The sequence below is a fragment of the Strongylocentrotus purpuratus genome, unplaced genomic scaffold (assembly GCF_000002235.5).
Source record: "Strongylocentrotus purpuratus isolate Spur 01 unplaced genomic scaffold, Spur_5.0 spur5_scaffold_3, whole genome shotgun sequence".
NCBI lineage: Eukaryota > Metazoa > Echinodermata > Echinoidea > Camarodonta > Strongylocentrotidae > Strongylocentrotus > Strongylocentrotus purpuratus.
The window spans coordinates 37250308-37393178 of NW_022145609.1; the positions used below are offsets into that span (position 1 = coordinate 37250308).

Genomic DNA, 142871 nt, shown 5'->3' on the forward strand with positions numbered 1-142871 from the left:
CTTGTTGAACCATTTTGCGGTGAGATATTTTTGTTAACCCTTTTATTTGACTGAAAATGATTGACATGGCTATACCAACGATCCTGAACTTGACGATCAGTTGACAAGATTTGATGGATAGGGGGGAAATATTTGTTTTACACCTTTTCTTGCTCATCCAACTTTGTTTACATTACCGAATTGTGTCCCACAGCTGCACCAAAGATGGTGTGATCTTTTTTTAAGTAATCGAAGCGAGAGGTGTATCGTTCGTGCATGAATGTATACGTGCTTCTTTCTAGGTGTTTGCCGAGAGCTGCGTGTAGAAATGCATTAAAGGCATCGTTTAACAATGTTAAATCTGAGATGCATGGCCCTACGTGTTATCAGTGTCTGTGATATGGTGTAATATAGAAGCCCTAAAAATGTTGCGCTTCAAAACTGTAGTGTTATAAAAACCGTTAGGAAAATGAAAAATGAAATTTTGATTTCCAATCATAAATATCTTAATAGACAGACAGGCGATCGGCTTGTAAAAGTCATGGGGTTCCTGACTGACCTACAGTTTAATAATTATCATTGCAGCATGAGCTAAATCCAGGATTTTGTTTCAGAATCTGAGACAAGTTACCAGATCCCTTTAACTGCTATCATTTTGCATAGAGTCTAACACCCTTCTGGCTCTCAGCACATAGTGTAAATGCAATTAAGAGAAGATCTCTCCAAAATGTTATGCCATATTCCGTTTATCACCGATCATCCATGCTTTACACTGTAGGCGTGCATCCGTGCATTTGACCGAATCTGCGTGGAAAACGACAAAATGAGCTGATGGGGTAGAGTTTAAGGACAGGTCATGTGATTAAGCGTGCAAAGCATGCATCTCCCTGCACTAATTCAATCACTAAAAATAATGGCTTTCGACTTGATGCAGCGACATACATGTAAGTAGAGAATCGCGCCATCGTAGATTTTCTTGGGTCTTCCGAAGAAAAGAGGCTCCGTCGGGTTCATTTAGAGGTTAGATGGAGTGAGCGAGTAATTAAAAATGGCACTGATTGAATTCGAGGTGCATTTTCAGATCCGTTCCCCGTACGTAGTATATATCAGGAATGTCCTTGTGCTGCCTTTCCTATTATATGCTGGGAATTAAATTGTGAAGAACGTTTGGCGAGGTTTATTGATTGGGGGAGAATCTAATAATACACAATATGCAATTTCAACGATAATGACAATGCTGATATTTCCATATATTTAACAAATTGAAAATAACAGTGGCAGTTTTAGTCATTACATCTTATATGTCCCATGCTCCTACACTGACATAGTTATTTCAATTTCGTTAAATATAAAAAGATGTTGCTACACATGAATTTTCTTAAAATAAATATAATTCTGTTATGACAGTCCCAATTACAAATTTAACAATACAATCAGCAATATTTATATTTGTAGTTGTGGGTATGTGAGATGGAAGTGACAAAAAATGAAAGAATTACAAAATACCAAATAATCCTTGTGTATTGTCATCATTTTGTCAGCGTTGCCAAATCACAATGTACACTTTTGGTTTCTACTCTGGAATAAACAAGACTTTCAGTTCCATATTTTTTGGAACTTGTCCCTCGAAACGAAACATATGCCAGCTATCGAGCAAGTGGAGATAAAAAATGCTGCTTTTGGATAGATTTTATATCCCAAAGATTCCCACAGTCAACTTGAAAGGAGCACAAGGGGTCAACAGGCATTCTTCTCACCTGTGGAGGTGACCCGACCCTATGACCCTTGACCCCATCTTTCCTGTGACATCTTTAACCAATGTTTTCTCATGAGGCACATGAAATTATTTTCTCCCATGAGTTTGTCTGCCAAATGTTCTCCCCCTGGATGTTTCAAGACCAGTCCTCTTTTATTTTCATGTTTTGCTTCATATTTTCCTTTGCACAACCAGACTCTGCTATAAATAACCAGCTGCAGATTTTGTCTTGTTTCTGGCCACCCCCCCCCCCAACTCCCCTCCACTGTAGGCAGCAACATATGGAAGCAATATTTGGAACTTTGTGCAATGTTTTTTTAGAAGTGAGTATGCTGTATTTCCTTTTTGTTTTATAGTCAAGGTGATGTCTTCAAACTACTACCTGTACAATGATAAATGTGTGGAATGCATGGCTCATGAAGACTGAATTCTGATGAGCTTTGATGAATTTCATGGAGATCCCAGTCATGCAAGATATCAATGTGTGGACAGATTTGTTATCAAGCATTTTATTTTTACAGACTCCCTTTAGCAAGACTTCAATCTACACATTATCCTGATATCGTGACTGGATATCTGGTAGGAGTATTTCTTGAAATGCACTATACTATACGTTTGTGCTGGCAATGGTTCCTGAAGCTAAAACAGGAGTAATAGTTTCCAAAGCTCTTTGGAGGTCTGGATTGATATCTTCCAGGAGCAATTGTAAAACCCAAATGGCGTAAACAGTCAAACCTGCTACGGTGACCACCTGTCTACAAAGACCACGTTTTGTGTTTCCCTTCAGCGGTCGCTATAGACAGGTTTGACGTTTATAACCCTAACCCTAAACCTACATCTTTGAGGAAGCCAAGCCTGTCTGCAATATCCGCTGGAGCATGTGTTGAATCGCCAGCATTCAGTCTAAGGAGGAGGAGGTGGAGGGTAGGCATATCCCAAGCATCTTTAAGGTCCACCATCTGTCTCCTGGATGATCATAGAACTGGAGCAATCAGACAGGCACCCGCTGCGCTTAACGGTGAGACACAAACCCATCCCGACCCTGCGTTCTCCCTGGCTTAGAAACATAGAAAAAATGGCAAATTAAATCTTCTAGATTTAGTCTTGATCAAGCCTCCGCCATTGATTCGTCCATGACCTTTACCATGCTTGTTTTCTGTCTGTTCAGACCACCTGTTTTTATAGGAATGTATTGATTCTTTCGGCCCAGGGATGGAGCTTGTCATGCAGGCGTATGTATGAAATGATAGTTGCATTATCGGTGTACCAGAAGAGCGGAAATCATGAGGATTTTCTGATTCTATTATTTGACGTGGTACCTAAAGGAGGTTCTTAAGGATTTATTAGCATCCTGTATGATCATGTTGACTAAACGTCTGCCGTCATTACAGGTAGGTCTTCATACTAAATACATCTCTCATTATTATTATTATACAATTATTTTGTGATTGATATAGGCCTACATACATGCTAAGACGCCATTTTTACAAATCTTAGGCAAGGGTGCAGGCCTGCATGTACCGTATAGGGTAGTAGTTGATCCGAATTTTATAAAGGTGGTGGGGGCGGGGGTAACTTATTCTATGGTGAATTTTGACGCTGGGCCAGGTCATTAGTGATTTGATTGCACAATTTTACTGCAATTGATTAATTAAAAAAAGTTATGGGGGAAGGGTGATTAGCCTTTTTCAGGATTGCATAATTCAACTTCAGAATATACTGGCAGTTATACAAAGTAGGCCCTGCATGTATTCAGTTCATTAGTAAACCTCAAAGCCAGGATGTGATTAGTCTCGACTGCCAGTCACTGGATTTTATTTTGTGCATATGCATAATGCGTACAAATTGTTTACCAATGATATTTATATGTGTAAACCTTGTACTATTTGCCAATGATGATTTTTATTCTTAATTTGCCCCCTGAAAATCTTGCCTGACATAGCATTTGCTCATTAATACGTATAGGCCTACATGCTGAAATTCAGTGACACTGATGGTCGAGAACAAGTCTCTCAGATAACAACAATAATAGTTGATTAATAATGATAATGAAAACAATAATAACGGTGGCTTCTTACAGAGCCCTTAGTCCTGTCACATCGTGACTCTCCAGATGCTCCAACATTATTACCCTGAATGAACTTGTAGAATGTTCCAATATTGAGAAGCCAAATAAGAGCAGTACTAATCCTTAATCATGAGAAAGAGGCAGAGTGGGTGGAGGGGGTGAGGATGAAAAAATGAGATTGAATTTGCTCTTCTTTGATTAAGAGAAGCAAGAAAAAGAAACTTCATAATATTTCATTCATCTTCAGTGAGAGAGAGAGGGGGAGAAAGAGAGAGAAAGAGAGAGAGAATATGATTTTAAAAAATTAGGCCAAAGGCAAGGCCTTTATACTGAGATTCAAAAACAATAACCTTGTACTTCTGAGATTGAGAAGCCCCCTCTAAAAGAGCAATGATATAGGATTCATGGGTTTGTTTCATTGAGACTACTTTGGTAAAAAGTGACCTTTCCTGCTGCTGCGGTGATGCACTTTCCGTTTTCGGGGTAATGGGGAATCACCTTGAGACAAACTGTACTCAAGAGACTATGGGATGGGATGGGAAGACTGGTGTGGGAGAAACAGATCAGCAAATCCTGCATGGATTCTTTATTTTAAAAATAATTGATAAAAGCTATATTTACAATTCACGCACATCCCTTGGTTAGTTTTTTTTCTTTTTCTGTTTAATAAAAAATGAAATATATATATATATGTGAATATTTTACATTATAAAAAATGAAATATATATATGTGAATATTTTACATTATAAAAAATGAAATATATATATGTGAATATTTTATATTATAAAAAATGAAATATATATATATGAATATTTTATATTATAAAGAACTATATACAAACTGCCAGTAACCTTGTTCTTACATGTATGTAGGTCTTGGAGATCACTTTCTTGGCCTGAATTTGTAAAAGTTAATTGACCTTTTATTGGGGATGGTGCTTTACTTCCACGATTGCACTTTTAAAAGGCTAACTAGTACCATTTTGACAGGTGCTGAACTAATGAGGTACCTGTTTTCTGTACAAACAGGCCAGTTTTCATTAACTACAAAGTACAATGCAGGCAAAATGTCACAATATTAGTATTTCTGAAGTGCTCCGGTTCATGATTAACTTCACCGTTTATTGCGGGATAGTTTAGTCAGTTAATAGTTTGATTACCGATGTCAGCCATGATGTAAACATGGGCTGTGTCCAGCGGAACTTTCTCGTTTTCATTGTAAGGAAGCATTTATGTGGGGGTATCTGACAATCAATATCATGTTTGTAACATTGCAAAAGTGGGTGGTTGGTATTGTAAGGTTTCTCTAAGATTTAGAATGCTTTGTAAATGTCAAGAGGTTATTTTCTCCTTTTCCTTCTGTGTGTCTGGTATCCTGTTTGTGCAACATGTCCTTGTTCACATGTCTGTTGTTATGTTTTTTTTTTTTTTTCTTCAATATGACCCTAAAAAATTAAGCCTGTATGAAGCCAATCAATGATTATCAGGGAAAATAAAAATTTCAAAGAGAAAAGGAGCACTTCATTAGCTTTAGAAGCCATGGCTCATGTTCTGAAGTTATTTTGGTCTTTCATTGAGTTATTTCGACTGCCCTGAAATATATATCTCAATTACAATGAGTCACTGGACAATATCTATGCATACATGTATGATGCATGTAGCTGGCTGTATGAGCACTAATGTAGACGTCTGTGTGGTAAATGTTCAGTAATCAGTAGTAGTTATTCCTTATCCTTTAAATTTCTATTGACCCAGAAAAAGAAATAAATTTTAAAACTCAACCCCTAGAATTTCAATGATAATGGAACACTGGTAATCAGGGGTAAAAACCTGATGAAAATAAAAAGAATGATTTTAAACTGTTTTTCATTGTGATTTTAATAATGAATGAACTTGAGGATTAGAAAATTTGCGAAACATCACCAGTGGAATTTTAGTGATATTGCTACACAAGTAATCAGTGGTAAAACCCCAATAAGACTGAAAAGAGAAAAGAACATAAAGTTCTTAATCTGCCTCGGGCAACCCCTAGAGTCTGTGTTTATTGTTTGCAATTTGTATGATAGCTGAATCAGGATGTAAGATTAATTTTCACAACACCACCTCTAGAATATAAAAAAGGAAAATATATAGATAGACTTCAGTACTGGTAAGTGGTGTAATCTCACAAAAGGGAAAACAAAGTAAATCCATCATGTGTATACATAGGCTAATTCCCCCAGCCCCCTTTCCATTTTGAACTGACCAATTTTGGATGTCGATAAGGAAATCCCTGTCTATTAGTTCAAGTCCATGGATAGAGTACATGTATGGGTGAAGGCAATACGACAGGCTCGATTCATGAGTAAGGCGACGGCTCTTATTGCGGATTTCCTCTGCGTCGTATCATCCGTGTGATGGCTGCCAGAATATCCCCCAATTTGTACGGTGCATGCACTAATTCTGCTACTAATAGTAGCGAGGGAATATCGTATCTGCAGCATTAATTATGCTTGGAGTGTTTTGGTGTGCATTGTTAGGAAGATATGCATGTGTCATACTGCAAATATATCACTCACTTTGTGTTAATATTTTAATATTTTAAAACTGAAGAGCATTTATAGTGCATGTTACTGGAGTATGTGTCTAGATATAGCAATTGTTGATGTAAAGTGAATGTTCTGAGATTTATCATTTCAACTTTTATGGTTCCAAAACCACAAAATTCACACTAATAGTGGGTCAGTAGAGGGGTAGACCCCCCCCCCCCCCCCAACAAAAAAAAACAAAAAATTGCCACAAAAGGTTTTTCAAGAGTTTCTTGTAGTGTTCAACATCTGGAACAACATACTTAAAATGTTAGAACTTCAAACAAATTGAAAAGTGATATAGATATTAAAATCACATTTCTAAGATAGATATATAATGACATGATTTTTGACTATGTTGAGGTATTGGTGGCCATCTTGGACCGCTATTTTGAAAATTAACACTTTCCAGGGGTCAGATTTTCTTAGATTTTTACATGTAGTATGTTTTTAGTGATGTCAAACACTTTTGGAAACAGTTGAAAAACCTTTTGTTGCAATTATGGAAGGGCGTTGGGGTGTTTTGTCCATAAATAGACCAGACTATATATGCCTACAACATATATGAACTTTGTACTTTTTTTTGCATTGTTCATTTATGCTAATTTGTAATAAACTCATAAAATCATATTCTTAGCACCTACTATTTACAACCACAAAGATAAGTACTCATATTTCCATGTATTTTGAAATCTGTTTTTTTTTTGACACGCACATCGTGTAAAGCGAGAATGAGTATGGATTAATTGGAAATATAAGCTTAAAATTATGTCAACATGGTTTCTTAGCAAACAAAATGAAATCTTTATGTTTACTGGATAGGGATTACCTAGAAGAACTTTGAGAAAATGTGCAAACACTTTGGAAACAGTCAAATTATCCAACACGTTTCTAAGATCATTCTAATTAACTTCAGAATTTGATATTAATGATTAAGCCATCTCTTACAAAGTAGTATTACTGATACATCGCATCCCGATGAGCATTTCAAAAATGGGAATGGGGAAATCAACATACATCCGTTTCCCAGTATCGTAGCTCTCGCATTGACGTTAATGGTACTTAGTCTGCTCAAAGAGTTTAACCAGACCTTGATTTGCAGGTACAAACCCTTATCGGTCAGTGTATAACACATGGTCTGGACAGCGTGGGATTTAGACTAACACACGAAGGCCATATACTATAGCCGCTCTCATCCATCCTACACAATCATTTTGAAGGAAGATTAGGCTGGACTCAAGAAACAATGTCTTTTTTTCAAGTGTCAATTGGGAGTCTGTACTCTCAGACTAGACGGTGCTCAAAGTTCACAGACCGCGACTCCGAATCTCTGCGATATTAATTTAGGCTGCCTGCTTGTTGACTATTAGTCATTGTGGATAGTTGACATTCGTTGGGGCTATACTAGGTTGACTTCTCTACGTATAATGTACCTCCTCTTATAGTCCTGTAGTCTTAGCAATCAGACCTGTCCTTCAAGTACTTTGTAATTGTGGCTCTTACGTAAACATTGTGTCAACAAACACAGTGTTGACAACTCAGACTACATGCACACTTTCTCAGGTCCTGTAAAACATGTTTGAGACTTTCTTTCTTCTGAATTGTTGCAAGACGACATTGTTTGTAGGTACTGGCTGTTCCATGTACAGTGTAGACCTACATATAGATGTAACTTGTGTGGAAGTGATATTTGGTTGGGCAAGTGGCATGAGTTATTCCTTCATTTCTTGACACTTTAGCACGTTGACTTGCTCAAAACAATGCTCACAGGTGGAGTACCGAACCACTTACAGATGTGCGCCACCATTAGTGCATTCTTCAGTGTGCATCACCTTATTGGATGGAACACTGATAAGGAATGGGTACCGCCCCACGCATGGATGTACCGAACATGGCTTCATGCATTACACTGTGTGGCGCCAGACCATTCACAAATATGCACCACCATATTCAGACTTGTACCCTTCGTGACCAGCCGGCCAAGACTACCCCCTGCTGTTCTCTTATTAGCTAGAGAGAAGAGCAAAGTGATCTGTAACTATTCACTCCCTCCTAGTTTCTTGGAAGCCCAAGTATTATGTCAATTCCGACATAAATCAAATAGCAATCTTTGCTTACTGTAGATAAAAGTCCCAACTGGGCTATGATCAATAGTCTTTCCTTGCAAACTTGTTTTACATAATTATGTATTTAAAAAAATATTTTTATTGTACATTTATGAAAGTTAAAAGAATGCAAAATAAAGTGGGCTAGAAAATAGATGGTTTTGCCAAAGTTTCTTGGAGAGGGCAGTGTTAAACATGCTTTTAAAGAGGTTAAATTTTAGAATTGTAAGGAATTACAGTTTCAGTTATTAGACTACATGTAGTAGTAAGACCCTTTTTTGTTTAAAGAGAAGGTTGAGTTCTCGGAAGAGGTGAAAAATAATATGTGAGCGTTATCATTGTTATTATGCAAGTGTGGAGGAACATCAGATACAAAATGTTTCCTGAAAAGCAAGGCTCTTCAAATGCCTTAATAATCTAAATATAGCATGTAAGAGCATAAAAATCGGGACGGATTTTTATGCCACATGTTTGTATAGTCCCATATACATCTTTCTGTGTAAAGTGCTTGTAACTGTACCAAGACTGGGCCAAATTTCTTATTATTTTGATGATTCCAGAACCTTGCTGTACACACCAATACTTAAATGCTAAATGATCAACATTTTCTGATCGATTCCACACCGTTTCTTTTACAATGCAATCGCATGACCAGAACTCAACTTTATCTTTAACCTAGGCCAATTTGTACAGTTATCAGAACAATAGATGCTATGTAATTGGTTGCTCTGATATTATAGTATTCCCCCTTTTTTTAAAATATCTGTAGGGTATGCTAATAAATGTTTACCATGAAATATGTGTAGAACAAGTTATATTTGATACTGGGGGATTTTGTTTTTTGTGTTATCTTACAAAGCAAAGTTCAAGTGCATCTCATAAATGAGACTTCAAAATAAGATTAAAATTCGGCGAACATGAGCATGTATGAAGCAAGTGATAAAAATAGGATCCCTTGAACTTTAATACTCGCATGTCCTTTGTGATTGAGGAAGTTTGCCGCCATTATATAGTTTGTTTCAGAACACATTTGACTACATGTATAACATCTTTGTTGCCTCTAGTTGAATAAGAAACTTGTGGAATATCCATCAACTATTTTTCTTAGTAACCATTATACACTGTACATGTATATGCATGCTACTCATTGAATTTTTTACTGACTTGGAACTACAATTGCTCAGCGAAACACTTCAAAACTAATGAGGAAACGTAACTAGAAACTATTTATTGGATATACATTTGTACTGTATTGTAAAATCATCAGAATCTGGTAGGATGACAATTTGCATTTTATTGTTTTTCACTAGTTAGAATCACATTGTTGGACAAGTTCAAAAGTTCAAATTTATGTAGTCTCTGTGTATTTATTTGCTTTTCGATTTACACATTTAACATTTAGTCATGACTAATGAGTTAGAAATGCAATGCCTTTGTTATTCTTCATTGTTGCCAATTTGTTATTGTTAATTTCTACCACCTTGCACCAAATGCCCCTGATACTTGTCTAAAATCGAGCCTTAGATCACGACTAGTTCTTAGAACTGACAGACATGCATCTCACATGGCTTCCAGTAAATGATTGCTTTAACATGTCGGGAATTGTTTTTGTTTTCTTGTTCTGTACATTGATTCGGGAACGATTTGTTTCTCATCAACATTCCTTGTTCCTGCACCGGCTGACATTTTATCATTGGATCAGTAAGGGGAATTCTGTCTGGTTCTCCATTAGTAGTTTTCTTACAATTCCCAGTTTTCCTAAAATCACAAGACCCCTTTTCTTTCCATTCTTGGTGCTTTCCTGATGACCTTATCCCCTCTTGATAAAGGCTATGTATAGCTTTCTTTTGAAGTGTGGGTTGATTTGTTTTTTGGAAGAGAATAGGATGTATGTATTAAAAGTGAATCAGATGTTACAGGATGTCCATCCAAATGACTTATACTGTGAACGAACCCGAACCCTTCCTACTTTTTCTTGAACCTTGACAGTGACGTTGGATCACACCTCTTCTGGAACTGCCTTGTCCTTATAGTAAGGTCACTGTTCCGACTTCAGGAAGGGGGACAGATACGAGACATTCTTGACCTCTCGCTCTTCTCTTACGGGCTATCTAGAAGGGGGAACAGTAACTATAAATTAAAAGTCTTCAGGGATTTTACTAATTCATTCATTCTTTGTCATCTGGAAAACTGATCCCGTCACTGGAAAGAAGTCTGGTAAGAATTTACGCAGAAAGATGACAGTAGTGCAAGAAGTCTGTGATGAAGAAAAGGCATATACATCAAACCTGATTAAAGCCTCTCAATATTTAGGCCTACAGATTTGACGAACAAGTTATGGCAATTAGTTAATTTTGTTATTTCTGTTTAAGATGATCATTTATGTCGCAGGATGATCACAGCTCTAAACTTCCAAGTTTTCCTTTAAAAGCATACATGTACACCTGTACACCGGTAGTAATGATTCACAGCCTTACCTTTTTGTTTTTTCCTTTTTCATGTTTTTTTAATTGTTCCGGTTAATTGGGAAGCAGAACGCTTTAATAATAATAATAATAATAATAAACAATATTTATAAGGCGCTTAATACTGGTGTCTCTAAGCGCTTTAATTAGGATTGATCCTCTACATTCTTTTCAGGAACATGATCACAAATAATTTCCATATTGTTCAGACTAATGCCATGTCTGTAAGTGAGTCATTGGTCCATGGCCTTAAAAAAACCGGCTAGTTCAGTGGAATTTATCAGGATGTCGTGCTCCTTTAGGACGTGTTTATCCTAGAATCGATACTCCTGAGTGAACGTTTGTAGGAAATTTATATTCGTTCAATATGATTTTGATGTCTGCATAATTAACTTGATGTCATGTCATCTATCGGACTATTTTACCGGTAAGGTTTGGTGTTTTATAAAGCTGTTCCTTCCTCACAAAGTTTGAGTGCTTGGCAAGGAACTTCGCCAGGGAGCAAGTGTAATTTGAAAGCCCTTCTTACTACAAGGTAGTAATTACAGTTAGAACTGAGCTCTTAGATCAAGTGAAGTTGTGGACTTGTGGAGGAGTTTGCCTCTTGTCTACCTTGAAAGCATTCCGTTCCTTCGCTTGGAGACCCTGAGGAGGGATTCCGGATCCATTCAGACATCTCTGTAAGTTATTGGTTTTATTCAACAATGTCCTCATGTAGTTGTTAGCCTGGGGAGTGTTGTGTGTGTAGTATTGTGTGAGATTCCTCTGGAGGCACTTGCAGCGATTGCTGCATGTCAGTGAACCATGCTCTGTATGGTTTGGCAAGGATGTGTGTATGTTTGCCTTCATTAAAAGAAAGTGACATGAACAGAGGAAGCGAAAGAGGCAGGGGGATAAGGTGGGGGAAAGGAAGATTGAAAAGGAGTATGTGAAGAGAAAAATACTTATTAAGGGGCCATATGTCATTGAATCATGCTCGTGTATGGTTAGAGAATTAGGCATTGTGTTGGGTGAAAGTCAAGATCTAAATGGGGAGGGAAATATACGAAGAGAGAAAGAGAGGAGCACTTTTCAAGATTCCTCAAGAGGCCCTTGGAGCGGTTGTTGCATATCAGTGAACCTGTTCCTGTTTGGTTGGGAAAGGATGCAGTGTGCATGCTGGTACAAAATTGGCATTAGCCTTAAGAGAGACCCCAACAGAGGGAGGTAAGGTGTAAAAATAAGAGGGAGTGTGAAGGGAGATAAATGGCATGGTGCCCATGGAGATAGAGAGGGAGATGAAGTGGGAGAGAGAGAGAGAGAGAGAGAGAGAGAGAGAGAGAGAGAGAGAGAGAGAGAGAATGAAAGAGAGAGAGAGAGAGAGAGAGAGGGAGGGAGAGGGAGAGGGAGGGAGAGGGAGGAGTGGAAGGAAAGAGGAGGATGGGGATGATGTAGCTTTCCTTGGTGTTCGCTGTTGCCAAGTGAAGAGAAAGAATGAGAGAGAGAGAGAGAGAGAGAGAATGAGAGGGAGAGAGAGAGAATGAGAGGGAGAGGAAGGAGTGGAAGGAAAGAGAAGGATGGGGGTTATGTAGCTATCTTTGGTGTTTGCTGTTGCTGTTGCCAAGTGAGGAAAGGCGAGAGAAAGAATGAGAGAGAGAGAGAGAGAGAGAGAGAGACTCTGCCACACCCACACATACACACACAAGTATAGGAATTATATCTTTCACTCAAGGCATTTACACATAATATGCTTGATAAGTGTAGCATGCAAGCTAAGAAGTGAAGTGATATTTGAGAGATACAGGAGGATATTAAACAAGATTATGGCAGATGATCTGGATGCTTTCCAGTAAATCCTTACTTGGGGGAAATTTGTGCTATATTTGTGGTCACGTCAAAGGAAATGTGCAGCTTCATTAGAATGACAGGGAAAGAGGGAGACAAAAAGAATGTAGATGCCAGTTTGATATTGTCACTATCTATTGCAGGTTTTTTTTTTTTAAGGAGACCAGGCTTTATTTCTAGAAATCGTAGGTGGCTTAGATGAATTGTTAGACTTTAAGAATGTTCTGATAAGAGATATTAATTATTTTGCCAGCTATTACTATTTTATTCAGCATATACTTTGTTTGCAGAGGATTTTGATCACTAAGTGGCATTTTCACTTCTTTGATACTGTTGACAATTCTAGTACAGACGATTTTACTTTGAGTCTGTTTTTTAGAATTTATTCATTTACAGTGGTTATTCTTTTTCAGTGATATCATTTAAGAGATGAGATAAGTTCCTAATTATCTTTACGGTTGTATTTGACCGACTAAAATATTTCTACCTACATGTATGAACCGCCCATGTTGGGACTCCATCTTAAGGTTACAGGGGACATCTTGATAATCGTTACGCTTGATGCGGGATGACAGAAAGAGGGAGCGGGTCATACAAGAAATGTCAGTGCATAATGCTGTAAGAAGGCAGTCTGCAGTCACAGACTCTAATTTGATATTAAAAACATAATTTCATGAAATCATGGGCCGAACCCAACTCTGCTTTTCTCTGGCTGTACCAAATGATGCCAGGAGCAGCTATAGTACCTGGCCTGTGGGGGTGCAGTAATTGGCAGTAGTCTCACAGTTCAAACACTACGCGTATGTTTTACGTACACAGTATGATTGACAAGGGTCTGTAAACTACGAAGAAGGCAACCTGCCAGGGCTTCAGATTCTATAGACAATACGCACCCACACACACACACACACACACACACACACATGCGTATCGTACACTTGAAACCTGTGAGGGCAGTTTGCACATAATGTAGAGTACATGTATCGAAGAGTCTGTAGAATACTGCACTGTGAGAGATGTAGGAACATGTCGAGAGCAATAAATCGTTCCCAGCTGCGATATATGGAGTGCTGTATACAGTATGTTGTAGTGATGATGTAGTCTCATGATCTCGAACCCGATATTGTTTCCTCAAAACATCTCGAGTCTTGATCTGTCTCTTAAATATGAATTTTGACCGATCTGCAACCATTTACAGAAATTAAAGAGCACAAGGTTCATGCAGTGACGCCACCTATTTGGTACCCTATTGTTTATATGTTTGTCTTAGTTTTCATCATTGACATTGTTATTGTCTCTGCTGTACATGTACTTTGCACTTTCGAGATATTGCATTTTTAGGCAAATTATAGTTTTTTTAAACATACATAAAACGCCCGGCATACTATTTTTCATGTATCATTAATGAAAGCACTAAATAAAGATCATTCATCGAACTGCATTTTATGATTGTTTAGATTGAGTGAAATTATCCAGATACATTTTATTTTCTTGTATTTGATTTTGATGTTCCACTCCCCCCCCCCCCCCCAATAAAAAAAGAATCGCAGAGCATGTATTAATGATCATTGTTTTCATTTGGTGAGCTACATGAAAGCTTCCAGTTAAGGTCTGGGGCTTGTAGACTACTCCCATTGAATGTGCGTGGGTGTAGGAGGGACATGGCAAATCTCAGCAAGCAATATGTCTAGAAGAAGATGATCTCCCCTTTTGAGATCATGCAGAATCATCTTCATGTATTCCAGCATCCATGCACTCCACTCATATTAAACAGCTGTGCTTTCTTAGACCCGGCATACAGCACCATTTCATTCGCTGTGTATACCTACGGGCCTGTACCCGGCTTGTTTTAGTACGATTTGCGTGGGAGAGTGACATTTTCCGCCCCAAGAGAAGAGATCACAGCTTTGGGCAAGAAAATAAAATGGATTTGAATTTGCAATCAAGAACAGAACGAAGCAAAGGAACTGTTAATGCTTTTAGAGTGTCGTTTTCTTGTGGTTAGAGTTAGAGATTATGTAAAATTGTACCTTTCAGCGACAATGACTACTCCTTGAATTTATTTTTTATTGTAAACTCTACCATGGATAGGAAAATAGATCCGTACTTTTGATATCGATTTAATCAAGCAGGCAGTATAGCCTTTTCTCAAGGCCTTGTGAATTTTTACCCTCGACAGAAATGTGTCAGACCAAGTCTGCAATGTAGATAATTAAGATTAACTAAACTTCAATGTTCCTCCACTTTCAAGTATGAACATAACAGCAATAGTGGAGAATTAGTCTAGATGCGCTTTATTCAGCCTGTCATATTTTATTAACGAGGAGGAAATTCTGGAAGGCAGGCTAACCGCAGCTGTAAATGGGAGAAAGTCATTGTCCTGCGAGTGTGTTAAGAATCAACCAGGAGTTTCCATTTTACTTCATTTCTTTTCTTCATCATGCCCTGCAGAGGAATGGCTTTCCAGGAAATCCACTCACTTGGCCGGCTTTATGTGGTTTGCCAATCTGCTCTAAGTCGCCAGGCTTTTGTCCCGCTTAGGAAATGTGAAAAGGGGGCTTCCTGTGCAGTTACAGTTCCCACTGGCTCACTCGCCCCCTTCCTCTCTTAACCCCCCCCCCCCCATCTCACACTCTTGCTTCTTCTTTCCGTCTATCACTCTCTGTCTCTCCCTCCTCCCCTTCCTCTCTTCATCTCACTACTTTCCCTCCCTTCTCTTTTTTTGTATACCCCTTGTCTCTCCCCCCCCTCCTTCTCTCTCTCTTTCTTTCTCTCTTTTCTCTCTCTCTCTCTCTCTCTCTTTTTTCTCTCTCTCTCTCTCTCTCTTCTCTCTCTCTCTCTCTCTCTCTCTCTTTCTCTCTCTTTTCTCTCTCTCTCTCTCTCTCTCTCTCCCCCCCCCAATCTCCTCCTCTCATAAAGCAGTGAACCTGAAAGCATCTACATGAATTTAATTTGCAGGAACATTATCAAAATAATAATAATAAGAAGAGGACATACAAAATTAGAGAAAGGATCAGTGGATTCAGTGCTATGTTATATATCAGTATGTGTCTGTATAAAAAAAAAATGAAGAAAAAAACCAGATGATCTTTAGTTTTTTTTCAAGAAAATCAAATCCGAGTATTAAACAAGTGATGAAAACAAAAATAAATGTTGAAAGGGTGTTTTGTTTAGTGCCAAATAGAGATACAAGATAAGGTAAAGGTGAAGAGGTTATTGACCTCCTCTGTATTCACTTTATGGAGAGCCTAATCCATGTCACTGCCCTTCATGTTTACAATGTTGTACACTGTCTACAAGTAGGTGTCTAGAGAGTTTTTTAATTCCTTGTTTTCCTTAAAGGTGAGATGGTATTGTTGTTGAAGAGGACAATTTGAAGGGATTTGTGTCTAATTTTTTTATATTTTTTTTTATCTCTGCTGTATTTGGGAGACCTTTCTCTAACTGTGAAAAAGTTGTAAACATGAGAATTCTACTCTATGGCCATGTCAGTAATATCATTGTATTGCTCGTAGAAGTCTCGATGTCAAAGGTCACCATAATGTCTTCTGTAATATTTCAATAAGACAACACTTCACCATGGTGTCCCACAGGTGGTCATGTTCAGGCAAGGTTTCAAATTTGCATATGAGCATATGTAATAATAATGATGATGATGATGATGATGATGATGATGATGATGATGATGATGATGACGATGACGACGACGACGATGACGACGACGACGACGATGTAGTTTTATAGCGCATTTTCTAAAGATATGTTCAAATGCGTTTTACAATTATATTGTTAACAGAAGAGATGAGTTTTGAGATGTTTGTTGAAGGTATTAAGAGATGAACTATAGTATAGGCCTATACTATTGGATGCACTGCATATATTCAAGCAATAACAAAAAATTATCTGGAGGGATTTGTATTTAGAAAAAACTCTAGAAAAACTCTAGAGGGACTCAGGGAACCTTTAAATCAACTTACAATGGGGAGGGGTGAATTAAAGGGAGAGGGTGGGAAGGGAATGTGAAAAAAGAAGTGATGGGACCCCTTCCCCCAATCTTATTAATTGGTGTCCTTGTGATTTGCATTTCATTCACCCAGTAACATCGCCCCCTCCCCAACGGTATAAGGGGCCCTCAATTTCTCAATACGCTCTACACCATTGGTTGGACCATTTTAAATTAAATTTTCAGATAACTTTGACCAGAAAAACCTGTCATATTCCTTGAACTGGTCGGAAAGCTTCTAAATTTAGTAACAATCTAGCACAGCCAAAGTGATGTCAAATTTTGGCAATCATGTCCACAAAACTGTATTTAGCGAAGTAATGCACTTTTCATTACACGATCCTAGGGCTTAGTATTGGTTTTCAGGAAAGACGATTAGGAAAGGAACTCTTCTTATTAAAGTAGGCTAATATTATCAGACTAGAAAACTGGCTTAGAGTAAGGCATCAATGTTAACTTATCATTCAAACACATAAAAAAAAATTCTATAGTTTTTTTAGTATTGAGAAACATTCATTCAATCGTACTTTTTGGGTTACGACAAAGAGAGGTTTATTTTTTTTTGCATATCTTGGGATAGATACCTGTCCGTCAGGGTGATTGATAAAGGCAGATCTTGTCATTTTCTCTCAATTTTCTTTGCCATTTTACCTAAATTAACCTTTGTATGAACCTTTCTGAGTGCTTACTGTGGGGAGAATATTTTGAGTGCTTCCAAATTATTGATTTACTATGGAATTCATCAAAGAACAAAAACTTGCTCCAGAGATGTTATTTGAGTTGTAATGATACCAATAATGAAAATACCTCTTCCATGAATGCCAATAAATGTCATTAAATTTCTTCCCTGAAATATTTATTAGACAGTACAGGTTACTATCAGCATTAAAGTAACTTTAAGCATTAAGTTTGAAGTTTGTGTATTCAATTCCAGTTTATTTTAGCTTTTCATTTAAGGTTCTCCATGGAGTCCTTGTTCAAGCATAGATTTTGCTTCCTTCTTATAAGTTCTGAGAGAAGGAGCTGCATCTCTACACAATTATAAAGGGGTTTTTTCTAGTCAGAGCTTGTTTGATTAATTTTTTATACCTCTTTTTTTAGTTTTCCAGTGCTGAATCACTGTCCATTCCCTTGAATTTTAACTTTTGCAGAGTAAGGATTAAGGAAGGAATGAAGGGGCCAAGGGAGAGACAGGAAAAGGATGGGAAGAGACTGAAGAAGAGAAAAGGGATTGGAAAGGAATAGAGTAGGTGAAAGAGAGAGAGAGAGAGAATGGAAAGATTTCATTTGTCAGTATGTTTGAATAAAATATAAGAAAGATAATGGTCTGGTAACGAGAATAGGAATGAAGGGGAATACACAAATATAGAGAAGGATAACATATTTGAAAGAGAGAATTCGGGATATAGAGAAACATTATAATTGTCCTAATAATAGTTTACAACAATGTATATGTAGGTGGCCCAAACATTTGACAAAATGTATACAGGGCTTTGTAAATGTGCTGTCAAATTGGATCGGATAGAACTTAGGTTTTAGATGAGAAATGTGAACATTCAAATCAAATTTTTAACCCAGCATGAAGCTTGAACATGTACAGTTGATATGACAGTATGGGGTATATCATACATTCTCTAAAAGTTCAAACTGAAAGCATATTATATGTCTGAGTCATGGGCCATAAGTTTAGTCAAAGTCAATATTTCTCTTCATAGCAGTCACAGATCACCAATGTTCAATACCTGTTGATTGCTACCCCACCAGTGCTTTATTTACATAGTCTACATCAACTAGTGCATATCTAATAGTTTTATCTTCAGTAATTGTATTACTAAAAAAAAATCTTTCAGTCTTTTTTGTAACAAAATTGGTTAAGGTTTTTGTATACATGTGCTTTAACTGAATACGTGAAAGGTGATAGCCTTGTATATAGACATTATGTAGCCTACTTCTAATATAGTCACACGAACCACTTTTTATCAGATCTCCTGGAACAGCCCCACCCCCATGAAAAGAGAAAGAATTAATGATAATAATAACAACAACAATAATGATAATAATAATATAAATAATAATAGTAATGATAATAACATTAATAACAATGATAATAATAATGATGATAATGATAATACTAATGATAATGATAATAAATGATACTGATGATAATAGTAGTAATAATAATAATAATAATGAGAGTAATAATAAATACTCTAATTAAAAAGAAAGAGAAATTAAAATGAATTAAACAATTCTTTTAACTTTAAAAATTGTGTGATTCAAATCAAATTAAGGAGCTGGCATAAATTTCAATCAAACCAGCAGGAAATGTAAGGTGTATTTTGAATATAATCCTAAGACGAGAGGGATGACATGCATATCATTTAATCATCTAATAAGTATAGTCCTGAATGTCTCCCATTCAAAATGGCCCTTCTAGTTGCAGCAGCCAGTTTGGATAGCTACAACATGTTATGATGTTGGCCTTCTTGTTGGGAGTATTGAACTTGTGAAAGGCTAGCCCTCGGTGCACCTGGATAGGATCGTACACATATCTGTTATTCCCATATCTCATCATACTGTATATATATATGGAGAGATGTAGACACATGATGAATGAGCTCTATGAGCATGCACGGCTGCTCGTATAAATCATTAATGCTTACCCTAACTGTATGATTGATACCAAACCCTCCAGTGCATGCCTCTCACAGATGCAGTCTAGCTCCCACAAGACGGATCATATTGTTGCTCTGGGTTTATTAAAGAGAAAGTTGAGTTCTGGGAAGAGGTGAAAAATATGTTGTGAGCGTTATCATTGTTATTATGCAAGTGTGGAAGAACATCTGATAAAAAATGTTCCCTGAAAAGCATGGCTCTTCAAATGCTTTCATATTCTAAATATGGCATGTAACAACATAAAAATTGGGACAGATTTTTATGCCATACATGTATGTTCGTGTAGTCTCATATACATCTATCTGTGTACAGTGCTTGTAACTTTACCAAGACTGGGCAAAATTTCTTATCATTTTGATGATTCCAGAACCTTGCAGTACACACCAATACTGCTAGATGATCAACCTTTTTTGATCAATTCCACACCGTTTCTTTCACAATGCAATCGCATGACCAGAACTCAACTTTATCTTTAAGCTTCTCTGATTGCTATTAGATGTTTCTGATATCCATGGCTCTTGTTGCGGATTTTCCTAATGCTAAATAAGTTATTTAAACTATTTGACTATTGCTACTGCTACTACTTCTACTACTACTATTGCTGCTCATGTTTCCAATATGGCGAGAAACGACTGAAATGTTTTGAGCAAACTTTCATGCCATGTTTATGTGTGTGCAGTCCAATATACCCACTTTTGTGTACAGCGCATGTCTTCCTGATTCCGAAACATGGCAGTATCCACCAATTACTATGTGCTACATCTTCAACCTTTCTGAATTGGTTCCACTCAATATCTTTCACATTGTAATTGCCAGAACAAGGGGGTGTCTCACAAAGATCTTAAGTTGAACTTATCTCTATGTTGGACTTAAAAATTATGGAGAGCCATTTGTAGCCTTAAAAAAAAATATATTCAAAAGTGAAAATTCAAGTATTTTAGACTTTTCATAAATTTCAAATCAAGAACATGAAGTTTTCCATGATAATTGAAAATATGAATAATTTTAATGAACATTTTATGCCTTTTAAAATAATTTTAGAAAAATATTTTCAAAACGGTTTTCCATAATTGAAAGTCCAACTTAGAGATAAAGTTCAACTTAGGATTTTTGTGAAATGCCCCCCTGCCCTCATCTTTCTCTTTAACCCCCACATACTCATTCTACATATACTGTACATGAATATAGGTGTGCTATTTGTGCTAATTTCTTATCTACGTGCAGCTGTATAAAGCCAAGGCTAGCCTACAGTACAGGAAGCCCTATAAAAGCATTCCTTAGGAAAACTTGAAAATTATATTGATTGAAACTAAGAATGTAAAATTAGCTCATTATCTTACTTAAGTTTTTGGATATTTCCTTTAGAAGTCAGGCCTTGTAGGGGTTGGCTGTATATTAAAAGCAACAACAAATCAGAGAAATTGATCAGATTGGGTATGAAATGGAGAGAAATCTTATTAAGTATAAGTTGAAAGAAGTTTTTAAATAGGCAACTCTGTAATGTGATATTTGTTGTAAGTAGCTCTCCATCTATTAATTTCACTCCTTCCTCTTTTCTTCAAAGGATATATTTTTACATGCCCTGGTTATAACATGTGATACTATTTTTAAATATTTTTTTACATGTACCCTTCTGTGAAATCAGCAACCCAGAAGGGTGATATTTGTGGATGAGACCTATAAGTAAACAAATTGAAACTTGCTTGAAGATACATTCACAGAGTTGCCAATTTGTGCTGATCAATTAGAACTTTAAAAATCATAACTTTCTCATTCTTTAGTAGATGTTTATCAACTTCCACTAGCCAGTCTTTATTGTTTGTTTTTTTAATTTTTGCTTTTATTGCAATCAAGCAATATGAGGCTGGATTTCCTTTATAAAAAATGTGCCAATTTCTGGATGTACCCTATAGATCGTTGTGATGTAGCATTTTGTAAATATATATTTCTTCCTTGTCATTATTCAGGTTGAGGCTCAGCTCACATGCTTCTGAAGGTCCGATACCATCAACGTGCAATCTAGAGGTCACACCAAACAGGACTGTGACCCTTTAGGAGAGAGGTCAAAGTTCATTGGAGAAGGAAGGTGTTTCAAAGATCAGAGAGAGAGTGAAAGAAGAAGAAGAAGAGAATAGAGAGGGAAGAGAAGGAGGTGGAGGGGGACTGTTACAGGCCCTTCTGCAGCTCATGTTGGGAAGATAGACAGATTTCAAGATGGCGCATGCTTTTGGGATCACCATTATCTGCTTGTGTGCCCTCTTCTCCGTCTCCAATGCAATCTCAGGTAGGTCTTTTTTTATGAACTAGCTCTTAATTTTTAAGATGATAATCCATTCATGTTTGTGTTGCCCGACCGTTGTGGGATCAGCTAGTGGTATGTCCAAAATAATTCCCATTCATGCTTTGAGTGCTTGAGGTAGTCATTCAAGACATTGTAATTCATGTATATACATGTAATACATTCAATTGTTACCATTATCATTGTTGGGGCTGTTATTGTTACAGCTATTAAAATTGTTAGTTAACTATATATTTAATGCTATTGTTGATATTTTCACTTTTTTAGATTTCTATCAGACATTACTGTCTATCTTTAAAGTAATACAATTATGAACTGATTTTGTTTTGCTAGTGCAGCTATTATTACCATTACTTTGCTGATCACTATTATAGCTACTGTTACTTGAGTATTACAAGGATGCCAGTTGTCGGGGTTTGTCTGATTTCGGTCCTTGTCATCTTTCTCTTTCAGTCTTTTTCAGGCTTTTTCAGGTTCTACATTGCACATCACACATCACATTTCTGTGACATTTCTGTTTATTTGAGTAAATACAACTGATATCCCTGGTATTAGTCCTTCTAGTACAAATCCATTACATTTGTTGATTGTAGTACAGTTAAACTTGTCTATAGCGACCTCCCAAGGGAAACACAGAAAGTTTTCTTTGTAGACGGGTTCCTTTAGTACATGTTTTAATGAGAAACCATTTTCATGGGAAACAAAACATGTGGTCTTTGTGGACAGGTGGTCTTTGTAGACAGATGGTCACTATAAACCAGGTTTGACTGTTTCATCATAAATTTTGTATTTCTTCTATCCCATCCCAGCGGAAATCCTAGAAAGCAGTCCGGTTCTCTTGGTGGGTAGCAGCCATACAATCCACTGTATAGTGGACATCAGCGGAACCAACCTGACCGCGGCCGACGTCATCTGGATCAAAGGCTTCAGCGAGGTCGTCGACTACCATCGCCACAGCGTGCTTAACGACACCGTGGCCCAGCTCCACATCGACGATGCCCAGTTTGAGGACAAGGGCTACTACTACTGTGCCTTCCCTGAGGATCAGTTTCATGAGTTCATATCGGCGGCATCTAATGTCCACGTGGGATGTAAGTGGTAGACATTAGTCCAGGGGGGCGCGTTTCACAAAACTTGTCATCAGTGACAAATGACAGTTGTTGTTATAAGCTACTGAAATCCTTGCTCTTGATTGGTTATCAGCAGATGTGTCACTGATCTTTGTCATTTGTCATTGAAAAAAGGCTTTGTGAAACGGGCCCCAGACTGACTTAAAATTGGATCCTGTGTTATAGATTATATATGCTATAATTTTCTTTTAAACAGACCATATTTGTAATGTAACCAACTTTAATACATACATCTTTGTGAAGTGCCTCATTACAAAAATGTAAATGGTCTTTTGTACTTATCAACAAGGCAATATTTTATATTTTAAGGTGATGTTGAGTTCTGAGGCCATGCTTCATATATTTTTTGAGTAATAACAAGTTACAAGTATTGGTGCAAACTACTCAAATTATTTCATTTGATCGACTATGAGTAGATTTTTCTTGGTGGATCAATGGCAGCTTTTATTTTTGTGTGAAAGGAAAGTGGGCCCTTACATGGGATTGCACTTTGATTTATACTGTGACAAGGTTATACTGGAATTCTCCCCCCTCAAACAGGGTGCTTACATAATGCAGAGAGAGTCTGAAGACTTGGGTAACAATACACAGATGCATTGCTTTGAGATGTAGGAGAAAGTCATAGATCCAGAATGATATTTTAATCATTATTTTGACATCCCCTGTTACCCCCTCCCACCCCCCTTTCTCTATGAAGGGCCCCCGGAGCCAGTAAATAATTTGAGTTGTCACTCTACCAACATCGTTGACTACTGGTGCAATTGGGAGGACGGCCGACCCACAAACCTTAAGACGGTCGACACCATGTACTATGAGGGGTAAGCCACAATTAAAGTACTTCCTTCCATACATGCATTGTACATTACAGTCAGGCCAGTGTAGAAACAAGTGCCACAGTAGACGTGTTCTGCAACATGTTGCAGAGTGCTGTCAAACCTGTTTGTAAAGACCACCCAATTGAGACATGAAATGTGGCCACTGTAACCAGGTGGTCTTTCTATTCAGGTTCTCCAACTTATGGAACGTATCTCAAACCGGTCAAACCTGTCTAACAAGGGAGTTGGCACTGTAGTCCAGACCTGCTTATTAGACAGGTAGCCTGTGTGGAGTGGTAGTCTATATATTCAGGTTTGATTGTGTAGGACTTGTTATGAATTCAGTGACTTTTCTGAAAATACACGAATGGGATGTCCATGCACGTGACAAGTGTCATGAGAAATTGATATATGAAGCCCTTCAAAAGTCAAGTTGACCATGTTCAGATTACTAACCTTGAGAGTAGAGCATACCATTTCTCGATATAAATGGTCATTAGACGGTTTTAACTACCTTACAAGAAGTACAGTAAGATAATTAAGATGAAATGTGATTATTCAGTTCTTTGAATTGGATATTAAAATGAAAAAGCTGATTGATAATTATTTCTTTTGCAGCGACAAGATTTGTTAACTCTAGAAATTTGCCAAAAGCTGTGCACTGTATTCACTTTGTCATATTGTTAATATACATGCCACCAACCAACATCCCTTACACATAGTGCAACTTGATATCTATGTCTCTTTGTTTGAAAGTTACAGCCCCTTTGCCGAGAACCATCCCATCTTACCCTGTCATCCGGAACGGGAAAACAACTTTTGCAAAGTTACCGACGGCTCCCAAACTGAAATATATGTCGTCAGCTCAAACCCCCTTGGCAATGCCACGGCGCGTTTGGGTCTAGAGTTTGATCCGCACAGTGAAGGTAAGACTCTTTTGTGATTGTTGTCTCACATGGTTTTGCAGTGCTCTTCGTGTCTTGGTCAACGTTCAGAAGCTGTCCTAGTCCGTCCGCGCTGACGTCTCTCTACTTCTTTCTCTTCTGGAGAGGAGTGAGGAAAGCCTTTCTCCGCAACTCTGTCTGCAAACATCTTTTTTTTGCCATATATTTTTTTTTCTTCATCCTTTTTGAATTTTCTCCTCTGTGGGAATTTCAAACTCTTGTTATGAAAGCATAAGCTTGGCTTAACTTGAGCCACTGACACTATGAACATGACGGACAAAGAAAGCGGACAAAATATACAGTTCCTCAGGTAGACAAAGGAACATCCCTTCACTGCTATTATGTAAAAAGGGAATATGCATGTGACACCTGTTCTACACATTTTTACATAATAGCAGTGAAGGGATGTTCCTTTGTCTACCTGAGGAACTGTATATTTTGTCCGCTTTCTTTTTCAGTCATGTTCATAGTGTGATAGACGGAATGCCAAGTGTCAATCTCTGCTATGTAGGATTTGTTTGTAGATCTGTTATTACAAATATCTTACAAATCATCAAACCAAATGATGTCAAATGATGTCGGTAGTGAGGTACACAATGACTGTATGTCTTACAGGATGTAGAGGTTGTCTCTTGGCGCTTCATAAATCAGTGATTAAATTGTCTACTTTCTTGGGCCTTGAAACCCAGACTCAATTTAGTATGTGTTTCTGAATGCCAACTTTATTCTGCTCTTACGTCCATCTGCTTCTCCATCTGTCCTTCAGAGATGGACCTGCAGCTATCAGACCTCTTTGTCTACGTATTCTAAGATTTCTCTTGATTAATAGTCACTGGTTGCAGAAATCAGCATTGCTTGCATACTCAAAAGAATATTACACAGAGCTGGGGGATGTTTCACAAAGACTAAACTAAACTATGGCAGGCGTTCATGCCACTGTTTGCTCTCACCATTTACTGGCATTTGTCTCTCAAGGGACATACAAATCGTGGGCACATATCCACACTTTTTTTCTTCAACAGTGAAGTATCAAAAATGTCTGTAGATTTGTGACATCCCTTGAGAGACCAATGGTGAGAGCAACTAGTAGCATGAATGGCCTGCCATGGTTCAAGTCTGACGAAAGTCGATATTAATCTTTTTGAAACACCCCCCTGGTTTGTGAAACTAGTGACTATCTATGCTATATGTCGGCATTCTGCAGTTTGAATGATATGTGAGACTAGATACTTGTCCTAGATTCTATTCTATTTTAGAAATAGCTTTCTTTGCATCATTGGCTGCCCACAGGAAGGCTCTTAACTGCCTTCTCGATGGCAGCCGATGAGAAGCACTCCTATGATAGTGTAGTAGATGTGCTTATGAGTTCAATAGACCAGTTCAGGGTTAGCACATGTCCCAAATGACCTTGAATATCCACAGATCTTCAAAACATGAAGAGGTCCCACTTTGTACATTTTGAAATAATCACTCCTACAGCGATGGAGGTGCTACATAAATAGCCTTTGTTTCCCCTTTTCAAGGAATACTTCCACCTGTGTATCATGGAGTGCCCTGCTTGTGCATAAATAAATATTGATTACATCACTTCCATGAGCATGTATCCAGTATTTTGTCTCCCATGTATTTCACAATTTGGTCTGCAATGACCTTTATCTGCTCATGCTCAGACTGACACTATGAACTGGCTTACTCTTCAAGGCTTTAATATAATGATGAATATCGCTTATATCAGTTACAGAAATAGATACTAAGTGCTTGATTCCCAAATTGATTTCCTCTGTATTTAGTGTCATGTTCAGTGTATGTGAGGCTTCTGTGCTAAGATTATCTTCATCATATATGCTACATGTAAAGTGATTTGATTATTAGTACAGTGGTCTTATTCACGTTAATTAAACACATACCACATTGATTCTGAACAACTTAAGTAGTCATTTAACAATTAAGAGTTATGCAATTTGAAGTGGTCAAAAAAAGAATGCTTGAATTTACTCATCGTGTTACATGATTTAGAATGTAGAACATAGCTCCTTAAAGTTATCTTAGAAAGTTTATAGATCGGAACCTGATTTTTCTGCGTGACTTCTGGGTAAAGTGTAAAGGTTATATTTCCCTATCAGATATACAATTTACAGACTCCATTTTGTTCTGTGACAGACTTCAAAATGTGTAGCGATGTTTGCTCGTGTAATTCTTCAAATACTATGTCCAAAAAAAAATGCACTAGTGCTACAACAATGTGGCACAATTCATTAAACACCTGACTTTAAAATCTTCTTTTTTTAAAATTTTAAAATTTTCATAAATCTTTCATTTCTAGTTCGCCCGAATGCCCCAGAGAATGTTGTAGCACAGGTCAGCGTACGACGGAAGATTGCTATGTCATGGGAAAAGCCTGCTGACTGGGGTAGCACTGCTTACGGCTTGCGCTACTGGTTACAGTACCGCAAAGAGGAACAAGAATGGCAGAATGTGAGTTGATGTTATTGAGCCCCTGAGCGATTCCGCCCATCGTGTCCTGTACGACACCTGACATTTATCAACACATTTCATCCGTGAATGAAAATTTTCTTGATATGACCACAACTTATGGTAGTGACAGCAGAAAGTACTATTAGTTATTAGTCATTTCAACTGATTCTTTATTTTGATGAAATGTGTGGGAAAATGTCATATGGGACACATTGCATGTTATTGGATGCATATGGGACACATAGCACAATTGGATGCGTATGTCATAAGACACATTGCATGAATTTGCCCTACTGTAACACCAGAAACAGTATGAAATTTCGCGAGTTTGATGAGTGGTCCAGATACATGACACTTTCCTGCTACACAAAGATTGAATAACAACTCAGGATTTTTAGAGTTTGAAAAAGTTTCTGGTCACTAGAGTTAGAATGGTTGTAGTATTGATGAGGGATGATAGTTGTTGGCATTCCACTCATTGTCTGATCAAACCCTGTAAACTTGAGATGTATCAATTTAATTTGGGTCTGAAAAGTGCCTCAAAATGAACTGACCTAAATGGGATTTTGAACCGTTTATCTTTATTATTATGTTCTGATGTGGATTTTCCAAGTTTATATGTTATGTAGTTCTTTAATGAATTCATGTTCGTGCAAAAACGATTTATACAGCTTTTAAAAACTATCTGTAGTCCTAGAGCATTTTTACAATGTTTGTCAGTATCAATAAAAGTCTTGGAGAGGTCATGAAAGGTCATTCATTTTTGTTTTAATTCTTCATTTTTAGGTCTCTCTGGAAAGCATCAAATCGGACACACAGTATGTCCTGTCAGCGCTTGACCCTTACACCACCTACTTTGTGCAGGTCAGCTGTGCCTATGATGTCCTGGTCGAACATTACCCTGGGAATCCCTTTGGGACCTGGTCCGAGCCAATTGAAGTGGTCACCATGGCCGAAGGTATGATCAGATTCCAGCCGCTCACTAACTTTCATTGAGATCTTTTTTTGTTTTTGTTATATTTATTGAATTAGTAACTGTTTTTATTCTTTTAGTGTGCCATTTCTAGCTATTCTTCAAGATGAAGATCAGATATACTCAAATACTACGTGTAGTCTGTAATGAGTTGGAACAAAGAAGCATGGATTGTCCCGATTACAGAGGTTCAATTATAGAGACAATCTTCCATGGCTTGTAAAACAGTGAGCATTTCTGTGTAATAATTGTTTTGTAGGCAGTCTTAGGCTGTTCAATTCAGCTGTGACAATATGTTGTACGATGATATATGATAGTTTGAAGATGTATGAAAGTATAAAGCCTGTGTACAGTATTCGGCCTCAGTTTATCCAGAGGTCAAAAAAACATTTTGTTTATGTGTGAAACTGTCAAGAATTCTTTGAATGCTATCTTCTGCTACAGAACCTGCTGCAACCATGAGCACACTGAAAGTAAACACTGTGACACCTGATGACCCTATCTATACCAGAAATATCCTACTAGAATGGGAGGTGAGGCAAATTTGTATTACCATCTGGGATTTTTTCAATAGAACAGTTTGATGTCAGTTATTTCAATTAGCAGTTACACTACTAAATAACTATATGAAAACGGCGGACAAAGAAAGAGGACAAAATATACAGTTCCTCATTCTACCCTTATCAATTGATGTAAATAAAGGAACATCCCTTCACTGCTATTATGCAAAAATGTGTAGAACAGGTGAATATGCATGTGACACCTGTTCTACACATTTTGACATAATAGCAGTGAAGGGATGTTCCTTTGTCTACCACAGCAATTGTTGAGGGTAGAATGAGGAACTGTATATTTTTTCCTCTTTCTTTGTCCGTCATGTTCATAGCGTAAAGTGTCGAAATAATGTAGCCCTCTGAATGAAGGGGGGGGGGGGGGCTGCTGAACCATGAACTAGCAGTTTAAATTTCTTTGGTATTGCATAAGGAGACTGGATCATAACTTGATTTGCAATGCATGAAAATAAACTATTAATAAAATTTTGTCATTATTATTACAATTTCATAATTGTTTTTCATTCCAAACCTTCAGGCGCTACCTGAGATTGAATACAGAGGCCCAAACTTTGGCTACAACATATCAGTGCACGATGAGGATGACAGAGTAGTCCAAAACATGGTGACCACTAACGATGTAATACATATCGAAGGTATGTAGAGAAGACAAAGCATCTGCATTGTTGCCATGGTAGTCAGGGTGTGAATTGTTCAAGGAGAGAACAGGAGAATGTGATCAATTTATGCATGGATATCGGAAGAAATTTAAAAATGCTTTTGTGCTGTTCAAGAAGTAAAATCCAAAACTTAGAATGTTTGCATTCAATTCATTGAACTAAAAGCAATAATGAAGAATGAAATAGAAGCTATATATCAAGTATCAAGATTAATACTATATTTAGATTGTATTTGCATTTCATTCTGAATGTTTTTTCCCAAGTCTTGTTTTTAATCATCTATTCAATTTAATCTCTCCTGAAGAGTGTGCTAGCAAAACCGTGATAACACCTTTAAAGTAACTGCTTGTTGCAGTCGATTCAGTCTTTTATTTGTCATAACTTGAGGAGTTTTCACTACCCCTTTCATCTTGCTACCCATAGCATGTTGGACCTCATTTCTCAACATGTTTATTTTCAACAGTTTAATGATACCTGTATACATGATTTTGTTTTGTGAGAGTTCCAGCTGTGAGCAGTTACATTCTCCCCACTCCCTGTAGCCCAACCTTCTCTCTCCCTGTATCCCATCTTTCCCTCCCCCTGTAGCCCAACCTTCCCTCCCCACTCCTATCATTTTCTATTCCCTTATCTTCTTCCTGTGGAAGAGGATGGTACGTGTTTCTGTGTACCAAGGTACTGCCTGGTAGTTGTTAACATGCAATCCTTGAACTTCTCTAGAACTGGGGTAGCAGATCCCTGAAATAGCCATTGCGATATTATCTCTTCGGAAATCCTCTGTGATCGGAAATGTATGACAGAATACCCCCCAACCTTTTGAGATAATGTCACTCTTAGTGACAACCGTTCATGTACCTGAGAGCGTTTAATTTCTAATATCAAATGTCTGCTAGTGGAAAGAATTGGTTTTCTGGTGGCTAATCTCAATAGTTTCATGCCCTGGATATAGTCTTAACTTAAAACCTAGCAATGAGAAAACAAGTCTGTTGATCGTGTTGCTTAAATTTAAAACACTCTGATAATATTCTACAATATTTAGAATTATGTGGTCCCTCGAGTACTCCAATTGTATGCGCCAACTTAACCAGTAAGTAAAACACTAGAAGTTCAGGCAATTTCCTTCAGATGCTTATTTTTTGTTAGCCTTTTGAGATCTGTTTCTTTTATACAAGTTTTATCACCTTTCATCTTTTCAGCATCAAAGATTACATTACTTCCAGCACGTGTTTAAACTTGAGTTTTTATTTATATTTTTATCTTGACACTTAAAGCTCTTATGTATGGTTTTCTTTCCAGGTTTTTTTAGTATTCATAGTTAATGAGATATAAGTTTGTTCAAGCCCATTTTGAAACTTTTTGACTTCAAAATTAAAGAGCCGTAACAGACAAGACAAGATTTGTGTTCCCTGGTTTTAATAGTGTAATGGCCATTTTTTTATTTTAATTAATTGTTTTGATGCAATGCTTGAATTAGTAAAGTAAAATGATAAAACTAACTTCAGAAATGCCAAGTTCAAAAGGTAATCTTATGCAATACAAAGTGAAAAATTATCGCTAACAGTAAAGAAAATGTTCCAATGTTCTAATTACAGCTATGATCATGTAAACTAAATAAAAAGCGAACACCGTAACGAAATTCAAATGTTTACGTTCGTCTTCTATTAACTCTCACCATATTAGTCAGTTCAACTTTAATCCTACTTCACAAACAGATTATGTATTCATGTTTTTTCTAAGAATCGTAAAGTTACCAAGTTGAATATGATACCCTGTTTCAAAGCCTTAGATCTATACTTTTTATTTCTTGTTTTTTGTAATGATTATCTTTCAAGCACCAGCACATTTGCTAATGCTTTGCACATATATTTATCAATACTCTTCTTATTTTTCCAAGTTGGTATTTAGAGTACCGAAAGTCAGTTCAATCTCAGCATTAGCACATAACATATCAGATTTATTGCTAGCAAGAGGAATAGACTTTTCACTGCATTGCAGACTACGTTTTTCTTATATGTACTTTATTATTTATGATATTTTTATGATATCATTCTTATATATTTAAGTTTTCTTTGTGTTTGAGGCGATTCTGATGAAAGCTTATTAATATGTTTTCTTGAATCTCTTTAGTTTATTGATCTTCCGTAAATCAATCTTTATTCTTAAATTTTATTTACAATGTTCATATGTATGCATGGTTTGACTTTTTATACAATTATATAATTTTCTTATTTTCATTCCAGTTTTGCATGATAAAAAGATATTTTTTTTTACTGTTAGGGTTCAGGGGATATGAAAAGATATTTTGATAGATATGAAATATTAGAATATATAATTTGTACTACCGGTATATTGACTTCTTGACATCATCATTATCACCATCATCATCATCATCATCATCATCACCATCACCACCACCACCATCATCATCATCATCATCATCATCATCATAACCATTATTATCATTATCATAACCATCATCATCACCATCATCATCACCATCATCGTCACCATCATCATCATCACCATTATCATCATCATCATAATCATAATGATCACCATTAGTGTCACTATAATTTTCATCTTCATCATCAGCAGCAGCAGCAGCATCGTAATATTGCAGGTGAAGGTCTCGTAGACAGTGCAGTCCAGCACATAGTATAGTATATGTACCTATTCTGTCCTTACAAAAATCTTTTGTGCACATCTTTTCTTCTTCAAATTCACTGATCCTCATTGAAATTGTTTCCTCTTCCTACAGGTCTTGATAAGTTTGTGAGGTTAACCGTGTATGTGACTCCTTACAACGATGTCGGCCCGGGGGTCAACAGGGGTCAAACGACCCTTCGAGATGAAACAGCAGGTGAGTGAGTCATGCTATATATGTAGAAACATACACTGACTAGGCCCTCTTATATGCACTATGCACATTATTAACTGCATCAACTAAAGTTGAACTGTGCGGATGTAGATTAATATTCTTATTATAACTAACATTTTTAATGCAAAGTATATTTTTTGGCCATAATTTAATAGAGGTTATTGGAAATATAGTCCCACTTTGGTAAAACATCAGGAAAAACTTTGGGCATCCTTTCTGGCACTTCATATACAAGTCGTTCGTAAAGTCATGCGTAATTTAAGAACAGCTTTATGAAACACTCCCTAGTTTGTTATGTTAGCTAGATCAGCCCACATTCTTGATCGGGGTTTGTATGTTTTATCAGTCCCAGTGTGTTGCCCTTCTTCAAAACCTAAAGCATGCCCCAAAGTTAGACAAACTGAATACCTCAGTCTATATTCTGGGAAAGCTCGTTGATGTACAAACTCCATTTTTTTCTTCTTTTTTCCCAATTTTTGTTTCCATTTTGTTTTTTTAGTGTAGAAAGAATTTCTGTGTTGAAGAAAGCTCTTTACCTTTTCCTGTAGTAAAAGTATGGTATAAGTGTATATCATGAGAGGCCATTTGCATATCATTTTATACTTTTTCCCCAGAAGTGTTCATATGTACATGCATTTAATTTCCCAGAGTTAGAGTTTTCTCAGTTCCCATGAATTTCATTTATATATGCTGATCATAAATTGTAGGAAAGCAACTTTCACATTGACTGTGTTTCCTCCTCATTCATTGTTGCAGCTCCTCGCCAACCAGACAACATGAGGGTGGTGACGAGACGTGCCGATTCACTCCTAGTCGCGTGGGATCCTCCAAGCGAAATCACAGGCCACATCCTAAGATACCAGCTGGAGTGGTTCCAAGATGATACTGAAGGCCGTATTGGACTGTAAGCAACCCATCATTTTTTTAAATTTCATTAACTGAATTTTTTTTATTGCAGAGATAGCATCGTCAGGTTGGCAGAGGACACCTTTAAAGGGATCGTTTAACAATGTTAAATCTAAGATACACGGCCCTACGTGTTATCAGTGTCTGTGATATGGTGTTATATTGAAGCACTACAAAAATTGCGCTTCTAAATGATCAAGAAGTGCCTCAAAAAAGTAAAAATCTTTGAGTGACCGGTTTTACCAAACTCGTTTTCCCCAATAGACTGTAGTGTTATGAAATGCCAAACGGTTTTCAACATTTGTAATTTCAATCATAAATATCTTGATAATCAGACAGGCGATCGGCTTGTAAAAGTCATGGGGTTCCTGACTGACCTAAAGGGTTATAATTATCATTACAGCATGAGCAAAATCCAGAATTTTGTTTCAAAATCTGAAACAAAGTTACCAGATCCCTTTAACTGCATTTTTCTGGTTACAGAGATTGCACTGTCAGGTTGGCAGAGGACTCCTTTAACAATCTCAATGGGCCCTGACATGTTGCATATATACTTAGTGATCCATGGGAAGCACTTGCTTGCTTGCTTTAAGATTCCAATGCCTGAGCATAAATTATAAGTTCATTTTAAATTTAGCATCACGCATGAAGCGGTCTTGTTAGAACATTGTGCTGTCCAACAAGCTTCTCAACATGCTTGCTCTACAGCCCAACAATGCCATTACTGTAAGACCTGGGGGGAGGGGGGCGTTTCACAAAACTTGTCATCAGTGACAAATGACAGTTTTTGTTATAAGCTACTAAAATCCTTGCTTCTGATTGGTTATCAGCAGATTTGTCACTGAATTTTGTAATTTGTCATTGAAAAAAGGCTTTGTGAAACGCCCCCCAGAAGACATTTAAAGGTACTATGTCCCATTTGCAGGCCAAAAAAAATGAAAAAGTTAAATTCAAATTGCATTTGAAAGATAATACTAATTTAGAACTTCCCTAAAAAAGGTGGGGCTTGAAAATGTCTTCAAGTGGGAAAATAACGACTATTAGTTGTCAAATTGACTTTAGGGCTATAGAGCCCAAAAGTAATAGTCTTGATTTTCAGACAATTGTACCGAATGGTCATACGTTTTATGCTGGGCAAAGATTCAATCAGTTTAATCTTGGCCATCACAAGAAGTGGGTTATTGATGTAGACAAATGCTCATGTACCCTTTACAACTCTTTCCATGTATGTTGTTACCAAAGAAGAAAAAAAGCCAGTCAGTCACTCAATAGTGTCTGACAGTGAAGTCTAGCAAGTAAACGGGTTTCCTTGCATAATTTGAATATGAGGACACTGCTAACGTTTAAATTTTACAGATAGGACATACATGACATATTCATAATTCCTGCAAAGTTCTACAGAATTTGAGGTTGGCTGCAAAAGGGACATAGTACCTTTAAAGGTGATATACATGTACATAAATAAATATATCAATACAGACAAAATAATTACATTTCAACATAACATTTAACAATCATCACAATTTTAAGAAGGTTGCATTACAAGAATAAGATAATACTGAGGAAAAGGCAGTGCAGTTAAAAAGCTTGTTTTGTTTTGTTATTGAGCTCGTCCATCCATGCACTTCCACGCCAGAACACCTCTCCAGCTATCACATACCGTATTTGCCGGCGTAAAGGCCGCAGTATTTTTGGAAGAGAAAATATCAAAAAGTCAGGGTGCGGCGTATACGCCGAAACAGTAAAAATCGCAAGTCAAAACAGCACGTCCATTATTTGTAGGCAACTTCATACAAAAAAATATATTAACAAAATTGACTTGAAAACACATCGGACAAGAATTAGTCTGAACCACGTCAGCAGCAAATTTTAAGAAGTTATCTTTTTAATCGTTGTGCAACCAAAGAAATAAGAAGAAAACTGACCAGAAACTCGTACTAAAAATCGTACTTGTAAAAATGTCCTTGGCTTAGACAGCGCATGGCCCGGTAACCAAAATCATACCTCGCTCACACACTCTGTGGTGGGGAGCTACCGGGCTGGGAGTTGCAAAAAATCCAACGCAGCTTCGGAGATTCGCGCAATCGTCGGTGTTCTTAACTTTTCAGTAAGATAATTCTGAATTATAATTGAGACTATCTAATTAATTAAAGCGACAAACTAACCTCGGTAGATCTCTAATAACAATACAAAAGCTTGTTTATTTTCTCCATTTGGCGGTACGATAGGGGTAAGACCGGATAACATTATGGCCACAGCTTGGTTATGGCAGGCCATTCATGTTTCTGTATGCATGCGAAGCGCCCTCTAGTGTCCAATGAATGTGCTAATCTGCCTAAAAATCGATGAAGATTTGCTAAATTACGATCATTTTTTAGGTAAACTTCCTGTAAATTTATAAAATGATTGATAATTTTGGTATTAGTTTGTAGGAAAAATAGAGTTCTATGAGAAAATCATGATTATTTTCTTTGGTCCGTTTTTTTTTTTTTTTTTTTTTCTCTCTACGAAATGTCAAAGTTGGGGGTGCGGCCTATGCGGCGGTGCGGCCTTTACGCCGGCAAATACGGTACACAAATACATGTGACACACCCCTATACACACCTCTTACACACACGCACAATATGATCGTACACGCCCTGCACACACAGACATTGTAATCAACATGAGAACTGCTCTGGCATAGAATTGCCTGGATGGAGATGATTGAGACAATGAATTATCTGAGTATAAAATAGCTATTACGCAACGGCAACTTTGAAAGAAGAGAGAAGAGAAAAGGAAGAAAGAAGAAGAGACATTCATGCAAATTACTAAGCTTGGGTGTGGTGGGCAGTGTAACACCAACCCACCTTCGTGGAAGGTCTTGATTAAAGAGGGTTGTAAGTGAGAACATACTGAAGAAAGGGTATCTTGTTACAATTCAATTGTATTCAGTTTATTGGCATCATGAAAATATATAACAAGTCATAAATACAGAATAAGTAGTTGGCCAGGACCTATAAGAAGCAATTTTGTACATGAAGCCCCTAACAAGGTAAACACAATATCAAATTAAATAGAAAATAATAAAAACAAACTTACTAGGCATATATATATGTACGTTTAGAAGAAGAACAACAACATAAAATAAGAGACCTTTTACTGTCAGCAGGTATCACCAACGTATATGCACACACGTACACACACACACATTCACACACAAACACACACAATACAAAAAAGGGAGAATTCAAAAGAATGAGAAAGAGGAAAGGGAAGAGATGAGAAAGATAAAAAAAAAAAGGTCTACTCAGTCAAGGATGACATTGTTTTAAAAATGTGACGTTTGAATAGAGCTCTAAAACGAGAAATGATGTTAAAACTGATTGATTTTAAGTATATGCTTGTAAATGGATGGGAGAATGAACAGACAGTTTTGTGGTGTTGATGTCAAAGGTCACAGATTCAATATTATGTATTAACGCCAAAGACATATCGTTTCACTTTCAGGGGGAGTGCAGAAGTCTCTCCGACAGAATTCAGCCATGAGATAACAGATCTCGAGGCTTATACATCATACCGCGTATCAGTCAAGACTGTTAACAAACTTGGGGATAGTCCCGAAGACAGTATCCGTGTCAAGACAGCCCAATCGGGTAAGTTTGCAATGATGGCAATTAGCACTCCTATCGCTATCTCTCCTTTCTTATGTTTCTCTCTCTTTCTCTCTCTTTCTCTTTCTGTTTATCTCTGTAACTTTCTGTCTCTCTCTCTGTCTCTGTCTCTCTCTCTCATCTGTTTATTTTTCTTCTCTCCCTCTTCTATTTGCTCTTTCTCGCATGCCCCGTTCTCTCTTGCTCTCTTATAAAAATCTGCTCCTGAAATTTGTGTGATATTAAAATTTGCCTTGTAGACCTTGATCCATTTTTCTTGTACACCCACTAATGTATTTTGCTCACTATAGCAGAGCTGCCAACCAGGAAGATTTAATTGTATTTGTACGATATTTAGAAGTAAATACGATAGTACGGGGGGGGGGGGGGGGGGGGGGGGGGGGGGGGGAGGTGTAGGTTTTGGCGGTTATTTATTTATTTTTTTAATTTTTTTTATTGTTGGTATTTGCCATTTTCAATGGCAAAATGCCCATTCTGTCCTGTAAAGTATCCTACAAGCATCTCACATCGGAAATTTGGGGTTGTTCATTGGTTCATCGAACACACCAGTCAAGACAAAATCATGGGTACTTATCGATCTTAAGTACAATTTTTGTCAGTAAAACACAACTTTGAGGATTAATAAATAAATACAGTTTTTGTACTCCAGAGGTTGGCAGGTCTGCTGTAGGACATTTTTGTAGTCTATTGTACAAAATATAACAAGCTTTCTCTTCTTCTTTGTCTGGTTAGGTCCATCTGGTTCACCCCGGTCTCTACAGGTCAGTCCGGTAGGGACCCACCCTGATCAGCTGCTGGTCGTATGGGAGGAGTTGCTGGCCGACCAACGGAACGGAGAGATTCAATTCTACACCATCTTCTACTGCCCTCTAGACCCTGCTCAGGAACAGGATTCTCCCATTACTGTTTCTCTGGCTACAGACTCCCATTGCGCTGGTAAGTTCTTAAAGCCTATCTGCACTAGTTTGACCAGGAGGGATTAGAGATCCCTCAAGGTCACTGACAGGTGGTTATCTCATCAAATCAGCTCTCAATTAACATAAGAAAAAGGGGACCATGGGGGATCAACAGGTCGAAAGTCTAGGAGAGCAGCGCCTTGTAACCTTTGGAAAAGGCGCGATATAAATCCAATTATTATTATTATTATTATTATTACCGCTTAGGCATTGTTGGCTATATAGAGGGGACAAGTAACTACAAGTAGTACAGTCCTGCTTTAAAAGGTGTTGCACGTAGAGGCTCGGTCACATATGCCGCGCTAGAACGCAATGGGTTTTCATTGTGTGTGAAGCAAGTGAATGGCAAGGGAGATGAACAAAAATGCAGTGAAAAAAATGCAGCAAAAGCCCTATGCATACTCACTTAGCTGTATGTTAGAATATACTTAAGTGTGAAGGGAAGCCCATGTTTAATGCGGCATATGGGAACTAGGCGTGATAGTTAGAGGGCCATTTATTATCCAATTGCCATTTGATTTCGATTATGACCAAAGTATGTGAATGCAACATACCAGGCTATACAGGCATATTCATAGAAGATGTTTAAACAAACTCCCCTGACCTAATAGTTTTTTAAAGTTTTTTTTATTTACATATAAACAGATCTTATGAACAAAATACGGTGAACAGTGTCCAGAACAGTTGTGAAGAAATAACAAAGGTTGATCTTAAACAGTTCTATTTCCTTTGTGTACTTAACATCGAAATGATTGATCAGTTGAATTTCATCAGTCTTCTAATAACATCCAGATTCCTTAAAGAGTAATCGAGAGAGCTAAGCTGTCCATCTACTATATCCCTAAAGACGATGCTGAATACCTTCGCTTTTTAAAAATTCCTCCTTCTTCTAGATGGAACACAGCAGGCACTCAATGTTACGGGGAATCCCCTTCCACTCAGAGAAACCCTGATGGACCTGAAGCCCTTTACAGAGTACGTGGTGAGGATCGCTGCGTCCACCTCTGCAGGCCAGGGACCTATCTCAAGCCTCAAGAAGGCAGAGACCGTTCAAGGACGTAAGTGCCTATCACTTCTCATTATCCATTGTAAAAACCAGGCCTGGGCCCCATTGCACAAAACTTACCCTTGATGGTAACTTTGCCATCAATGGCAACTACCATGGAAACCTTGATTTTGATTGGCTGTTGAGCCCTGTTACCATGGTAGTTGCCATTGATGGCAAAGGTAAGATGGTAAGATTTATTCAACAGGCCCAGATGTAATTATGCTACAGAATGAGAAGTTTTATAATGCTTATCAACTTGCCTTAGTGACAAACTTTATAGAAAGACGTACCCCTTTGGCTAATGTTTCTGATTAAAAACCTTATTTAGGGACATTTATTGAAGAATTTTGCATAAGAGGATGGTTTATGAAGGCAGGTTGTCCCATAAGGTGTCTTTGAATACGAGATGGACGATTCATTTGTTGACGTTTTTTCAATTTCTTTGTTCTATCACATTATGCAGCTAGAATTTCTTCCTTTCAGGTTATCATTTTTCGTAACCATGCAATCTAATATTTTTGTTAAACGCCTGTGTTCTTTCCATTATGGACTAAGAAAGTTTTGTAACCTGCTGTAGAGTATAATCTTGTGTCATACATTTGCAGCAATGTCACCGTATTACTCAATATCTCCATGCATCGGTGTGTTGGCTCAGTGTGTTGGTAGAGCGTCCGCCTCACCACCGGGAGGTCGTGGGTTCGAACGCTGACCGCGTCATACCAAAAAACGTTAAAAGACGGGAGTTGCTGCTACCTTATTTGGCGTTCAACAATAAGGGATAGAGCAACGTCGATCTGGCGCTGCTCAGTGGCGGCTGGGCTCACGATCAATTGGGCAAAAAGAATTTCCATTTTCGGTTTAACTTAATAAAATTTGGAGTGGACTTTAGAATATTATTATTATTATTATTATCTTTTTTCCCCCACAGAGCCAAGCGAGCCTCGTAACCTTGTTCGGACCTTCTCAAATGACAGCACGATCCAACTAGTCTGGGAAGCACCAGAGCAGATGAACGGAGTCTTCAAGAACTACGTCATCGAATACAACAGTGAGGAACAGATCTCCGATGTCGAGTCGGCCACCCTGGAGGTGAATGGATACTTGCATTACACCATTCGAGTTCGTGCATGCAGCCAAGCTGTTCCCGATCTTGCCTGCGGTCAGGCTGCTGTTACATACGTCACGACAGATATTGGTGGTAAGTTGGAACATCCTTCTCCAAAGACTTAGTAATGTAATGTGCACTACCTTAATAATGTAAGATACAGGGAGTATCTTTTTACAGGGTGTAAGAAAATGATTATGGTAGGTGTAATATATCGTTTATATAACATACTGATGTTACCCACTGCTACCACTATATTAAAGTTATCCAAACAAAATAGTACCTAGGGAGGTAGTTCAGTAAATGTAATATCCCAATTAATATCCCACTCCTGCACCAAACAAGTAATTGACAGGGAGGTAGTTAAGTATATGTAATATCCCAATTCATATCCCACTGCTGCACCAAACAAGTTAGGTAGTTCAGGAAATGTGATATCACAATAAATTAAGGTACTTTATATACCTATATATATACCACTTAAACGAAAATTCCAAACACGTAATACCTCAGCAGGTTGTTTCTTAAATGTACAGTAAACTATAATGTGGTGTCTTTTTTCCCATTCTCTTCAGCTCCTTTAATGGTGACCGATGTTGAGATTTATCTGGAAGCACAAGACACCGTGAAGCTAAAGTGGGGGAGACCCGCTGTACCCAACGGCCCTATCGACTACTACATGGTGCGCTACCGACCCGCAGACAGTGAGCTTGAATGGCAGGAGACCCTACCAGTCCAGATGACCTCCACTGATGTGCCTATTGACTGCGACCTGGTGGATGGAGCAACCTTTTTCAACTTTGAGGTGTTTGCAGTGAACGAGGTTGATAGTATCCCCTTGGCTGGAATGATGTCTCTTGCTCACCCTTTTGAAGTCTGCAATTTGCATGAAGGTGAGAATTGGAGCTTATATAGCAGGATAAACCCTTCATGATTTTGATTGAAAATCGATGAAGTGGATTGTTATTTTAGGTTAAGTCGAGGGTATGTTGGCATATTTTATATTTGATTGTCTCTTTGTGTGGAGGGTCTCCAGATTAGCAGCTGATTGTCATTTGAAAAAAATATTATTTCTCAATTAAGAAGATATTCCATAAATACAACTTTGTTTTTAATTGAAGGCGTACTCGCCTTATAAACCTGTAAGGTATGTCAAAATAAGATAGAGATGCAATTGCTCACTTGTAGAATAGTGGTCTCCTAACTGGGAGGTCCTGGGTCCAAAACCAAGTTAGTTCACTAGCATGGCATTACTCCTCGATTACAAAATCCCTTGGCTAAGACTTACAGGGTATGATGTAAGTCCACCCATTGCTTGATGACACAATATTATAATATGAACAAAGTATATTTCTTGTAGCCTTTTGTTGATTTGACCAGCATTTTGATGAAGCTTTTTCTGTTGGTCTTGTTTTTGTAACACAGTGCCTGTAGTCACCATTGTACTAGCCATTCTTCTGCCAAGTTTTGTTGTGATCGCTGCCTTCTGTTTCTTGATCTGGGTGAAGCAGTCAGACCTCTTCAAGCCAGCTCCTGATCCATACTTCATTGAAGCAGTACTCGATCACCCTGTAAGTAAAGCCCCGTCTTAATAGAACTTTTTTGATCTCACCCGAGCGACATGTGGATGAGAAACAATGGGGGTCTGATCGCAAAACCCAGGGTGAGCTTTTGGACACCGTCTTAATCAGCCATCCGCAAAAACCTTTTTCATTTCACGGAGATGACGTAATTTACCCGGGTAAATGTCACCCTGGCTCATCTAGGGTGAGATTTACCTCGATATTGTCCGGACGTTACCCCGATTGATGCGTCTTAATTGGAAGGGGGGGGGGGGGTAAACCGCGACTTCATTTTCCAATTAAGACAGGGTTTTTAGATCTTTCAAGACAGATTTTTTTTTTTTAACTGCAATTCTTGGTATGGGAGATCGACTGCATGTGCATTTGCATGTGATTGAAGAAAAAAATTGTGTCAGGTAAAAAAGTTTTCAAAGTGGGAGAGATTTGAACCTGCAACATGTACTGTGTCAAATCGACTTGCATGCTTGAAATTGAAGGGAAAAAAATGGATTCTGTTCATTAGAGGCAACATTTAAAGATACTTTTCAATCTCCATTTAAAAGATGATGAGGTGTATAGATGATAAGCCAACTAATAGCACTTTACAACTTCCCAATTTGATTAGATTATTTATGAAGTAACGTAGGTGCACCCTAGATAATGAACATGTTAGGATGTTGCACTAGTAGATCAAGAAATCATGTTTTGGTCATGCTGTTGATTCTTGAAATAAACTAACATTGTTAATCTCACTATTTGTTACACAGGATAAGTTCCCTATGCACGGTCGTCTTCTGCGTACCGAGGGGGAGAAGTTTGACACTGTTCGACAGGCCAGTTCCACCACCAATCTTCTGCAGCCTCCTTATGACCGATTGTCCTCCAAAGAGAGTACCAGTACAAACAGCAGCACTGACCAAGGGATCCATGACATGAATGGGTTCACCGATGAGCTGCGTTATGTTCGAGAGAACACGGGCAGCCGCAGTAACAGTGAGAGCGATGAGGAGCGCGCTTCTGGACCTGCCAAGCATATGATGCGCATCATGAGCGATGACTATGAAGAGGAGGATACTGTCTTTGGGGCTGACTCTGATGGCTCAGTGACGTATTCCCGCATCGCCGAGGCTGATGGTGCGGATTGCTCCACCCCTATGTTGTCCAAAGAATCAGCACAGTATGTGAGTGACGGAAGTGAAGGATATTCCCAGCTGTCGCAGGTCCCTCTGCAGGCGAGTGCCACACCACCAGTGCCAATCAGAGGTCTTGCTGACCAGAGGAGTGAGGCTTCATTTGGCAGTCAGTCAACGGTCAGTTATCATCGACTTGGAATGAGTGGACTGACTCCAATCACCAGCGTAGAAACACTGCCATCAGAAGACCCTTTGGCGTATGCTCGTTTGTCTCAAGGTTCTGAGACGGACATTGAATACTCTCAGTTGGCAGCTGCCTCTAGTAACCAATCCCTGACAGAAGCTAGAGGTGTGAGGGCACCAGCCCAGACTGAACAGAGGGAAGATAGCAACACCCAGGAAAGCAAAGGGGTGGCAATGAGTTTGCCAAGTGTTTCAGCAGCTGGTTGCATCCAACCTCCCCAGGAGTTCATCGTAGCCACAGCCCTCTCACCTGGAAACCATCCTCACCCGGTCTCCAAGACAGATTTATCAGGATACGTCACCTCGCCTCCAGCTACAAAACCACCCCCGCCTGTCAAGCACATGAGCCCCGACATGCCTAAGAAAGACCTGAAAGGCAGTCGCAAGAATCTGGCAGACTCCAAGTCGCAGAGTGGGAGTGATTCGTCTTTGACTGATGGAGAAGGTTACAGCACCCTCGGCTTAGCAGACTCGCCTTCAAGCTCCGCCCCACATCACCAGCCGCAGAAGGTGGATGCGCCTTGCACAAAGCCATCCATCTCAACCCCAGAGCCACATATGCCAGTGGATACTGGGTATGTCCCCAAGGATATGGTTGTTTCACAAGCACCTCCAGTCGCTCCACAAGCACAAGCAGTTCCTCAACAGAATACACCCGTCAAGAACCAATCAGGCTACATCACAGAATCAGAGTTACAATCTCTCCCTCAAAATCAACCAAGTTTAGCGGATCCGAAAAGCGATAGCATAAATGGTTTGCCAGCGAGCATACCCAGCCCTATCAAGCACATACCCAACGGACTCCCTAATGTGAGAGAAAACGGGTATGTTTCTAAGCATGATATGCTGCCACCACAAAAAACTGCCGGTCAAACGATGACCAACCATAATACAGCCAATCCATATATCACGCCTGAACAAATGGCGCAAATTCCGCCCAGCACCCCGTCGCCGCCACCTTCGCCGCCGCTCAACAACAATCACCCGTTGCCGCCTGGCAAGGAATTCCGTCCCGACGACCCCTACGTGGGAATCGGGACAGACCGTAATATAGCTGCACTGCCTGCTAATCATTCAAGTGATTTCGCTGTATGTTAGTTGCTGCATGTTTGACTTTGTATAGTGTGTATCATGATGATATTCAATTTAAACTGTGTTCACCTCTGTGTATAACTGAATGATACCATGAAAAGGATTCATGCCTGAGGAAAGTCTTAGCGATGGAAAAGGAATGAAGGATCAATTGCTGTTTGTTTGGTGTTATCTACCTCTCTTCAAAGAATTTTTTTCTTGATATTTTTATTTCTGATTCAATGTTTTATTTTGGACGATGGAACAGTTGGCCTTAGATGTTCGGTCCTTAAATCACTTCCAGTGTGATTAAACAATATAACATCAAGTTGCTTTGCAGGGCAGAAGGACGATGATCTGTGAGCGCTGGACAACATTATCAGTGATGTCCTCTAAAGCATGTGACTGCCATTTGAAGGACAGTAATGATCAGCATTAGAAAAGATGATTTAAAGATAGGCAATGGTGTTGTGCAGTGAATCGTGAGCGTGAACAAAATGGAGCAAACACTTTGGGCAATGTAAGCAATTTGTGGTCACATTTTTATGAGCAGGTACAACCACAGGTAGTTAGCTGCACATGTGGGTGTGTGCCCTCCAAGAATCAAAGGACAGTTTCTATGGGTGCACTTATTAAGAGAGGTATGTCAGTAGACAAGATGTGCTGGCTGAGTTGGACCTAGTCTTTTGGGGAATGCAGTGACAGTAAGGTTTCTTTGACTAAATACCCCTCAACTCACAGAGGACAATCTATCGTGCAAAACAAGCTCTTTTCTCCCCTTCTTCAGTGAATTCATTCTTGTCAGTATGTAACAACGTTACCAGTAAACAAGGGCCAAATTATCAAGACTCGTCTTAGAATCCCTTACAGCTCAGAGACCTCTCTTTGTTGCCAAACGTGAAACGGAAGCTTGCGGAGTGGGAAAAACGAGGGCTAAACGCTCCGGGATTTCTTTGTATGTAAATATCGTGTAGTTAATAAAAAAAAACATGGAAATGTCTTCACTTTCCAGCTCATGAAATGGGCTCTATTTTTATGATTTGTTTTCTCGACCTTAAATGGCAAAAAGACGTCGAGTTACGTTTGATGTGTGTGTGTATTTTTCAAACCTAAAAAAATTATGATACTTTCAACATGTTGTCATGATCAACCGCAGTTCATATTGTAGTTTTAAAGTTTGATTTTGGTATTCACCCATAAATTGTTATCAAACAAATTGCTATCAGTGGAACTACACAGTTGCACTTATCACCATATAACATAAGCACGTTCATCCATTCCCTTTTTTCAAAAACAGAGGAAACAAATGGAGATTATCTTGTGATATTGACAAGATTGGTGCAGAAGCTATTTTCCTGATAAATGATTTCTACAAAATGCATACAATTCAAATAGCTGTTTCCGTATGTGGAGCTCACACAGATGTTTATCACAATTTAATGTTTTTACAAGGAGTCAGGTTACCATGTTTTCCTCATGCATAATATAAAGCAAAAGAAATGTTCAACTCCAATGTTCACCCCTTCACACAAATTGGTATTGTATACTTGTATCATTAGTAATTATTTTGCAGTTCCCTCAGCTATGGAAGATAAAAGGAAGACTTTATCATGATGGCCTTCTAATCTCAGTATTTATGACTGATCAAAACTTGCGTATGATGTACCATTACACATGGTTTTAACCCTTCACCTAAATTGTACTATTTCACTTTCGAAAAATAGATATTGCAAAATCTGTTTAAAAGGGCTTTGGGAGCAAGAGTGTATGGATATTGACAATATCTTTAAAATCCTTTAATATTACCCATCGGTGAAACTATTGATGTATTGATGAAGAATTACATGTATGAAGGCCAGCAGTCGCCACCATCAAAGTACCTGATATTTTTTTATGTGAAACAAATTTTTATCAGGTTTGAAAACAAATCAGCATTGCATGCGTGAGAATGTAGCTCTTTATCTTGTAAATAAATGTACAGTGACTAGTTTTTTATGTCGTTTTTGCAAGCGTGTGTACAAATGCGAGTACGCCATGAAATTTGTATAGGAAACAGTGCAAACAGTAGTTCATATATGCTTTTTTTAGTGCTCTTTACCTTATTTATGTTGCACGTTATTATTTGTCATTGTTTAAAGGACACAAGTTGTTTGTGAATGGTCATGTTTTATCAGTTATCAGCCATGTCTAGTTAACGTCACAATTGTGTTTTAATGCTCGTATGAAAATCTTAGGGATCTGTTTTTGAAAATGTTTATTTGTGAATTTTTGAGAAACCATTAACAGTATTATTGGTTGAATGATTTTAAATGTGTCAACTTTTCATGAAGAATTAAGTGGATTTAATTCTTAAGTTTTAATCATGTCGATGGCATCAAACATCTAATCTTTCTTTTACATGTACATGTGTCCTCTTTAATACCGTTCTTATATTTTGGGGATTTCACTCTGTAAAAAACAGCCAAAGGATTGTTTAATGACAATTACCTTTCAATACGTAGATTGCTGTTGTTTTTCCTCTCTACTATCGGTATCAACCTGACTTTTATTTTCTATTTAGTATCTAATTATTCCTTGCAATAGGGTTGTCAGTTTTTAAGCTATGTGTGCTCAAATATGGAGAGGTTGGAAAAAGAGAGATTTTTACTTCTCAATCTTTTGAATTGTTTTTGGATGGGCCAGTGAAGGAATATTGGTGTAAACAAGACAACAGTGTTACTCTACATCCTGAATAGGGTTGTTGCAAGGGTGTTTCACACCACTCTTAAACTTTGGGAGATGAAGCATGTTGCAGTTCACCATACACATGCTGATCTTTGCTTCTCAGTTTTTTTAAATTGATGAATTTTTATCCCCCAACGCCTGAGTGAAATGCTTGAGATTTTTTATAAAGACTGAGAAAATAATGAAAGGAATCTTTAATTTGTTTGCATCGCAACAATGTTTATAGATCTGTAAGGCCTGTGATTTTGATATCAATAGATAAAACCTGTCTATAAAGGCCGCACATCGGAAATATATGCAGTCACTTGGTATAATAGCTTGTGAGATGGGCTGTGTGGACAAAAGGTACTACTTGGCATTTACAACCATATTTCTGAAAAAATTGCCTGTTTTATGGAAACATAACACCACTAGTTCAAATAATTTTGTTGATTATGCATTGGTTACAAATGATTTTGTTCACAATAATTGGATTCTACCCACTGTACTTGTACTTAAGTCCATTGTGGACACTATTCATGTATCTACAAGCCCCGTTCACACAGGCAGGTCAAAATAATCTCTCTTCTTAAAAGCGCAGCACTCAAACAGAATGACGTAATTAAAGATGAAGTTGAGTTCTGGTCATGTAATTGCATTGTGAAAGAAACGGTGTGGAATCTATCAGAAAAGGTTGATAATCTAGTATAGAAGTATTCGTGTGTAGTGCAAGGTTCTGGAATCATCAAAATGATAAGAAATTTGGCCAAATCTTGGCAAAGTTGCAGGCACTGGACACATAATGATGTATATGGGACTACATGAGCACATGGCGAAAAAAACCAACCCTCGATTTTTACGATGTTTCATGTCACATTTAGAATATGAAGGCATTTGAAGAGCCATGCTTTTCAGGGAACATGTTTAATCTGATGTTCTTCCACCCTTGCATAATAACAATGATAACGCTCACAAATTATTTTTTACCTCTTCCCAGAACTCAACCTTCTCTTTAAAGTGCTCTTCACATTTCCATATCTTTTAACACACGTATAAGTAAGTACGCTTTGGGCTCCCTTGCCCACAGCTTCCTTATGTTTTCAAGCCTATTGATTGTTCATTTACTTTAAAAAGATTTTTTTTAAATAATTTTTGTATTGCATTTTTTTTTTAGTGCCCCCTGTGTGAACCAGTTTGAAGAATGATTTTACATTTTAAACACTGCCTTGTAGCCACTGAAATTATACATGGATTTCATCTTTGGCAAATGATTTCTATGTGTGGGTAATATGGAAACCAATCTTTTTGACCAAAACAATGTTATCCCTTCATATTTTAGTTTTTATACTGCTCAAGAATATTTTGAGATATTCTCTGATTTATTTATATTTCTTTTGTAATAAGGCATCTGTACTTAACAACCAGCCGCGGAAATTCACCTCGTTTGGAAGTTGAACAAAAAAGCTTTATAAGGGAGTTTCTGTCAGGGGCCGACTCTAGAAAGGTGGACAATCGCTACAGATTTTGTTTTTTCAGAGGTAAATTTTGTCCCTATTTTCACAAAGTGATGGTAGTGAATGAAAATCACATACAATTTGCATGCAGATTTTCCTCACTACCGTCACTTTGGGAAAATAGAAACGATTTGTACCATCATGATTACTCAGACATTTATTTACAATCAAGGGGTTTGACGATTACTGATACAGAATTAATTGTTTACATTTCTGACTTATTCTGAAACAATGCTACATCTAGTACATGCTGGAAAGGCTCACCAAAATGCCCACATACTTTTATTCAAATGAAGCACCAAATTTTTCTTCTCTTTTTAGGAGAAAATTAGAATGCCTGGATCTTCTGCGATAAAAATGCACTCTTTTCATATTTTGGTAGTGTCATTAAAAAAGAACAGAAGATTAGCACCAAATACAGTCATATTCAAATTTAAAAAAAATGATGAATAGAACATGTATTTCTGTGTGAAATGCACTCTTAGATGGAAAAAAGAGGACTATTTTGGGAGCCGTTTTTATTGTAAAGAAGAGAAAAGAAAAACATTATTTTTCATTGTATTCATTCTACAGATATTATATCTATATATATGTATATTAAGTCACTTGCATAAATCATTGCAGGATGATTCTGCTATTTTGGAGAAAAAAAAGTATATGAATGTATTTCATGCCAACTTGTAAAAATGATAGTGTATAGTCTAGTGTTTCTTAAAATGTATGCATACTTTTTTTCATATGAAAGTGAGTGATCGAAAGTTTATATATATATATTTATATATATATAAATCTATTACATGTTGCACCCTGTGAAGGTAAACTTCACCGCAAACATCACAAATGAAAAGGAGAGAAGTAATTTTAACAATTTTTCTTCTTTTTTCTGGTATACGACAGTTTGAATGGTACATATAAAATTTATAAGGCAGTAATCATGTATTTTGTGACAAGAAAATGGGTAGTTTATGTGAACACACAAACAGTAATTCACCATTTTCAATTCTGCAATTTTCTTGTTGGGTGACTTTCGCTTCATGGTTGAAAGTTGACTCTCATTTGTAGTGGTATTTGTTTTTCATAGTTTCTTGTTCTTCATAGTGATGTAGAACATTTATTCAAACTACATTTACTCCAAGGAACATACTAATTTAGGAAGAATTTTGAAAAATAATGAGGTTGCAAGGGTTTTTTACATTAGAGTCAGGCTTTAAGACTGCCAAACATTGTCACTTTACACAACCAGTTTAATTGTGATAAATTTTAGCAAATGGTACACTAGTTTGTGTATTGGTTACTTGAAAAACCCTAAATTCTCTCAAAATATATTTAAATATTACCAATATTTGTAATCATCATTGAAGTTTGTCCAATAATGAAATAACCAACATAGAATAAAAACAATTATACATCATGTATACCGTATGCAAATGGATAAAGGTTTTTATTAATTGTAAAGTTAAAAAATGAAAAATGGAAATTACTTGTTTAAAAATTGTGAGTTTACTGCCAATTGAGTTCCAAAGAAATCAATATCGTTCATATTGTGGTGTTCCATAGCTTTCATTCTGTCAGTCATCTACCTTACATTTGTCTATAGTGTATACTGTTGAGAAGAGATCAAAATACATCACATTTCATGCTTTGTAAATTCTGCAGTAACAAGGGGGGAAATCATGAAAACTGTGACATGAAACAAAGAGTATGTAAAAACTAGTGAAGATGTTCTAATTTAATCTTACCTCTCGTCTCATAAACATGATAAACCGCCAGTATTTCTTGACAAATCTAAATTTGATTTTTGTTTTCTTCTTCAGTGTTTAATACGTGTTAAGTTTTGTATAAATGTATAGATTTAAGGTCACAAATCTTTACACTCTTCGTTTTTAAAATTGTTACAAGTCTTTTTTTACACATCTTTTAGGATGTGTTATGATTTTGATGGCAGAGTAGTTGGATTCATACTTTCTCTTATACTTTTTTTTCTTAGGAATTATTTGAAAGGGAAAAAAATTGGATTAATATTTTCATTCACTTAACAGTATTTGGGTAATTTTATGATTGCTCGGGTAGATCTAGAGTGTGTCATTTCATATTTGATCATATTTCAGAAGAGTTGAACTTCATGACTATTATCCACTGAAAATGTTGAAAAATCATTCAAAATTATGTATTTCCCGAAGCATCAATTATTAAAAATTATGTTTGATCCAACTTTATTTGATTGATTGTGTGATTTTGATCAAATAAGGTATAGAATTTGAAAATTTGAATCTAAATATCAAATAATGAAAAAAAGTCAGATGCGGGGAAAGTATATCATGTAGAAGATTACTAGGACATATAATGTGTGATTCAGGTCATAGAGAAAAAAGATATATCTTTTTTTAAAGAGTGTTGTCGGTTTCTATCTCTGTATTTTGTCTGTATAATGTGATGAAACTTGGCAACGTGTAACCAATTATATTTCTGTCTTGTCAGATGAATCAAGTCTATTGTGTCATATTTTGTGGTTCTATGTGTACTTGAGAAGTAGTGAGAGAGAAAGAGATAGTGAGAGAGAGAGAGAGAGAGAGAGAGAGAGAGAGAGAGAGAGATAGTGTGAGAGAGAGAGAGAGAGAGAGATAGTGAGAGAGAGAGAGAGAGAGGGGGGATGTGAGAGACAAAAAGCAGTGAGGAGAAAGATATATATGCTAGAAGGCTATTAATGATGATAATGGTAATGATAATAATGAAATTATGATAATAATGAAATTATAATAATAATGAAAATAATGATAATGATAGTAATAATGACAATAATACCGGTTTCTTATATACAGTGCGTCCCAGAAAAAAACGAAACCGAGAATTATCGATGTTTTAGCATAACTTTGTCACATTTATTATAGGATTTCCCGGCCAAATTCGCGAATTTGTCGTTCATATTAATTTGTCTTGCGTTCAAATTCGACAGTTTTAGTGCAGTCAGGTATATCTCGGGTTTATATTCCTTTTTCTAGTTTTAAAATCTATGGAATTTTCGTTAGAATCTACGAATGTTTCATTCAAATTAATGAACAATGTGCTTCTTTCGCTATTTGTTCATTCGATTTTGCGCAACACGATTTTCTGACAACGCGACGATGTACTTTCAGCATTCTAATTCATTTGTAGCATTCAAATTAGCACTTTGTGCACTTAAATTGATGGTCAATATACATTTCTCGTTGTTATAGCTCATTCTTTTTCTTTCAAGATTGTTTTTTCATGTGTATTTCATTTTTTTGCATTTATACACTATACTTATTAGATTTATCTAATATTCATCAGCATTTAAGTTTGATTGTTAAGAAGAAAACAACGACTTGCATTTACGGACCTGATGGTCTCAATATATTTGTAAATGTTCATGTAAGGAAGTTGTTTGTCTTATGTTTCATCATAAAGTTATCATAATTTCATTATGGAAGAAAGGTACAATATTGTGACTAGGGTAGGGACCAGAGTCAACAATTTGAACATGAGTCATTATTTAGCCGAATCTTTAGCCATCGATCTGCTTGCGGGCAAGTAAACTATGAAACTCTTTAAGAAAAACAGAGGGCTGTGCTGGGTATAAGAGACAATGTGAATTACTTTTGTAAAATTCCGAGTCTGTAGTAAAAAGGGGCGATTGAGGGTACCCCCACCTTTCCCTGGAATATGAACATGTCCGTGCAGAAATGCCATATCCCTTGATTTCGCCCCTTCTTTACTTTATGTCTGACTACACCAATCTGCATTGTCCTGAAAATGAATAAATGGAATAACAGCTTAGACCCCAATGGCAAATCATGCATTTTAACTGCATTATTTAAAAACTGTAAAAGTTTGTTGCAATTCTTTCCCCTAACATTCCTAACTTGAATAAAAATATTACGAATACGAATGACAGGTGTTAATTTGAATGATAAAAATTACGCTTCGACAAGTGAATATTAATTTGAATGCTAGTTGAGCAGTTTCTAAATTGAATGACAGATCTATGAAACCCTTCGACCAAAATCCTAAATTAAATACAGAAACTGGACAATTGAATGATAATTGGCATGGCAAAGCCGATCTGCGCCAACTTAAATGCAAAGTAAATGAATTCGAAAGACAAACACGCGAATTTGGCCGGGAAATCCTATATTAATAAATGACAGAAGTTTTTCGTCTATGGCTGATTGTCAACGAAACGGACTTAAGTCTTAATTCCGTTTGTTGCTACGACAGGCAGCCAGTGAAAACGAATTCGTTTAAAACTTTTAAAGCTTTTTCGAACTTTGTCATTCCTTGCTCATTTTTCCAGGTTGAGGTGTCATATGAAAGGACAGGAACTCGACATTCTAGAAATGTGATTTTCTCTTTGAAATTCAGATACCGTCCACCAAATGACTTTTTGGTTTCCTCTCTTCAATTGACTCATGCGTGAAATATGCATTATATGAGTTGCATCAAATGAAAGAGGAGGATCTAAGCTTTACAAATATGTGTCATTTATCAATTATAATTGTGATTAAGTTATGATGAAATATCGATAAATCTCGGTTTCGTTTTTTCTGGGACGCACTGTATATAACGCTTTGACATTAACTAACAAAAGGTGCTTAAAGTATTATTACCCGGATCACTGGGTTCAATTCAATTATTAATCTGCACTTTATGAATTATAATGTTTATCTATCTAGTTACTGTTATACTATTTTAGTTAAGATCTTGTCAGAATTTTTGTTTGAGGATAGTTCAATAGTAGATGCATGTAATTAATTAAGCTTGTAATACAATTTAAAGCGCATAGAGACATATCTTGTATAATGCGCTATAGAAATATAATTTATTATTATTATTTTTATAGTGCACTAGGGAGCATTCCATATTGAGTTAAATCAAAATGTAAAAGAAAAAACTGAAATGCCTTAGCTTGATCTCCTTAAACTTAAAAGGCTGCCAGTGAAAGGTGAAACAGTTTTAAGTGAAGTTAGAGTATATGAATATGATTGAAAGTAAGGGCGAATAAAAAGGACCGTATTCTTTACCCTCAACTCTAAAAATTGTCAATCACTAAGGAAATAGATATTTATTAGGATTATTTATCTTCACTTTATAGTCAAATTGAGTTGTATCAATGGAGCTAAAACGTTAACCCATGGTTCAACGAAGATCTTTTTCATGTCGGTCCAGGAGGTGGTGTTTGGGATTACGAATGACGGAACGACCTCTTGCCCTTTCACCCTCTATAGTAACCCTTGTCACACTGACGAGGCCGACAGCCAGCCGACCAAAATTTACTTTAACCCCGAATAGAGAAGAATCGGTCAGCTTGAAGTGAGTTCAGAATCGATTTGGCGGTGTGGCAGGGAAAATAATCCTATAAAACCTCTGTCACACCAACGAGTCCGCCACCAGACCAAACACAAATTGACGTAGCCTTAAATGGCCGCTCTGGGGTCAGTATGGCGGTGTGACTGAGCTATTTTAGGGTCGTCTCTTAACAACCCTTACCATGTCCAACCCTTTCATCGAATCCAGTGTATCCCATTTTCTTTTCAAGTTTTGTCCAGCTCGTACAAAAGGCGGAACAATATGCGAAAGCGATTAACGCGCTTACAAGCTTTATTCATCTATCAGTGAGAGATCGATAATCTTGCTTGGAAACCGAACCAGCGTTCGGGTGGAAAAAGCCTAACACAAGGCTATAGCGCTTTTCGTTCCTGGGGGTTCAAAATTCATTTTCCTGATATTATTCATTCTGTTGCCATTCGGGGAATATTTGCGGGACATTGAGTGAACTTTTGGACTTTGATCTGACTTGTGAAGTGGAAAGCATAGTTCGACTATCTGCAGTCATCCGGAGTTTAGGTGATAATTATTAAAGGTCGGAGTTGCTCTTCAATTCCAGACGGCAGTGCGGTGTACGGAGTTTACCAGAGTAAGGTCATTTTGTGGTACATCCCACCATCTTATTTCATCAATTAATGCCAATAAAATCTGTAAGTCATCTCGTTTTAGTGGACACTAATTCGTCAGTGATTTTGTTGGCCGCATTCCGATGCCGACGTTTGGAGCAAATTAACTTGAACTTGAAGTAGCCAACATTTGAGAGTATCTTCGAAACTTTTTGAAAGTCTTCATCTTCTAGAACTGATGTACTTTATTTGTATCTTCTTTGATACCTGACATACATTATGTGGTGATATTTTTACGACCGCCCCTGATTATCTTCAACTTCTTTACAAATGAACATGTTTCATTATAATATGCACCTGAACTGAACATAAGACTTTGACGTCATAACAATTTACTGATTCGCCCCACCATTTATCAGCTTCACACTGCCCATTACATTCGGCTTTTTAAGATTCATCTGCTGGGAATTAAAAAAAAAAAGTTTTGCAGTCATGGCTCAAACAGCAGGAAGCAAATATTCGGCGTCCACCCAACGAAGCGCCATGGACGCCCGAGGCGGCGGTAGTACGGCGCCGGGCCGACCAGCCGTGCGATTCGAGTGCACTTACAAGATGGAACCCGATCGGAAATTCATGGTCGGTGCCGCCAAGCAGATCATCGAAGACATCTTGACCGCCCAGCTGGAATCGCAGAGCTACGACCCCCAGAAGAGCCAAGTCCTCTGCCGTGAGCTTGCCGACGTTATCAAGCACCGTGTCAAGGAATTGCTGATCCCACGGTACAAGATCATCGCCCTGGTCACCATCGGATCAGCGGAACACGCCGATGTTTGCGCGGCAAGCCAGTGTGTTTGGAACGATAAATTTGACTCCTACGCCCAATATACCTACAAAAATGGCTCCTTGTACGCCACTGGTATTGTCTATGGGATATATCAAGAATAAATAAGAGAAATTTATCCCTGAAATTATATGTGCGTGAATGTACGTCTAGAACAAAAACTTGATGTGTGCCATATTATTACATTATAGTGTGTGACTGCTTAAAAAAAAAATCACAGATAGTATTATTTTTACACATTAGTCTCACCGAAACCAGCTATATGTCACCCAGAGGATTTGAATCCCATTCCAAGGCACAAGTGATATACATGTTAGATTTTAGGATTTGTCAGGACTCCTCAATCCTCCCTCTCTCACTCACGTGGTGCATCCGCAAACCTACTGTATAATTGTTAGATTTTATTTGAGATACATTACAGCTATTCGTTTGTTCAACATTATCGTAAGCCACCAATTATTGTTTGCTTCAATATTGATATTGCATATATATTTTCACATTATCGAATATTGTTTTTAAAGACTCAGGCATTATTATATCACCAAATTTCCTTTGTATTTTGCTTTCCTCTTTATCTCCAATTCTCGTAATTTCTTGATTATTATTTTGGAGGGGGGGGGGGGGGGACATTATTACTCAAATTTATACCTCATATCTTGAGAATATTCCACACAAAAAAATATGCGAGATACGCCGAATATAAGATCGGTGAGTAACGGAAACTATTTGTTAATATCATTGACGATTCGTGTATCATGAAAGCTCTGTAAAATAATGCCCCAAAACTCTTTAATATGTTTTTACGGTGGAAAACGTTGGTAGGCCTATATAGAGGATGATTGACTTGATTTGCAGTCAAGGGACAGCATATTCGAATCCAGGGGTATATCTTTGGGCAACGCGTTTTACTTAATTATCTCTCTCGGCCCAGGTGTTTAAAGGGTACATTGTAGGACTTATTCTTTGAAGTGCACTGTGCACTGATAATGGCTGCCGGAGTTACATCCAAAGTAGTAATTTCCAAAGTACCTTGGAAGTGCATAAAGTTTATCATATCATTTGATATGCGATATACCAAAATAGGGAATATTACCGCTCTTTATTGTCGCACAAAGCTTCAAAATAAACCTCCATTTTTCGACCGGCTTTGAATCATGTTGTATTTATCTTTAGGATGATTCATCTCCAAGTGAATATGATATGCGAGCCTATTGTTTGATGTGACTTATTATCTATTTTTGTTTGCATGTTTGTTTTGAAAAAGCGTGTAATGTGAAATCTTAATATTTTCGAATACTCAAAATCATGTGAGATCTTTAATTATGCTATCATTCTTTATTTTGATAAAAGATCATCATTCATGCAGTCAGATGAATTTTGTTGTAAAGTAGGCTTAAATGGTATTTATCTATTCGGTTTATTGTAGTAATGTAAAAGGAAAGCCTTGTGTTTGTAGTTTTGGTCCATTTTAAGCACGTTTTTCGTGGTTACTAATATTTAGCCTGCATTTCGAATACCTCTAGCTTCTGTGTATCCCCTCAAATGAGGCTATAGTCCAAAGGAGTGAAAATTGCAATCATCCACTGCAATAATAAAAAAGTAATTATTATATTTCCAAAAATTATTATGTGATAAAGTTGCATTTTTTGTGTAATTCAAAATAAAACTTAATTGATTTCAATCCAAACAAATATGATTACCGAGACTGTGTATTCACATTGTTATCGTTGAGTGTATATACGTTATTTCATGATGTTTGAATCAGCTATGACAGAATTACACCTCGTCAACTGCAGTGGCGAATCCAGGATTTCCCCCAAAGGGGGGAGGGGCGCTCATGGGGAAAGGGGGGGGGGATAGGCACTCCTTTTTTTTAAACCCCCTTTTTCCTTTTTTCTTTGCATTAATGTTACCATCTTTTTTAACCCGTTTTTTATGCCAGTGGGGGGGGGGGGGGCTAAATAAATTGTTACATCATTGTATTTTATCTTAACAACCAAATTCTCAACTACAACACTAATGGACAGCGAAAATGAATTAAAACAACGAAATCAAGGGATTTTTTTGTTGCAAAATGGAACATGCGATCTCTAAAACCTTTAGTACATGTACTGTGTCAGGCCTGTCGGCGGTTTGGATGAAAAATAAAACAGATTGCCGACAGCGATTTTGAATGACGTTGCCCAACCACATGGAAAAGCAATTGAATATATAGTCATGTTATTGACAAGTAATTATAATATATAAAAGAGGTGGGATCACGAAAAGAATTAAAATGGCCTTGTTAACAATGACAACCCAATTGAAAATTATGTCTAAAAATCGTGATAAATCAAACGTAATTAAACAAATTCTACAGTCATAAACACAATAAGGACAGGCTAGAAAATGGTAGAAAGAAACATCTAAAATACCATTATATATTGAACCTTGTGATTATGTACTGTGTCTACACCAGAGACCCTTTTGTTTCCAGACCAGCGGAAGACAAGATAGTTGCCTGGGCAACGAGATGCTGATGTTTATGATATATACCTTATTATTCTGATATCGATTTCTAGCAGCAAAGTCACGCATAATACAGACAAACAACAGCAAAAATATCTTGTGGATTATTAATCTCTTATATCAACAAACAGACCCTAAAGATGATGACAATGAAGACCGTAGGGGGCATGCAATTAGCCTCGGGTGGCATAGTCGATATTGTTTTGAAAGGAAATCTTCATGCTCCGATATTTGTATTATTTTTCGTTGATATCGTTAATTCCTTTCGCACTGTGTCTATCTCACAGACAATGATGGGCCCGGTGACCTTGACATGTTACACAAGGTCAGACATGGTAATAATAATTGTATACCATTGAAGCCTATATTGTGCTTCTGTTTGGCAAACATATATAATACACGTACTCAATCTTACTGTTGGTATTAGTGTTGTAGACCATCTATCAAATTGTTTGTACTTTGCTTATTTTACTTAATTATATTTCTTTTTGTATTGCTTTTCATTCTTTAATGGGCGATCCAACTTCACAGGTTTGCGCAATCTTCATGGAAAGCCCCGCATATAACCTTTGTAAACATTGTTAAAATTTACCGTTACCTTGTATATTTTGATTTTTATATTACGAAATAAAAAAATTTGAATTGAATTGGCTTGTTGGAAATTGAATACGGAATCAGTTTAAAAAGTTATTAATTGGACATCATAATTATGTATACGCTTATTTTATATGATAATATTACTGCGATGTATTCAGTTTGACGTTAATGCTTTTTGAAACAACACTTCTTGCTTTCTCCCTCAGCCCCTCTCTCTCCCAAATTCTTTCCCCGATTCTTTTTGTTGCTGATGTTGTTTTTGACGTTCTTTTATTTCGGTTTCTTCTTCTTCTTCTTCTTCGTCTTCTTCTTTTGATTATGATGATCATCATGATGTTGATGTTAATGATGAGGAGGAGGAGCATGAGTAAGATCAGTGCCGCCCCCAATCGTTCCAATGCCCCATCAATGGATGGATGGACTCTTGGTAATGCTACGCCACTGCACTCTGGGTTTTAGATTAGGGTTAGGGCTAGGTATAGTGTTTATTCAGGGTTCGAGCTAAGAATTCGAATAGTGGAGGAGCAATTTTCCACTAGAGCATGTAGAGCCTGCAACTGGCTCTGATTCTCTTTCTCTCTCCCTCTCTCTTCTGCTGTAGGATAATTCACGAGTTAACGCCTTTCTGGGTGGTCAGACGTCCAAACATAACAGCCAACCCTTGACTCCCGTTGACAATAAACCTTAGCAACGGGACGCTCATCCGTAAATCATATTTTTTTCGATTTTTTTTTTAGAACTATACATATAAACATGTATGTCTTGGCGTTATAAAAAAAAAAAAAAAAAAAATCAAAACTTTTAGCAATAGACACTGTACGTGGGATGAACTTCCGTAGGACACGATGTATTTCAGTATGTGATTATAACCAGGGTTTGCTATGACCTTTGGAGGATGTAGAATAAAATAGGAACACAAAATAAAATCAAGTCATCTCAATGGCAAAGGCATCAATAGTGGAATAATAGAGACAGAATGGTGTTCGTAAGGTTTTTATTGTGTATATGGGCGAGGAAGAGGCCCGGCCTCCCCACTCAGTGTTATTTAGGGTACGCATATGCTCGTTCCCTCTTTTTGAAAGCACCCCCTATCTGAGGACTGCCAACATTTCCGAACCCCCCTTTCGCGGGCTTTTCGCGGGCTTTTTCTGCCTTGGAGACCCCCCTAAATCAGGAAAAATGCTCAATGTACCCCCCTAAATTCTGAATAACTTCTCAGGAGTCCAAAGAGATGAGAGGAAAAAAAAGGAAAAACACCCCCTTTTTAAAGAAATCTCCGGGTGAAAAGTCAAATACAACCCTTTTTTTACAATTCTCGGGCCGGACTTTGTCGCACGAAAAGCACCCCTTTACCGGATATTTTGGCAACACGCATGCGGTCATTCCGACCCCTGAGTGGGGGGGGGGGGGGGGCGGGGGAAGAGGAAGGGAATGTGAAGAAGAGATAGCGATACAGGGAGAAAGAGGGAGGGAAAGAGAGAGAGAGAGAGAGAGAGAGAGAGAGAGAGAGAGAGAGAGAAAGAGAGTAGGCACAAGAGAGAAGGAGGTGGAGGTGACAAGATTAGAAAGAGACAAATGAGTGAAAGAATGTAGTTCATTATGAATTTGAAAATTGTAGATATTTTAGAGGCAAGCTTAAAAGCACAGCCATCTCATAATGATTATGATAAGATAATAAAATATATTTTTTATCGAATCATTTCGATGATCATTAACAAGACCTGAAAATGTTATTTTTTAATGAAGCATACCAGCGATTTTTAACTTAACAAATTGGATAACAAGAAAATGAAGAAAAAAAATGCAATTTCAACTTGAACATTCATGTCACGACAGTCCCGGAAAGTTGGGATCTAAAACAGATTCAATTTTCTACCCCATCATTCAATACGTGATAATCAAAAGTGTTTCATTTTATAGGCAAGAGTCATGCGATATAGACATAAAATGACATTAAGTGTCAATTTATTTCTACGCTCACATGAATCATGCCAAAAAATGTACTTAATACTAAGGGTGAAACAATCATTTGAAGTATCATGTTTTGATTTATGATCTTTGATTTGTGATATTGAATAACAACTTATAAATCATGTCGCACTTTTACAAACAACTAATCTATTTTCAACGATCGTTTTTATGTTCGGTCAAAAGTTTAACGAGGTATTGTGAGAGGATCAGCTGAGAATAAAAAAAAATAAAGCAGGGTTTTGTGGCGTAGCCAGGATAAGATAGAGTTGGGGTCCGCCCCCAACAAATCTGAAGGCACAGAAAGGTAACCTTTAAATTTAAAATAAAATGGAAGATAATTAAATGCCTTCCAAAATAGGAGATAATTTAAATTACATTAACCATAGCTCTAATTCCAGGTTCTTGGAAAGATTCCTTTTGCAGATAAGCAAATGTTGTCAATGTTTAACAAAATTTCAAATCATATCATGGCGTTAAATGTTCCACAGCCTTCAAATGTATTGTGTTCAATAACCAGCTTTAACCATGCAGACCAGCCATTAAAGGGCACTTCTGATAAGCGAGCGTATAAGGGTATATAAGGACCCGTTGATGGGCTTCGGTGAACATCTAAACAAGAAAGTAAAAGGATAGCAAACATATCTAATCCAAGAAGAAGAAAACCAACAACAACAACTCTCTAATTTTGTTTCTACCTCCCCTAGATCATAATCAATACTATAATTGTTTGAATGACAATAGGCGTCTGTTATGGGATGAAAGCTCTTTTCATCCTGTGCACAAAATTATCGACTTTTTTTTCCTTCTCTTGGTTAAGCAGTAAGGGGTCAAAGATGAAATGAAATGAAAAGGGGAGGGGTGGGGTGAATGCGGACTGGGAGAAGGAAACACTGCAGGAGGGGGTGGGGAGGGGAAGAGGGGGCGTCCAGACCATGCTTCCCTGGAAATATTTCACCCAGACTGACTGAAGGACCACGTCTACAATTTTTATTGGATAATGTAAATTGAAAAGTCTGCAAACGGTGGCGGGTGTGACGGAGCAAGAGGTTTATGCCGGGTCCGCCCCTTTAATTGCTGGATACGCCACTTTATACCCCATTAGATAAGACGATATTGATCGCTGATATAATGACTAATATAAATATGGGTTGTGCCATTGACCGGAGCTACGCGTAGTCATGGGAACGCATGTAATTATTTTATTCTGATATACATAATACCGCGCGATTCCTTATCACCGAGTGCGTTATGACTGAGATGACTATATTTCATGTTGTTGTTTGTTGTTGTTTTAGTCTTATGGGCGTGTGTCATTCAATTATGAATATTTACGCCGAATTCAAGTTTTTTAATAATTTTAAATGGAAGCAGAAAAAAGGAGGGGAAAAAAAAAATCGACGCTGTTCAATTTTTCGCATTATGCGGAGATTCCAGACAGGCTGTCAACATAAAGTCATTTGACCGTTTTGTGCGTATTTTCTGGCCAGCCCGGTTCGGTACATTAAACAGCTGGCGGCTCACGGTCATTAGTCTTTTTTCCGCTCGTTATTAATTATGAAATATGAACAATTATATAGTAAGTTAAATAATATCAGTCGATAACAAGCAGGGTCTTCAGGAGTACAGCATTACTGCTGATGAAGTTAACCTGGGTAAACAAATTATCATTACAGTATTCCTAATTAAAGATCTACAACATGTCTCGTGTGTGTGTCTGTCCCCTTGATATTATTACTGCAATCTTTAATCCTCAATCTTCAATTATACCCCCTTCACATGCACGGATTTTTCTTACGAGACCTTACGGATCGCCAACTCGTAGTCAATTGCAAGCATCCTTCAATAACTCGCTGATTTCCGTAAATAACTCGTCACAACTCGCAACAACTCGTAGACACTCTTAAGGATCCGTGAAAGAAGAGGCAAATTTTTTGGCATGTCAAAAACTTCTTACGATTGTCCACGGATTGATTTCTCCGTAAATAGCTCGTAAATAGCTCGTAACAATCCGTAACCATCCGTAAACCGCTCGCAACAACACGTCACCATCCGTAAACTGCTCGCAAGAATCCGTAAATGACTCGTTACAGATTTTTGTAACGATTCGTTATGGTTAGTTTACGATTTGTTTACGGATTATTTACGGATTATTGTGAGCAGTTCAAGGATGGTTACGCGTGCTTACGTGTTGTTAATGATTTTATTCGGGTCATTTTACGATGGCTTTACGTGTTGATATGGGTTATTGCGAGCATTTTAAGTGTAGTTACGAATACTTTACGAATAGATACGTATAATTTACGTATGCTTACAAACTGTTTACGATTTGGGGAAAGGTATAAAATACAAATTCGAACACTTCATTTTCAGTTATTATTTTTTGGCTAAAAATCGTAAGGACTCGTAAATACTCGTAACTTACTCGTAACTATTCAGGTCGTAACTAACACGTTAGTTGCTCGTAGTTATCCGTGACAACTCGTAACAAATCGTGGACTGTTGCCGTCAATCCATCGTAATTACTCGTAATGATTCGTAATAAACCGCAAAAAGCTCGTAATAACTCTTAAACCGGTCGTAAAAGTGGCCATATCGTAAGGATCCGTGAAAGATCCGTGAATTTGTGCGATCCGTAAGAAAAATCCGTGTATGTGAAGGGGGTATTAGCTACATCAATTTTGCTATACATGTCTCGTAAGCTGCTAATTAAGATTAAACACCTCTTTGATTTGTACGTTAACGTACGTGTACGTGTATATATTCGCTGTCCCAACGAGCGTAAACCCACATGGGTGTATTTGGATCTTATCGATCTATATTTATCCCTCTTATTTGAATGTGTTAAAGCTGGCTGTATGTCACATATACAAAACTGACAATGTGGGGCACATCCCGGGGCACATGCTATAGAACCATTGAAAGGAAATGTGTAAGTTTAATGAATTAATTAACTCTTTGGTGGGGGGGGGGGGGTTCTAGGATATTTACCCCCCCCCCCTGGCTAATAACCAGCGGGACAATCGACCACAAGGGCAATACTTCCCAGAAAATTACCCACCGAGGACAACCCCCCCCCCCCGAGGACAATCGTACCCCCGGAAAATTACCCCCTAAGACAATTACCACTCGAGAACAATAACCCCCATCTCCTCCTGAAAATTCCCCCTTTGGACAAATACCCCCCCCCCGAAAAACTGCTTTAATTAAAACCAACATAATAAGTTGGTTTTAATCAAATATTAATACTACAAGGCAGGATAGACTTCCCTTGTAATGAACAGGGGGCGGGTTATTGTCCTAGGGGTAATTTTCTATTAGGCAATTGTCCACGGGGGGGGGGGGGGTGTTATTGTCTTTGGGGGCTTATTGTCCTTGGGGTAGTTTTTTGGGGTAATTACAGGGGGTGTTTGTCCAGGGGTTAATCCTGATACCTTTTATTTCTTCTCCAATTTTGAGCTACACAACTTTGTTTTAAGGCAAAAAATCACTACTATCACAACCTTTCCCTCTATAAAGAACTGCTCCGTACAAGGAGAAATAGAGAATGAGAGAGAGAGAGAGAGAGAGAAAGAGAGAGAGGGGGAGGGATAGGGTGGGGTTGGAGGCAGGATATCTTAAAAGTTTAAATCATTTGTTTGAAGTTTCATCACGTTATTTTCACATCTAATTTAGATATTCAACACGGGTCTGCAGGAGAGACTCTCTCTCAAATCTTGCTAGGCCATGTTGAATACCTACATTTATTTGGAAAATCATCTATAAACTCATATTACTCTATTGAATCCCACACAACCCCGGTCACCTCTTCATGCACCTCTCATTCACTCGTGTGCGACCAAGCTAGATTAGCCGTTCTTAAAATCGACTTTATTTTAAGACCGACCGTAGGAATGTATTAGTCCTATCACAGTAGAGCTCACTGCGATCGCAATGGGCTCTGTTTCTTTAAAGAATGAGTGAATTGATTTGCTACGTTTGATAAAATGAATGACAGAATCATCGACCTTCATGTCCGGATAGCACTACACGCCGCATAACTTTGGTTCATTTATTAATTTTTTCATGGAAGGAAATGGGAGCATTATATACTAAATATAAATGTTTTTTTTAAACGTTTTAGCCTACCATAGGCTATTTTATTGAGTCAAACAAACATTTTTACAATTCAATGAAATAAAGTCTTTCCTTAACTCAAACAAAACAGAATACTTTCACATTTCTCTCCTTGTTGTTCATACAAACAAATGTTGAAGTGCCTGCCATTTAGTAAAAAATTTGTTATGCATACCAGATATAGAATGGATATATCTCTCGTCTTCATAATATTGAATAATTTTCTTCTTCAAAGAACTAAGATTTGGAATTTTGTTATTAAGCTTTTGAACAAATAGTTGATGCTTAATCAAAGTCACCATGCAATTTAAAGCATCGTTTCTTTTGTCTTCAAAACCAAAAATTACATTTTCTAAATTAAACTCTATCTGTAATCGAGAACCTTCATTTATCCATTTCACCGTTTCCTTCCAGATTGATTTACTGATTTCACAATTGTAAAAGAAATGTACAATATCTTCCAACTCTTTTTTACAAAACGAACATTTATCGTTACTTACTATTTTCATCTTATACAGTTGCTTGTTCAAATACAGAATCCTATTTACTATCTTAAACTGAAAATATCTTAAATCAATATCTGGAGTAAAACGAAATATCATTCTATGATATTTCTGCATTCTTATACATTCAGGGATATAATCTAAATGTCGTTCCCATTTCATACATATCGAGTTAACACAATTTGTTTTTCCAAGAAAAGTTTTGTAAATATATTGACAACCTTTTATGTCATGTACTAATATTTTGATATGTGACGGCATTAGAGGATCTACCACATTTTTTTCAATATACATTTGATATCGACACTTTATAGCTTGAGTTACAGAATAATAAGACAAATAATTTAGTTTTAAGCAGAATTTTTTTTCACATTGCTCACGAGTCCGAGGTTTTCCTTATCATCAATCAAATCATTTATACATCTGATGCCTTTTTCATACCAAGATTTAAAAAATACAGATTTTTGTCCAACTTTTATTGAGCTTTTTCTCCACAACGGATAAGTTAACCAATCCTCTCCCTCTTTACGACTCAACATAGACAGAGCGTGAAACACATGTCTCCAAAAAAGATTAGCAACTTCATGAGACAATGCCGAAAAATATTCATCACCAAACCCTACTACAAATGGTTTTGTTAAAAACGATTGCATTAAATGACTTACATCATTACATGTTCCTAAAACCATTCTTCGAAGCCATGTTAACTTTAATGACATGTTAAAAACTCAATATCTGGCATTTTAAGTCCCCCTCTTTCATATGTACCAACAACCTGTTTCCTACTGATTTTATCTGGCTTATTCTTCCATATAAAGTTAAAGAACTTAACTTTTATGGTTTTCATTAACTTAGCTGAAGGATCTGGGATTGCCATAAAAAGATGATTAAACTGTGTTAACAGTAATGATTTAGCAACTGTAACTCTTCCAAGAACCGTAATGTTCCTTTTGATCCAAGAAATCATCTGGCGTTTTACTTTGTCAAAAATTCTATCATAGTTATAATCTGGTATTTTGTCAATAACAACATGAAAGTCAGCACCAAGATAACGAAAAAAAATCATTATGTACAAAATTCACTTGTCTTCCTTCTAATTCTATATCTTCATTACATTTTGAGGCCCCAATCCAAATTGCGTTTGTTTTTTGGATATTGATCTTCAGCCCACTACAGTTTCCAAATAGGTCCAAAATATGTAGTGCGTTACAGAAACTAGCAGCTGTGCCATCAAGAAACAATATTGTGTCATCTGCATACTGAAGGATCTTAAATTCCTTTGAACCGACAGAAATTCCTTTCACAGAGTGTGAATTTCGAATTAACATCCCAAGAATTTCGGCGCACAACAAAAACAAGTATGGAGAATTTGGATCCCCTTGCCTACATCCCCTTCCTACACGAAATCTTGATGTTATTTGCCCATTAACCATAACACTAGAGTATGCATCACTATGCAATATCTTTATCCACTTTATAAACGAACTACCAAACTTAAAAAGGGAAAGAGTTTTATACAGAAAGTGGTGAGAAACAGTATCGAATGCTTTTTTAAAATCAATTAACAAAATCATTCCAGGAACATTTTCTTTTTCAGTATAAGCAATAATGTCATATAAAATTCTAACATTTTCACCGATAAATCGTCCAGATATAAAACCTGTTTGATTAGCATGTATAATACGAGGTAATAGCTTTTTTAGTCTATTAGCAATACAGCTTGATAGTATTTTATAAACAACATTCAACAGAGAAATTGGTCTCCAATTTTTGATAAAGTGTCTTACTTTGTCACCTTTAGGAAGTAATGTTATCAAACCAATATTTTGCGAGATAGATAATTTTCCAGAAGTGTAAGCACAATTCATACTACGCATCATATAAATGCCTAATTCTCCAAAGAAAACTTTGAAAAATTCCACAGTAAATCCATCCTGACCAGGAGCTTTATTATTTTTCATATTCTTTAATGCATATTCAATTTCACTGTGAGAAATTTCTCCCTCTAAAGAAATACTCTCTTCTTCTGTGAGACTTTGAAAATGTTCTTCACTTATGTGAGAAAAAAGATCTTCTGCATCACAATTTGGATGATATTTATACAAACGTTCATAATATAACCCAACCTCATTCAGGATATCCTCTTGTTGTTGCAACACTGTACCATTGTCGTCAATCAATTTTACAAACGTTTTTTCCACTATCCTTTGTATCTTGATTTTACAACATAGATAATGAGGGTTAAGTAAACTGGGGAGATGAACTTCTCTTTCATTTTACGCGTTAGATCCGACAGCTCGGATCACATAAACAAAAATTATTTCTTACATTTCCAAGATTTCACTACTACTAAAATCATGTATGTAGTTAGATTATTAAAAAGAGGGACAATAATTATGCTATAGAAAGCTCATAAGCACGAATTCTAAATTAATCTAGGCAAAATATTTTTAGTGTATGGTGTAAAATTATCTCCATCAAGGACTACTCTTTTCAAGTAAATCACATTCGCACGTCAACTCCTCACCAGCTTTTTCGTCTATTACAAACACCCGGGCTCTCGGGTTTTCCTCCCTCCGGAAAAATCTTAACACTTTCGATCTCAGGGCTATGCTCTGTGGTCATAATTATAGAGGTCGTACGTATGGCTGCCTGCCTGACCACACAAAATCTTTCTTGATATTCTGCGAAAAAAACAGCAACTTTGGCAATAATTGTTTTTAAAGCAGATCCCAACATTTGACTTGCATTCCATCTATATAGGCCTAGACACTTAAGCTGTATTCAAAAGTAACTCTGTTTTACAGTATTTCGTGCAGGGTATGGAAATAAATGCATTTTGTGGATAACATTAAATCAGGTATCATGCGATATTTACAATGCTAAATAAAACGTATACTACTTTCGCTTTAACCAACTCGGATAGAACAATGTTAAGATGATAAATGTAACGTTGCATTATTACAAACACCTTCATATCAGAAGATAAAGGATTAAAGTAATTTCAAGGAACCACTGGTAGTTCCTTTTCTTACCTCATATCAACCAGACAACGAAAACCCACTGCATAACATAAGTAGAAAAACTCTTTATTCTTGCATGTCCATTTTATAACTCTGAACACCAAAAAACTACCCCATTCAAAAGACAATTATAATGATAAAAAGCGCTATATAAAAATTGAGTATTATTATTATTATTATTATGATCAAGTAATTCACTTGTGGATTTAAATGGTCTCCTTAGGGGAACAGAATGTTTGTTTTCGTTGTGTGCTGTAAAATAGCAATCACATTGTCATTGCATTGTCGATATCAAACAGGAACCCACATGAAAACAACAATCGTATACTTTACTTGACAGGGTTTTACTTTAAATATAAATCAACTTAATTTGGAATTACAGAAGGATGTAGGCCTACGCGATTGGTAGATATACGAATTCAGGAATCACTGATTTCCGTAGCTCATTTGACGCCATTGGTACTTCGAGTTAATCACTTTGGCCTTTCCAACAGATGTCAGGAGAACACCCGCAAAATCTTCTGGATAGGCTTCCCTGAAACAATCGGTACACATGGGCTTCTCCTCTTTTTTACAGAGGTAAGTGATAAGGAAATCGCCCTTTACAATTGATACTGAGCTCCCCACCTCAAGGAAAGTTCCATCCAGAACTTCACCGACCCCACTTTTAGTTGAAGCGGTGTCGATTCGTGTTTCCAAAGCCCGCTTTATAAATGCGTACGTGTCCTGCCCCATATTGGCCACCACCTCACAGACGAGAATCACGCCACATCCCCCACACCTACAGTCGCGTTCTTCGTCGGTTGGTTTCCGTGTCTGCAGTCCAGGTATTGATATTCCGCCACCCATTTTCGATTTCGCAGGTTACGTGATTAGTTTGATTGTGAAGCACTAGGTAGCGGTTCTCAAAACTCAGCAGCAATGACTAGAAACAGAAATCTGTACAAAATATAAATATATATATAAAATGCTTGTTGATGCATCGAACTCCCAGTTTTTCATTTTTTAATGGGAATTTCAAAATCTGTTACATTTTTGTTCACGCAATGAAATCACCTCTGCAGAGAGCAATTTGTAGTACAAGCCAAAACTAAGCAACTGCATGTCCGTCATTGCATGGGTTTCCATTTTCCGGCTGATCATATAAATTAATGACGTTTCTGATGTAGATGTACACAATCAAACACCTCTCATGGGGGAGCTTGGAATTGTTTATTAAACCAATAGTAGACACGGTACATGGGTATATCAATAGAAATCGTTGCCATGCCTGGATCACCGACCCCAAGAATGCTCAAGAATGCTCTGTTTCTTACAAATCATCGGGTAATGAGGATTGATGCCTTATCAAAGGGCACTAGCACATCAACTTGGTTTCGCGAACCCAGGTCATCGGATCACGAGACCATGCACTGCTCTACCGACTGAGCTATCTGTCCCCCAAAAAGGACCGAAAAACTAAAGGATATTGTGACGTGTCCCTGTAGAGCCGGCCTGTTTTTGTCCGGATGTACTCATGCTTATAACGCCAAAGTGGCGCAAGAGATTTTTCACACACAATTTTTAAGACAATTTTGTTCAGGCAAGCATGACTTAGGGGTGCAATCAAGATATCCCTTCTTTTCTTTACAATATCCCTTCGTTTTCGGGTTTCCCATTTTTGGGACACCCTGTAAATTAACAGAACTTACCACGTTTCGATCCTGAACAAGCCAAATTACGACTTCAGCTTTCTGAAGAAATAAAGATAATCATTATGGTCAAAATGTAAAAACAAACAGTAAATATTATTAGCAATTCTGAACCGTATTATGTCTCTTGTGAGAATGGCTAAGTTTCTACTTCCCTCTCATCACTGTGACACAGACGCGGATCCAGGATTTCTTAGGGGGGGGGGGGGGTGGGCCCAAATTTAAAATTATGCGAGCCAAATATTGGTACGTAACGGTGACACCGGAAGTGGCAAAAACGTTAGGGGGGGGGGGGGGTAGACAAAAAAAAAATCCCCACCACCCCACTCTTACATGCAGGCCCCGTTGAACGTTTCTCGACGGGGGTCAAGGGTGGAGCCCCCAGAAGCTCAGGGGGTACATATGGATCTGTTTAGTCTCATTTCACAACACCCCCTATCGTCAGAGTCAGTAGCCTAACGTGTTAGCCTATGGACGTTTTTTTCTTCAAAAATCGTTACAAATTCATTTTTTGTTTAAACGAAAAGCACATCCACCCCGACGTACGTTATCACTAGCTCTTTCATTGGAGCCCTCATGTCTCATTGACTTTTGAAAGTTAGCCCACCGTAATTTTTCAAAATAGGTTGCAAGCTCGCCATTGCCTATAATACACATGTGAAACAAGACGAACTTTGGACTCAGTCTGCCAAGCGATTGTAAGATTATAGATCAAGCACACGAAGGATAAGAAGCATGAATTATCATAGATCACTTCTGCTTGGTTCATTATGTCCATTTCATCCAACCCCCCCCCCCCACCGTAATTTTTCCATTTAGTAAAAGCAAACATTTTCCCGAGGTAAGCAATAACATGAATATTCATGACACACCATGGACTATTCGGTTATTAACAGAGGGGTGCAATCGGTCATCACGTCAAACTCCCCTAAATGCCACCAAGTATTTCATATCATTATATAGTTTGGTATGTTTCTTTTACTCACTCATGAATTATTAAATATCAATGATGGTTTAAAGATATGTAAAAGAAATTTTAGTTGATATTTATTAACAAAGTAATTCATATTTAGCAAAGCAATCTCACATACAAAATTACTATCAAGTGTCGTCTGCTACGCCGATTGTCGCCTGCTTTGTTTAAGGCACATATTTATCGTTTGGACTAAGGTATACCAGGGAGATTTGTATTTTCCTGCGGTACAACATATAGCAGGAAAATGTTGTATATGCGGATCCTTTTAATGATTACGTAATGGAAGTGGCGAGGCGGTATGGTTTGAATAACTTAGGCAGGTGAAAGTTATTGTATTGAGATAAGGAAAGGAATGTTCAGAAAGGCATAATTAGAGGGGGAAATGGGCGTGGTAGCCATTCTAGCTTTGCACCTACATCATTTCGAGAATACACCCGACGGCGCGGTGGCCTGTACTAATAGCGCGCGAACACATCACACCCAATGGCATACACCAGGTACCCTGCAACACAGTGGAACATTCTAAGAAATTGAAAATTTATCTAAAAAATGGACCTCTTGAATCATCTGAGAAGTAACTTACTCTATTCTGATGACTTCAATGAATGTCAAGATAACAATGGCTGCTTTTCCATCCAAAAATAAAACTAGTTTGCAATTAGAAATAGTCGATTTCTCGATAATTTCACAAAATATATTTGCCGCCGCATTCAATATGACGTCATTGACAGCTGATTGGCTAGTTTGGTAGTGACGTCGAACGAGCTATGTTTGTGCTGCAGTGATCCAGCGAGCGAAAATGAGACAATCAGAGCAATATAGGCATTTAATTACTGTCAGATGAGCATATTTTGAAACCTTATTAATTTATGACACTGGCAGGACACAAATTATTGGTGTTGGGTCCAGGGAGCGGAGCCCCCAGAAGCTCAGGGGTTTTATACATTAAATATAGTCAGATGAGCAAATTTTTATACCTTATTTGTGACACTGGCAGGTCACGAATTGGCGTGGGGTCCAAGGGGCGGAGCCCCCAGAAGCTCAGGGTGTTTGGCAATAGATTACGGTCAGATGAGCATCCAGGGCCCGCCTCGGGGCAATGGTTGGGTTCAGGGGCGGAGCCCCAAGAAGCTCAGGGGTTTTAGGTATTTTATAACGGTCAGACAAGCATGCAGGGGCCCGCCTTAGGACCCCTAGTGGGGTCGAGGGGGAGAAGCCCCGGAAACTTAGGGGTTTTAGGCATTTAATTACGGTCAGATGAACATATTTTGATACCTTATTTGTGACACTGGCAAGACATTCATTGGCGTTAGGTCCAGAGGGCCGAGACCCCGGAACCTCAGGGATTTTAAGCATTAAATTACCGTCAGTTTAGCATCCAGCCGTCCGCCTTAGGCCATAGGTGAAATCCAGGGGGCAGAGCCCCGGAAACTCAGGGGTTTTAGGCATTAAATTACCGTCAGATGAGCATCCAGGTGCCTGACTATGGGTCCTAGGTGAAATCCAGGGGGCAGAGCCCCCGGAAGCTCAGGGTTTCTAAGGCATTTAATCACGAAAATTGGAAAATTACGTTGCATATATTTCGTTCAGTGGCTTGGGGGGGGGGGGGGGGGGGGGGGGGGGGGGGGGGAGGAAAACTTTTTTGTTGTTGCTTTCTTTTGAAAACACACCAAAAAAAATCTTTCCCCTTTTTTTGGCCAGCATATGGAAACGTTGTATCATCCGCTCAATCTGACTTGCGTGCATAGAACAAATAAGCATTTTTCCATGAAAAAGTGAAGTTTTCTAAAATGTGCGTGTCTTTCCAGCATTGGGGCGCCCGGAAGTCACTCGGGTAACATTTCATAAAGTATAATATAAAAAGACCATATGCAAATTTTCTGTACTTTCGTCGGAAAAAATACATTTATCCAGCACAATGACGACTCTTTTTGCGTTGAAGAATAACAAATAGCGAGTTTCAATCACACTTTGGCCGCTCTCGCAAGCTCTCACTCGTTTCACTTTGGTCAAGCGACTTTGGGGCAAGCGGTTAATGAAAATACTAATCGTTAGCTTTCTTTTGGCATTAAACTTGTTTTGATTGATTGTATAATTATGTCGGAATAAAGGAAACAAAAGGCTCGACCAATAATTTATCAGCGTCTGAATTGACCTTTTGACCTTGAATTCCCTGATGCAAGCGCATTAATGAGTTCATCTTCGCTAAATCGGTGTCTTTTATCGTAAAATGCGACACTTTCACAATGTTTTATATTATTTTTAATTACTAGTAAGATATAACATATTTTTTCTGATATCACTGAAGTTTTGGGTTTTATTTAATGAGTAATTTTAAAATAAGAGCCATTTTACTGTTTTAATTTACTGGATCGTACCATTAAAGTCGCAGGGTAGAAAGATGCATTTCCAACCGCGCCAAATTTAATTTACGTTCCGACATTCTGTTAAATGTGTTCGAGTTGTTAGGAATCCACTGCTTTCTGCTCCAACAAACATTCACATGCGGAGTCGTTTATCAATTAAATTATTCAAATTTATGGATGCTTCCTAGCTTCCCAGGTGTTTTTGTTGCTGTTGAAGCGTTTTATTCACCTGCTATCGTTCTTTGTACTCCAATTGCCAGAACGCAAATTTCATTTTTGTTTTATAGTTTCATCGGAGTCGTTTATCAACTATATGTATTCAAATTTATGAATGCTTCCTCCCCAGGTGTTTGTGATGTTTAATGCATTTCATTCACCTGTTATTATTCTTTGTACTCCAATTGTTAGAATACAAAATGCATTTTGTTTTTATAGTTGTATGCAATAAGTAAGTCAATAAAGAGTATGTTCTGCACAATAAAAACAATGTGTGTCCCTATTGTACAATGTGATGTGTCCCCTCATTTTGTAATAGTTAATTTACCCATTCACATAATGGAACTACCTGCCCGGTGAAGCCAGTGGCCCGTGACTCCTGAGCACTCAACACCGTGTGGGAGTCAGTTTGTGGTGAACTTCTTTTATGAGACAAATCAAAGCAAACGTTTCCATATGGGGGGGGGGGGGGGGGGGGATCCGCCACTGATGTGACACACACTGTGTTTTTCTTGTCTGTGCCCAATGTATGCACACAACATGTGGCGACTATCAAGTACAATTGTACAAGAAAAATTGGTCAACCCAGGCCAACAAGATTTTGTTTTCTCATGGTCCTGAAGACGGATACGCCGTAACCTTGCTTTAACGGCTAACATACTTCTTCCAAATTTCGATCGTGAAATATAGCACATGTTTGTGAGCACACGGAGCAAAGACCACTGATATCGAAAGCCGAATTCGTCCGACGAATCATACCACATTTCTCGCTACGTCACTGTTATTGTTATTATTAATATTATTATTATTGTTATTATTATTATTATTATTATTATCTCTTAACGAATTGGTTGAACATGTGGATAGAGTTTGGTACGAAGGATCGGCGGAAGCGTGCTCGGTCTGTGCGTGGGACGTTTAGTCGAATTCCAGAACGGTTGAAAGAATACTGGGTGTTAAGTGGGTGACTTTGATCTTTCATGATTTTGTTTGTTTTTGGCGTGAGTCTCTGTTCGAACATACAGTTTATATCAGTTAAATCATGCCCTATCGCTCTCTGTGCCACTCGTCGCACCCGGTCTAAGCGTGTCCGGTTTTTCTGGGTCCCATTTCCGTAACTGAACAAATCACGTTGTATGTTAGAATGCTTTGTATTAATGGCTGATAAAACAAAACCAGAATTGTTTTCCCTTGATATGTTATAATTATGGAGTACTCATCGGAATACTAAATCTCATTCATCGGAGGTAATAATTTCGTTTGGAGAATACCTTGCTTTGGAATATATTCTGAGAAGTACTGATTGGGTAGGTTTCTAGAAGTCATTTGACTTCTCCAGTTGTTCATCCATTCTCTTTAGGATTGTACTTAGTTAATGTATGTTTTTTGGTAAAGGCTAGAAATTCAACAATGGAAGAAGAATTATCATAAAAATAAAGTTACATTGGTTAAGACTAGATATGAACATAGACTGTATTAAAGGGATATCCACTGATTTTATTTATAGTGCGAACTTTAACATAAGCAACAAAATGTAAATTGTGATAAAAACATAGATAATAAACAAAATAAAGAATAAAAAATAAAGTGAACGTGAAAACGAATTAACCTTTAGAGTGAAATTAAAACATATTTTATACTGCACTTAATAAGTAAACAGTATAATTCCAATTGCCACTGTACATTAAATTAAACAAATCAGCGCGGAAAATGAAAACAAAATCGTACGAAAATACTTTTAGAAAAATAACACGAATTAACCCAAATACTAAAAAGGAAGCGTAAAAATAGTAGGCTACTTATTGAAATCAAGTAAATGTCAAATATCGCAGTGTGGTACTGACTCCACGATGTTATCGCTTTTCAAGTTGCTTTCCAATTTACCTCATTTCAGCAGTACAATATCGTAAATTTACAAAGATCTTAACGAATCCACTGTTTTATGTGGATCTCTTTCAAATTTTCACTCTTTTAATAGTGTGATAAGACAGAAATAGTTAAACACCAACTAAATGTTTTTCGATCTTTCCCTATTTATCTGGTTGGTTTGAATTTACAAAATACTATAGGTTTCCCAGCCCAATTTAATTAGAGTTGCATCTGCTTAAACGATTGTGATCATTCAATTTTGAGCGAATTTGAATGATCACCGAAATCAACATTCAAAAAGCTAAGTAGTTCATCCAATTTGATTGTATTAGCATGCGATTTCATGATTTTCTCACATAAACGTGTAAAAAGCGCGTTCAAATAAAAAAATGCACGTAAATGCATTTAAATTCGCACCTGCACTACCCTGATGATCGTTAAGGTATTCAAATTCACGAATAGGCAATCATTTATAGCATTTGGGCAGTCTTTTGGGGGTTTGTTTACTGTTTATGTTCTTTGCAATCTCTATCTGTTTGATTAAATTATGCAAACTTTATGTAACTTGAAATGGGACCTTTGCCTTATATTGAAATATCTCATTCCTCTGACAAACCGTCATTGAAGCAAGAGCTCGTATAACTCCACTTCCATACGCATACATTTATTTGTACATTGACTAAGGCGGCGGTTCGAGGAGAGTACATCACGAATAGAAAGAAAATATATAAAACATGATTAAAGTATACATGAAACTTTAAAAATGAAAAAGAAATTATATAATTAAAACAGTGAACAAAATCTAATATGACGTGAACAAATTGCGGTAAGAATTACATAAAGCTACAGAACTGTTTATGTTAATTAATTCGAACGTTCAAAGTGCGAAGGTGTGTGCTTATAAAACAAATTGAAATTGGTATTAAGGACGAAATTGAACGTCTATCCAGCTGGCGCGAAATTGAATGACAACTTCGTGTCACTAAATTGAATGGATTTCTCTCTAAATAGATTGAAATGAAATTTAAAAGGAATGATAAAAAACGAATTGATTGCTCAAAGAATGAAAATGAACCATGAGAGCAGAGAGTTGACGAAAATCGTTCGAACTTAAACGCCTATTCATGAATTCGAATGCAACACTGATGAAATTGGGCTGGAAAACCTATAGCCTATTAAACATAATATAAAAAAACTACAGGTTTTTAATATTATGTTAGTGCCCTAAATCCTCTATCGCAAAATATTTGCAGATGCTGTCAAAATTAGATTTCGCTTTGAAATAATTATTATGAATGAGGTTATACGTCTATGCGATGAATCAGTTTGTGCATACATGTATGTGGCGAGAATCAGACCCTTCATCTTACCTCTGAAGAAATGGAACAGGGTTGTGTTGAACATGGGCGATTACCCTCGTATCATGCCAATTACCACAACTCCAGACGTACATACACGTAACAAACTAGTTTGATGGAAATCTCCCAAGTACTCAGAAAAACAAACATGACAGTAAGTACTCTGATATGGAAGATCCCAACCGGCAAACTGCACAGTGCCAGAGTAATACAATCTGCTGACGACGTGGATATTTATTTACTAATTCGCAGGCTCAAACGGAAAATATACTTTCGTATTTAACCTGCCGTGTGTTAGAACTATGTTAATAAACATATAATCTTTATTACTTTTTAGGGAGCACCGAACTTCAGCGACGAGCACTAGACGCGCGAACGAAACATGTCTTTGCATGAAATGTTGCATACCGGAGGACTTACCAGAGTCCAGGTAAGCATCCGGGGGAGTAATCCCTGTCAACACCTGTGTTCTAATCACGAAAACTATGTTAACTATGTCACGCTCGAAATGAACAAACACATAATAAAATAAACAAATCGAATTCATGAATCATGTCTGTGATGTCCAATTTATTACAAAAGTAAATACGTGTCGAACGTTGACACCGTAATGTAACCAAAGACAACATCAATACATTAAAAACGTATTGAAAAACGTAAAATTCACGTCTATCAACCTCCACTACATTGGCAGAACTTAACCATAACCTCCTCTTAACTCACTTATCACTATGTTATGAAAGTATTTATTTGTTTATTTTTTAAACGGCGTCTAGCGTCTCAACGTGGAAACCTCCTGTGAGCGCTCAGGCATGAGTGCCTCCTAATTTACATAAATTCCAACCCACTTCAGGAACCAATAGGAAATAGTATTATTTTCACTTCAGAATGATTGCACGAAATATTTTGGTTTTTTCCCGCATTCGACCAAGTTTTGGAAAAATCCAAAAGTCAACTGCACATTCCCCAGGCATGCGCGTTTTTTTTTTTTTTTTTTCAATTAACAATTGTTTCATAATTTCTCCTTTTCTGATTACGCATTCATTTTTATCAAGATTGCTGAATGTTTAAGTGACATTTCCCTTACAATCTTTCCCACTACCACTATCATATCATCATCATCATCACCATTGCCATCATCTTAATCTTTATCATTATCAATATCATCGATATGAAGTGCACATGAATCCAATGTGCTATCCCGATACGTAGATACATTATCAATTGTTGGCTATCCCCTTTGTTGGTGTGTGGATGTGCGTGTGTTTGTGTGCGTGTGCGTTTGCCTATGCGTGTGCATGTGTGTGTGCGTGCCTGTGTGTGTTTTTGTTGTTGTCTGTCTGGCTGTCTTTGTTCAAAACACTATTTTATTCCTCACCCAGCAACTTCGCGCAAGTGAAATATGGCAGTCTTGTGAAGATTGTCTGATGTTCAGTCATGCATGCAGAGATTCAAATGAAAATGGTACCTAAATGTACTGGGAGGATAACTCTATCAGGACATATCATGAAACCCATGATTAAATATTCATAATTCAAACAATACAGCTTTTAAAAAGTGGGACATTTTTTTGATTTACTCTGTATAGAGGCAGAGAGACAGACAGAAAGGGGAGGGAGGAAGATGGAGGGAGGAAGAGGGGAGGGAGGAAGAGGGGGCGAGAGAGAGAGAGAGAGAGAGAGAGAGATACAGAGAGAGAGACAGACAGAGACAGACAGAGACAGACGGAGAGACAGACGCGCATAGAGAGATGAATACATTGACTATCCAGCATAGAATTATATCTACACACAACATTGCTCGCATTGAACTAATATTATAACATGACGTTATGACGTGTGAACAAATTTACATGACAATATGATAGCTGAAATAAGGAAAAGTATTTGAAAATCTTGTATCTATTTATTATGATTATATATTCATTTATTTATTCATTTTGGAAAGATTATCCCAAATCAACATTAATTGCTTTTCATCTGGACCCTTTCACACCCTTTTAACTGCGCTTCTCAACCCGTTGGTCGTGAAGCTTATTTACTTATTTACTTCTGATATTTATACAGGGCGGCACATATCGAAATAAATTAATAGCTCCAGGGAATTATACCGCCCTGTTTGGATCATGGAGAGAGAGAGAGAGAGAGAGGGAGGGGGAGGGGTGAAAGAAAGAGGAATAAAGGGAGAGAAAGATAGAGAGAAACAAAAGAAATGGAGATAAACTGAGAGAGAGAGAGAGAGAGAGAGAGAAAGAGAGAGAGAGAGAGAGAGAGAGAGAGGGGGGGGGGATAGAGGGGATAGTAAGTGGTAGTAAGTGAGAGACCTCACACCCAATCTTGACAATCGTCAGTTTGGCAACATTAAAGGCAGTTCAACAACACACTACTTGGTGAGCCTATAGTGGATACCATCTTCAAGGGCTTAGATAAAGCCTTCGACCGTGTCAACCCCAATATAGTGATTCACAAACTCTTCACGTATGGTGTCAATGAAGCAGTTCTCCAGACCGCGACCAGCTTCTTAACTGATCGCACCCAGGCTGTTAGAGTTGGCTCTTGTATCTCCGAAGAAAGGTATTTGACAAAACTAGGCCCGTTGATGTTCCTAGCTCTGGTGAATGATGCCGCACATGATATCGAGCATCATTGGAAATATGTTGACGACCTAAGCCTTCTCGAGATTCGCACGACATCGGCATCTCCGAAACTACGGGACCATCTTGACGAATTAGAATATTGGAGTAAAGACAATGACATGAAATTCAATACCACCAAGAGCAATGCCATGTCTGTCAACTTCACGAAATGTACCGTCAACACTCCTTGTTTGCGTCTCAATAATGAGCCTCTGAAAATAACGGAATCCCTGAAAATACTGGGCGTGCACATACAATCCAATCTCAAGTGGGACAAACAAGTTGGTGGTTAGTATCAAGAGCGGGAAAGCGAGTATTTATGATACGTCGTCTTCGAAAGGCATCTGTCCTAAGTTGTGACCTGTTGTCACCAAATTGTCACCGTGTGTGTTGTGTATGTTTGTGTGTGTGCGCGCGTGTCTGACTGTCTTTGTTCAATGCACTTTATTCCTCACCCAGTAACTTGGCGCAAGTGAGACCTGGCAGTCTTGTAAAGATTGTCTGATGTTCAGTCATGCATGCAGAGATTCAAATGAAAATGGTACCTTAATGTACTGGGGGATAACTCTATCAAGACATATCATGAAACTCATGATTAAATACTCATACTTCAAACAATTCAACTTTTAAAAACTGGGACATTTTTTCGGACTCACTCTGTATGTGTCCTCTGGTATCCGCACCTCCTGTATTTAAAACTGCGTTGTACATTTCGAGATGCTGCCATGAGGGACCCGCACACGCAATATTCATTTTAAATGCCCCTGGACGGCAGACGCCTGTTGCTGTGCATATCCCCCTGGGCTCTTGAGGGGCCGTGACGGCGCCGTAGGGGCCGTAGGGTGCACGTATGAAACCCTTGAGCACCGCAAGGCGCCCGTCAAGATTTTTCATAAGAATTGACCCCCAAAATAGTGAGGGACCCGTCCTGGCACCGTCCGGAGCCCGCATGAGACCCGTAAAGTGCCTACGGGCCCTTTACGGGCTTTGTTCGGCCTAACGGTCAGATAAAAACGCATGGAGGATTGGGAGCAGCCAACTCAGCACCACGGAGCCCGTACGGCTTTAAAAAACTGTCCCGGCGCCCGTAGGAACTTTACGGAATTGAACCGGCCGGACACCGGCCGAAAATTCCCAAAATGTCTGTTTTTACTCGCCGTACGGGCCCCGGAGTGTATATGTGAAAGCCTCATAACGTAGTGATATCTCCTCTCGTCGCCTACGCTCTTCACATCTTCTCAACACCCCCCTCTGTCGGACTACCCGGTATTATTCCTCAACGATACCCACTATTGTTAGACTGATTAATTCACCTTGAATCTTTGAACTAAAACTAACAAATATCGAGTCAATAAAACAATGTCTTTGTTTATATTTCCACATGTATTTGCATCTACTGATTGCTACTTTCGTATCTATTCTTCTATGTGCAATATCAATTAATAACAGAACCTGAGAATTATTTTTCCAATCAATGTGAAATAGCCTATTTACTTATTAATATTTATCTTTGTCGATGTCAACATTAAATCTTTATCATCACTATACTTATGTATTCAGGGTTTCTTCACTTTATACTCTCTGATGTAAATTTAATTTGCCAATTTCGTTGACTTCAGGAACATCACCTTGTTTAACCGATATTGAAACTTAGCTTTAATATCTTATCTTTTATCGTATCTTCTCTGTATAAACATCTAAATTTATCCCACATACGTATCACTGTTGCAATAAACCTGTAAATTTTTAATTATGAAATTTCTATTTCATGTAAAACGAATGACAATTTTATATCATCAATGAAACTTATAAATTGTATTTAAATATACACACTATTTGTTAAGTGTTCTATATATTTTAATGTGTTATCAATGCAATGTTATGCCATGTACTTTTTACTTTGTAAATTGAACAATTTCAGCTTTTAGCTGCATGTCCGATGATTTTTATCTCAATAAACCAATACAATAAAGAGAGAAAGAGAGAGAGATCATTTGAAGTATCATATTTTCTTTCTACCCCCCCCCCCTCCTAGATCATAATCAGTACTGTAATTGTTTGAATGGGCGTCTGTTATCGACGTTGGTTTTCTCTTGGGGAAGTAGTAAGGGGTCATAAGATGAAAAGGAAAAGGGAGGGTGGGGTGAAGGAGGGGACGGGATCTTTAAAAAAAACATTGGAGTGGGCGTCTAGACCATGCTTCCCTAGAACTTTTTTCTCACCCAGACTGACTGAATACCCACGCCTCCTACTTTTATTAGATATTGTTAAAAGAAAAATCTGCAAACGGTGGCGGTGGCGTGGGAGGGGGGGGGGGGGGCAAGAGGTTAATGCCGGGTCCGCCCTTTTAATTGATGGACACGCCACTGATCTCTATCTGCCAACCTCTTTAAGTCTATCCATTTATTTTTAAATATACCCCACCCCCTACTCTTAAATTATATTCAATCTGCCTTTCTCTTTTTACTCCTTACCGCCCTCTTTCCACCCCATCGAAATAACATGTCTGCTCGTCGAACCAATCAATAGATAAGTTGACTACAGTTGCGGTTGATAAATCTGAAAGAGACTAAAGCCCCTTTCTCACCGGATCTGCGTAGAGTTGCGTAGTGTTGCGTACCGACTACGCCGAAGTTAAGCTGCGTACTCATGAATAAATTGATGCTTCGGCGTAGTCCCTGCGTAGGTTATGCGTAGGCTTGCGTACGATGGCGTATAGTTACGTACCCTGTGCGAAGGCACCGCGTACCTACGGCGTAGGCAATTGGCGTAGGGTTACGTACGCTTGCGTAGACCTGGCGTAGGGTTACATACGTTTGTGTAGGCCTGGCGTAGGGTTGCTTACGGTTGCGTACGGTTGCTTACTGTGTGCGAAAATGTCATGTAAAAATTCAATAAACGCTCGTAGGAGCCGCGAGTATAGCCATTGGCGCTTTATAAACATATATAATAAAAAAAGTATAAATGAACTGTGCAGTGTACAAAGAATTGTACATGTTATTACATGTGAACATAACTTGATATTAGTATAATAATAACATTCTGACAAACTGTGACATCCAAGGGGCAGTGGGTCTCTTTTGCATGCGTGAAATAGGGCAGAAACGCCAATTTGCGTAAATAGTGATTGCAGAAAATAACATTTATAAACTTGCCATAAGTTAAAAGTGGCATTTGGTACACGTTTTTGACCGTTAAATTTTCAGTTTTTTTAGTAGGTATTACCAACTGCTGAGGTTATTTTTGCAGTAATGTTAATTTGTTCAAGATTTTATTTTCCAAAAATGCAAACATTTTTGTTGATGTACTACATTATTGTACTATGTATCATTCAAAAGGGTAAAATATGAACTTTCTTTTGATGAACATTGCAAGGTCACGTGATGTGATTTGATACCTCAAAACGCCAACAAAAGAGAGCGCTTATTTTGATTTGTGAATAAATGTGGACAGAAGTCTGATATTTGTTGACCATATCCCTTTTTTCACTCATTTGTAAAATATCATTCCATAACAGTTTCCTGAAAGTTTGAAGACGATATCTGTTGTCCTTGGTCCGTAGCGTATTTGTGTGTGACAATGTAATGATATAAATGTTAGTCATTTATTAGATTTAAAGAAATACTTCTTACATACACACTCACTCAGTCTCACTAACAGAGTGAGACAAAATTATTTCTTTGCTCATTTCAATTAAACAAAATTATATTACAAACATACAAACAGGACCACAAACGTACACACAAGCAAACAAACCGACACAAATACATACAGATTTCCACAAAATATAATAAAATTTTCGCATGAGGCATCAGTTTATGAATCTTATCTCAGTTTATTATATCAACAGCCTGAGATGTCAATTATCACAAATTGAATAAACCATAACAAAACAAAACATGTCAGTCTGAAATACCTTGTAGTAGTACACACAGAATTACAAGCAAGAATGATCAATGATCAATACCTGCCAAGTTTACATCCAGGTATATACAAAAAAAAATCTTTATACCATACGTTTTTAATGCTTCGTTGGACTGGCGTAGGGTAGCGTATTGTTGCGTAGGATTGGCGTACATTTGCGTAGGCTTGGCGTACAGTTGCGTTGGCTTGGCGTACAGTTGCGTAGGCTTGTCGTACATTTTGCATAGTAAAGTCTACGCCGAAGGTACGCGTTAAACATGTTTAATTTTTTTGCGTTCATCTCGCGTACCCAGTCGCGTCCCTCCGCGTACAGTTGCGTAGGGTTGCGTACGATCGGCGTAGTCGCTACGCAACTCTACGCAACTCTACGCAAGGCCCGGTGTGAAAGCCCTTTAACTCATTAGCGCCAGCTACTGTTGAAGATCTAGCTCGCCCACGATCATATCGGCAAACCATCGGTAGCCCAATTTTGAGTCGGCTGCATCAATTCGGTTATGAGAAAAATGTTGATAATGTGGTTAATATTTAAACAGTCATTTTACAGCGTTAAGATGATCCAATAATGTCAGGAAAAACATACTATACCATTACTATTTAATATTTATTATCGTCGATGTAGGGACTAATACATTCCCTTTTCCAGTTTCCATAATGGAACACGATTGAATCAGCCGATATTGATCGCTGAAATGATGACTAATATAAATATGGGATGTGCCATTGGCCGGAGCTACGCGGTAGTCATGGGAACGCATGTAATCATTTTGATCTGATGTACATAGTACCGCGCGCTTCCATTCACCGAGTGCGTTATGACTGAGATGACTGCTTCATCAGCTCACGGGCAATAGTCCCTTTTCCCGCTCGTTATTAATTATGAAGTATATACAATTATATAGTATATTATATAATATCAGTCGGTAACAAACAGGGTTCTTAGGAAGAACAGCATTACTACTGATGAATTATTCCTAAAAAGATCTACAACATGTCGCGTGTTTGTGCCTGTCTCCTTGATATAATGCAATCTTTAATCCTCAATCCTCAATTAGCTACAGCAATGTCGCTATACATATCTCTTAAGCTGCTGATTTCGATATAAGCAAAAACCTCTTTGATTTGTACGGTATAGTAACGTACGTGTACGTGTATATATTCGCTGTCCCCCTGAGCGTGAACCCACATGGGTGTATTTGGATCTTATCGATCTATATTGATCTCTCTTATTTGAATGCGTTAAAGCTGTCTGTCTGTTACATATACAAAACTGACACGGTGGGGCACATGCTATAGAACCATCGAAGTTTAATGAATGAATGAATTTCTTCTTTTTTTTGGGGGGGGGGGGGGGTTCTAGGATATCCCCCCCCCCCGGCTAATTACCAACGGGACAATCGACCCCAAGGACAATTCCCCTGGAAAATTACTTCCCGGAAGATTACCCAACGAAGACAACCACCCCCCCCGAGGACAATTATACCCCCGAAAAATTACCCCCTAGGCCAATTACCACTCGAGAACAATTGCCCCACCCCTCCTGAAAATTCCCCCCTTGGACAAATACCCCCCAAAAAACTGCTTTGATTAAAACTAACATATTGGCAGAGTAGAATTCCCTTTTAATGAAAAGGGGAGGTGTAATTGTTCAAGGGGTGGTTTTCCTTGGTTGTTCTAGGGTGGGAGGGGGGGGGGGGGGGGGGGGGGGTTATTGTCCTAGGGGTAATTTTCTAGGGGGCAACTGTCAACGGGGAGGGCTATTGTCTTTGGGGTGGGGGGTATTGTCCATGGGGTAGTTTTTTCCGGGTTAATTGTCCTGATACGTTTTTTCTTCTCCAATTATAAGCTACACAAATTTGTTTTAAGGCCAAAAAACACTACTATCACAACCTTTCCCTCTATAAAGAACGTAAAAGAGAGAGAGAGAGAGAGGGGGGGGGGATAGGGTGGGGTTGGAGGCAGGATATCTTAAAAGTTTAAATCATATGTTTGAAGTTTCACCACGTTATTTTCACATCTTAGTTAGATAGTCAACACGGGTCTGTAGGAGAGTTTGATATATTATAAACGCTTAATACAGGGCCTACATCTCCATGGATTTTAGGAATTCACAATTTTACTCCCTTCACTCTCTCCTTCTCTCTCTCCCTCTCTCTCTCTCTCTCTCTATACCATTACTCTCTCAACTCTCTCCATATTATTACTTCATCTTCCCCATATCTCTGTCTCTCTCTGTCTGTCTGTCTGTCTCTCTCTCTCTGCCTCTCCCAGTGTAGGTATATCATGTCTGCATAATGCATGTCAGATTCTGTTGGAATGAAGAGTGAAAATAATACACCCTGTTTGGGGGTATACCTACTTCGTTTTAAAGGTACTATGTCCCTTTTGCAGCCAACCTCAAATTCTGTAGAACTTTGCAGGAATTATGAATATGTCATGTATGTCCTATCTGTGAAATTTAAACGTTAGCAGTGTCCTCATATTCAAATTATGCAAGGAAACCCATTTACTTGCTAGACTTCACTGTCAGACACTATTGAGTGACTGACTGGCTTTTTTTCTTCTTTGGTAATAACAGTGGCGGATCCAGTGGGGGGGGGGGGGGGGGGGGGGGGGGGCCGGGGGCCCGGCCCCCCCCCCCCCCCCTTGAGAAAAAAATCATGCAAAATCACGCGATTTTTACCTTTTTGGGGGGGTTGGGTTGCGCTCAAGGGGGGGGGGGGGGGGGGGGGGGGGGTGAAAATTTTAAAATTTTCGAGGACCAAAAAAAAAATTGTGCTCACTACCCCCCCCCCCCCCCACTGAGCGACTTTTCGGCTGGCTGAGTCGTTGCGATTTATTTTGGGACTTCAAAAAAAAATAAAAAATGTCCGCTTACCCCCCCCCCCCCCCCCCCCCCCCCCCCACTGAGCGACTTTTCGGCCGGCGCGATTTTCAAATTTTCGGGAGCAAAAAAAAAAAAAAAGTTGGGCCCCCTCCCCTAAGAAATCCTGGATCCGCGCCTGGGTAATAACATACATGAAAAGAGTTGTAAAGGGTACATGAGCATTTGTCTACATCAATAACCCACTTCTTGTGATGGCCAAGATTAAACTGATTGAATCTTTGCGCAGCATAAAACGTATGACCATTCGGTACAATTGTCTGAAAATCAAGACTATTACTTTTGGGCTCTATAGCCCTCGATTTGACAACTAATAGTCGTTATTTTCCCACTTGAAGACATTTTCAAGCCCCACCTTTTTTAGGGAAGTTTTAAAGTAGTATTATCATTCAAATGCAGTTGGAATTTAACCTTTTCATTTTTGGCCTGCAAATGGGACATAGTGCCTTTAAAGTTAGGATGAATTGGGGCTCGGTGCATTTATCACCAATCAATCTTGCTCGGCCATGTTGAATACCTAGATTTATTTGGAAAATCATCTATAAACTCAAATCTCCCTAGTAAAACTGGGCCCGATTTCACAAAACTTGTCATCAGTGACCAATGACAGTTTTTTTAATTATAAACTAGTAAAATCTTTGCTTCTGATTGGTTATTAGCAGATTTGTCACTGATTTCTGTCATTTGTCATTGAAAAAAAGCTTTGTGAAATTGATCCCTGAACTCCACAAAACCCGGTCACCTCTTCAAGCACCTCTCCTCCACTCGTGTGCGACCAAGCTAGATTAGCCGTTCTTAAAATCGACTTTATTTAAAGACCGGCCGCAGGAATGTATTAGTCCTATCACAGTAGAGCTCACTGCGATCAAAATGGGCGCGGTTTCTTTAAATGAATAGTTGAGTTCTGTTGCAGAGGGCGCTACACAAAATATTTTTTTTTTTGTGAGATAATGAAAACCTGAGTGTCAAATTTGAAAGAACATAATATTTAAATGACAAACTCATCTTTTTTTAAATCAAAATCGGTTCAGAGACGGCTGAACTATAACGATTTCTAATACTTGTGTATCACCACAAATATTATATATTTTGACAAATTTGAAAAAACCGTTGAAAAAACGAAATAACGCCTTTTTGCGTCGTATATTCTGCCAATGCCGATGTTGTTTTTTTTGTTGGCATTTTCGTGGTGCTTATATTAGGCACAACCAGCCGGCCCACGTATTGTTATTTTTAATTAAATAATTAATTAACGGTCACCATGTTTTTTTGAAAGGGGTGTTGAATTGGTATGATCGTATTTGGCTAAATTTCACACATTTTGGGGTCTAAAATTACCTTCATAGCAATTGTAGGTTCTAAAAGGGCACTATAAATGTCAAAGCTAAGAATAAGAGCAATAACCATGCACTTTGAAGGCATTTGAAGTCTGAAAACAGAACTCAACTACCCCTTTAAAGAATGAGTGAATTGATTTGCTGCAATTGGTAAAATGAATGAATGAATCATCGGCCTTTATATCCGGATAGCACTACACGCCGCATGACTTTGTTTCATTCATTAATTATTTCATTAAAGGAAATGGGAGCATTATATACTAAATATGTATGTATCTTGATTTTACAACATAGATAATGAGGGTTAAGTAAACTGCGGAGATGAAGTTCTCTTTCCTTAAAAAAAAATGAAAACAAAAATTCTTACATTTCCAAAATAATATAACATGACGAGATATGAAAACGACAAAATAAGATAATGTGACAAAATCAATCATAATCATAATTATGTGAAATTCAGTAGAAGTTTGTAAAATAATAATAACAATAATAAGATATTTGTATACCGCAAATTTCAAATTGCCATATAATTATACATACAAAATTAAAAAGAAACGGAATGAAGATTATAAGTATGAATCCTCAAGCATGATTTTTATTTCAATAATTTCAAAGCATAATCATTTACATTAATTAATCAGTGATCGAGTGAAAACAACATTGGCTAAAAATTAAAGTATATTCAACTATTATTATTCCAGCTTAGTATTATTTTTTGCTAACACATTCATACCTTAAAAACAGTCTTAACAACGACTTCTATTAAAAAAAGCAAAGCATGTGGATAAATATTTATAAATTGCGTATTGCGCATAATTAAAAAAATAATCACCAGAAGAGTATATTTCTTGTATCATAAGTCCTTACTGATATCTTTTGGTTTATTTGCATTTCTACTTGGAATAGGTTAAGTATCAAGTTACATTTCATTTTCCAAAACATAATCACATCCTTGCAATATAACATGAAGTGAATCAACTTGTCCACAAGTGTTGTATAAATTATTATTCCCATTTTGCCATTCATGTACATTATTTTTTGAGGCAATAAACCTGTGAATCACCTTGAAATTAAACGGTTTAACTTTATTATTACGAATTTGCTTTAATTTAAATGAAAATACATCCTTCCAAACAAAGTCATCACCTAAATATAGAAAGTAATTCTAAAAATATATGACAATTGGTTCTCTAGACTTCTTCCGTATTAACAAACAATAGTAATCTTTTACTTTCAAAACAAAAACATTTACTTTATCCCATGTTTCTATTTCTATAAGATTCGAAATATCACATTCATCTTCAAAATCATTGACATCCCTCAATCTATCTAACCGACACTGCGGAAATGCTTTCTTTAATTTTGTATATTCAAAATCAAATAGGAGCTGTTGTGCGTTCACTTTTATCCATTAATGAAGAGTCATTCTAAATACAATTTGTAATCAATTAAATAATTTTCAATAAGCCGGCATCTTGCCATTTTCGATAAAACGATATTTTTTTCTTAAAGGTAATGTTACTATTTTTCCAAATAATTTCATTTGAAATATTTCTTACTTTAAACATATCAATGAATCTTAGTTCTGACGAAGTACAAAAAAAGGTCTACATACAATTCTGGCAAATTATGTTTAGAGCATAATACATTCATATCTTTTATATTACAATTGAAATGTAAACAAAGTGGCAAACCCCCTATTTTATCGGACCAGTATCTAAACATATTTTTACAATTACAGATATCCATGACAAACGAAGTGAAGATATTTTACTAGCAATATAAATCATATTCAATCCATCATTTTCAATATCATTTATAATTACATTACGTTTAATTTTATATTTTTTGGAATTCCATAAGAAACAACAAAAATAGTCTATTCAATATCTGTAAGATGTGTTTTGGTACCGGGACATCAGTTGCGGTATGCACAATTTGTAACGCCACTAACATTTTCAAAACAATTACTCTACCATAAAACGTAAGATCTCTAATTTTACACATATTTAATAAATTTCGAATTTTGTCTATTTTTACATTCCAGTTTAAATCTTGTAACAGTTTCCTATATTTTCGCCTACATGTACTCCTAAAAATTTAACAGGTTGATCCGTATATATAATGTCATTATCATGAAAAAAAGATGTCTACATTATTCAGTTTAACAACTTCTGTCTTATTCCAATTTACTTTCGGACCTGTATAGTCTCCAAAAGCGTTAATTTCATTCATAATATATTGTGCATATTTTGTCTTATTTCACATGCTAATATTTTCACTACAGTAACTACTAAGAACATGTATATACTTTGATTAAAGAAGTACCATAATTTTGCTATTGAAAGTTCATAAGCGCGAAATCTAAATTAATCTACCTAAAAAATTGAAGTGTATAGTGTAAAATTATCTCAAAGGACCTTTCTTTTCAAGTAAATCACCTTAGCACATCAAGTCCTCATCAGCTCTTTTCGTCCATTACAAACACCCGGGCCCTCCGGTTTTCCTCCCTCCAGAAAAATCTATTATATAGGCTGGGCTCTGCAGTCATACAGGGGTCGTATGGCTGGCTGCCAAAGATGCCTGACCACGCAAACCATTTCTTGATATTTTGCGAAAACAAGTAACAATCAGCAACCCCTTGGGCTATACAAATAATATTACTGGGCCCCGTTGCATAACACTTATCATTGATGGTAACTTTGACATCAATGACAACTACCATGGTAACAGGCTCAACAGCCAATCAAAATCAAGGTTTCCCTGGTAGTTACCATCGATGGCAAAGTTACCATCAATGGTAAATTTTGTGCAACGAGGCTGATCCCAGCATTTGACTTGCAGTTCATCTATATAGGCCTAGACACTTAAGTTGTATTCAAATGTTACTAGGTTTTACAGTATTTCGTGCAGGGTATGGAAATAAACGCAGTTTTTAGATAACATGAAATCAGGTTTCATGCGATATTTACAACGCTACATAAAACGTATACTACTTTCGCTAGAACCAACTCGGATAGAACAATCTTATTTTTATAAACTTTATGTTGAATTATTACAAAAACCTTTAAATCAGAAGATAACAAATAATTAAAAGGAACTACCTGCACTGGTACTTGCTTATCTTACCTAATATCAACCACGACGAAACCCCACTGCATAACAAAATTAGACGAACCGTTTTATTCTTGCATGCCCATTTTATGAATCTGAACACAAAATAATTACCCCATTCCAAATACAATTATGATGATCAAGTAATTCACTTGTGGATTTAAATGGTCTCCTAGGGTATATAGAATGTTTGTTTTCGTTGTTTGCCATATTAAACATAAACCCACATGTTAAGAACAATCGTTTACTCAACATCACAATGTAATGTAAGTTACCTTAAAATATAAACCAACTTGATTCAGAATTAAAGAAAGATGTAGGCCGCCTACGTGATTGAAATAACATGATAGATATACGAATTCAGAAACCTTAGCTTTCCTCATCACATGACTCGAAACCTCCGTATTCCTCATCAATGTATTCTAGCTCATCAATATTTTGAACCCATTGGAACTGCGAATTAATCACTTTGGCCTTTCCACATGATGACAGGAGAATATCCGATAACTCTTTTCGAAAGGTTTTCCTGAAACAATTGGTGCACAAACATTGCACGGAATCTAATGTACAGAAGTAAGTGATGAGCCACTCGCCCTTTTCGATTGATATTGAGCCCCCCGCCCCAACGCTGGCTGTCGGTCCATCTGGATCGACACCAACACCAACGCTCTGCGAAATAATGGTGATGGTTTCTTTTCCTGAAGCCTGCTTCATAAATGCATACGTGCCCTTTCCCGTTAAGGCCACCAACTCACACATGAGTATCATGTTACATCTTGCACCATGGGTGTCGATCCCGGGGGGATGGGGGATATATCCCCCCAATATTTCAGGTGGGGGGGATGGCCTGTACAATCATCCCCCCCCCCAATTTCACCCTAAAAAATAAAAAAAAAATAAGAGAAAAATTAATGATGAGAGCCTGATGAGAGTAGTTAATGGTTATTACTCGCAAGATGACCATCAATATACACATTTTGCTATCTCATTTTCATAATACATACATATATACAAAGTAAATGAGACAACTGTATATGAGACAAGAATAAATTGAATTCTCGATCATACGGCTTCATCAGGAATTGATGAATTAATTCACTTTGTTAAATTGACAGCCGCATAGAAATGCAGTGCGCCAAAAAGCAACGAGCTAAATGTTAAGCGCGAAGCGCAAAAGTAGCAATCTGCAACATCAGACCATCCTGGACAATGTAAACATAGATGAACTCTGTGACGAATTCGTGATGAGAACAGAGACAAGGAGAAGGATTTTCGGACATTAGTATGACTTATAAGATAGTTCACTAGTTGTTATGTTGTTTCCGTTCACCCTTTTTAAAATTGACGTCATTGTATCTTTATTTTTATTTTATTTCCTGATATTTCCTAAAACATTTTTCATTTTTGGAGAAAGATTACTATGTCACAACTTATTTTTGTTTTATTGAAAAGCTGATGTAGGTCTATGTCACTGGCGTACTGGTTGGTTCAACCCTCCAATAAAATCAATCCATGAATTATTCTCAATTTCATACAAGTGATTAATAAATGTTCGTGATATCACATGATTTTCAACAAAATTCGCGTTTCTTCATTTCTGTTGCAAACTGTCACATTCCCAAATAGCCAGGAAGAGCATATATTTTGTATAGTCACTAATGGGCCAAATTAGTGGCCGTTAACACTAACAGTAGTATACAATTCCTTTCCAGAAGCTATTGCGACAAGCACTGCCGGGAGATGCTACCCACCACTGTCTTGGGCTGTGCATGCAAATATTTGCGAACGAACGTTCTATACATACATCATGTGAGGAAACTGAATTTAAACAAGGATTAATATAGAGAACAGTACAACGAATCGTCTTATTTCTCTAAGAATTTAGTGAAACGGCAAAGATTCCGCGCTTTGCGCGGGAGGGGGTCAACTGAATTCAGACTAGGGTTAAGAGTTATAATTAAATGAAACGTCAAAATACACGATACAACGTATCATCTTCTCTTTCTAATGATTTAATGAAACGGCAAAGATTCCCCGCTTTGCGCGGGAGGGGATCAACTGAATTCAGACTAGGATTAAGAGTTATAATCAAATGTAACTTCAAAGCTTCCGCGCTTTGCGCGGGAGGAGAAAAAGTGAATTCAGACAAGGACCAATACAACAAATCGTCTTCCTTCTCTAATAATTTAATGAAACGGTAAAGCTTCCGCGCTTGGCGCTGGATGGGCGAAAATGAATACAGAAAAGGATTAAGAGTAATAATTCATTGAAACGTCAAAGCTTCCGCGCTTCGCGCGATAGGGTGGGGGCGAATTGCAATCAGACAAGGACACGATACAACGAATCGTCTTCTTTCTCTAATAATTTAATGAAATGTCAGAGCTTCCGCGCTTCGCGCGAGAGGGGGAAACTGCATTCAGACAAAGATTAAGAGTCGAGAATGGCACATCGAATCGTCTTCTTTGTTTATTAATCGATTGAAACGTCAGAGCTTCCGCGCTACGCGCGGAGGAAGGGGAACTTGATTCGAACAAAGATTAAGAGTCGAGAACGGTCCAACAAATCGTCTTCTTTCTCTAAATCCTGGCTATGCAGTTGGGGAGGGGTGCAACCTGCCACACGCTTCTACCTCTTGGTTGCTTTGATCCATTGCCGAAAATATTTTGGCAACTATCATCCCCCCCAACCACGGATACAAATCGACACCCTTGTCTTGCACACCTACAGTTGCGTTCTTTGTCGTTTGGGTACCATGTCTTCAGTCCAGGTATTGAGTTTGCGCCACCCATTTTCGATTTCGAAGGTTACGTGATTGGTTTGATTGTGAAGCTCTAGGTAGCGGTTCTCAAAACTCAGCAGCAATGACTAGAAACAGAAATCTGTAAAAGAAAACGTTCAAAAAATGCCTGTTGATGCATAGAGTCTCCAGGTTTTCATTTTTAAATGGGAATTTCAAAATCTGTTACACTTTTTTTAATTTCACGCAATGAAACCACCTCTGCATAGCATTAATCCCAAATGCCTCAGTGAATCAGTTCCTGAAAGCGATATTCCTCTTAGGAGTGGTATTGAGCCTGAGAGCAATTTTATGCTATTTGGGATAATTTTTAGCTGTTAGTGAATCACCTCCTGGTCCCTTCCATATGGGAAAACTATGTGGCGCCAAGTGTAACACATGTGATTCTGTCACAAAAGTAATCTCACTAATTGATTTTGTCACGAAAGCAATCTGAAAAGTTGATGGAAATCACTCCCAAGACTGATTCTGTGGACAAAATCATTACGGGTAGTGATTTTGACCACGGAATCACTCGCGGTTGAATCTCAAATTAATTTAAATTGTTATTAACTTAAAGATTAACTTAAATAAAAATTATATACACTGTTGGTCATAATGGTTGAATAATTATTTTTACCCCAATGATTTTGACAATGATTTATTCCTAATAGATCTAGATAATAGTATACATTCTCAGATTTTATTGAATGACAATTGGGGAGTGTTTGTTTTGCGTGACTGCTAAAGCATGTGTGTGCTACAATGCTAACCAATTAGGAAACCTACGTCCTTAAGTCATAACTGACAGTAATGGAGATTAATGCCTCATAAAAGGGCACTAATATAGCACATCGACACGGTTTTGATCATGGGGGCTCACAGTAACGAGGCCATTGCTTAGCCAATAGATCATGACTGTACGCAGCGGGCGCTAGCCGCTAAGGTACATCGACGCCCCCACAAAAACAAATAAACAAAGAAAATGCAATAAATTATCAATAATTCATTGCATTTTCCCCCAGTCCCCAAAAGGAAAAATTCTTGTGTAGGGCCATGCAATATGGTTCATGGCATGCCCAGATAGAGATTTTTTTTTATGTTGGGGGTCGGGGCAAATTGCAATGCATTATTGTAGGTCGTTTTTTCCGTCAAACAAATCTCCCAATAATACCGTTGCAAGGCGGTATAAATGCGACCTCAATTGACATATTTTAGAGATGTTTTAAAATGCATATTTATATCATGGACCCTACTACAGATGGACTAATAATGAGAGTCTTTCTTTGATCATATTATGCCACCGCTACCTGATAATGTATGTTAATGAGGACATTCATTTGACGCGACAATGTTGATTATGTAATCACTCATCATCACAGACAAAAGAACTTTTACATTTAATCATATTCTTTTCGCTGGGCCAGGGCCCAGAGTTTAGTTTCAGGAAAAGTATCGTGATGTAAGACCAGTTAGAGGAAAAGTGAAACCCACATTTTGACAATTTGTGTGATATTAGATTGATTTATTAAAGAAATGGACACTGGTGGACATAGCGGCCCGAATTCACAAAGGAGGTTTGTCGACAAACCTTGGTTTTCGTGCGTCATAAGACGCGTTTCGACGCGTTTTTACGAACCAGGTTTGTAAAAAAACGCGTAAAAACGCGTCATATGACGTACGAAAACCAAGGTTTGTCGACAAACCTCCTTTGTGAATTCGGTCCAGTATGTCTGGACTTGCCAAACTTTGAAAAAATACATATTCTTTACTGTTCTATTACCTTCTATTTCTTGGAAATGGAGAGGATAAGTTTTAAAATGAGGTTTAAAATCATTGTGTTATAGCCAAATTAACACGTTTCTCTTGTAAACTACTTCTAATTTCCAATTGAAAACTTCATATACGTCAATATTCATATGTACGCTACAACTGCACATACATTTCCGTGATTTTAAGCGATTCAGTTTCTTTTGCGCAGGCATTTTGTATAGAGTTCCAGGCACAGTTCTGTTTTTTTTTTATGGCTGACTAGCGGCGGTCGTGATGAGATCAAAGCTTGGAAGCATGTTTGGAATGTCATTATGATACTTTTGACAGAGTCAGGTGCATGCAAGTGTTATGGTACCGATCAGTGACTATTTATATCTACAAAGGCGTAATCCCATTGTGCCACACCTTTGCCACATTTTTTTCACCACCGTTTTTTTTTCACCATCGTTATACATTTTTTGATTTTTTTAAAATAAAGATTATGTTTCAACATAGAATTTGAACAGTAAAGTATGGAGATCAAGCATGCTTATTAGATACTGTACATCAAATTAAAAAATATCAGCGCATATCTACGAATCCGAAGAAAAATACTTTGAGGAATTAAATAATTAAATAACCGAAAAAAAGTTATGATAAGAATGAAGTGAGACTGGTTAAGACTAGATATGAACAAAAATTTCAATAGAGGGATATCCATTAATTTTATTTATAGTACGAACTTAAACACATGCAAGAAATGAGTATGTTAACAAGTAAAGATTCGATTAAATATAAATAATGAACAAAATGAAAATCAAGAATGAAAGTGAACATAAAAACGAATTTAACTATAAAGTGAAATTAATAAATATTTAAATCGCCACTGGACATTAAATTAAAAAATTCAGCGTGGAAAATGAAAATAAAATCGTAAGAAAACTCTTTGAGAAAAAAGACACGAATACTAAAAGTAATCGTTTCATGATCTTTCGATATTTAACTATTGTGTATTTACAAAACACTTTTAAACATAATTTTAAAAAACTACAGGTTTTTGATATTATGTTGGTGCCCTAAATCCTCTATCGTAAAATGTTTCCAGATGCTATCGAAAATTTCGCATTGAAATATAATGAAAGTGGTTCTATACGTGGTGAAGCAGTTTTTGCATACATGCATGTACGTGGCGAGAATCAGACCTTTCATCTTACCTTTGAAGTACTGGAACTGCAAGTCAGAAGGTTGTGTTGAACATAGGCGATTACCCTCGTACCATGCTAATTACCACAACTCCTGAAGAAATTCAAAGTAAATTTGATGGAAATCTCCGAACTACTCAGAAGAACGAATATGACGGTAAATACTCTGATATGGAAGGTCCCAACCGGCCAACTGCACAGTGCCAGAGTAATAAAATCTGCTGACGACGTGGATATGTATTTTCTCTACAGAGAGATTGCGCAAAAACCCGGACACAGTCCACTGCACATTCCCCACGTATTTGATTTTTTTCATCTTTTAAGGTTACTTTTTTTTAAACTGTTTTGTTGGAGATCAGTTATAAGGTTAACAAATGTTGGGTTTACAATCTAGAAATATACCTCATTTCCTGTAGTCAAAAGTAAGTTGGGAAATAAGAAAACTCAGCTTTTTCTAGAAGGAAGAAACAAAGAATAACATTCAAAAAAATTATTGAAGGAAGAAACAAAGAATAAAATTAAGGAAAGGTTATAGATAGAAGAAACAAACAATAGCACAAACAAAGGCTATAAAAGGAAGAAACAAAGTATAACATAAGAAAAGGTTATAGAAGGAAGAAGAAAAAAAGGATAACCTTTCCTAAGGTTATTTAACGAAGAAATAAACAATAGCAAAAGGAAAGGTTATAGAAGGAAGAAATAAATAATAACAAAAGGAAAGGAAAAAACAAAGTATAACATAAGAAAAGGTTATAGAAGGAAGAATCAAAGAATATCATAAGAAAAGGTTATAGAGGCAGATACAAATAATAACATAAAGAAATGTTATAGGAGGAAGAAATATAGAATAACATCATGAAAGGTTAGAGAAGGAAGAAACAAAAAGATAACATTAGAAAGGTTATACAAGGAAATGAAAAAGGATACCATAAGAAAGGTTACCGAAGGAAGAAACAAAGAATAACATAAGAATAGATTTGAGAAATAAGAATCAAAGTATAACATGAGGAAACATTATATTAGGAGAAAACAAGGGATAAGTTAAGAGAAGGTTATATAAGGAAAAAATAAAAGAATAACAAAAGGTAAGGTTACAGAAGGGAGAAAACAGGATAACATAAAAAAAATGTTATAGGAGGAAGAAATATGAAATAACATCATGAAAGGTTATAGAAGGAAGAAACAAAATGATAACCTTAGGAAAGGTTATAGAAGGAAGAGAAAAGGGTACCATAGAGAAAGGTTAAAGAAGTAAAAAAAAATAAAGAGTAACAAAAGAAAACGTTATAGAAGGAAGAAACAATGAATAACATAAGGAAAAGTTATAGGAAGAGAAAAGGGAACCATAGAGAAAGGTTAAAGAAGTAAGAAAAAGTATAACATAAGAGCAGGGTATAGAAGGAAGCAAAAAAAGGATAACCTTTCCGAAGGTTATATAAGGAAGAGATAAACAATAACAAAAGGAAAGGTTATAGAAGGAAGAAACGAAGAATATTATAAGGAAAAGTTTTAGAAGGAAGAAATAAAAAATAACAAAAGGGAAGGTTATTGAAGGGAGAAAAACAAAGTATAACATAAGAAAAGATCATAGAAGGAAGAATAAAAGGTTTTAGAGGAAGATACAAATAATAACATAAAGAAATGTTATAGGAGGAAGAAATATAGAATAACACCATGAAAGGTTAGAGAAGGAAGAACTATACAGTAGCATAACAAAAGGTTATCGAAGGAAGAATCAAAGAATAACATAAGATAAGGTTTTACAAGGAAGAAACAAAAGGATAACATTAGGAAAGGTTATAGAAGGAAATGAAAAAAGATACCATAAGAAAGGTTACCGAAGGAAAAATCAAAGAATAACATAAGATAAGGTTTTACAAGGAAGAAACAAAAGGATAACATTAGGAAAGGTTATAGAAGGAAATGAAAAAAGATACCATAAGAAAGGTTACCGAAGGAAGAAACAAAGAACAACATAAGAATAGGTTTGAGAAATAAGAATCACAGAATATCGTAAGGAAACGTTATAGTGGGAAGAAACGAAAGAAAATTTAAGAGAAGTTTATTAAAGGAAAAAAAGTATAAAATAAGAAAAGGTTATAGAAATAAGAATCGAAGAATAACATAGAAAAAAGGTTATAGAAGGAGGAAACAAAGAATAACATTAGGAAAGTTTACAGAGGGAAGAAACAAAGAATAACATAAAGAAAGGTTACAGAAGAAAGAATCAAAGAATAACATTAGTAAAGGTTCTAGCAGGAAGAAACAAAAGGATAATATTAGGAAAAGTTATAGAAGGAAGTAAAAAATGATATCGTAAGGAAAGGTTATAGAAGGAAATGAAAAAGGATACAATAAGAAAGGTTACCGAAGGAAGAAGCAAAGATAACATTGGGAAAGGTTATAGAAGGAAGAAACAAGTAATAACATGAGCAAATGTTATAGAGGAAGATACAAATATCAACATAACGAAACGTTTATGAGGGAGAAATATAGAATAACATCAAGAAAGGTTCTAGAAGGAAGAAGTAAAGAATACCATAAGAAAAGCTTATGGAAGGAACAAACTTAGAATTGCATAAGGACAGGTTATACAAGGTAGAAACAAAGTAAAACATTAGGAAAGGTAACAGAAGGTAGAAAAAAGTAAAACAAAAGAAAAGGTTTACATATAAGAAGGGAAGAAATGATACTATACGGAAAGGTCATAGAAGGAAGTAAAAAAAAATGGTACCGTATGAAAAGGTTATATAGAGGAAGACACAAAGAATAACATTAGGATAGGTAATAGAAGGTAGAAACAAAGAATAACATAAAGAAAGGTTATAGAAGGAAGAAATATAGAATAGCATAAGGACAGGATATAGATGAAGAAACAAAGAATAACGTAAGGAAAGTTATAGAGGAAGATACAAAGATTAATATAAAGAAAGGTTATAGAAGAGGAAACAAAGAATAACATCTGGAAAGGTTATAGAAGGAAGAAATATAGAATAGCATAAGGAAAGGATTTGCATGGAAGAAACAAAGAATAACATTAGGAAAGAATAACAGGAGGAAGAAATAAAGAATAACATAAAGAAAGGTTATAGAAGGAAGAAATATAGAAAAGCATGAGGAAAGGATTTGGTATCGGTATTGGTATTTATTTTCCATATCACAATTATAAAACAAACAATACAAAGAAAATGCATGTACGTAGTAATCAATGGTATAGTGAATGGCTGCATAACCCATTCAGCTTTGTTAGTATAACAAAACTGTTCTTCCGTGGGGTCCAGGAATTAAGATTATGACAGTCATTATACAATAAACAATACAACATAAAATGATATAATTTGAATGCATATAAAAACCTAAAACATATTAGAGAAGCATAAACACCCCTCCCCCCCCCCATCCCAAGCATTTTATATTACAGAACAGCGCAAAACTGATTTCTTAAAATTTAGATTTTTGCAAAAAGATTTCAAGCTGTTGGGTAGCTTATTAGTTAATGTTAGGTCATTCTAATCACGTGAGCCTTTATATACAAACATTTTACGGCAGCATTCACTCTTTGGTTTGGGAGTTTAATATTTCCTTGTGATCGTACACATTTCGTCAATATAAATATCCCATTTTAACTTGGTATCAAGATGCATTCCAAGACATTTTGTTAACATTGCACCAGTTCCAAATAACATACAAATGGTTTGGTCAACGTTAAGACTGAGTTTATTACAGCATAGCCAACTATTTTTTTTTACGTAGATCGAATTTAAAATTCTTCCAACAATATCAACACTTTTATGAGATAAATATTACACAGTATCATCTGCATAGATGCATTTACAATTTTGTACTTGTTTCACCAAATCATTTATATAAATAGTAAATAAAATAAGGCCAAGAATGGACCCTTGAGGGATTTCATTATCTACATCTAAAATATTGGATGTAGCAGACTCAATACAGATAAACACAGGCGCGTACGCAGGGGGTGGGGTGGTTCAACCCCTCCCCCTTATTCATTTTTATGTATGTTTGGAGGACCCCCCCCCCCCCAATGAACGAAATATCGGTCGGCAAAATTTCCCAATTTCCGGGACAAAAAAAATGTGCTCTTACCTCCCCCCCCCCCCCCCCCGCTTATTCACCGGCTGGCTGAGTCGTTGCGACATTTTCGGCACGATTTTCAAATTTTAACCCCCCCCCCCCCTCGAAAAAAAATCCTGCGTAAGCTACTGGGTAAACATCTTACGGTTATACAAGTAACTTTCGAACCAAGGTAATGTGTCCCTCGAAACATCTATGCTGGAAAGTTTTTTTACAAGTTTTTGAACGGATCCACAGGACCAAACGCCTTTTTCAGATCGATAAACATGTAGCACCAGAATAAAGGCCTCCATCCAATGCTTGCAATCAATCCTCGGTGACTTTCAATAAAGATGTTACAGTCGAATGCTTTTGCCTGAAACCTGATTGCTCGGCGCAGAGTATATTGTTTTCTTTCATATACGATTTCAGTTGATTGCATACTAGTCTTTCCAGAATTTTTGAGACGGATGGCAAAATGGATATGGGTCTAAAATTAGAAGGATCATCTTTGTTTCCTGATTTAAATAATGGTATTACTTTAGCAGTTTTAAATTAGTTAGGATAAACAAAATCTAGCAGTGATTTATTAAACAAATATGTTAAAGATGGAATTATAACAGGAGCCAACAATTCCGTCAATACCACATGAAGATGTATTTTGTAATAGTTTAACTTCTTTCAAAACATTTTCTTCTCATATTACTCCAAAATTAAATGCAAATACACTATGACACTCTTCATCAAAAAACAGAAATATGTGTGATTGGAATTGTAGATGCTAAAAGTTTTCCAACGTTCGCAAAGTACTTAAATGTTCACTTTGTTCAAACAATTGTTCTTTATAGGTTTGAAACATATTTGTGTTACTATTAGTACAAGGTAATAATGATTTTAACACCTTCCAGGTGCTACCAGAATTTACTTTAAATTTAAATAATTGTTCAGAGTAATATTTCTTCTTTATTTTCCTAATTTCAAAAGTAACTTTGTTTCTTAATTTTCTGTTTTCTTTCATATTTTTCTCATCTTTATTTTTCCAAGCTTTTGGTTTTACTTTATCCCTTTCTCTGATCAATTAAAAAATATCTGAATTCATCCATGGGGACTTCTTATCCCTAATTTCCTTGCTTCTGAAAGGCATATGGTGATTAACAACATTCATAAGAAAACTTTCCCATTTATTGACTGCTTCACTGACACAGGTATAATCAAGGATTTCATGCCATGGCTGGTTACCTAAATCTTCTAAATAAGATTCTATATTAATACCAGATAATTTTCGATAATCAATTACTCTGGAGGAGTTTTCATTTTTCGACTTCCATATTAAATAACTCAAAGAATGATCACTCATTCCAACATGTATAACACCGTGTGTTTTTATTTTCTCTGTTGAGTTTGTTAACATATCAATGAGTGTCATTGAGCTGGCTGTAATCCTAGTATAATATGTTTTGTTAATCTGTTGCAGTGAATATAAGTTGTATTTTCATCCATTCGTTTTAAATCAGAGGACCCTTATATTTTAAATAAATCACAATTTGTGTCCCCCATAAAAATAATAGAGTAATTAAAACTAACAAGGAATTATAATAATTGTTCATACTGTTGAAATAATTGAACATTGCTATTTGGTGGTCTATACCAAGTAAGAAATATTATTGGATTTGAAAATTTCGGTCGAATAAAAAATGGTATCATTTCTAAGGAATTTGATACGTCATATGTTGATAACTTCAAAAGACAACGAACTTTGTATATACACGAAAAAAAGAATGATAAAAACAAAGAATAACTTAACAGAAGGAGATATGAGGAAAAACAAAGAACAACGTAAGGAATGGTAGGAAGAAAATGATAGAATGATAAAAACCAAGAATAACAAAAGAAAAGGATATAGAAGGAACAAACAAAGAAAAACATGAGAAAAGATAGAAAGAAAAAAATAATAGAATAAGAAAACAAAGAGTAACATCAAAAGTAAAAGAAGGAAAAACAAATACTAACATGAGGAAATTCAAATTCAAAATCCGAACAATCAATTTCATCTATAGGCGAAATCAAATTCACGAATTTTCTATTTCGTGCATTCAAATTAACGCGGCGCTCAACCTGAGCCTGTTTGGGGCATTCAGTTTCATTTCGTGGTGATCAATTTCCTATTACGTGCATTCAATTTAGTGTAGTGTAATATTAAGAGGGATTCCAGATAAGAGGGAAACTTTGATTTCTTTAAATAGACTACTTGAGATTATTATTGATCACTGTTACACAATGAAATCTCTATATAGTTTAGTTAATGTGCTTTGCTCATCTGACAATAATTTTTGCCTTTTTATAATGTATTTGATTATCATATCGCCAATTATATATATATAAACATGACTATCCCTTTATAAACCTTTCTTTCAATATGTTTACAAGTTCTAAATAATTGGAAACATTAATAGAGTTTTATAACATAAAAACTAGTGATTTGGAAGTGTTGTCTGCAATAGTACTATGGAAATGTAGTCTCCCACAATTAAAAAAAAATCAATTACTTTGAAATGCATTTCTACAAACTTGAATAAAAAGACTTTTTCAATGAAATTGTTCCTTTTGTATGATGTATATATATAACAGTTATGGGGTTGTGTTCCTCTCTCTTTCTCGTCTCTCCCCAATCCCTCTCCCCTTTCTCTCTCTCTCTCTCATTCTGTCCCTTGTGACCCTCTTCCCATTCTCCCTCTCTCTGTCGCCCTATGTCTCTCTCTAACCCTCAACTTTTCTTCCCTTTTCTCTTTTACCACCCCCCCCCCTATTTTTTTCGTTATATCTATTTTTAACCTCTTTTTTGTAGGCCTAATCAGATATGATAAGCTGAATATTAGTCATCTATGGATCCAACGACACTTTATATAAAGATACACTTTGCTGATGAAATCACACATTATTAAAGGTAATACAACATTTTGGTATGGCGTCATGAATTTGGTTCAAATGAACATGTTGGAAGCATATGCGATCCTACAATATTCAGGGATCGTTGTCGCGGTTGAAATCGAGTCTAAAATTATGAAATTGTAAATATAGGATTTCCCGGTCAAATTCTCGAGTTTGTCATTCAAATTAATTTGTCTTGCGTTCAAATTCGACGGTTTTAGTGCAGTCAGGTATATCTTGGATTTATATTCCCTTTTCTAGTTTTCAAATCTATGGAATTTTCGTTAGAATCTACGTATCTTTCATTAAAATTAATGAACAATGAGCTTCTTTCGCTATTTGGTCATTCGATTTGACGCAACACGATTTTCTGACAACGCGACGGTGTACTTTTAGCATTCTAATTCATTTGTAGCATTCAAATTAGCACTTTGTGAACTTAAATTGATGGTCAATACACTTTTCTCGTTTATTACACACTGTTTATAGCTCATTCTTTTTCTTTCAAGATTGTTTTTCATGTGTATTTCATCATATTTCATTTGACTGCATTTATACACTTATACTTATTAGATTTTGACATTCATCAGCATTTAAGTTTGATTGTTAAGAAGAAAAAACGGCTTGCATCTACGGACCTGATGGTGTCAGTATATTTGTAAATGTTCATGTAAGGAAGTTGTTTGTCTTATGTTTCATCATAAATTTATCATAATTTCATCATAATTTCATTATGGAAGAAGGGTACAATATTGTGACTGGGGTAGGGACTAGAGTCAACAATTTGAACATGATTCATTATTTAGCCATGTCTTTAGCCATCGATCTGCTGTCGGGCAAGTAAACTATGAAACTCTTTAAGAAAAACAGAGGGGTGTGCTGGGTATAAGAGACGATGTGAATTACTTTTGTAAAATTCCGAGTCTGTAGTAAAAAGGGGCGATTGAGGGTACCTCCACCTTTCCCGGGTATATGAACATGTACGTGCAGAAATGCCACATCCCTTGATTTCGCCCCTTCTTTACTTTATGTCTGATTTACAGGGGCGTCGCTAAAAAGGGGGGGGGGGTGTGGGGGTGCGACACCCCCACCTGTCAGGATATTGTCGGTAAAATTGCGCTGCCGTCGGGAAAAAAGAAAAGGGGAGGGGAAAAAAGAGAGGGAAAAAAAAGAAAGGGGGAAAAAGAGAGGGAAAAGAGAGAGGGAAAGGGAACGAAAAGAAAAAAAGACAAGGCAAAGAAAAGAAAGAAAGGAAAAAGAAAGGAAAGAAAGGAAAAGAAAGGAAAGAAAAGAGAAGAAAGAAAGAGAAAAAAGAAAAAGAGGGAGGAGAGGAAAGAAAGGAAAAGAAAGAAAAGAAAGAAAAGAAAAGAAAGAAAAGAAAGAAAAAAAAGAGTGAAAGGGAAACAATAGAAACGGGGATGAAAGAAAGGAGAGAGAGGGGAGGTAAGAGTCTGAGAGAGGAGGAGTGGGAGTAAAAGAGAGAAGGGGGTTGTTGGGTGGAGTCGTCTCGTCGAGGGAGCAAGAAAGACACGGGTAAATATGTTGCTGTGTCGGGTCCACGCGCGTATGCAGGGGGGGGGGGGGGGTTGGGGTTAACCCCCCCCCTTGAGTTTGTTTTATGTGTATGTTTTGTGTATATTTTTTGTGAAAAAAAATTATGCCAATGGCTGACCTAAAAAAGGTGACCTTACCCCCCCCCCCCAACGGAACATAATGTCAAATTTTCAAATTTCGAGACAAAAAAAAAAAAAAAAGTGTCCTCTTACCCCTTATCTCTTACCTCTTATATTGTGATGAAATGCCCAAAATTCTGCGCTTCGCGCGGAAGGGGAAAACTTTATTAGGACGAGTCGAGAACGGTACAACGAATCGTATTCTTTCTCTAATAATATGAGGAAACGTCAAAGCTTTCACGCTTCGCGCGGGAGGGGGAAGCTTCATTCAGATAAGGATTAAGACTCGAGAACAGTACACCGAATCGTCTGCTTTTTCTCATAATTTAATGAAACGTCGAAGCTTCCGCGCTTCGCGCGAGAATGGGAAACTGAATTCAGACAAATAGGGCTTATTGAAAGTCGAAAACGGTACAACGAATCGTGTACTTTCTCCAATAATTTGAGGAAATGTCAAAGCTTCTGCGCTTCGCGCGAGAGGGGGGGGGGGGGGGAATTGAATTCAGATGAATAGGGCTTATTAAGAGTCGAAAACGGTACGACGAATCGTCTTCTTTCTCTAATAATTTAATGAAACATCAAAACTTTCACGCTTCGCGCGGGAGGGGGAAGCTTCATTCGGATAAGGATTAAGAGTTGAGAACAGTACACCGAATCGTCTGCTTTTTCTCATAATTTAATAAAACGCCAAAAAGTCTGCGCTTCGCGCGGAAGGGGAAAAACTTTATTTAGACGAGTCGAGAAAGGTACAACGAATCGTCTTCTTTCTCTAATAATCTACGTAAACGTCAAAGCTTCCGCGCTTCGCGCGAGAGGGGAAAACTGAATTCATACAAATTAATAGGGCTTATTAACAGTCGAAAACGGTACGACGAATTATCTTCTTTCTCTAATAATTTAAGGAGGGGGAAGTTTCATTCAGATAAGGATAAAGAATCGAGAACAGTACACCGAATCGTCTGCTTTTTCTCATAATTTAATGAAACGTCAAAACTTTCACGCTTCGCGCGGGAGGGGGAAGCTTCATTCAGATAAGGATTAAGAGTCGAGAACAGTACACCGAATCGTCTGCTTTTTCTCATAATTTAATGAAACGTCATAGCTTTCGCGCTTCGCGCGGGAGGGGGGGGGGAACTTCATTCAGCCAAGGATTAACAGTCGAAAACAGTACAATTAATCGTCTTCTTTTCCTAATAATTTAAGGAAACGTCTAAGCTTCCGCGCTTCGCGCGGGAGGCCCATCACTTACACCCCCCTAATGAGCGCGATTTTTAAGTGATTCTCTTGCTCACTACCGCCCCTCCCTACACCCCCCCCACTGAAAAAGGTCTAGCGACACCCCTGACTACACCCATCTGCATTGTCCTGAAACTAAATAAATGGAATAACAGCTTAGCCCCCAATGGCAAATCATGCATTTTAACTGCATTATTTAAAAACTGTAAAAGTTTGTTGCAATTCTTCCCCCTAACATTTCTAACTTGAATAAAAATATTACGAATACGAATGACAGGTGTTAATTTGAATGATAAAAATTACGCTTTGACAAGTGAATATTAATTTGAATGCTAGTTGAGCAGTTTCTAAATTGAATTACAGATCTATGAAACCCTTCGACCAAAATCCTAAATTAAATACAAAAACTGGAAAATTGAATGATAATTGGCATGGCAAAGCCGATCTGCGCTAACTGAAATGCAAAGTAAATGAATTCGAATGACAAACACGCGAATTTAGCCGGGAAATCCTATAATAAACTCTTCATGTTGCATAGCTCCCTCTCAAGGTCGAGATATTAATTAAGCTATGAACAATGTTTCTACATTCTACATATTCTGAGATTTTCATGGTCGCAGCTACCATTGTACGGTCGTAAGTGCTATTTGAAATTTATCAAAAATGTACCGGGAGCACCGGTAAATTTTTATATTCAATTTTTCTTGAAAGCTGAAGTGTTTTAGGGGCTAAATTTTCTAGTGCTCATAAAACATCCACGGGGCCATCCAACTATATCAAAATTGTAAAGAATCACTATCAATATCCACCCAATTTTCAAAATTACCCAAAACTTTGTATTACCTTTAAACACGGATAACACCCCCTACAAGAAAAAGTATACTTCACCCATCCTAAGATTAGCATACACAATTTTACAATACTCAGACATAACATCGAGTCCACCACAAAGAAATTATCTTATATCTTAGGCATACCTTGGTATGAGCATTTATACATTTTGATTATGTCACAAAAAGTGTGATATTTGTACATTATTTGATGAATTGAAAGGGATAAAGTAACCGAGTGTCATTTTTGATCCAGTGGTATACCACTTCACAAAAAATTCGACCAAATTTATTAGGCAGTTTCTGCAGTTTTCATGTACACTGTATACAGCTTTTTGTTATGTGTGTGTGTGCCATAAGCAATATGGCTATTTATATAGTCATATGTTCAACTTTTTGTTAGCTGAGAGAGTTTACAAAATTTATTGAGGTTAAATAAAGATAATGCAAATGTCATGATAATGAAGCCTACATTATTCGAAAAATGAGCAAAAATAGCTTCTCAAAGACCCCCCAAAAATTAAACGCAATAAAAAAAAAAAATTGAAATTGAATGCAATTAGTTCAAACATGCTTGCTCATTCACGAATTTGAATGACCAACGAGGTACCGTAGCCGGCATTAGACGAATTTGAATGCTCTTTGCACGAAATGTACGCTCTTAGTTAACATTTGAATGACCCGATTTGACAATTGATTGCACTGATAGTGAATTTGAATGACGGCTTTTAATTTTGAAAGCTGATTCAACGCTGCGAGTGCGAATTGCGCGAATGCTCAAATGCTCGGAATATGAAATTGAATGGAAAAAGTGGGAAATTGGCCGCAAAAACCTATAATACAACCAACTCTAGAAAGGAAAACGTATTAGTTTATTATGTTTTCCCTTGCAGTTTTTTGTTTCTAATGAAAATGTACGTTATATTCTTACTTTACACGAAAAATATCGCCAGAGCGCTGAAAAACTTGTGAATCGACCATTTGGGCGATAAAGTTTGAGGTTACCCTTTCAAGCTTTTATGCTTGTTTTTGACATTCGGAGCCCCTGCCTAAGCCGAAGACAGTAGTCATAAAATGAAAAAAATTCAACATTTGACAAACCGACGAATACGACATTTCGCTGGTAACCATCCGATAAAAGGTGTGCTTTCAAAGTACCAACGAACGATGCGCGCTACTTCAGTTGTAAAAAAATGTCATGTACAGGACTAGTTTTAAAGATTTAATTCATTTTGCACTTATCTATTATGATCAAATACTGCACGCTACATTTAGAATGCATGATATTTTCCCTAGTACTAAAAATTAAGGGGTGGACAATCATGGGCGTCAATCCAAATCAGACCGTGGGGGGGGGGGGGGGGGCACGCATGGGGGGGGGGAGGGGTGTCTGAGGGGATGTGCCCCCTCAGAAGTTGAATACTTTTTTAAATTGATGCATAAATGGCTCAATTTGGTGCATTCTTTTTGCCAAAAAAGAAAAAAAAACAGTAGAACGCAGGGGGTGTCTGGGATGTGCCCCCCTCAGAAGTTGAAGTTTTTTTTAAATTGATGGATAGACTGCTTGATTTGGGCCATACTTTTTGCCAAATTTAAAAAGAAAACAGTCTTAAGTTCAACTAACAAGGAACAAGAACGCAGGGGGGGGGGGTGTCTGAGGGGGGAAGTGCCCCCCTCAGAAGTTGAAGATTTTTTTTGAAATTGATGGATAGATGGCTCGATTTTGGGCTTAATTTTTGCCAAATTAAAAGGAAAACAGTCTTAAGTTCAACTAACAGGAACAAGAACGCAACGGGGGGGGGGGGGGGAATAGATAGATGAATTTGTCGTTTCCATTATCAGCCATAAAGTTTGGAAGATACAAGGGATTAATTTGATTTTTTTCAGTTGGTCAAAGGATTTTCATCGTAAACCAATGTTTGAACTTCCGGTAATGTGAATGTAATATTAATGACGCTTCTAGTTCTATTAATAAAATCTGATCGCCTGATTTGGCTTGATTTTTCTCAACACAGAGAGAAAGACAAGAAGAAAGAAAACAAGAAGAAGAAGATTTTAACCCCGAATCATGGGGGGGGGGGACATTTCGCCACCTACAATCAGGGTAATGTGGCACAACAGTGATGAACTATGTACAGCGCGCGGAAAAAAAGTTGTAATCCGGCAAAGTGACGAATAGCATACAAACATGTGTGATGAGCGATTCCCTTTGGAAGATTTTGTAATTTGGAAAACTGACAAATAAGTTTACGATCAAATAAAAGTATATCGCACAAATTAACTAATTAAAAAGATCACTTAATGAAGATCAAACGTTTCCTACTTTAATTCGAAAGTGCATTGAAAGGGTTAAATTATCGAAACAAAAACGATGAAATATATGCAGAACACTCAGAAATATGTTAAATTCAAACGCGAATTACTAAAAACAGAGTTTTGGCTGATTCGTTAAATATGTCAGTTCTGCGACCACATGTAGAGAAATTTCTACCTCTTCTCATACAAACATCAAAATGTTAGAACAATGATGACAAATATTTGCTGATTTGTGTTGTTGTTACTTGATCGAAAACACACATGTTGCTATCCACATCTACCCCTGCATGGTTTCACAAGTACAGTCACATCACACCAGTCCTCAAATCACTCCATTGGTTGCCCGTAGAAAAACGTGTTGTTTTCGAGATTATTTTGCTATTATTTCACTGTATACATGGCTCTGCTCCGCAGTACAACATCAGCTTCATTAAGCATTACTTTCCTTCTAGACAGCTACGTTCTCAAAATTGGGGGGGGGGGGGAGCGAACCTACGCTCATGCTGTTCCCTCGTTATGGAATACTCTCCCTCAATGGATTAAGAATAGCAGTTCTGCTGAAGTGTTAAAAAAACAATCTTAAGAAATATCTGTTTAATTTAGCTTATAATTGATTACCATAACCTTTCATGTCTGTACCTTTCCTATCGCACTTTGTATAAATGTATCATGTATGTATTTTATCTTTTGCACAAGCTGCGCCTTGAGCATTTGACTGTCAAGTGGATTTGGATCTTATGTATTATTATTATTATTATTCACAAAACCGCCTGGTGGATCTTCAAATGGTAGGCTTTCCACCACTGACATCTCCAGCGGCAAATTGAGTGGGTACCCGCAGATAACGATGCTGACAAAATGTAACTTCACTGATCAGGGTGTGATGGTTAATGTATAGCTGCACACAAACATAAGATACAGTACAATATAATGAGAAGAAAGTAAGCCAACCGAACGCTTAAACATCAGCCATGTGCTTCAAGGCAAGCAGGGAAGGCATGATGTGATAAGAAAATGAAGTAAAACTTTCTACAATGCGGTAATGTTAATATAATTACAAAGCAGAATGAACAAAAAAGGGACAATGTTGCCAAGGAGCGTTGAACAGTAGATTGAGAAAGTCGAGATTTAAGTTTGTCACTTTTTGCAATAAAGATTTTGCATATTTTTAAATCACACGTTGACATTTAAAAAAATCGATAGTAAGTTGAGCCCTTTAAACATATAAAAAGCACCAATTACAGAATGATGGAACAATTCATCTCCTTGGAGATTTGTCTTTTTGTAAAAACTAAAAATTCCACACACGCGTTGTTTTAAAGGTAAATCCATATTGCACTGTATTGTCTCTTCGTACAAACTAAATTTGCACAGTCGCATTATTTCGACCGTCGAGAGCTCAAGAACTCTTTCGCGCACTGTTTTTATCTCGCGCTTTCAACGGCGATAAAATGTTGAATTTTCTCTTCGTGAAAGCTGGAAATACGATTTGGGTGAATTTGTACCTTCTTTGGCTATAAAGATCTCGATGATTCTAATTAATTTTGACAATTCAATCAAATCGACAACACTATGATAGAGTTAAGATGCAGTGAATGTGCTCTTACCCCACCCCCCCCCCCCACCCCCGCTTATTCAGCGGCTGTCTGAGTCGTGGCGAAATTTTTCATCAAATCCTGGACCAAAAATTAAAAAAAATATGGGCTCTTGTTTTAGTTTTATTGGCGTGTATCATTCATTTATGAATATTTACGCCGAATTCAAGTTGCATTAAACAAGGTTGAATGGAAGCAGAAGAAAGAAGGAAAAAAAAATCTGCGCTGTTCAATTTTTCGCATTTAAAAAAAGGTTAAAAAAGACGCAAGCGGACTCGACGTGTACACTTAGAGTGCACATCTGCTCTCCCTAGGGGGCAAGTTTGCACCCCAAGGTAGCTATTTGGTGCTGATTTTCGTAGAAAATGTCTTAATCCCTATACTAATACACGTATGCTCCCTCTAGAGTGCAATTCTTCACCCTACTTTGGAGGGGGACGCAAGAGGTTAATGCCGGGTCCGCCCTTTTAATTGATGGATACGCCACTGATCTCTATCTTCCAACCACTTTAAGTTTATCCTTTTATTTTTAAATATACCCCACCCCCTCCTCTTAAATTATATTCAATATGCCTTTCTCTTTTTAATCCGTATCGCCCTCATTCCATCCCATCGAAATAACATGTCTGCTCGTCGAACCAATTAGTCGATAAGATGACTTACAGTTGCGGTTGATAAATCTGAAAGATACTAACTCTTTAGCGCCAGCTACTGTTGAAGATCTAGCTCGTCCACGATCATATCGGCAAACCATCGGTAGCCCAATTTCATGTCGTCTGCTATGATTCGGTTATTAGAAAAACGTTGATAATGTGGCTAATATTCAAACAGTCATTTAACAGCGTTAAGATGATCCAATGATCTCAGGAAAAATATACCATACCATTACTATCTTATATTTATTATCGTCGATGTAGCGACTAATTCATTCCTTTTTTCCAGTTTCCGTAATGGAAAACGATTAAATCAGCCGACATTGATCGCTGATATGATGACTAATATAAATATAGGATGTGCCATTGACCGGAGCTACGCGGTAGTCATGGGAACGCATGAAATAATTTTGATCTGATATACATGACTATACCGCGCGCTTCCATTCACCAATTTGATACAGGCGGTAGGTGTCGGGTGCGTTATGACTGAAATTACTATTTCATCAGCTCATGGGCATTAATTAGTCCCTTTTCCCGCTCGTTATTAATTATGAAGTATGTACAATTATATAGTAAATTATATAATATCAGTCGATAACAAACAGGGACCACAGGAAGAACAGCATTACTGCTGATGAATTATTCCTAAAAAGATCTACAACATGTCTCGTGTGTGTGCCTGTCCCCTTGATAATGATATAATATCTGCAATCTTTAATCCTCAATCTTCAATTAGCTACATCAATTTCGCTATACATGTCATGTCAGCTGCTAATTAAGATTAATTTGGATTTTGTCGATCCGTATCAATCTCTCTTATTTGAATTTGTAGAGCTTTATTCAAATCGGATGTCTGCTACATATACCATGTACAAAACTGACAATGTAGGGCACATGCTATAAAACTATCGGAAGGAAACTTGTAGGTTTAATGAATAGTAAACTTTTTTGTCCTAAGACAATTAACCCCTGGGCAATCGCCCCCCCCCCGGCCAATAACCAACGGGACAACCACCCGAGGACAATTACCCCCGGAAAATTATTCCTAGGACATTACCCCACTAGGACAATTACCCCTCGAGAACAATTACCTCCTAGTTTTCCGAGGGATAATTTCGGGGGGAGGGGGGGGGGGGGTGATTGCAAGGGGTAGTTGTCCTTCTACGGGTCTTTTCTCCAATTATAAGCTACACAACTTTTTAAAGGAGAAAACTACTATCAAAACCTTTTCCTCTATAGTGCATGTTCCATACAAGGAGAAAGATATAGAGATAAAGAGAGGAAGAGAGAGAGAGAGATAGAAAGATAAAGAGAGAAGGTGTAGACAAAGAGAGAGAAACAGGGGAGGGAGAGTGGAAGGAGAGAGAGAGAGAGAGAGAGCGAGAGAGAAAGAGAGGGAGAGTGGGGGGGGGGGTGGGGTGGTGTCAGGATATCGTAAAAGTTCAAAGTAGATGTTTAAATTCTCACCACGTTATTTTCACATCTACATGTAAGTTAGATATTCAACACGGGTCTGTAGGAGAGATTGGTATATAAACGATAAATATAGGGCCTACATCTCAATGGATTCTAGGAATTCATAGTTTCCTCCCTTCACTCTCTCCTTCCCTCTCTCCCTCCCTCCCTCCCTCTCTCTCTCTCTCTCTCTCTTCCCGTTACTCTATCAACTCTCTCTCTCTCTCTCTCTCTTTCCCCTTTTACCAATATTTGTTCCACCATATTCGTATTATTATGTATCCATTGAGGGTAGTCATGCTATCAAGCTTTGCTCACTTTGTCAACCCTCCTGTTTGATGGTTTCGATTAGTTACTTTATTCGACATTAGATTCTTTTGAAACGTGTAAAATTTGCAATGTTTTGTTTGTTATATATTTGTAAAATGCAAAAGAAAAAGAAAAAGAAATCAAACAGAAATAAATAAATCAAATCAAATCAAATCAAATCATATTATTACTTCATGTTCCTCCCCATCTCTCTTTCTCTCTCTCTCTTTCTCTCTCTTTCTTCATCTCCCAGTGTAGGTATGTCATGTATGCATAATGCATGTCAGATTCTGTTGGAATGAAGAGTAAAAACAATTCACCCGGTTTGGGCGTAGGCCTACTTCGTTTTAAAGTTAGGACGAATTGGGACTCAGTAGAAGTTTATATATATATATATACATACAAAATTAAAAAGAAACGGAATGAAGATTATAAGTATGAATCCTCAAGCATGGTCTTTATTTCCATAATTTCAATACATGATCGTTTACATTAATTACTCAGTGATTGAGTGAAAAATAACATTGGCTAAATATTAAAGTATATTCAACAATTCTTCCAGCTTAGTATTAATTCCTTATTACCTTAAAAACAATCTTAGCAACCACTTTTATTAAAAAATAAAGCATGTGGGTAAATAACAGAACCATTGACAATCCTTTTAACGTAATATTTATAATTTGTATATTGCGCATAATCAAAAATAATATTCAGAAGAGTATAGACCTACAATGTCCTTAGACACAACTGATATAATTATGTTGGTTTATTTGTATTTCTACGTGGAATAGGTGAAATATCAAATTACATATCATTTTCCAAAACATAATCAAATCCTTGCAATATAACATAAAGTGAATCAAATTGTCAACATGTATGCATAAATTATTATTCACATTTTGCCATTCATGTACATTTTCTTTTGAGGCAATAAACCTGTAAATCATCTTGAAATTAAACTGTTTAACTTTATTATTACGAACTTGCTTTAATTTAAATGAAAATACATCCTTCCAAACAAAGTCATCACCTAAATCTAGAAAGGAATTCCAAAAATAAATGACAACTAGTTCTTTAAACTTCATCCGTATTAGCAAACGATAGTAATCTTTCACTTTCAAAACAAAAACATTTACTTTATCCCCTGTTTCTATTTTATTAAGATTCGAAATATCACATTCATCTTCAAAATCATTGACATCACTCAATTTATCCTAAAGGCCCGGTCACACAAAGACGACGCACGGGGGACGCACGGCCCGCGCATTGAAATTTTGCAATTTTGGGCAGTGCGTTGTCGTGCGTTAGGTGTGCGTCATCGTCCGTTACTCGTTCGTCGAGCGCGCTGGACCAACGCTGGACGAACGATATGCATTCGTCGTCATTTCGCTGTGTGCGTCGGGATTTTTTGAGCATGCTCAAAAGTGTGAGCGGAGCTCGGCGCATGAATGTACACGCCAAAGGCACGCCAGACATGCGCGGAGCGCGCTAGACCAACGCCAGACATACGTGGAGCACATGCCCTGTATACGCGCAGCGAGCTAGCAACACGCTATGCATTCGGTGTCAGCTCGTTAGCTTTTCCCAAATCCTGACAAAAGTCGGAATCACGTCTTTTTCCGATTTTCAATGCGCCGGCCGTGCGCCCCCCATGCGTCCCCTCTGTGTGACCGGGCCTTTACCAACATTGCAGAAATGCTTTCTTTAATTTTGTATATTTAAAATCAAATAGGAGCTGTTGTTCGTTCACTTTTATTAATTAATTAAGAGTCATTCCAAATACCATTTGTAATCAATAAATGAATTTTCAATAAGCCGGCATCTTGCCATTATCGGGAAAACAATATCTTTTCTTAAAGGTAATCTTATTATTTTTCCAAATGATTTCATTTGGAATATTTCTTACTTTAAACATATCAATGAATCTTAGTTCGGACCAAGTACAAAAAAGGTCCACATATACAATTCTGGCAAATTATGTTTAGAGCATAATAAATTCATATATTTTATATTACAATTGAACAAAGTGGCAAACCCCTAATTTATCTGACCAGTTTCTAAACACATTTTCCAATTATCCGTATATAATGTCATTATCATAAAAATCATCTACAATATTCAGTTTTACAACTTCTGTCTTATTCCAGTTTATTTTCGGACCTGCATAGTCTCCAAAATCGTTAATTTCATTCATAATATATTGTACATATTTTATCTTATATCACATGCTAATATTACCACTATAGTAACTACTAACATCATGTATATAGGTTGATTAAAAAAGTACCATAATTTTGCTATTGAGAGTTCATAAGCACGAAATCTAAATTAATCTAGCTAAAAATATTAAGTGTATAGTGTAAAATTATCTCCACCGAGGACCATTCTTTTCAAGTTAATCACCTTTGCACATCAAGTCCTCATCAGCTCTTTCGTCCATTACAAACACCCGGGCCCTCCGGTTTTCCTCCCTCCAGAAAAATCTAAAACAGGCTGTGCTCTGCAGTCATACAGGGGTCGTATGGCTGGCTGCCAAAGATGCCTGGCCACGCAAACCATTTCTTGATATTTTGCGAAAACAAGTAACAATCAGCAACCCCTTGGGCTATACAAATAAAATTACTGGGCCCCGTTGCATAACACTTACCATTGATGGTAACTTTGACATCAATGACAACTACCATGGTAACAGGGCTCAATAGCCAATCAAAATCAAGGTTTCCATGGTAGTTACCATCGATGGCAAAGTTACCATCAATGGTAAATTTTGTGCACCGGGGCTGATCTCAACATTTGACTTGCAGTCCATTTATATAGACACTTAAGCTGCATTCAAAAGTTACTCGGTTTTACAGTATTTCGTGCAGGGTATGGAAATAAACGCAGTTTTGGATAACATAAAATCAGGTATTATGAGTGCGATATTTACAATGCTACATAAAACGTTTACTACTTTCGCTAGAAGCAACTCGGATAGAACAACCTTAAATGTTATGTTGCATTAATACAAAAACCTTCAAATCAGAAGATAAAGGATTAAGATAATTGAAAGGAACCACCGGTACTTGCTTATCTAACCTAATATCTACCACAACGAAAACCCACTGCATAACATAATTAGAAAAACGCTTTATTCTTGCATGTCCATTTTCTAACTCTGAACACCAAAACACTACCCCATTCCAAAGACAATTACGATGATCAAGTAATTCACTTGTGGAATTAAATGGTCTCCTACGGGATACAGAATGTTTGTTTTCGTTGTGTGCTGTAAAATAGCTATCACATTTTCATTGCATTATACGTATTAAACATGAACCCACGCGATAACAACACTTTTTTTTAAACTTTACATGACAACGTTTGACCTTAAAATGTATACCAACTTGATTCGGAATTAAAGAAGGATGTATGCCTACGTCCCGCCCCCCCCCCCCCCACTCAGTGTTATTTAGGGTACGCATATGCTTGTTCCCTCTTTTTGAAAGCACCCCCTATCTGAGGACTGCCAACATTTTCGAATCCCCCTTTCGCGGGCTTTTCCTGCCTTGGAGACCCCCCTTAATCAGGAAAAGTGCTCTATGTACCCCCCTAAATTCGGAATAATTTCTCAGGAGTCTAAAGAGATGAGAGAAAAAAAAAGAAAAAACACCCCCTTTTTAAAGAAATCTCCAGGTGAAAAGTCAAATACACCCCTTTTTTACAATTCTCGGGCCGGACTTTGTCGCACGAAAATTACCCCTTTACCGGACATTTTGGCAACACGCATGCGGTCATTCCGACCTCTGAGTGGCGGGGCCGGGGCCTACGTGCAACATGATAGATATACAAATTCATAAATCACTTCGTGGTTCAGTAGCTCATTTTTTGCCATTCGTACTGCGAATTAATCACTTTGGCCTTTCCACATGATGACAGGTGAATACCCGCGAAATCTGTTTAAAAGGTGTCCCCGAAACAATTGGTGCACATGTACTCGCCTTTTCTGTTACCGATGTAACTGATGATCCAATCGCCCTTTTCGATTGACACTGATCTCCCAAGCTCATGAACTTCGGCTGCATTTCTTTTCGGATCGAAACCCGCTTTTACTTTAATATTAAAGGTGACGGTTTCAGTTCCCAAAGCCTGCTTCATATATGCGTATGTCCCCTGCCCCATGCAGGCCACCAACTCACACGATGGTATCACGCGACATAGCATACACCTTGTTTTGCGTCCGTCCCCTGGGTAAAATGTCTTCACTCCAGGTATTTTTCCTTCGCCGTTATACTTTTTCACCGCCCTTAATGACAACAGCTGTGAAAGAAAACGTACACAATTTGCAATCAAGATATCCCTTCGTTTTCGGGTTTCCAATTTTTGCGACACCCTATAATCAACAGAACTTACCAAATTTCGCTTTCTGAGGAAATAGAGAAAAACGTTTTGATAAAAATGTAGAAACAAACAGTAAACAAATATTAGCAATTCTCAACCGTAACTTCTTTAAGTAACAACTGTGAATGGCTTTAAGTTTCTACTCGCCTCTCATCACTGTGTTTTTCCTGTCTGTACTGGCAAGGAAAATTGGTCAACGCAGGCCAAGAAGATTTTGTTTTGGTATGCGGTAGCCTAGATTTCACGGGTAATATTATTCTTCCTTCAACTTTTGATCGTGAAATATAGAACATGTTTGTGAGCACGCAGAGTAAAGACCACTGATATCGAAAGCCATATTCATCCGACCATGGACATACTACAAATGGACACTGATCGGTACCACAAATACATGCATGCACCTGACTCTGTCAAAAGTATCATAGTGACATTCCAAACATGCTTCCAAGCTTTAATCTCATCACGACCGCGGTCAGTCAGCCATAAAAAACACAGAACTGTGCCTGGAACTCTACAAAATGCGACAAAATGCCTGCGCAAAAGAAACGAAATCACTTAAAATCACGGAAATGCATGTGCAGTTGTAGCGTACATAATAATATTGACGTACATCAAGTTTCAATATGAAATTAGAAGTAGTTTACAAGAGAAACGTGTAAATTTGGCTGTAACATAATGATTGTAAACTTCATTTAAAAACTCATCCTCTCCATTTCCAAGAAATAGAAGGTAATTGGACAGTAAGCAAATAATTACCGTTGGTGAAGGTGATGGGACAAACTATCACTTCCGAGGCGATCTGAATGTAGCTATCTTTCCGAAGCGGAGCTGAGGAAAGATAGCGTATACATTCTGCTCGACGAGGAAGTGATAGTTTGCCATCGCCTGAAACCAAAAGGTGATTATTTGCTTTATATTCCACATCTAAAACAATTTAACTACACAAATAAAAAGGACGTGTATGCATCTACATAAAATACACCTAGGCCCAAATTCACACCTAAAAAGTTTAAGTTTAATCCAACCCCTTGAGGGTACGGTGCGCGTATGTGTTTTATTCAATTGCGCTCATTGGTAATGCGCGATTAATTACGCCTGTTTTAGTGCGCTTTGGGATAATCTTCAGTGAAAGTGCGTTGCACTGTGTAGATAGTACTATCTACACAGTGTAACGAACTTTTTGCTTCTTCCATCAATAATGGGCGAACTATCTTTCATCACGTGATTTATTTTTGACCAATCGTAGAGCAAGATTCTTAGTATGTGGAAGATATAATAAATAATATATACTTTTCAAAGTTTGGCAAGTCCAGATGTATGTCGGGATGTTTGTCCACCAGTGTCCACTTCTTTAATAATCAATCTAATATCACACAAATTGTCATAATTGGGGGTTCATTGCTCCTCTTAAACTGGTCTTAAATCACGATACCTTTCCTGAAACTACACTCTGGGCCCTGGCCCAGCGAAAAGAATTTGATTAAATGTAAAAGTTATTTTGTCTGTGATGATGCGTGATTACATAATCAACATTGTCGCGTCAAGTGAATGTCCACATCAACATACACATGAGAGCGCTTTTGCAAACACGACGGAAGGAAAGACGACGGGAGAATTAACTCAACCGAGATCAATTATTAATGTAGGGCCTATGCATTTCGAATTCTGTCTATTGAAATACTATTATTCTTATCAGGTGAATGAAATAATTTGTATTGAGGCACTTCTCAAAGACTTATGCATTACATTTGGTTACGTTACGAAAATGACCCATTGTACGGCGATCACCTCTTCCGTCGTGTTTAGGGAAGGAACGCTATTATGGCCGAGATCTGTCGTGAAAATCAGGAAAACAGGGAAAATTTTGGTTCGCGCATGCGCAGATTGATTGTTTCGTTCGGTCACCCTCTTCTTTACCTTCCGTCGTGTTTGCGAAATAGCTCTTTACCGTGTGAGTCAAAACAAAATTACACCTAGAAAATTGCTAATTATTTAAAAAATAAACTATGAAAAGTAAATTATTATACATCTTATGAAAGAGTGTTTTGTCCCAAATCATTTGGTATCAATTTTGTGTGGTATGTGTTCACGCTTGGATGAACAGAAGGCGTTGTTTGCGAGAGTGCAAAAGTCCGGTGTGTAAAGTCAATACGGGTCAACCTTTTTCTTTTGTTATACGAGCCTTTTCAGCCCCCCCCCCCCCCTTTCAGCAAAAGTCCGGTATGTAAAGTCAATATGGGTAGACCTTTTTCGTTTGTTACGAGCCGGAGAGTTTGGGAACACGCATGGTCTCCCTCCGTTCACGGAGTTGGAGGGGGGGATGCCTGCCTCCCGAACACGTACAAAACAGATTGCCCATTTTTGTTACATTCTCGGCTGCGCGTGCGTTTACATGTGCGTCCCTTCCCTATGGGAATACACACTAAACAGAAGAGCGTGAATGTAGTTAAAGGGCCGCTCTAACCAAAATGGGATTTTTAAAAAAATGAAGAAAAAAAAAGACATGTAATTTACTTTTTGACGGAGATTCCGAACATGACAATGATTTTTGTTAGAAATCACCAATAATTCTGGAATCTAGCTTTACCAAAGAATCTACCAAAGAAAAAAAAGAAGTCGGTCAATGTCTGACAGTAAAATCCATAAAGTTGTAGTGACCAAACTCGTTTTTACCATTACAAAACTTGGTTTTTTATTTAAGAACACCGTACAGCATATTGGGTGTGTCTAATTTAAAACATACGTGTCAGACCCGAAGCCTCATTACTTTAATGGTCACGTGGGTCTGTGTACTTACGTTAAGGACAAAGTAGTCCCTTGATTATTTATCTATAAATTGTTTGTAGGTAAAGTTAAATGGACCGTAATGAAATTATGATATTTTCTCATGTATGTTTTATTGTTCTATCCTAAACTTGATCATTATACTTAGTTCAGAAGGATGTGCATTCATGCTCGAAAAGTAGTCCTTACGAATGCGCGCTATGTCAGGCAAGGCCCTGATGGGTATTTTATATAGCGGACATTCGTTCACTTGTTTTAAGCGATGCTGGTCTGTCTCCATTTACTCCGACACGCTTAAGTTTTGCCGTCAATGTAGCCTTTTTGTGTTGCACCATTTTTAACAGGTATGTAGAGATAATTGAATATATTTGATGCTATTGAGTTTTACTTTGCTACCAGTGTTTATGATGCCGTAATATACGAGTCTGTTCATTAATTGTATATTATGTAATGAGATGTTTTATTCACTGTACGGTAGAAACGTACCGAGGCATGTTAAATGTATTCTTCTGTTATTTACGGGATTGATGAGTAGTCTGTAAGCATCAGACTCGGTTTATATATCATGGGGATTTTTACAACAAATACTGATTTAAATGTAAAAGTCCATAGTATATAATTGATGTTTCATGTTTTTTTCTACTTTAGCCGCTGAGGCGTAAGTTGAGGTTACTGAGGTTACAAACTACGCTACAAAGCTACAATTGACGATGACGTATGATTTTTTCTTACCCGTGTGACATTTAGTCTAGGGTGAGTTGCGTAGGATTATTTATGTTGTGTATGCAATTTATTGTAGTTAAGACTATTTGATATCTATACATGCATTTACAGATAATATTGAATACTATGTATTTTATTTCTTGGTTTCTTAATTGCATTTCAATGTATATGAACTGAACTGAACTGTACTGCATTTTGTCTACAGAAATTTAAACCAAATGATGACTTGCATGATTTAATTATGTGATTATTGTACTTATGATGCTTTTGTTTTATTTTTCTGTACAATGCAGGGGTTTCCGTTTTCCGTTTTTATTTATAAACGAAATAAACTCCATTTGCACTTCACCATGGCATCTCAACTTCTTCATTTTTGTTGGCTATAATTTAAACCGTGGACCACGCGTCCCACAAATTGGTGACCCCGACGTGATCGAAGACCCGGCACAATCCGGAGAGCCAACAAGCTTCGAAGAACTGATATCAGAGCAGACTGACGTTATAGCATGATCACAGCGAGCAGAATCTACGTGATGAGCAACAGCTGCATGCAGATGAACTACACGTGGTGACAGAGCCCCCTACGGAATTCGACGAGAGTGACCAGACTGACTGCCTAGCTGATACCAAGTAACTCCAAGCTGATACCCAGCAACGGCAGATATACGATGGTTATGTAGAACTTTATTGACTGTTATTAGTGAGTGTGCTTATTGTGTTATACCTATTGTGTTAAATATTGATAATTTGTATTTTGTATCTTGAATTTTGGCATTATGACAGAGCCGGGGAAAGAGCAAGCCGGTACCGCGGGAGCGGCAGCGCAGCCCCTGGTAGGCGCGGTTGCAATTAAGCTCCCTCCCTTTTGGAAAGGGGACCCCTTAGTTTGGTTTGCTCAGGCGGAAGCGCAGTTTACTACACGTTCAATTTCTTCCGAAGCAACAAAGTATGCTTATGTTATTGCTGCACTTCCGCAGGAAGTGGCGCAAGATGTCCGTGATATTTTGATCAGTCCCCCGGAGAAGGATGAATATTCTACCCTTAAGGCTAAACTGATTGCGCGTGTGAGCGCGTCAGAACAGCGCAGGGTGCAAATGCTCCTCACGGAGGAAGAGTTAGGTGATCGAAAGCCATCGCAGCTCCTGCGAAGAATGGAACAGTTCTTAGGGGAACAGAAGTTGGAGAAGGGAATACTGAAACAACTCTTTCTCCAACGACTACCGGTTAATGTTCGGCTCATACTCGCTTCTACTAGTGAAGCATTGACGCTCAGCGATTTAGCAGAGTTGGCCGATCGAATTATAGAGGCACAGCCAGACTCTCCCGGCGTCATTTCAGCCATCGCACCGGCAACGGTTGAAAAGGCTAAACCTGCGAGCGCTCTCGAAAGTCAGGTGACCGATCTCGCCAGATTGGTCCGGGAGCTTACGACCGTTGTCGGGCACATGCAACGTAGTCAAAGCAGAAGTCGTAGTCGCAGCCGCCAGCGCAATGTAAATAAACGCGACACGCCATCTGACGCTACGACCGATAGTGACGAACTTTGTTGGTATCATAGCAAGTATGGTGATAACGCGCACCATTGCCGAGCACCTTGCACGCGACAGAACTCGGAAAACTAGTAGACCAGAGGGTTGGGGCGACAAACCCAACTGGTCAGCCAGATAGTCGTCTTTTCTATGTTGTTGACATAAACTCGCGCGTGAAATTTCTGGTTGACACCGGAGCGGCCGTCTCCGTATTCCCTCCTACGAAACAGCAGCGAACTTGTAGATCGACCATAACATTGAAGGCAGCCAATGGCTCCATCATTGCCACTTATGGGCGACGTTCGCTGACTTTGAACTTAGGTCTCCGTCGCAAATGTCAATGGGTATTTGTTATCGCCGATGTATCGGTACCAATACTTGGTGCAGATTTCTTACACCATTTTCGATTACTTGTAGATATGCACCGCCGTAAGTTAATCGACTGCATAACCGGATTACACGTAACGGGCAATCCTTCGAACTGTCCGCGTATTAGCCCCGTGTTTAATACAACCGATAATTCAGATCCGTTTTGCGAACTCCTTCGCACGGAGTATAATGACGTCACTGTACCTATCTACAAAGCGCAAGCATTAAAGCACGATGTAGTCCACTACATCGACACGCGCGGTCCGCCAATCAGCGCAAAGCCTCGCAGACTTTCCCCGGAAAAGTTCAAGATAGCGCGAGATGAATTTCAGCATATGCTCGATTTGGATATTATTCGCCCGTCCAGCAGCCAGTGGTCTTCCCCATTACACATGGTGCCCAAAAAGACGGAAGGGGACTGGCGCCCTTGCGGTGATTACAGAGCGTTGAACCGAGCAACAATTCCCGACCGTTACCCTGTGCCCCATATACAGGATTTCGCAGCGAGTCTCCACGGAATGCAGGTATTCTCGAAGGTAGATTTAGTTCGAGCATATCACCAAATTCCTGTCGCGCCCGATGATGTAAGGAAGACCGCGATATGTACTCCATTCGGTTTATTCGAATTTGTTCGGATGCCATTCGGTTTGAGAAATGCAGCGCAGTCATTTCAACGATTCATAGACGAAGTCATACGAGGTCTGCCGAATGTATACGCTTACATTGACGACCTGTTAGTCGCTAGTAGTAGTAGGGAGGAACATGAATTCCACCTGCGGCAACTATTTGACAGACTCAGAAAGTTTGGTGTCGTAGTTAATCTAAACAAGTGTTTGTTCGGTCAAACAGAGCTAGATTTCTTAGGTCATCGAATTAATGACGCCGGAGTCAGTCCGCTTCCTGACAAAGTGGCAGCTATTCGCCAATGTAGCGTACCCACTTCCCTGAAAGGTCTACGCGCATTTCTAGGAGTTGTGAACTTTTATCGCAGGTTCATTCCCGACTGCGCACAGATCCTGACGCCGCTCACCGATCTTCTCCGATCTCATCCGAAACGTTCACGGAAACCGCTAGATTGGACACCGGTTTGCGACGCTGCATTTGTCGAGGTCAAGGACAAATTGGCAGAGATTACCCTGTTGGCCTACCCGAATGCCAAGTTTCCTCTTAGTTTGATGGTAGATGCGTCCGATCGCGCTATTGGCGGAGTTGTACAACAACTCAATAATGACGCATGGCAACCGCTAGCCTTTTTCTCGCGTAAACTCTCACCAGCAGAAACGAGATATAGTACATTCGGTCGTGAATTGCTAGCCGTGTACCTTACTATAAAGCACTTCCGCTATATGCTAGATGGTCGAGTTTTCTTTGTGTACACTGATCACAAGCCCTTGACATATTCATTCTTGGCACGGCCGGATCGCCATAGTCCTCGTGAGATTAGGCATCTTGACTTTATCTCGCAATTTACCACCGACCTTCGTTATGTGAAAGGGCAGGATAATGTAGTAGCCGACACATTGTCCAGACCTGATATCAGTGCATTGCATACTGATACTCAGATTGACTTAGATCTTCTTGCTAACGCGCAGGAAGCAGATCCGGAGTTGCAAGCTTTCCTTAAATCCGGATCCGATACTTCTATGGTTCTCGAAACCGTACCGATCTTGATCACCGGTGGCAAAATCATTTGTGATACTTCACACGGTCTCACGCGTCCTTTCGTTCCACAGGATCATAGGCGGGCCGTGTTCAACGCCATTCACGGATTGTCTCACCCAGGTGTACGCGCTACACAGCGTGCTATTGCTTCGCGTTTTATTTGGCCTGGGATGAACAAAACTGTCCGTAAATGGGCTCAGGAATGTCTTCCTTGCCAAAAGTCGAAGATAGTTCGACATGTGAAGGCGCCCCTTGGAACCTTCAGTACGCCCGACGCACGATTTTCGCACGTGCACATTGATCTGGTGGGTCCGTTACCTACTTCGAACGGTAACAAGTATTTACTCACCTGCGTTGACCGATACACGAGATGGCCTGAAGCTATACCGATTGCCGACATCACCGCCGAAACGGTCGCCAAAGCTTTCGTTGACAGATGGATCGCAGTGTTCGGAGCGCCCGACACTATCACCACTGACCGCGGCCGTCAATTCGAATCTCGACTCTTTGCGGAGTTAACCAAACTTTTGGGAACAACCCGCATTCGAACTACCGCATACCACCCAGCTGCAAATGGCTTGGTCGAAAGGTTCCACCGACAACTCAAGGGTTCTTTGAAGGCCCATGAGGATCCGGCACATTGGACCGAATATTTGCCTTTGACACTTCTTGGTATTCGTACCACGGTTAAAGAAGACTTGTCATGCTCGCCAGCAGAGTTAGTCTACGGGACTACTCTCCGATTGCCCGGACAATTCGTAGCACCAAAGCGCGTTGAAGTTGACCCTTCCGATTATGTTTCGCGTTTGCGTCAGCACATGTCCTCTTGTACGGCCACACCGACTAGGGCGAGACAAGGCCGAAGTTACGTCCCTCGTGACCTGTTTAAGTGCTCGCATGTTTTCGTTAGAGTAGACGCTGTCCGCAAGCCCTTGCAGCAACCCTACAAAGGGCCATATATGGTGTTGAAGCGCAATGAAAAGTTCTTTACCATCGGTCTTAACGGGAAGCGCGATCAAGTAAGCATTGATCGGTTAAAGGTCGCATATGTGGAAGAGCGCGCTAACCACGAGGTTGTGCAGGAAGACAAGGTCGTTACACCAGTTCGCCAAACTAGATCTGGACGACACGTCCATTTTCCCAAGCGATATATTGCAGTATGTTGTTAGATTGGTTAATGTTTTATCTCACTGGTTAGTGATACATGTATTGTAATAAGTATTGTATTGTAATAAGTATTGTATTGTAATATTATATTGTAATAAGTAACACCTGGTTTGAATGCACCCCAGGGAGTAGATGCTGGAAAGCACTGAATCCAATGACCAGAATTAATATTTTGTCAAAGATATGTGAGATATAATAAGTGCTATATACAAGCTGAATATTGTTAGTATTATTGTTGATATGTATTGATCGTAAGTAAGTGATTTTTCATGACTTCCTTACTAAGGGGGGATTTAATGTAGTGACCAAACTCGTTTTTACCATTACAAAACTTGGTTTTTTATTTAAGAACACCGTACAGCATATTGGGTGTGTCTAATTTAAAACATACGTGTCAGACCCGAAGCCTCATTACTTTAATGGTCACGTGGGTCTGTGTACTTACGTTAAGGACAAAGTAGTCCCTTGATTATTTATCTATAAATTGTTTGTAGGTAAAGTTAAATGGACCGTAATGAAATTATGATATTTTCTCATGTATGTTTTATTGTTCTATCCTAAACTTGATCATTATACTTAGTTCAGAAGGATGTGCATTCATGCTCGAAAAGTAGTCCTTACGAATGCGCGCTATGTCAGGCAAGGCCCTGATGGGTATTTTATATAGCGGACATTCGTTCACTTGTTTTAAGCGATGCTGGTCTGTCTCCATTTACTCCGACACGCTTAAGTTTTGCCGTCAATGTAGCCTTTTTGTGTTGCACCATTTTTAACAGGTATGTAGAGATAATTGAATATATTTGATGCTATTGAGTTTTACTTTGCTACCAGTGTTTATGATGCCGTAATATACGAGTCTGTTCATTAATTGTATATTATGTAATGAGATGTTTTATTCACTGTACGGTAGAAACGTACCGAGGCATGTTAAATGTATTCTTCTGTTATTTACGGGATTGATGAGTAGTCTGTAAGCATCAGACTCGGTTTATATATCATGGGGATTTTTACAACAAATACTGATTTAAATGTAAAAGTCCATAGTATATAATTGATGTTTCATGTTTTTTTCTACTTTAGCCGCTGAGGCGTAAGTTGAGGTTACTGAGGTTACAAACTACGCTACAAAGCTACAATTGACGATGACGTATGATTTTTTCTTACCCGTGTGACATTTAGTCTAGGGTGAGTTGCGTAGGATTATTTATGTTGTGTATGCAATTTATTGTAGTTAAGACTATTTGATATCTATACATGCATTTACAGATAATATTGAATACTATGTATTTTATTTCTTGGTTTCTTAATTGCATTTCAATGTATATGAACTGAACTGAACTGTACTGCATTTTGTCTACAGAAATTTAAACCAAATGATGACTTGCATGATTTAATTATGTGATTATTGTACTTATGATGCTTTTGTTTTATTTTTCTGTACAATGCAGGGGTTTCCGTTTTCCGTTTTTATTTATAAACGAAATAAACTCCATTTGCACTTCACCATGGCGTCTCAACTTCTTCATTTTTGTTGGCTATAATTTAAACCGTGGACCACGCGTCCCACAAAGTAAACGGGCTTCCTTGCATAATTTGAATATTAGGACCCCCCCCCCCCGGGGGGGGGGGGTACTCACGGATATTGGGTATACGGGGATATGCCGCTCGGGAGGGTGACTTTTTCAGGAAAGATCCTTAGACATGGGTCCCCTTTTCATAACAAAATCCTTTTTTCATTTATTCCTTTCCCCTCTTTGCTCCCTCATTTTCTCCGGGATTTGGTGTTTTGGTCCTAAATACTCGAGCCTACATTGTAAATGCCTAAATCTCTCCCATCTCTAAATAAATCCGGGGCCTTCCAGTGTACGAGGTGTACGTAGCTCGTAAACTCAACTAGACCCCGGGGTGCCACGTTTATCAGGACCCATGGGCCCTATACCGGGTACTCATATGGCATAATGCGCGCTAGGTATGGTATCCGCCCGTATAGTGGTAGTACCACCGGGAACTTGTAGCGCTTTGTAATGATATGATCGGCAGCTGCGTACCCTCTGCCCAGCAGCCGGGCAGCTCAGCAGCGTGGCTCAAGCTATCTCTAAATTACAGGGATTTAAAATTTAAATCTTAAGCCGGATTTGAATGAAATTAAATCCATAAAGATTGATTTTTAATCTTAAAAGATTGCTAAACTGGTTCTTAATCCGAGTTTCAAATATATTTTTTTCAATCCCAAAAGATTAAAAAAAGTTCCGAAAATTAACGGCAAATTGACCAATCCTGGCGATAAGATTTTGTCACATGACAAAGAAGTCCCAAAAAGGATTGCTTTTAAATCTTTATCAGGGTTAATTTTAATCTAGAAAGATTTATAATTTAAATCTTTTGAACTTATTTTTTAATCCTTTACAGATTAAAACTTTTTAATCCTAGCGAAGATTAATTTTAAATCCACATCGATTGGTCCCTACCTACAGTACATGAAAGATTTAAAAATAAATCCTATAGATTTAAATTTAAATCCCTGTAATTTAGAGTGGCTAAGGAGCTTTATATTCCACATACTAAGAATCTTGCTCTACGATTGGTCATAAGTAAATCACGTGATCAAAGATAGTTCGCCCATCATTGATGGGAGATCGAAGCAAAAAGTTCGTTGCCCTTTGTAGATAGTGCTACTATCTACAAAGGGCAACGCACTTTCACTTAAGATAGAGGTACTATCTACAAAGGGCAACGCACTTTCACTGAAGATTATCCAAAAGCGCACTAAAACAGGCGTAATTAAGCGCGCATTACCAATGAGCGCAATTAAACCAAACACATGCGCGCACCGTACCCTCAAGGGGTTAGGTAAAACTGTTTAACCTTTTTGGTGTGAATTTGGGCATGGTGTCTTTTATGTAGATGCATACACGTCCTTTTCTTTTTGTAGTTAAATTGTTTTAGATGTGGAATATAAAGCAAATAATCACCTTTTGGTTTCAGGCGATGGCAAACTATCACTTCCTCGTAGATCAGAATGTATACGCTATCTTTCCGAAGCGAAGCTGAGGAAAGATAGCTACATCCAGATCGCCTCGGAAGTGATAGTTTGTCTCATCACCTTCACCAACGGTAGTTATTTGCTTAATATAGCCGTGCTTGAGAGCTCGTGTATGGGTACGTTAATTAAAACAGTAAAAGTCCTTTAATCAAAACAGATGCTAGAGTTGCTAGCACAGTATAATTATGTTGCATGGTGTTTTCATCTTTATGTGTGTAAACTACTTGTAAACTACATGTAGTATGGTACAGTTTACTAACAAAGAATTGTATCGAGAAACTGCAAAATGATTGGCCATTGTATTAATACACACATAGGTGCATTAATATTCTGGCCGTGTATTAAAAGCTATGCTATTGATTTTCAATATTTCAAACACCACTGTACAAAATTCAACCAATTTCACTCCAAATCGGTACTTTAATGACGATTGGTGACACCTAAATAGCAGTAAAATACTTTTGTTTTCAACTTAGAATAATTAAAAAAAATCAAATTGTGAGTCCACTGTCAAACTTGCCGATCATTCGCATCGGCATAATTGTGTGCATCTGTGTGTTATGAGTGTATTGACTATTCATGTATTTAAATGCTGCCTATTAACACATAAGGCAATGCTAAAGGTCAATACGCATTAGCGTTGACTCTCTATATGCTTTCCTGGAGTGTATTATTACAGCTTTAAAAAATGTAATATTTAAAGTTTGAAATCCTTAGACATGGGTCCATTTTTCACAAAAAATCCTTAGACATGGGTACCTATTTACAGCAAAAATATGGGTACCCCCCGGGATTAATAGGCACTGCTAACGTTTATATTTCACAGATTGTATATTCGTGACATGTTCATAATTCCTGAAAAGTTCTACAGAATTTGATGTTGGCTGCTAATGTGACTAGATCTAAGTACCTTTAAAGCAAAATTGTGGAAAAATCTAAATCGCAAAAGAATTTCTATTTGAAACGCCCTCGGGGGTGATAGAAGGGCCGGTATGAACACCACCTTGGGAGTGATAATTCCCACTATCATCCTCATGAGCAGTCAGGGGCGGCGATCCCGGGGAGGACGGGGGGACACGTCCCCCCCCCCCCCTCAATTTTTTTTAGGGGGGATCGTCCCCCCTGGAAATTTGAAAAAGTGCAAAAAAAATTGTATAGCATATACAGAATAATGACTGCGACACACTTTTAGGCTCCGGAGGGCCCAAGAGTGCAGCGTTTAGACTAATAAAATTGCAAAAAAATTCTCGCTCGGTCGCTACGCTCCCTCGCATAACATCCTTGTAAAAAAAAAAAAAAAAAATCGCATTTTGTCCCCCCCGGTCATTAACAGAAATCGCCGCCCCTGTGAGCAGTCAATATTTGTATATTATCCCCTCGCCGACGAAGTCGGAGGGGATATAGTAACGCTGCCGTCCGTCCTTTCGTGCGTGCGTGCGTCCGTAACAAATTTGGTTTCCGATCGATAACTTCATTAATGTTTGACAGATTTTAATGATATTTGATATGAAGGTACATGATATCAAAATACAGGCTAAGTTCGATTTTGGAGTACGTATGTCAAAGGTCAAAGGTCATAGCTCATTAAATATGCGAACAAATACACATCTGGTTTCTGATCGATAACTTTAGTTGATATGAAGGTACATGGTATCAAAACACAGCCTAAGTTCAATTTCCGAGTATGTAGGTCAAGGGTCATAGCTCATTAAATATGCGAATCTGGTTTCCATTCGATAACTTGAGTAATGTTTGACCAATTTTAATGAAATTTGATATGAAGGTACATGATATCAAAACACAGCCTAAGTTCAATTTCCGAGTATGTAGGTCAAAGGTCATAGCTCATTAAATATTCGAATCTGGTTTCGGATCCATAACTTTAGTATTGTTTGACGGATTTTAATGAAATTTGATATTGTATTGTATTGTATTTATTTTCCGTCATTTAAAAATACATCAACATATATATATATTTATACAACTCACTCCCAGATCCTTATCAAATGATTGGTCATGGGCGGGCACGTGTGATTCATTAACTGAGCCTATTGCACTCGTTTTCATGAAAAGGAGTGCAATATTTTTCAGTACTATTGAACTCGTTTTCAGAACGCAGTAGTGCGCGTAGAGGTTAGAGCGCTTAATACTGCGTGAGCATGAGCCTATTCTTGCGCAGCACTATGCGTAAATGGGTAGGTAATTAGTGCGCTTGCTATATCTATAGCTATGTGCGCGCACTAAATTAAGCCTTATTAAACTTGAGATTTATTTGTCAGCCATTTACTACCACGAAACAATCTTGAATGAATTATTTCTACATCAAATAACAAGGATCTAGGAGCTTCGTTGTATAAAACAAATGATGCATGTTTTCATTCGTTCATTATACGATCTATCCGCCTTCGTTAATGCTGTGTGTATCTATCGCAATTAGCCTAACGGCTTCGTGCGATAGATACACACAGCCTCAACTCGAGTGCGGATAGGTCGTAAAATGAACTCATGCGCATGCATCATTTGTATAATATGTACAATCATAAAGACACACTTATAAAAAAGAAAGACGGAGGGATGGCCCTACTCAGCGTTGTTAGCATAACAATGCTGGTTTATAGAGGGGTCCCTATAAATTTGATATGAAGGTACATGATATCAAAACACAGCCAAAGTTTAATGTCCGAGTATGTAGGTCAAAGGTCATAGCTCATTAAATATGCGAATCTGGTTTCCGATCCATAACTTTAGTATTGTTTGACGGATTTTAATGAAATTTGATATGAAGGTTCATGGTATCAAAACACAACCTAAGTTCGATTTCAGAGTATGTAGGTCAAAGGTGAAAGGTCATAGCTCATTAAATATGCAAAAACACCTAATTATATATGTGAAAATGTGGTTAACTTCCTTGCCTGGTAATATAATAGTATAGTCCAATGGAGGTATCTTGTTCTGACGAATATAGGCCATTTGTACCCTGCGAGGGGATACTACGCTTTGCGTTGACTTGTTTAGATCTTCCCTCAAAACGAAAGGGCTTGGGAATGTCTTTTTGTCGGAAAATAACGACCGTTAGTTGTCGAACTAAGTAGTATGATTTTCAGACCCTTGTACCGAATGGTCGCACGTTTTATGCTGCGCAAACATTCAATCAGTTTAACTTTGGCCATTACGAGAAGTGGGTTATTGATGCAGACAAATTCTCATTTACCCTTTAAAGCTCATTTCATGTTCATTATTACCAAAGAAGAAAACAAAAGTCAATCAGTCACTCAATAGTGTTTGACAGTAAAGTCTAGAAAGTTAACGGGCTTCCTTGCATAATTTAAATATTTAATTTCAGAGTATTGTCTAGAAGCGGTGACAATTCTATACTGATTTACAAAGAACATGAAAGTTGTGATTGCTTTTTGAGAACTTTTTACGAACGGTACAAAGACAGCACGATTAACATTAATAATACATCTGTTTATGGTAGTCTTATATATATTACCTCTGCATTTCGAGTCAACCATTGCCATTGTAAAGGTATTTTAAATCATAATTTCTTCATGAAATTAGCGCTGATGCGTTTAAGGTTTATATAGGCCTATATAATTATATTTGTATATATTTTGTGAACTTGGGCAAGATATTTTTCCAATGTACGAGAAGCAAAGGAAAGTGTTCCAAGAAGTTTTCGATGAAATTGATGATTAACTTACTTCTTAAACTCAATGTATTTCTGTTATTATGTCGTGTAATCTTGAGAACAACAGTCGTATGAAAATAAATTAACAACTGCTTTACATAATTATGCACCTCTTCATTTATTGCATATTAAAAAAAGGTAACAAACATTAAACATTTATTTTATGATATGCAATATCAGAAAATCTGTGAACATTGGTTAAAATCATGTACATGCTGAAATTCTCCTTTGGGTTCCTACACAATTTATTTTATTTGATATGGCCAATGTGGCTCTCGTAAATCAAAGGACACACAATAATGTTTATTCTTGTGTTAATGACATTTATTCATTTCTTAATATCCTTTTTGGGAGAATAATTCAACGTCATTAGAGAGCTCGCCAGGAAATGTTGACGAGACAGGTTTACAATTAAAATACACGGATGCTATCGAATGCGCTCTCTTTGCAACGTTCGAAAATGCAAGATGCAAATCAAAATTATAAGTTTAGAGTTTTGTTTGCTTCCTAAACATCACAGCAGATACTGCATGTACTACATATACAATTATGTACGAAGTTTCATGGAGGATACCTTTTCGAAAGTTGCCCATAGGAATTTCGTATAATACAAGGAGTTGACAAAAGAGCAAGATTCTGTGTAACAAAATATGATTTGTTTGTTATTACTAGAAATTAAACCAAAAAACGAAATAAATCTACTCACAGCCATGACAGTTGTACTCGTGACGAATGTAGAAAATTATCACCAAAGACCGTTTGAAGTCAGACAGCTCTTGATACGAAGAAAGATTGGTCTATGTGACTTTGCTAAAAGGTTGGTGAATTTATATTCACTAAAATGTAAGCGGGGCCTGTAAGACTTTGTTGCCTAAAAAGGCTCGATCAAGTTAGTTTTGGGGGTGGTTAGTCAAGAATCTGGCCGATTGAATTTTGATCTCTACCACACCGTACCAACGCAAATATTCATATATTCAAATATATACCGAAAGACGTTAAAAGACGGGAGTTGCTGCTACCTTGTTTGGCGTTCAGCAGTAAGGGATAGAGCAACGTCGATCTGGCGCTGCTCAGTGGCTGCCGGGCTCACGATCAATAAGGGAGTTTACAGATACAATCTGCGCATTGGCAGATAAAGGTCATTTGTACCAAAATGGTAAAACCCACAGAGGTGAATACTGGATATGCGCTCATGAAAGTTATGTAACATTATTCATTTATGCACCAACGGTACATTCTATGATACGCAGGTGGAATTATTCTTTTCAAAAGGGCAAACAAAAGGTATTCATGAAGCACATCTAGGACTCTGGCAGTTATTATTCTAAGATGCTCAAAGTGGAACTTGTCCATGTGTAAAAGATCTATGCGGGATATTTGGGGTCATTTGTACGATGTGCTATCTGTAAACTCCCTTATTGGGCAAAAAGAATTTCCATTTTCGGTTTAACTTAATAAAATTTGGAGTGGACTTTAAGAGAAAAATATTATTATTATTATTGTTATATTAATATGCAGCGCTAGGATGGCTAGGTTAGGTTTAAAAATGTCGCGACCAGGGCATGTGTTATAAATGGGAGTGGATAAGCGTAAAAATCTACCAATCGGCAATTCGTATTATCTAGGCACGTGATCCTCTTAAGTAATGAATATTCATCTACCACGGTCGAGTAACCAACTTTTTCGGGGCTAGCATTTTATTTTTCGCATGACAAAAGCCGTTAAAAATGGGGAATACCAAACTACATTATTCTCCATCTAACCATGTCGTGTGCACGAATTTAGTTTTATTTAACGTTTTTTTGAGAAAATTGTTGATGATTGATAACAAGCCCTTTTTGAAACGTTTTGAATGGTGTATCATGCTAAAATGATCAGAATACCCTCCTCCACTACTTTCCTTTAAAGTTTTTTTAATGAATTCTTTTTACACGCAGTATTATCTTTATGTTTGTGTATCATTAAATTACCCTATTCTAACCTGTCAAATTTATTCATCCTCTACAACTAATCTCCGGTGAGGGAAAATCACAAACAAGTAACAACAAAAAGTTTTGAATGTTTTCGCTTGACCTGAAATTTTCGGACGTCAGTTGTGCTCCTCAAATCATACGGTATACCCTCAGCTCCCCTAGTGACCAACACAAATCATTCCCCCATGCAGGGCCGCGCCCTTCCCTTTCTTCTGTTACTGGTAAGATAATATTCACTAGGTATTAAATATGAACAATTTAAACCCTTTTTATTTCGCGTGAGAATGTACGTACTTGTTCCGTGAAGGAAAACAAAAATCGTTTGATTAATTCAGGATGTTTGTGAAGCCAGGATATCCATGTTTTCCGATGTTCTGTGCCGTTGGTGTGTTAAATGTTATTTTTAAGCTATGAGATTCCGCTTTTAGGGATGACAAATAAACATTACGAAAGTTCACCGGAAAAGTTTGGGTGCAAATAAATTGAATCTTTGTTATTAGTAAGAGACCAGCCTGTAGGTACCGTGACCAAACTCTGGGAACAAAGGTTTGAAAGTGTTTTTGTATCCCCTCATGAATATCGATCAATTTAGACTTGGGCTGCCCCTTGAAAATGCCGGGCGTTTCAGGTAGGGGTCAACAAAGGTCAAACAGGGGTCAAAATTCAAATATATTCCAATCGTGTCGATATGCATATCAAATTACTTGACTAGTCATGAGGATTTAAAAAAAAATGTATTGTTTAATGTACCTCTGACCTTCTTCCGCAAATAATTGTATAATGTTTCATCATGTTTGAGGAAATTTAGTATTTATGACAGTTTATCATTTCGTTTTTGAAAATAACAATTTATGTATATGTATTTGCTTATTTATGTTTCATTATCAGAAAAATACTTATTGTACTTCATATTATTATTGTTATCGAAAAACTGTATGTTTACAAGAATGCAGAAGAAAATAAAACCAAATCAAATCAAATCAAACATAAGGGTGCTAGGGTCAAAAACGTTGAAAGGTCAACGCACTTTTGACTGGTGGTCAAATTTACCAACGCAGTTAACATAGTCAGATTCTAATGATTTTACTGTCTAATAATATGTTTTCTGGCATGGCAAATTCAAATATACAACTTTCATAAGTAGGAAAGCTTACCTTGACCATGAAAATACTAATTGGCTGCCAAAAGGGCTACTGAGAGACTTGAATCAGGTTCCTTGGCCAACAATAACAAAGTTATTTCGAAAAACATTGTTCAATGATGCTTATCCTGATTTATTGCACAGTTCATCATCCTACTCGGTGTCATATCCATCATAATCACTGTTATAATCACTAGTGCTTGGTCCTCTGCTATTTTTAATTTATATCAATTCGTCAATTTCATTTACATACTCACTATTTGCAGATGATACTAGTTTGATGTTATCCCATAAAAATATTGTTACTTTAATGGCAATTGCAAATGATGAAATCAAAAAAATGTTTGCATGGTTTTGCTGCAATAAGTTGTTGCTAAATATTCAAACTGTGTTATTTTCATATCCAGGGGTAAACGAATTCCAAACAATGTTGATCTTCTGGAGGTAGGGGGTCATAGAGTAGCGAGAATGAGTATGTTAAATTCCTCGGTGTTATTATAGATGAGTACTTGTCTTAGAAACCCCATTTGGATGCTATAGGCACAAAGATTTCGCGAAGTGTTGGTGTCATAATGTAGGTTAAGATTCATCCTACCTTATAATGTTTTATTAATTTTATATAACAGTATTGTTCTCCCTTACCTTACGTATTCCAATGTTGCATGGGGTAACACTTTTAAGACTTATATTGACAAACTTAAAATATTGCAAAAGAAAGTTATTCGGCTTGTTACCAACTCTAACTTCAGACAGCCTAGTAAGCCATTATTCCTTGAGATGAAATTGTTGCCTTTAGATGAGCTTGTGTCATTCAGTACTGTGATTTTTGTGTTTAAAATTAAGTTTTGTCCTCTGGCTTGCCTGTTAAAAGACCTATTTTCCTGTAACTCTCAGATACATAACCTAGTGCATCAACATTATGTAAGGACAAATGTTGCACTAAATTCCTTTCGAAGCACATGTATTAAAGAGTGGAACCAGTTACCCGCAGACATTAAGGACAGTATACCACTCTTACTAGATTCAGACTTTTGTGTAAATCATATCTGTTACTGTTAAATAGATTGAAATAGATTGCTGCTATTACTGACTGTACTATATTATAGCAAGATTAGCCAGTCAGCCTCTGTGTGCGTGTGTGTGTGTGTATGTGAATTTGATGCGTACAGCACGATAAGCCGGTATACGGCTGGGGGAGGGGGGGGGGGGTTAAGGGGGTTCATGATGTTGTCAGTGATCCAGTTTTTTTCCTTCTAAATGTTTAAAATTTATAAAACCTTGTAATCAGTTATTGTTAGTACATGCTTTTTTCCTTGAAAATATGTTTTTAAAGTTACACAACCTTGCCAATGCCTTGAAATCAGTTTTGTCATGATGTTGTCAGTGATCCAGTTTTTTTCCTTCTAAATGTTTAAAATTTATAAAACCTTGTAATCAGTTATTGTTAGTACATGCTTTTTTCCTTGAAAATATGTTTTTAAAGTTACACAACCTTGCCAATGCCTTGAAATCAGTTTTGTACATTACAATGTTTTTGTTGTTGTAAATGAACTTCTTGATCTCGGTTGGCGGACTCTGGGACCTGCTTGTTTTTGAGGCTCTGCGCGCGTGAGACTGTATCGTATGCATGATCGTATCCTACCATCTTTCATGTTTTGAATTGCGCAGATCCTTGAAACATGTTGGTCTCTTCACCAATCCGCTGGGATTGAGAGGTCCATCCTTCACAGGGGGTCCCACTCACAAGCATATCTTTTTGGGGTCTCACTTTGGATCATGTTTGTTCGTCATGATTTCTATGCCATGTGTTTTTTAATAAACTGAACTGAACTGAACTGAACTAGTATCTGAATATGTCTACAGTGCAGCCTGTTCTGGCATCACTTAGACGTTGCCGGGGTGAATACCGTACTGGCAAACATTTCCCTTTCCCAAGCTCAAACCATGCTGAAGGGGAGATGATAGAGCATCTGGATTCACAAAGTTTAACATGGTGAATGCCTGATAGTTTGCATGTCACCTTCAAATTAGGTGAATTTGTACCATGAGGAATCCTTAGAGTCGATTTCCTCTTCATCCCCTCCCACTTTTTGGCCCGACCTTCTGCAAGTGTATTGCTTGATTTATACTTGTATATGTATTTGATTGTACACTGCTTTATCTGTTTAATAGTTGGTGATGTCACTGGGAACATTTCCTAAGCCCTTAGTAGCTCTCGAACCTCTTCTGACTTCATTGTGCTGTCGAAGACTTGTGGTTTTCCACGGCCATAGAAACTGGAAAAAGAATCTGCACCAGTGTGGGTGTGAAATGGGATAATGATATTGATATAATATCCTTATCAAGGAGTGTTGCGCACTAAATAAGGCTTATTTTTCCTTTTCAGTCCTAGTATACCTCCAATTTGAAGTGCGACATTCGAAAACCAACACATCTTTGTCTTATGTTTTGATGTGTCTTTGATAACTGGTATTTTGCTGAAGCTGTGTCTGCTGTTTCTGTGTGTGGTTGCATCAAACACTGCATCACCAGAGAACATGGGCTCTTTGGAGAATGATTGCACTAGAGTCTCACCATTCCCATGTGCTGATTTAAAGTCTTTGACAAGTCTATATGATTCGACCATTCCTGACTGGAGGGCACCTCATCTGAAAGTCACAGAGCTATGGAACTCCGCAACAAGATTGTTGCTCGATGATTGAGGCGTACACAATTTCATTACAGAATTTGATTGTAACCTTGATCTTCAGGTTGCTCTAGTCAGAAATGGTCTCATCAGATGCACTTGTCAACGACTTTGACTCAGCATGGTGAACTGCCACCCCAAGACACTTCAGCAACATGTTCAAGAACCTAGGAAACAAATTTATCTGCAGCAATTTCAGAAGACTGATTTCAAAACCCTGTTACTCTAACATCCAGATACCAGATTTATTTGCTCTGTGAGGGGATGCTGTAGTGGTTTGTCCACTGGTAGGGAGAAAGTTAAGTTGACATGTCAGCATATTTTGATTTATTTTATTCTGCATTCATAAAAGAACACAGTTTTTCGATAACAATAGTAATATAAAATACAATGAGCATTTTAATGACAGTGAATCTTAAATAAGCAAAGAAACTGTCATTGTAAGCAGATTGCTTGAAAATATGACAGCCCCAGACAAAACTCATGATTAAATAGATCAACACAATTATTAATCAAAATGAATACCCCCTGGACATCCACCCCGTATCAGGCGCGGATCCAGAATTTCTTAGGGGGGGGGGGGGCCAAATTTGAAATTATGCCAGCGAAATATTGGTAGGTAATGGTGACACCGGCAGTGGCTCAAAGGTTTTTTTTTTTTGGGGGGGGGGGTGGGGGGGGGACCAAACAAATCCCCATCACCCCACTTTTACATGCAGGCCCCGCTGAACGTTTCTCGGCGGGGGTCCAGGGGGCGGAGCCCCCAGAAGCTCAGGTTTTTTTTTACATTACATTATCGTCAGATGAGCATATTTTTATACCTTATTTGTGACACTGGCAGGTCACTAATTGGTGTGGGGTCCAGGGGGCGGAGACCCCAGGAGCTCAGGGGTTTTAGGCATTAAATTAACGTCGGATTAGCATCCAGGTGCCTGACTTTGGGCCCTAGGTAAAATCCAGGGGGCAAAGCCCCCAGAAGTTCAGGGGTTTTAGGCATTAAATTAATGTCAGATGAGCATCCAGGTGTCTGACTTTGGGCCCTAGGTGAAATCCAGGGGGCAGAGCCCCCGGAAGCTCAGGGGTTGTAAGGCATTTAATCACGGTCAGAAGAGCAATTTTTTGTTTGTTTTTTGGCCCCGGAAATTAGAAATTTACGTCGTCAGATATTTCGTTCACTGGCTTGATGGGGGGATGGGGGGGGGGGGGAACACCTTTAAAAAAAAAAAACAACTTTCTTTAGCACACACACACACACACACACACACCCCCCCCCCACAAAAAAAATCTTTACCCTTTTTTCTGTGACCCCCTGGATCCGCCACTGCCCCAGATAACCACCCCAGTCAACTATATGTACCCCCTAGGACAACTAACCTCTAGGACAACCACCCTCTAGAACGACTACCTCCGGGAAAACTACCCCCTATGACAACTACCTCTAGGACAACTACCCCGGTCAACTACCCCAAACAACTTACCCCTAGGACAACTACCCCCGGACAACTACCCCTAGGATAGTTGTCCGGTGGCTTGTTGTCCTGGAGGATAGTTGTCGTAGGGGGTAGTTGTCTGGGGGTATTTGTCCGGATGGTAGTTGTCCGGGGTTAGTTGTCCTAGGAATAGTTAACTGGGGGTAGTTGTCCAGGGTGGTTGTCCTAAGGGATAGTTGTCTGGGTGAAGTTTTCCCAGAGGTAGTTGACTGGGGGTGGTTATCTCTGACGCAGATTCAGATACAAGTGATTGTAACAGTGATTCTGATTCTGATTCTGATGGATATGACACTGAGTAGGACGATATACTGCAATAAAGCAGGATACCCATCATTGGACAATGTGTTTTGAAATAACTGGGATTTTATTAGCCAAGGATCCAGATTCAAATCTTTCGATCAGTAGCTCTGTTTGCAGCCAGTTTCTCTGCTTATGAAAGTTGGATATTTGAATTTGCCATGCCAGAAAACATATTATTAGACACTAAAATCAATAGAATCTGACTATGTTAACTGTGTTGGGGAATTTGAACACCAGTCAAAAGTGCGTTGACTTTTCAAAGTTTTCTTTACCATAGCACCGTCATTTAAGGTCGGAGGTATATCAAACTATACATGTTTTAATCCTCATGACTAGACGAGTAATTTGATATGCGTATCGACACGATTGGAATATATTAGAATTTTGACCCCTGTTTGACCTTTGTTGACCCCTACCGCATATGGAAACGTTATATCATCCGCTCAATCTGACTTGCGTGCATAGAACAAATAAGCATTTTTCCATGAAAAAGTGAAGTTTTCTAAAATGTGCGTTTCTTTCCAGCATTGGGGCGCCCGGAAGTCACTTGGGTAACATTTCATAAAGTATAATATAAAAAGACCATATGCAAATTTTCTGTACTTTTGTCGGAAAAAATACATTTATCCAGCACAATGTCGTCTCTTTTTGCGTTGGAGAAGAGCAAATAGCGAGTTTCAATCACACTTTGGCCGCTCTCGCAAGCTCTCATTCGTTTCACTGTGGTCAAGAGACTTTGGGGCAAGCGGTAAATGAAAATACTAATCGTTAGCTTTCTTCTGGTATCAAACTTGTTTTGATTGATTGTATAATTTTGTCGGAATAAAGGAAACAAAAAGGCTCGACCTATAACTTATCAGGGTCTGAATTGACCTTTTGACCTTGAATTCCCTGATGCAAGCGCACTAATGACGTCATCTTCGCTAAATCGGTGTCTTTTATCGTAAAATGCGACACTTTCACAATGTTTATACATCTTTTTTTAATTATTAGTAAGATATAACATATTTGTTCTGATATAACTGAAGTTTTGGATTTTATTTAATGAGTAATTTTAAAATATGACCCATTTTACTGTTTTAATTTACTGGATCGTACCATTAAATTCGCAGGGTAGAAAGATGCATTTTACAACCGCGCCAAATTTAATTTACGTTCCGACATTCTGTTAAATGGGTTCGTGTTGTTAAGAATCGACTGCTTTCTGCTCCAATAAACGTCCACATGCGGAGTCGTTTATCAACTAAATTATTCAAATATATGGATGCTTCCTAGCTTCCCAGGTGTTTGTTTTGCTGCTGAAGCATTTCATTCACCTGCTAGTATCATTCTTTGTACTCCAATTGCCAGTACGAAAATTTCATTTTGGTTTTCTAGTTTCATCGGAGTCGTTTATCAACTATATGTATTCAAATTTATGAATGCTTCCTCCCCAGGTGTTTGTGGTGTTTATGCATTTCATTCACCTGTTATTATTCTTTGTACTCCAATTGTTAGAATACAAAATGCATTTTGGTTTTATAGTTCCATGCAATAAGTAAGTCAATAAAAGAGTATGTTCTGCACAATAACAACAATGTGTGTCCCTATTGTACAATGTAATGTGTCCCCTCATTTTGTAATAGTTAATTTACCCATTCACATAATGGAACTACCTGCCCGATGAAGCCAGTGGCCTGTGACCCCTGAGCACTCAACACCGTGTGGGAGTCAGTTCGTGGTCAAATTCTTTTATGAGACAAATACAAGCAAACGTTTCCATATGAAATGCCTAGCATTTTCAAGGGGGCAGCCGAAGTCAAAATTGTTCGGTATTCATCAGGGAACACATAAAAACTTTCAAACCTTTGTTCCCAGAGTTAGGTCACAGGACCTAAAGCCTGAATCCTACCATTTTGCGTTATAAGAAAATCATCAGGATGTTTGTGAAGCCAGGATATCGCATGTTTTCCAATGTTCTGTGCCGATACTGTGTTAAATGTGAGATTTCGTTTTTGGGGATGAAAAAGGAACATTACGAAAGTTCACCGGAAAAGTTTGGGTGTAAAAAAGGTTGAATCCTTTTATGCCACATATGATTTTACTGGGCGTTACAATTAAACACAAATTGAAAAGAAAGAAAGAAAAGGAGAAAAAAATTAAGGAACAAAATTAAAGTAAGCAAGAAAGATAGACCCAGCTCTTATCGTGGTCACTACACGACTGCAAGTCACAGTCTTTTGGCACAAGAAAGAAGAAAAGAAACCAAAATAAAAGTAAAGTGCTTAAACACGTGAATCTTTCGTTATTCCTAACCATATGGATATTAAAATCCACTCAAGGAAACCAGTCTGCACGCATAGATTCCGATTTGACACTTTACCACAAATCCTAAAGCATTGAGCGGAGTCTAGCCCTGCCAGTCTCTGGCTGCATCAAGTCAGCTAAATGTGCTTGTGCATTATGCCCTTAACCTAGTTTCACTGTGCAGACACTGTTACACATAGCGACTGGTCAGGCTTAGTGTCTGCGAACTTTCCTTGCTTATGGGGTACTATACCTCGTGAAATACGTGAATTTAATTTTAGTAACAATTTTAAATGTAAATACAGAATATATTTGATCGACCTATATTGATTCTAAATAAATATTTCAGTGGTTGTTAAATTCATTATGATATTGTACACGTAATTGTTATTTGTTTTACTTGTTATTATAGCTTCAATTAAATCATAAGGCTTTTTATATTTGATTATTTGGTCAGCCGCATATATGGACCACCTCCTTTCTGGCTGCTACCAGTCTAAGCAATTTCCCTTGTTTTCTAACGCTTTGTATTCATGTTTGTAAATTGATTATGTGATTCTCTGTTTATCTATGTAAGTGATTGTAATCGTGTGATTCTTTGTATACTGCTTTAAAAAAAAAACTATATGTTCTTTTATTGCTTGGCAAAATAAACTGAATTGACATCTACCTAGTACAATGTTTTGGGTTTCCCCATAATTTCACAAAGTAGGCCTAGCCCGAATACGATGTGGGTGTTATTTCCTGTTATGTTGAACTTTCGTGATCTTTCTTTCCACATCCAGGAGCAGAGGAAACCTCAGATGATCTACGGATCAAGAGAGTCTACAAAATTCCCAGAGAACTATTAAAAAGGTATACATAACAAAAATAGAGATTGAGAGAGGGAGGAGGAGAGAGAAAAAGAGAAAGTGAGGGAGGAGGA

The 142871-nt window shown here is 37.7% G+C and overlaps 1 protein-coding gene and 1 pseudogene across 2 annotated transcripts; both read left to right on the forward strand.

Moving 5' to 3' along the window:
* Positions 1 to 2542: 2542 nt before the first annotated feature.
* LOC100890551 (protein sidekick-2) lies at positions 2543 to 47252 on the forward strand. 2 transcript variants are annotated; one of them, XM_030996066.1, is made up of 18 exons: positions 2543 to 2753; positions 21411 to 21727; positions 22552 to 22833; positions 23570 to 23690; positions 24450 to 24613; positions 26955 to 27106; positions 27893 to 28064; positions 28524 to 28612; positions 29169 to 29286; positions 32069 to 32170; positions 32945 to 33092; positions 36587 to 36732; positions 37483 to 37686; positions 38600 to 38764; positions 39683 to 39952; positions 40435 to 40752; positions 41285 to 41430; positions 42189 to 47252. In XM_030996066.1, exons 2-18 carry the CDS (start codon positions 21658 to 21660, stop codon positions 43893 to 43895), a joined length of 4374 nt encoding a protein of 1457 aa, XP_030851926.1. In that variant the 5' UTR covers positions 2543 to 2753; positions 21411 to 21657; the 3' UTR covers positions 43896 to 47252. The 2 variants fall into 2 exon arrangements, with proteins under 2 accessions (XP_030851926.1, XP_030851925.1); XM_030996065.1 differs by having other exon boundaries at positions 2544 to 2753; positions 24444 to 24613.
* Positions 47253 to 53727: 6475 nt separating this feature from the next.
* Positions 53728 to 56526, forward strand: LOC586757 (annotated as a pseudogene).
* Positions 56527 to 142871: the final 86345 nt, after the last annotated feature.

What these genes read in the sequence shown, in the direction of transcription:
- LOC100890551 (XM_030996065.1), top strand. Translation starts at nt 21,658, where the DNA reads ATGGCGCATGCTTTTGGGATCACCATTATCTGCTTGTGTGCCCTCTTC. An exon ending in ATCTAATGTCCACGTGGGAT is followed by an intron (nt 22,834 to 23,569) that starts GTAAGTGGTAGA and finishes TTCTCTATGAAG; the next exon opens with GGCCCCCGGAGCCAGTAAAT. An exon ending in CCTTCGAGATGAAACAGCAG is followed by an intron (nt 32,171 to 32,944) that starts GTGAGTGAGTCA and finishes TCATTGTTGCAG; the next exon opens with CTCCTCGCCAACCAGACAAC.